Raw genomic sequence first — 136,895 nt, 5'->3', positions numbered from 1 at the left:
GGGCTCCCAGGGGTGCTGCCACAGATTGCCACAAACCTAGTGCTCAAACCACACACATTGATTCTCTCACAATCCTGCAGATCAGGAGTCCAGCTCAGGCCTCACACGGCTAAACCCAGGCGTGGGCAGGGCTGGTCCCCCCGGAGGCTCCTGGGAAGCACCAGTTCCTGCCTTTTCTAGTTTCTAGAGGCGCCTCATCCCTGGCTCACAGTCAGCAGCCCAGTACCTCCCATCTCTCTCTGCCTCTGACCCTCCCACCTCTGTCTTATGAGGACACCGTGATGACACTGGGCCCCCGGGGAATCCAGGATCGTTCCCACCTCAGGGTGAACCGATCAGCATCCTTAATTTCATCCCTCTTTGCCACATAAAGTAACATTTGCAGGTTCCAGGGGTCAGGCTGTGGGCATCTTTGGAGGGGCCTTTCTTTGGCCGACCACAGGCCCCACCTCCCTGTTATTCTCTGTTGCACCGTCCACACATGGCCTCTAGTACTCTTTCTTCTCTTTATCACCTGTGGATGACTGGCAGGGATTCCATCTGTATTTTTCAAAGCTGTTTCCCTTAAGAACTAGAACAGTGCATGGTACACAGAAGGTGCCCACTAAATGCGTGTTGAGCAGAAGGCCTAGGACTCAGGGCACCTGACCCCAGCTGGCACCCAGTGGAGACTTTTCCGAAGGCCCCAGGTTATAAAGTACCTTCTGTCTATAAGTTCTCACCTGCTACTCAGTCAGCGCCCGGAGAGCGGTCGTTGGTCACCTGAGTCCCTTTTGCAGAGGAGGAAGCTGAGGTTCAGCGCTTTACAAGTCTCTTCCAAGGTAGTCAGGGGCAGGCTCCCGTGGGGACCCTGGAGATCTCGTCCTGTTGCTGGAATCTCTCTGCTTCCCTCATTGGCCCACAGAGCACCCAGCTCTGTGCATGCTGGTGGTGGGGGGTAGGGAAGGGACTGACGTGGTCCCCGCCCTCAGGACAGCGCTGTCCAGGAGGGTGACTGTCCGGGTTCGTGTGATGTAGGGTGACAGGCCCAGAACACACAAACCCAGATGCATCTTCAGATGCCAACTCAGCTCCATCATGTTCCTTCTCAAACCTCCCCCACAGCTCCCTATCACTCACAGAATCAAGTCCCTACACCTCACTGTGGGTTCAGCACCCTGCGTGGTTCCACCCTTGCCAACCCCAACTCCCAGCCCCAAACTCAGACATGCCCCGAGCCTCTAGTCACACCTGCCTCTGTCCTCCCAGCACCAGCCGTTCCCCCCCAACTCAGGGCCTTCACCCTGATGGGCCCCTCCACCCAGAACACCATCTCCCAGCCTTCCTCCTGGCTCACTCCTGCCCACCCACCTCTACTCAAGACTCAACTCAGACACACCTTTCCAGCCATGCTGGACAAAGCATCAGACCAGAGCAGACTCCTGCTTCTCCCAAATGACATACTTCACGGATGTGTTTGCATCTCTTGCCTGCCCCACAGGATGCTCAGTGAGAAAAGCGGACACAGAAGGACACACAGGGTGTGATTCCACTGATGGGAAACGTCCAGAACAGGCAGATCCACAGACACAGAGAGTGTGTTCCTGGTTGTCAGGGGCTGGGAGGGGGTGATGGCTGATGGGGACAGGGCTTCTTTTGAGGAATGGAATGTTCTGGAATTAGGTAGTGGTGATGACTACACACACTTGTGAACACATCAAAAAACCACTGAACATTTGAAATAGGAAAAAAATGTGCTGAGGAAAGCTGGGGTGCTGCTGCGCCCCCAGCACCCATGCTTGGCCTGCTGGGGTTTAGAGGGACAGATAGAGGTTTGGACTGTGGCTGGTAGAGCCCTGCCCCCATGGGACCTGCCCCTTGCTGGGGAAGGAGATGGGTAGGTTCTCAGCCACCAACCCCCAGGCTCTGGATCCCAAGTCTGGAAAATGAGGGTGGGGGGCCCTGGCTCTGCATGGGGGTCTGGGTATTCAGGGGGTCTGGTCTACATCATGCTCAGCATGAGCAGTGTTCAATCATGTGGCGAGGAATTTTTCTGGCATTGGCAGCCACACGGGGGCAAGGGGCCCAGGAAGGGCCAGGCTGGACTGAGGGCCTCCTCCATCCCTGGACACAGGTCATGTGCTCACTGACCCCGAAGCTTCCATGACATGGGAGGAGGGAGCCATGCTCTTAGGCAGCCCTGGGAAGTCTCAGTTCTGGCCGGCTGACACAGGGCAGCTCCTGGGTCTGCAGAGCTGGCAGAAGTCAGGGTTCCATGGAGGTGGGGGTCCCCTCGCCCTGACCCCGAGAGAGCCATGGGAGAAGAGGGTATGGAGCCCTGGGTTCAAATCTTAAATGTACTTCTCTCCTCCTGGGTGAGTCACTTCCCCTCTCAAGGCCTCTGCTTCCTCAGTGATAACACAAATGGATAATCAGCCTGTTTCTTCCTGGGGCATCAACTGGATGCCTGCTCTGTGTCCAGCACCTTCTACAACATGGATCTTACCTGGGTGATCCTGCCCCAGGGGACATGGGTAATGTCTGAAGACATCTGTGGTTGTCACAACTGGGGGGCTCCTGGTGTCAAGGGGGTGGGGGCCAAGGAGGTTGCTCCACACCCTGCAGCACCCAAGACAGCCCCCCCACAGAGAATGACCTGGCCCCAAAGGTCAGCCGGGTCAAGAGACCCTCACACAACTCCAGGCCATTCTGCAGGCAGGAACACTGAGGCCTGAGAAGGCAGGGTGTCTGCTGAACACTGGGGAGTGAGCTGGGGCCCGTGCTGGCAGGCGGGGGCCTGGCGGTGGCAGAGCTGCAGAACAAGGTGGATCTGGGATATATTTGGAGGTGAAGCTGACTGCACCTGCTGACGGATTGGCCGGGGGTGTGAGCAAGGAGCTGCCAGGGGAGGCTGAAGTTGGGACGCTGCAGGGCCTCTGGGTGATGTCAGGATGTGGCTCCAGTCCCTGGGGCTGGAGCTCAAAGAGACACAGGACCGGGAGTCATCAGTGAACAGATGGTGTCTAGTCTTGAGCAGACAGGAGGCGAGGCCCCAGGTGGGAGGCGGGTCCCTGGGGGGAAATGGAGGGTCTGGAGGGCAGGTGGGGACCTTGACAGCCCTGTGGGGGTCACCTCCCCCAAGGCCATGACCTCACAGAGGAGGGAAGGGGCAGAGAAAGTGTGGACTCAACAGCAGCCTGTCCACGCAGCCTCACTTCGCCATCTAGCACGGCCCCCACTCCACAGCCTTTGCCCACCCTGTCCTCCCTGCCTGGCCTGCCCTTCTCACCACCATCCACAGCTGGTGTTCTCACCATCTTTCAGGAAATGGACCTGATGCCCTGAAAACTTAGCAGCAGAAGCAGGACTAGAATCTAGACTCCCAGCCTAATTGGGGGGCTTCCCCGGTGGCTCAGCGGTAAAGAATCCACCTGCCAATGCAGGAGATTCGGGTTGGATCCCTGGGTCAGGAAGATCCCCTGGAGAAGGGAATGGCAACCCACTCCAGTATTCTTGCCTGGGATAATCCCATGGACAGAGGAGCCTGGCGGGCTACAGTCATGGGGTCGCAAAGAGTCAGACATGACTGAGCATGAACACCCTAATCAGGGCCTGGAAACCTGGCCTTCTAACCCCATTGCAAGGCCCAGGCCTCCAGGCGAGAAAACAGGCCCAGAGAGGGTGACTCACTTGCTCAAGGTACCCGGCCCTTGATTATCCTAGAGCAGCAGGGATGCAGGGGTCTTTGGGCATCTCGGCTCAGTTCCTTCCACCCTCAGCCCTCCCCTGAGCTCTCCCACTTCCCAGGCCCCCAACATCCAGGAACGTGAGTGAACGCGGCTACTGGAGGCAGAGTCAAGGTCCCAGAATCCCTTCCTACCATGGAGGAGCCGGAACCCTAGTGGGGGAGGCATCGGAAGCTCCAGCCCAGTTGCAAGTCCGCCCACCCCCTGCAGAGAAGATGACAGGCCCACACTGGGTTGGGAGAGGTTGGAGTTCACAAACTAAGTCACAGCTGGAGTGGCCCCTGCTGGGCACCAAAGGACCAGCTGTCCTCTCATCCTGGGAGCAATTACCGCTCGAGAGCTCTGAGAACACCGAGGTTTCGCTGCCTTTGACAGGCGAGGTTCACAGAGGGCGCGTTTTTCATTGGAGGTCACACAGCACATCAGAACTGAGGTCTCCGCAGGCCTTTCCAAGAAACTGTATCACAGTGGCTGTGCCCTAAGCTGTCCTGACCTCTCGAATTGAGTACTTCCTTCCTGACATTGTTCTTAGCTGCCTCTGTGACAACTATTTTTTAAAATTCTTTCCAACTTAAAAAATTTGGGGCGGGGGGAGACTTCCCTGGTGGTCCAGTGGTTAGGACTCTGTGCTCCCAACGCAGGGGACCTGGGTTTGATCCCTGGTCAGGCAACTAAATCCCACATGCTGCAAGTAAGACCTGACACAACCAAATAAATAAAAACTTTTAAAAAAATTTTTTAAATATTTTTTAAGTTTGTAGATTGAAAGTCCACCTTCCTCTCTCTACGGGGCCTGCTCCCAGCCTCCTGGGCTGACCGGCCCGGTCCTGCTGCCCCCCATCTGCTAGGCCCCCTTTCTCCCTCCCTAATTCTTTGCACAACCATCGTTCCTCAGTAAGTTGATGATGATGATGACTACCATGCCCTCGACACCCCGCTGTCATCTTCCTGATTTATTCCTCTTCATTTATGGCCACCGGAGGTGGAAGAGCATGTATTTACCTCTTTTATTATCTGTCGGCTCCCAGAAAGCTGACCTGTTTGTCTCAGGCACTCTGTGTCCTCAGCACTTGGAAGATGCCTGGCATGGTAGACGTTTGTTGACTGACAGATGGACGGAATCGATGAATGAGAGGAAACGAGCACTGCAGGTCCAGCGAAAACAGAGCTGTGTTTTGAATCCTAGCCGGATGAACTGCCAAGACTCTCTCCTGCCTGTTTAAAAAAGAGAGAGAGAGATAGTGTTACAGGATTGAGCACCACCAACCTCTCCCTGAGACTATCCCCTGCCACCTCTGACGTGCTATGTGAACCTGTGCTAAGACATGTCTAACTCTGCAACCCCATGGACTACAGCCTGCCTGGTTCCTCTGTCCATGGGGTTTCCCAGGCAAGAATACTGAAATGGGTTGCCATTTCCTTCTCCAGATCTTTTCAACCCAGGAGTCCAACCCACCTCTCCTGTATCTCCTGCACTGGCGGATTCTTTACCACTGTCGCCTCCTGGGAAGCCCTGTGTGTACCTGAGCTGGTGATTCATGTCGCTTTCTGCCTCAGTGTTCCCATCTGCAAAATGAGGGTGGCAGTGGGGCTTCCCCCTCCCAATGAGGATGTTGTGGGACTTGAATGGACCCATTCAGATCGCCCAGAGCAGTGGCTGCTGCAGTGTTTGCCATGTGGATGAAGACAATGACCTGCTTTGAACAGGGGTTTAAGCGGCATATAAGAGAGACTGGGAGGGTACTTGAGTACTAAAAGTCACCGAGGAAGTGACATCGGGGGCCAGATCCAAATAAAGTCAGGGAGAGAGCCTTGTAGGGATGGTGGTCTGGGTATTGCCTAACATGTGCAAAGGCCCTGGGGCAGGACCACACCAGGTGTGTTGGAGGAGCAGCGAGCAGGCCTGTGCATCTGGAGCAGAGTGAGGAGAGGGAGGAGGGGAGGGCGGGGAGGGGACAGGGGTGTGAATTCTCTCCTGCAGAAAGAAAAGAGCAGGCCGCTCTGCCCCCCACCCCCACGAGGAGTCTGTTTGGGGCACTGAACAACACCAGTCATTTCCTTCTGGGGGCAGAGCTGGCAGTGCCTGGCTGCTCCGAAGCAGACCACTGAGGAGTTATCCCCTATCCTTGGATGACAGACAGTGACCCCTTGACCACAGGGAGTGGCCCAACCTAGGAGTGACTGCAGAGCCAGTTTAAGGTAGAAAGAGATGGATGAATAGGGGACCATTGTTTCTGACTGTCTTGTGCCCTCGTGGGACATGGCTCCTCTGCTTGCTGTCCAGGGCAACAACATGGAAGAGAATGACCTAGAAAGAGAGCCTGGGAAGGCAGCTTGCCTCGGGGAAGGATTGTGTTCCCTGCGATACGCGGGTTGGGATTAAGGACAGTTGCAGTGGGAAAGCAGAACCAGATGCTTCTTGCTCCCTCTGTCTGCCTCCCCACTGGGTTCCCCAGCCAGGGTTAGAGAGTTAAGACCCATGACCTCCCGGAGACCAGGGGTACCTTGGTTTCCTCATGGTGTGACCACGCTCTCCATGACTACAACTCCATTCCTGCCACTCACAGTGCTGTTCATGCAGTGTGTGAATCCCCAGGCATTTCGGGAGCACCTGCACATGTGTTTATGTGCCCACCAAATCAAGAATTGAGTTTGGTGTTTGATTTTACTTCCTGATGAATAGGCTTGTGCTGTCTGTGATTGCTGGGCAACCTCGATTCCTCCAGCCTCTCTTGGAACTACAACTCAGCCATCTTTCCTTGTGGGTGCATTCAAATCTCCCAGCACTCCACAATAACCATGCATTATAGCTTATTTGATCCCCTAATTGATGGGCGCCTGGGTTAGTTCCATTTTTCCTCCATGTAAGTAAATCTCGGCTTTCTTTCTCTACTAAATACACACAAATCTCCTTGATTCCACAGCAGGCACAGACCCTAGCTTATTTAACCAATGCCCTATTGATGAACCGCTTCCCAGGTGGTGCTAGTGGGAAAGAATCTGCCTGCCACTGCAGGAGATGTGAGATGAGGATTCAATCCCTGGATCGGGAAGATCCCCTGGAATACAAAATGGCACCCCACTCCAATATTCTTGCCTAGAAAATTCCATGGGCAGAGGAGCCTGGATGGCTACAGTCCATGGGGTAGCAAAGAGCCGGACATGACTGAGCACCCACTGATGGACACTGAGATTAGTTCTAGGGGTTTTATTCCCCCCATATACATGCACCTCCACTGTCTTTCTTCATTGGTGTATAAAAGTCTCCCTGTGTTCCACAGCAGGCACAGACCACAATTTATTTCCTGGATCCCCTGTAGATGGATATCTAAGTTAGTTCCAGTTTTTTGTTTTTCCAAACGACGCTGCAGCAAACCTCCCTGTTGATGCCACTCTGCTCTTGTTTGTGTTTTTTTTTTTACGGATACGTGGCTACTCATGAAGGTCTTGTATTAGTATCCAGTAGCTGCCATAATGAAAGACCACAAACAGGGTGGCTTAAACAACAGAAAGTTACTCTCTCTGTTCTAGAGGCCAGACATTCAAAGTCAAGGTGTCAGCAGGGCTGTGCTCCCTGCAGAGACTCAAGGGGTGGATCCTCCCTTGTTTCTTGCAGCTTCTGGTGCTTATTGGCAACCCTGGTGTCTCTTGGCTTATAAATGCATCACTCCAATCTCTGCCTCCGTCGTCACATGGCCATCATTCCTGCATGTCTGCATCCAAATTTCCCCCTTTCATAAGGACACCCGTCGTTGGATCAGGGCCCACCCTACTCTGGCATGACCTCATCTTAATTTGATGACACCTGCAAAATACAAACTCTCCTCCTAGTGACGTATGATTCGCCTCTAGCATTAAGCCAGCAGTAGCTCTGGGCTCTGTGTCTTCATTTTCACCTAAAATTCTCAAAAGGGTCCAGGCAAGCAGGAGCTGACCTCATGGGTGAGGATCTAGAGCCTGGGTCCTTGCTGGGCCAGGGCTGTGGGAACAGTGAGGAAAGAGGCAGTAGGGATGTGCTGGTGGGGGCGGGTGGGGGCGGTGGGGGGCAGTAAGAGGAAGCCTGGGGGCTTCAGCTGCTCAGATACTGAAAATAGCTGCCCAGCCAACAGAGCAACTCCCTCCAGCTGCCATCTGGCTGCTCCTTCCCCACCCCCACCCACCTTGGCCCTGGGATCTGGGCTGCAGCCCAGCAGAGCATGGGGGAGATGGGGGATGGAGGGCCAGCTGGCTGCCTGGAGAGATGGAGCAACTCAGAAGGCACAGGTGCAGAGGCCCAGGCTTTTGGCATCTGTTCCTCAGGTCCTTCCCGGTCACATCATCCACCTCTGTGGCCCCTCCAGTGCATCTCCGGGTTCCCCACCCCCACTCACTCCACTTGCTCCTGCTGCCTCAGGGCCTTTGCACTAGCCGTTCCTCCAGCCTGGAACCATCTTTCCCTAACACCCACAGCCCTTTCCTTGTCCTCCTATGTGTTTGCATGAGCTTCCTGTGGCCAAAACAAAGTACTACAAACTGAGTGACTTAAACAACAGAAGTCTATGCACTCTGGCTTCTGGAGGCCATGAGTCTGAAATTCAGGTGTTGTAGGGCCATCTCCCTCCAAAGGTTCCAAGGGAGGGTCCTTCATGCCTCTCCCAGCTTCTGGGGACCCCAGCCATCCTCGACTTATATAGACATATCCCTCCAGCCTCTGCCTCTGCCTTCACACAGTCTTATTCCCTCTGTGTGCATCTCTCTGTGCATCCAAACTGCCGTTTTGTTACAAGGACATCAGTCATTTGATTCAGGGCCAACTGAATCCAATATAAATTCATCTCAATTCATCACATCTGCAAAGAACCTATTTTCAAGGGAGGCCCCTTAAAATGAATCAGGGGACTTCTACATGTATGTATGTGTGTATGTGTCTGTGTGTGCTCAGTCCTGTCCAACTCTTTGCAACCTCACAGACTGTAGCCTGCCAGGCTCCTCTATTCATGGGATTCTCCAGGCATGAATACTGGAGTGGGTAGCCATTTCCTGCTCCAGGGGATCTTCTTGACCCAGGGATTGAGCCCACATCCTGCACTGGCAGGCAGACTGTCTACCACTAGTGCCATGTGGGAAGCCGTGTTTCTTTTAGGGAGAACACAAATGAACCCTGTACAGGGTCTCAGCAGGCATGTCACCTGTCCTGATCTGAAGTCACCCCTCTGTCCACCCTGATCATCCACCCAGGCTGCTCCCCTCACAGCCCTTGGGTAGATGCCCAGGAGTTGGATTCCGGGTCCCAAGGTGGACGATTGCTTCCTGAGCGCACTGCTAGGATGGGATGGGACAGGCCTGGAGTGCGGGTACTAATGCTGGCCCCGCCCACAGGTGCCCACGAGGATGGTGGTGTGGCCCTAGGCCCAGGCTCCGCACCATGACCTGCTGGCTGTGGGTGCTAAGCCTGCAACTCCTGCTCCTGCCCGCGGCCCTGCCCCCCGCCGGGGGCTGCCCGGCCCGCTGCGAGTGCACGGCGCAGACGCGCGCCGTAGCCTGTCCTCGGCGCCGGCTGACCGCGGTGCCCGACGGCATCCCGGCCGAGACGCGCTTGCTGGAGCTCAGCCGCAACCGCATCCGCTGCCTGAACCCGGGCGACCTGGCTGCCCTGCCACTGCTGGAGGAGCTGGACCTGAGTGAGAACGTGATCGCGCACGTGGAGCCGGGTGCCTTCGCCAACCTGCCGCGCCTGCGCGTGCTGCGCCTCCGCGGTAACCTGCTCAAGCTCATCCCGCCCGGCGTCTTCACACGCCTGGACAACCTCACGCTGCTGGACCTGAGCGAGAACAAGCTGGTCATCCTCCTGGACTACACCTTCCAGGATCTGCGCAGCCTCCGCCGGCTGGAGGTGGGGGACAACGACCTGGTGTTCATCTCGCGCCGAGCCTTCGCCGGGCTGCTGGCGCTGGAGGAGCTCACCCTGGAGCGCTGCAACCTGACGGCGCTGTCTGGCGAATCGCTGGGCCACCTGCGGGGCCTGGGCGCCCTGCGGCTGCGCCACCTGGCCATCGCCGCCCTGGAGGACCAGAACTTCCAGCGGCTCCCGGGCCTGCTGCACTTGGAGATCGACAACTGGCCGCTGCTGGAGGAGGTGGCCGCCGGCAGCCTGCGGGGGCTCAACCTGACCTCGCTGTCCGTCACACACACCAACATCACCGCCGTGCCCGCCGCCGCCCTGCGCCACCAGGCTCACCTCACCTGCCTCAACCTGTCGCACAATCCCATCAGCACGGTGCCACGCGGGTCCTTCCGCGACCTGGTGCGCCTGCGTGAGCTGCACCTGGCTGGGGCCCTGTTGGCCATGGTGGAGCCGCAGGCCTTCCTGGGACTGCGGCAAATTCGCCTGCTCAACCTCTCCAACAACCTGCTGTCCACGCTGGAGGAGAGCACCTTCCACTCAGTCAACACGCTGGAGACGCTGCGCGTGGACGGGAACCCGCTGGCCTGCGACTGCCGCCTGCTGTGGGTCGTGCAACGCCGCAAGACCCTCAACTTCGACGGCCGCCCGCCGGCCTGCGCCACCCCGGCCGAGGTCCGCGGCGACGCGCTGCGCAGCCTGCCAGACTCGGCGCTCTTCGAGTACTTCGTGTGCCGCAAGCCCAAGATCCGCGAGCGGCGGCTGCAGCGCGTCACAGCGGCCGCGGGCGCCGACGTGCGCTTCCAGTGCCGCGCCGAGGGCGAGCCGGCGCCCACCGTAGCCTGGGTGACCCCGCGCCACCGCACGGTGACCGCCGCCAGCGCCGGCCGGGCGCGCGTGCTGCCGGGCGGGACGCTGCACATCCGGGACGCACGGCCGGGGGACAGCGGCACCTACACGTGTGTGGCCAGCAACGCGGGCGGCAACGACACCTACTTCGCCACCCTGAGCGTGCAGCCCGAGCCGGCCGTCAACCGGACCCCGGGCGAAGGCCGCAACGACACGCAGGTGGCCGCGCGCTTCCCGCTCGACCTCACCACTATCCTGGTGTCCACCGCCATGGGCTGCATCACCTTCCTGGGTGTCGTCCTCTTCTGCTTCCTGCTGCTCTTTGTGTGGAGCCGCGGCCGCGGGCAGCACAAGAACAACTTCTCGGTGGAGTACTCTTTCCGCAAGGTGGATGGGCCCGCCGCCGCCGCCGGCCAGGGGGGCGCCCGCAAGTTCAACATGAAGATGATATGAGAGGCCACGGGGCCCACCTCCCGCGGCCCCCGCCGCTGCGCCTGCGCCGGAAGTAGCGTCTCAGTCTCCGTCCGAGCCCACGCCGGCGGGCGGCTGGCCCATCTGAAGACCACCTATGCATCTCCCATAGGGGGCGGCCGCGAGCCGGCTCCTGGCAGAACTTCCCCCTTTTTTTGTAGGGACCCAACCACAGGACTCTTTTTTCATCAGGATGCGTCTTTTGCAGAGTTTCTCAAGCGTTTTTTTCTAAGGGTTTCACCCTGTCTTCCTGCCCCTGGTGTGGTTGCTCAGCTGGGCGAGGGTGGGATGGGAGCTCAGAGATCCAGGGTCCTCAACACAAAACAACTCACACCTGGTGGAGATGGTCTACACCTGGGATCCCAGGGAAGGCAGTCCGGCCTCCGGGTCAGAGCATGAGAAAGCCCACACCGTTCACACCTGGATACCCCCCTCCAACTACACCAGAGCACATACTTACAGCCAAGGCATACAGCCACGATGCACAGATCCAGAGTGGAACACACACAGACACACACCTCATACCCAGCTGACACTAAGCAGGTGCCCCAAGATCACCACGGGCACTTTGGGCTCTTGGTAGAGACCAGTCCCCACCTCGGCCAGGCAGCTCACACCTGAGACCCATTTCTGCTCACACCCAGACGTTCACTGACCCCCGGCTCCCACTCAGCTGGCCACTTGATGCAGACCTCAGGTGCTGAGCTAAGGTCTCACTGGCCAGGCTCACCCTGAAGGGGTCCAGCACACAGGATGGCTCCTGACCCGCTGGCCCAAGTCCCTATACCCAGACTGCCTCCCACCAGGACCTGCCAGCCCAGCAAGACGGGCTGCCAGCTAGGAGAAGCCATTCCTCCAGTTCCTCCCACCATCCCTCAGCTGCTGCTTGCTTCCTGTGCCCTCACTACCCCAGAAGGACAGCTGTCCTGGCCCCTGGTCCAGAAGCATGGCTTCCAGGGTGTCCCTTTCCAGCAGGCCAGATGGCGTGACCTTCAGTCCTGAGTCTGCACCACCCCTGCCCTGTTGCCCACTGCTCACCTTGGGAAGGAGACCAGTGTCTGGATGGTTCTGAGGGTCCTTGTCCTGTGCACTGTAGGGGCAGTGACTGGGAGCAAGGATGGGACAGAGGTTCAAGCCACAGGGAAGTCCAAACCTGGGGCATTAGGAGATGACAGAGGCACCTTGGTCTCTGCAACACTGGGGCAGATCCAGGGCCAAAGAGTGGAGAGTCACAGGAAGACTGTCGCTCAGGTGAAAGAAGGTCATTGCCCCAAGGTCATTGCCCTGTTGCTCTATAGGTAGTGAGTTCCCTGTCACTGGAAGTGTGCAAGCAAGAGCTGAGGTTTTGCATAAGGATTTAGATGCCAAACAGGGGCCATACATGACCCTGCCGCCCCCAGCCTGGTCCTTGCCCCCACTCTCTCTACCTCGGCCAGACAAACAGTTGGGGGGAAGGGGCACGGGAACTATTGTAGGGCCAGACCTCAGCCAGAGAGGAGCTTGGCTACTGACCAGGAGACTAGACAGTATTTTCACGGACCTTGTAAGAGGCTCTGTTTTCACCCAGCTGTGTGATCTTGCTTGGCAACTGAAGACCATTGATGTCCACGTCTATAAAATCAGTCTGATGTCCAAATCTATTTCTCCATACATAGAGGCCAGGCCCATGGACAAGCTTGATGTTTGACTTGTTTTCTGGATTCCTCAAGGTCTTTCTGAGACAAGGCAGAGAAAAAACTGTCTACCCTGGCAATTTTGAGCAAAGGATTCAGACAGAACTTGGGAAGGGACACTGGGCTAGAAACTGGGCTATTCTCCCTGGGCTAGAAACATTAGGAGGCCCTGGCCCTGCCCCCACGTTGTGTTCGTGGGCCAACAGGACAGAGTGGCAGGCTACTGACCACAGCCAGTCCAGGTGGGGACCCCACCCCAACCCCGTTCATGGCAGGACGTGAGTGAGAGCTGAATGGGGTTTCCAGCAGCCCTATACAGAGTTGAACAGAATGGACTAGTTTTTTTTACCCTTAGCATCCGCCTGACCTTGGTTGCCATGACAACCCTGAGGGTCCCTCAAAAAACGACATCCAAGTGCCTTTAGCATCATCACGAGGAGAGGGAGTATGTTCTCGACAGTGTTAGGACAGTGTTAGGACTCATAGAACGTCAGTGTATTGGGATCTCCCAGCCCCCTCTGCCTGCCCCCATCCCAACATGAACCAACACCCCCCGTCCCCTCCCACCCCTACCCTGCTGTATTTGGTTGGAATCCAATAAAGATGAAACCAATTTAATAGCAAACTTCAGGGCTTTTTTTTTTTTTATGGGAAGAGCAGGGAAAGGAAGTAGGGGTTTCTGGGGTCCCTGGGGGAGCTGCCTGGTTTCAGCACCAAAGCTGACCCTGAGTAACAGGGCGTTTGTGGAGAAGGAACCGTGTGATGAGGTTGGAGGTCACACTTCAGGAGTGCTCATGCAGTTCCCAGCGCTGCCTGTGTTCACTCCCCTGTGAGCTGGGTACTGCTATGACCCCACTTTGGTGGTGGTGGTTTAGTAGCTAAGTCATGTCTGACTCTTGCAACCCCATAGACTCTAGCCTGCCAGGCTCCTCTGTCCATGGGATTCTCCAGGCAAGAATACTGGAGTGGGTTGCCATTTCCTTCTCCAGGGAATCTTCCCGACCCAGGAATCGAACCTGGGTCTACTGCCTTGCAGGCAGATTCTTTACGACTGAGTTATGAGGGAAGATTATAACCCCGTTTTACAGATGGGCAAAGGGAGGGTCAAGCCTACCCAGAGTCCCCAGTCAAAGATAAGTAGGGTGCTGAGAGGGGCCAGTGAGACCAAGCTGTCCAGGGAAACTCCTGCCCTGAGCTGGGTCCAGGGGAAGAGCCAAGTGGCTGGGAGGAAAGGAGAAAGGAGGTGCAGACTTATGCCCTCCCCGCTGTGACTCTGGAGCTGGCAGCTTCCTGCCCTGGGGCTGGAGAGTCTCTCCCACCCCCTCCTGATGGATGGGGACAGCAGAGCACAGAGCCTGATGTCAGGGCTCAAACCCTGGTAGGCTCTGGAGGCCTCTGCCATTAATCGTTCTGGAAGGAGGTGGCCTGAGAGCACCCAGCAGAAACTATGGCCAAGGGCAACCTCCCACACCCCAGGGTCACTCTCTGGGACTTGGTTTCTTTCTTTCTTAAAATATTTATTAAAAAAAAAATTTATTTATTGGGCTGCACCAGGCCTTGGTGGCAGCACGCGGGATCTTCTATCTTCATTGCAGCAAGTGAAATCTTTAGTTGCAGCATATAGGATCTAGTTCCCTGACCAGGGATCGAACCTGGGTCCCCTGCATTGGGAGCACAGAGTCTTAACCACTGGACCAACAGAAAAGTCCCAAGACCTCAGTTGCTTCATTTGAACATGGGAAGAAACTGCCTTCCTGCCCCGCAGGAGACAGAAACAGAAAAGGGGATGAGGGGGGCACTGTGGGGCAACCCCTCCAAGCCTGATTTCAAGAAGTCAGGTGGGAGTGGGCGGGCTGGGCCGTAGGACCCTGCCTCCGGGACTCATCTCCCCTATGGTGCTGCAGCAAAGGCAGGTGAAAGACTGCCTCCTCCTGTGCCTTGGTTTCCTCATCCACAGGGGCCATCTGAGTCCCTGGTTCAAACCAGATACAATGATCCAGGATTTCCTGAATCCTGTCTTATCTTTGGGATGAAGCAGAGGGGTACTCCTTCCTCAGGTGTCCAAGGACAGCAGAAGGGGTCCCATCCAGTTCGTGGCCAGAAACCCAAGGTGGGGCCCCTCGGATGGGTGTGTGTGACCTGAGTGCTGTGTGCTCTGGGGGAAGTCGTGCCCCCACTCTGTGCAGTGTGCACATCCATAAACTGGAGGATTGTGGTCCTCTTTCATGCAGGGAACTGGATGAGCCTCCTACAGCCGTTGTAACAAAACTTAATGGCTTACAACAACCGAGATTCATCATTCAACAGCTCTGGGGCTCAGAAGTCTAAAATGGATTGGCAGTTGGTTCCTTCCGGAGGCTCCTGCCTTTTCCAGCTTCTAGAGGCACTGCATCCCTGGCTCCCTGCCTCTCCCTCCATCCTCAGAGCAGCAACACAGCATCTCCCATCTCTCTCTGCCCTGACCCTCCCCCTCCCTTTTATAAGGACCCCCGAGGAATCCAGTGTCACTCTCATCCTCATCTAATCTGCAACCTTCATTTCCCCCTGTCATGCTACCTAACATATTCACAGGTCCTGGAGATGGACACCTTTGGGGACTGTAACCCTGCCTGGCACCAAAACTGAGGCGTTTTTCTCAGAAATGCCAAGTCATGGAAAATTTGGGAGCACCTGGCATCGGGAACCCTGCTCTGGGTAATGCCAGGGATGCAGGGAGTTTGGCCTCAGCTCCTGCAGTGCTCCAAAAATACTCTTCAAATGAAAGAACAGCTTTAGGATCTGCAGAGGGCCTGACCCCGAGCTGGGGTAGCCAGACGGGGCCACTGTGGGGGTGACACACACATTTGAGGGTGAGCTGAAGCAGGCATTCCCCATTTCTAGGCTGAAGGGGAGGACTGTCCACTTGGGCTTGACGGTGTGCTGGGGATGTTGGGGTGCTGAGCAGATGTTAGCAGGCAACTGCTCTCCTTCATCACAAAGCCCCCCACCCACTCCAAGGGCGGCCATCTTGAGGGGGTCCCAGACACTAGTTCCCCCCAACCCTGCCTGTCTTGGGTGGAGAAGTCCCCAGGGATGTCACTGCTTGTTCCAGCCTGGCCCCTCTGCGGCCTTCCCCTATCCCACCCCAGGGTGAGGCAAGTGAGGCACTGACCCTGAGCATAAAATTTCAGGGGGTGCCCAGATCTCAGTCATCAAGATCAATAGTCTAGGGATCTCCCTGGTGGTTCAGTGGTTAAGAATCTACCTTGCAATGCAGGGGATGCAGGTTCCATCCCTGGTCAGGGAACTAAGATCCCACATGCCACAGGGCAGCTAAGCCTGAACGCCAAAACTACTGAACATGGACATCACAGCTAGAGAGTCCATGAGCCAAAAAGAAAAGACCCGACATTAAGCAATGAAGATCCGTGTGCTGCAACTAAGACCTGATGCAGCCAAATAAAATTCAAAAATAAAAAGAATTTTTAAAAAAGATCACTAATCAACAAATGGAATCAATTCATGCCCCAAGTCCACAATGAACAGAATACCAACCTTTTAAATAAAGATCCACTCTGCCTTGGCATGACCCTGCCTCACTCCCCATACCCTAATGCTGCCCCTCATTCCAACAAAACTTTATTTACAAGAACAGCCACCAGCCCAAGGGCCACCGTTTGCAATAAGATTTTTTTAATATTATATTACAATGTTATTTAAGACATCACTCTGCCAACAAAAGTGCCTATAGTCAAAGGTATGGTTTTTCTAGTAGTCATGTATGGATGTGAGAGCTGGACCATAAAGAATGCTGAACACCGATGCCTTTGAATTGTGGTGCTGGAAAAGACTGTTGATGGTCCCTTGGACAACAAGGAGATCAAACCAGGCAATCCTAAAGGAAATCAACCCTGAATATTCATTGGGACTGATGCTGAAGCCAAAGCTCCAATACTTTGGCTACCTGATGGGAAGAGCAGACTCATCGGAAAAGGCCCTGATGCTGGGAAAGATTGAAGGCAGGAGGAGAAGGGAGCGATAGAGGACGAGATGTTTGGATAGCATCACCAACTCAATGGACATGAATCTGAGCAACATCAGGGAGATAGTGAAGGACAGGGAAGCCGCGCGTGCTGCAGTCCATGGGGTTGCAGAGAGTCAGACCCGACTTAGTGAGGAACAGCAACAACAAAATGTTATTTATCTTGATTACTGGGGTATTTTGTTTTGTTGGCATCACCTTAAATTCTGTGCCTGAAGTGAGTGCCTTGCTTGCTGAACCCTAATTAATCCTGGATTGGAGCTGTGGCCTGGCTGGGTGACTACCCCTCCCCCTGCCCCAGGGTCTTATGAAGGGAAGAATAAGAACTGGTAATCAGCAGGGGTTTGGGCAGTGAGGAGGCCATTTCCTCAGTACCTCTGGTCCAGTCTGGTCTGCCTGAAACAGTCTAGGATTTGTGGAATCCTTGTCGGGCATAATTCACAGACCCTTCCGCAAGCTCACAGTCCTCCCACTGCATGATTCTGAAATCCACCCAAATCACAGGCTGCCCCATGGATTAAAGACAAAGAACATCCATTCTGTGAATTACAGAAGCTGAGTGCTGCTAAAGAAAAAATATTGAATCAAGTTATGGACCCTCACACTGGAAATGCTGAGGGTCAGCAGGTCAGTGTGGCCCAAAATGTGGGGGACTCCATGAGATGGATTTGTCTCCTTCCACACACCCAGGGGTCACCCAGTAATGCCCTGTAGACCTCTCAGCCCACCTTGGACCTGCTGTGTGACCCTGCGTGGACTCCAGCCCTCTAAGGGAAATGAGATGGTGCAGGAGGAGAAGCTCAGCATGGAAGATGCTCAGACTACAAAACAAAAATGTCTTTGCATCTTCTCAACCACAGTGACTTCTTGGTTCTTCCTCTACAGAGGGGAAGAGGCTAGGTTTCAGAGAGATGCCACTCACGCCTCCGAGCCGGTAGGGTAAGCCTCAGGCCCCCAGACAGTTTAGACAGCATGTACTTAAGTTAGAATTTCACACTGTCTGGCTTTCCCTGGATGTTCACCATTTCTTGATTTTCCATGTATGGCAATTCTACTATTAAATGCCTTTTTCTAAATCAATGCATTAAGGTGGTGGGGGGGAAGGGAAGTGAGTTGATTAAATTAAAAAAACAAATCCAGCTAGTGTGGCTGGAGACAGCAAACAGGAGCCATTTTTCTGTATTTGCTGGAACACAGGAGTGGTGACTGGCCCAAAGTCACACTGCAAGTCACAGAACTGGGGCTCAAACAGAGCAGTACCTGCCAAGGGTCCTGGGATGGGTGAGGAGTAGGGGCATGCATTCTGGGGGCTTCTCAGATGATCCTGCAGAAGGGGAAGTGGCTTCGGAGGAAGTGAAAACCACCGAGGAAAGGTCACCTGGCTGAATTTCTCCTTGAACCTTCACTTCTGAGGTTCCCTGCCTCCCCAAAGGTGGGGGAGTCTTAAAAGCCTCGATTCCCCCCAACCTCTCAGGGCTCGGTCCTCTCGGCTGCCCACCTCCTGTAACCTTCAGGAACTCGGCCCGTCTTCCCTTCTCCTCCCATCAGATTTCAGCCCTGGAGCCCAGCAGCCTTCATGGGGAAGTACTGCAGAAAGGCCCCCTCCCGTCTGGGCCTGTGGTCTAACAGTTGCCCTGGCGTTTCCGGTTCACTGCAGGGACCGGTCAGACAGTCCGAGAGGCCAGGAGCTGCAGCTATTGGGAGTTGGTCCTCAAGGGCCCTCCTGCCCCAGGTCACGCCAGTCCTAAAGGTAGGGCGCTCCTGGAGGGGGGGATAAGGCGGGGGCTGGGCGGAAGCAGCTGCTTTTCAAGGCTGGGGTGACCTAGAATCTAGGTGGGGCAGAGCTAGGGGTCAGGCTGCTGTTGGTGACTGCACGGCTTGAGGGGGCTGAGCTCTGCAGACAAGGCCTAAGTACGGGTCCCTGGGTATTGTCACCGGCCCCCAGATGCTACCCCTGCCCCCTAGATGTCTTGCCCTCCCAGCTGGACATTTTGTCTCTATCACAAGAGTACAAGGTCCTTCCTGCTGCCCGGAAAGGTTGATGGGCGACATTCACCCAGAGAGGTCAAGCAACCCTCCCAAGGGCCTCACAGCAGGGGGGCCCCTCACACATATGCCATCCACTCTGACCCCCCAGCAGCATGAGCAACCTGGAGCCACCCACCAAGATGCCTGGGGCCAACACCCCCACCTGTTCAGCACAGCACACGTACAGCAACCTTGGTGAGAGCCTGGGAGGGGCCCTCGGTGGGCGGTGGGACAGGTGGCCGGTAAGGCAGCCAGAACAGGAAGGCTGGGTCTTTCATTACCATCTAAGGAATCATTTAACTCGATTATAGCAGCTTTTTAAAAATATTTATTTATTTGGTTGTGCTGGGTTGTAGTTGCAATATCTGGCTAGTTCTGGGCCCCCTGCATTGGGAGCACAGAGTCTTAACCACTGAACCACCAGGGAAGTCCCGTATAGCAGCTTTTTAACTATTTTAATAAAACTCTTTGTTTAAAAAAAAAAAAAAGCTGGATCGCCAGTTTCTAAAAATGAGGAAACTGGAGCTCAGAGAGGCTCAGTCACCTGGCCAGAACCAGACAGGAAAGTGGGGGCCGGATGTTTCTCTGCCACTGACTTGTCACTCCTCTGAAGCTTTGTTTCCTTATTTGCAAATTGGAGATGGCATCCTTAACTCACAGGGCACAAAGTAGTTGAGCTTTGGTATTTTCTTTTTTTGGCGTTGCAGTGCGGTTTTGCGGGATCTCAGTTCCCTGACCAGGGATTGAACCCCGGCCCCAGCAGTAAGAGCGCTGGACCACCTAGGAACTCCCTGTTTTTTTCCAGTCAAAAAAATTTGTTTTGGCTACCCCCACCCCACTTCCGTGGCATGTGGGATCTTATTTCCCTGCTCAGGGATGGAACCAGCGCCCCCTGCAGGGGCAACACGGAGTCTTAACCACTGCACCACTAGAGAAGTCACTATTTTTTCCATTTTAGAGATGAAGGAATTATGGTCGAGGGTAGAGTCCTGTGCACCCACTCCCCATGTACTCACGCCCTTCCCCCACTGCTTCCCCCGCCCAGGTGAGGTCCGCATCCACCTGCTGCCCTCCAAGGCCTGCCGCCCACGGACATCTGAGCCCCCCGTGACTGACCCGCAGCCCCTGCCCCCACCCCTGCCCAAGAAGACCCTCACCAGGACCCAGTCCCTGCCTACCCACAAAGCCTCCAGCCCCAGCCTCACTCGAGCAGGGCCGCCTCGGAAGCCCCTTGTGGGGTCCCGCAGTGTGGATGAGAGCCAGGCAGACGACGACAGGGCGGGGCCAGCCCAGCCGCCTGCAGAGCTGCCCTTCAGCTCGCTGGACACCGAACTGGGCCTCTCCCTCCACGACCTGCACCACCCGGAGGCCGTGCACGCCGCTCTGGAGGCCCGCCAGCTGGAGGGTCTCCGCGTCGTGCACGCCCGGCTGCACACCCGGCTCCTGGGGGGCCACCCAGGCCCCTGCCGGCCAGACCACGGCTTCCGCCTCCTGGACAGCTCGCCCTGTGTGGAGAGCGGGGACTACCTCTACTACCGCTTGGTACGCGTGCATGAGGAGGCGTGGCATCTCCTGGCTGCCAAGGTGAGCCCCGCCCCCCGGAGGTTTCCCCAGTTTCCCCAGTTTCCCCTCCAAGGCATAACCCAGGGCCTTCCTTCTCTGGCCTAATTGCTTATTTTGCAGCTAACACCGTCAGTCCTAGGAATCACGTTTCTAAGGTGTGGGGCCACTTACATTCGAGTCACCTGGAAGTCTTGTTAAAATCTCCACAGGCCTTTCAGGGGCTCAGGAATCCGCTTTTTTTTTTTTTTTTTCCTGCCACGGGGCATGTGGGATCTTAGTTCCCCGACCAGGGATTGAACCCGCACCTTCTGTAGTAGAAGCTAGGAATCTTAACCACTGGACCTCTTGGGAAGTCTTCAGGAGTCTGCCTTTGAACTCACTTCCCAGTAAATTCTAACGCTAGAAACCCACTGCCAGCTGATAGATACCACTTTCCATCATCAACATCTTCAACAAAATGTACTGAGCACTGTTCCTTCATGTCCTGTGCTGTTCTGAGGAGATTTCAGCACTTTCATTCAGCTAATCCTCATGCAAGCATCACCATATTTTATTATGGTGCTTCTGTTTTATGCACCACCAAGGGAAAAAAAATTCCTGTCAAATAAATGTGACCACCAAGAGTCAGACATGTCACCATTTTGGAGGAACCTCATCCATTTGACAGATTGTGCTATTATGAACCCATTTTACAGATGGGAGTGTGGAGGAAGTAAGTTGTTGCTAGCTATGAGTTCTTTAGTTGACAGCTTGATCCTCGTTCCATCTCAGAGGCCCCTGGGGAGTTGTTGTGTTGGTTGTTTTGGGGGTTTTTTTGGCCATGCCACATGGCGTGGGGGATCTTAGTTCCCCAACCAGGAATTGAACCTGAACCTCCTGCACTGGAAGCTTGGAGTCCTAACCACTAGACCACCAGAGAAGTCCCAAGGGACTTTATTTTTAAAATACACACTCCCAGTGCCCCACCTCAGCACCTGTGCTTTTTAACCCCTACCCCAAAGTGATTCAAATGTAATCTCCAGAGTTGATGTTCTACTTTCTAGAAGGAGCTTTGCTGACCAGTACTGCAGCTGCTGGCCATGGGTGACTTCTGAGCACTTGAAATGGGGCTGGTCCTGACTGAGGTGTGCTTTGAGTGCCAAATATACACCAGGTCTCAAAGATTTAATATCAATAACAATCATGTAAAACATCTCACTAATATTTTTTTCATTGATGACCTGTTGAATGATAATATTCTGGATATATTGGATTAAGTAAAATAGATTATGAAAGTTATTTTCAAGCTCATACAACTCAATTAAAAAAAAAAAAAAGCTAATGAAAAACTAGGCAGAAGACCTGAAGAGACATTTTTCCAAAGAAGACATACAGATGGTCAACAAGTACATGAAAAGATGATCAACATCACTAATCAGAGAAATGTAAAGCAAAACCATAAGGAGGTATCACCTCACACCTGTCAGAATGACCATCATCAAAAAGACCACAGACAACAAATGTTGGCAAGGATGTGGAGAGAAGAGAATCCTGTACACCGTTGATGGGAATGTAAAATGATGTGGCCACTGTGGAAAACAGTTTAGAAGTTCCTCAGAAAACTAAAAATAGAACTGCATATAATCCAACAACTCTAATTCTGAGTATATATCTAGAAAAAAACAGAAACACTCATTAGAAAATATCTATGTGCCCCCAGTGTTCATAGCAACATTATTTACAATAGCCAAGACATGGAAGCAACCTCAGTGTCCATCAACAGAAGATGTGGAATATATATACAATGGACTACTACTAATCTGCCATTAAAAAAAATGTAATTTTGCCACTTGCAACATAGATGAACCTGGAGGGCATTATCAGTTCAGTTCAGTCACTCAGTTGTGTCTGTTTGTGACACCATCCATGGAATGCCTCATGCCAGACATCCCTGTCCATCACCAACTCCTGGAGCTTGCTCACACTCATGTCTATTGAGTCGGTTATGCCATCCAACTATCTCATCCTCTGTCGTCCCCTTCTCCTCCTGCCTTTAATCTTTCCTAGCATCAGGGTCTTTTTCATGAGTCAGTTCTTCGAAACAGGCAGCCAAGGTATTAGAGCTTCAGCTTCAGCATCAGTCCTTTCATTGAATATTCAGGACTGATTTCCTTTAGGATCAACTGGTTTGATCTCCTTGCTGTCCAAGGGACTCTCAAGAGTCTTCTCCAACACCACAGGAGGGTATTATACTTAGTGAAATAAAAGACAAATCCTGTATGTTTTCAATTACATGCAAATCTAAAAAATTAAACTAGTGAATATTAAAAAGAAGAGAAAGAAGAAAGAAAGTTACTTTCACCTGTTTCTTTTCACTTTTTAAAATGTGGCTACTGGAAATTTTGAACTACACTGTGGCCTGAGCTGTATTTCTACTGAACAGCCCAGCTCCAGCACCTTTGCTGTCACCTTCCTCCTTACCAAGTGGCAAGCACAAGTGATGGATACCCTTTGGCAGGCTGGAAACGTTAGCCGTTAAACACCTCCTCCCTGGTGTACTGTTAGTGTTAGTCACTCAGTCGTGTCTGACTCTTTGAAAACCCATGGACTATAGCCCACCAGGCTCCTCTGTCCATGGGATTCTCCAGACAAGAATTCTCCCACTGAAGTGGGTAGCCATTCCATTCTCCAGGGAATCTTCCCTGACCCAGGTATCAAACCTGGGTCTCCCGTGTTGAAGGCAGATTCTTTACCATCTGAGCCGCCAGGGAAGACTCATAGCATCATCCTCCCAGGTGTAGTTTTCCTTAAATCATGTTGGCGAACAATATCTGAATTAACAAGAACCTTGCTTCTGGAGTGATTAGCGATAGTGGGGCAAGTTGCGGTGGGTGGGAAGGTTTCAGAACAGGTAGAGCCTCTGGGTAAGCTATGCTGGTTTTCAGGGTGGAGGGGCTCTGTGGCCAGGCTCTGAAGGCCCCCTCTGTCCCACAGGTGCCCAAGCCAGGAGCTGAGGAGCCCCACCCCTGGGGCCTGGAGCTACAGTTCTCTCTGCGCCCGCATTTCAACCTCCAGGGGCTGTGCGGCCTGCTGCCCGAGGGTGCACTGCCTGAGGCGCCCTGGAGCGGCAGTGTGGCCCTAGTGGCCGAGGTGCCAGAGCTCACTGTGGCCCAGTGGCTTGTGGAGGCAGGCGCTCGGCCACCCGAGGAGTTCACGAAGACCGTGGCCCTGCTGCTGCTGCAGCTGAGCGCTGCCCTGGAGTGCCTGGAGGCACTGGGTGCGGCCCTGGCCGAGCTGCGGCCCGAGAACCTCCTGCTGGTGGCGCCTCGGGGCTGCACGGCCACCGGGCCCCCGCGCCTGCTTCTTGCGGACTTCAGACGCATTCACCCACGGCCTCCCGGCACCCCTGGCATCCACGCACGGCAGCTGGGCCGCCTGCTCCGAGAGCTGCTTGGCCCGGGAGTGCCCTTGGCCACACCCGTGGCCACAGGCCTGGAGCGTCTGGCGGCCCAGCTGACCCGCGTGCGGCCCTCAGCGGCCCGGACACGCGGCGCACTGCAGGCGCTGCTCTGGGGGCCTGGACCCGAGCTGCGCAGCCACGGAGCCCCACTGGGGTCCTGGCTGCAGGTGCGCCGAACCATGCTGGTCCTGCACCTGGCCGAGCGGGCCGTGGGTGGGGAGGTGCCCGGTCTGGAGGACTGGCTCTGCTGTGAATACCTGATGGAGGCCACAGCGGCCTCAGTGGACCTCGCTCTCAGTCTGCTGTGGGACTGACCTTGCCTGTGAGTGACGCACCTGTTCCAGGGCCTCTCCAAGTGGCAGGCCCCCCTCAACCTCCCAGGGCTGGAACTGGTGGCTGGTGAATCCATCATAGGGTGGACGCCCTCTTTCAGAAGGGACCAACAGGCCAGCAAAGAATGCAGTTGGGAAATTAGGCCCAATCCCCCCCGCATTACCCCCCAGAATGCAGTTGCCCCCTTCCAGGGCTGGGGCCTAATGGCCAGTGCCTGTAGAGGCTTTCAGAGGAGCCCACCCCTCTTCCACGCGTGGAGTCACTGCCAGTTCATGCCTCTCCCAGTGGCTGGAACCCCTCCCACTGCCTTTCAGTAGAAGCCAGGTGCCCTTGTGGTACTATGGTCTGATGGTCAGTGTATCCATGGCAATGTGGACACTCCTCCCAAAGGATCTGGAGCCTGCCCTTGCACTGAGGATGGTGGTGTGAACTGTCAACAGCTTGTCAAGAACTGCTGGAGGCTTCCATGGGGAGAGAGGTCTCTGGAACCTGAGATAGCCAGCCTACCCCAGCAGGGTCTGAGCTCACCTGCCCACATGCTCTCCTGGTTCCCATGCCCACCCCCTCTACTCCCTCCATCCACTGTGGCCTCCTTGCTCCCCCTCTGTGACACTAAATTCTGTCTAGCCACCAAGTCTTTGCACTGGCTGTTTCCTCTACCGGACTTGCTGAATCTCACCTCTTGCAAGCAAATAAAGTTGACCCTCCTGGGCCCTCTCCAGTTCCTGGCCATGCTTCCCACCAAAGCACTTGTCACCACCTGCAAGTTATTTATTCATCTCTTTGTCACCTGTTCACCTCACCCATCAGGTTGAGTTCTGAGGCCCTGCCCATACTTAACACACGCTAAGTGTTTAATAGCATAGAATGATAGAATAAACAAAGTTGTTTACAGACTCATCAGGGACCTGAGGGAGAGAATGAGGAAGTCTCAGTGTGTACTTCTGAAAAGTAGATACAGGAGCCCTGAGGGGTCCCAATGCCCTTGTGTGGGGTCTCCAGTCATGCCCCTTCACCAGCCATGGTGATGCTAGGGGGAACCTTCTAATCCCCAGGTGTAACCTGGTCCCTCCCCTGCTCAGACCTCTCCCATGGCTCCCTAGTACCTTCAAAACACAAGGGGTTTGTCTAAAGACTCCACATGCTGTCCGGCCAACCTCTCCTGGCACATCACCCCTCTGTGTAGGTGCTTTCTGGCCTCCAGACCTTACCCACTGTTCCTTCTGCTGATATACCTCCCCACTATGCTCTGCTTCAGACTCCTGTACATCCTCCAGCACCCCAACCCCAAAGCCCTTTCTCTGCCTGTGCCCTGCCCACACAGACTGAAGTGTGTCCAGCCCTCTCCCCAGACCTTTGAAAGCCAACTCCATCATCAATCAACCAAATATCCCACCCAACCCCCAGATAGACTTGAATCCCTCTGAATTCATTTCTCCTAAGATACCTGCTTTGCAACCTATTTGTCAATCTGCAGGGCACAACCCCAGATGCAGCCAGCAGGTGGCGCTGCGGGGCTGCCGCCTTTGGCCTTCAGCCACCCCCTTACCTCCACCCTTCCCTGGTGGCTCAGATGGTAAAAGAATCTGCCCACAATGTGGGAGACCTGGGTTCGACCCCTGGGTGGAGATCCCTTGGAGAAGTGCATGGCAACCCACTCCAGTATCCTTGCCTGGAGAATCCCTATGGCCAGAGGAGTCTAGCAGAGGGTCTCTCATGGGGTCAGAGTTGTACCCCATGACAACTGGGCAACTAGGCACAGCACCCCCACCCAGTGCAGGGTCTTTGCCTTCTGACTGCCTCAGACCCCACCTCTGCTCTGGTCAGAACACCCACCAGCAGAGCTCCCTCCCCAGCAAGACCCTTAAGAGGGCTGAGGATGCCCACAGCCAAACACCCACCCCTTCCTTCCCCTTCACCCCTGGGAAAGCCCCACTCAGGCCCTGCCCTGCTCCACTTCTCAAGGCCCAGTAAACAGCTTCAGCCTGGAACCAGGCCACTCCAGCCTGCCTCCGTCACCCCAGGGAAGGGCTCCAGGGAAAGGGGAGTGGCAGGCAGGGTGGGGCGGGCTACCAGCTGCCCAGGGGTGGCAGGAAGATGAGGTATGGAGGTAGCCAGGTTGAGCTGGCTGTGGCCAAAGGTGACACCAGGGCCTTACTGCCTCACAACTCTTGCTTGCAAGCACAGCTCCCTCAGCCCCTGGCAAGCCCAAGGCCCCTATTCCCTTGGCCCCAGAGCCCATCAACACCATAGAGCCAACACAGGTCTTAAGAGGGATAATCACTTTTATTTGGATTTCTGAGAGCAATAGAAGGGTAGATTAATACCTATCTTTCCAAGTTAAGAGACCTAAGACTGTTCCAAAAAGACTTTCAAATAAGAAACTCCTCAAAGTACAAGGATAATCTGAATCATCTTAAACCAGCAATAAAAAAGTAAAATATAAACTTTTATTTAGAATTAAAGCAAATACTTCAGTATCACAAACACAATATTAAACTTCAAGAAATACACGGCTAATTTGGAGTGAGCGTTTATTTGCACAATTACAACATGCGGACAAACCAGCAGGTGAGCAGGCTGACGCTGGTCAGCGCAGTTGATCACACCACCCGCAGCAGGCACGGCGCGAAGCACACAGACGGGACTGCAACGGAGGCCCGAGCGGCCCCAGGGCCGCGCACTACTCCTCCTCACCCGAGGACTCTCTCTCAAACGTGTAGGCCATGAAGCAAGCGTCGGGTCTCTTGGGGACAAGGGGATGCCCCGGTCTCACAATCTCAAAGCCCAAAAAGCTGAAGGTACGGAGCAAGGCGGCTGCAGAAGAGACACGGAAGAGATACGATTCGATTAAGTCAGAACTCCTGTCCACAATCAGAGCCCAGGGTCTGGAGACCAAGGCCTAAGTCTTGGACTCCATGGGCTCCACCTCCTTGCCTGGCCTCCCCCTCCTCTCACCCCTGGAGAATCTGAAGACAGTCAACCTACCTCGATCATCGCGGTTCTTGTGGAAGCAAATGAAGACGTGGTCAACATGGAGCTGCTCTTCAGCAAACTCAAGAAGAACTGCGAAGCTGAAGTTCCAGCATCAGGAGCTGCCCACCCGCACCACTACCGGGGCCTCAGCCTGATTCTTCCACTTCCATCTGAACCCCAATCTCTCCCAGGTCTAATCCAGGGTCACCTAAAGCACTACGGACACTGGTGCCAGATCACTCAAAGGGGCATTCCTAGACACTGGGGGTGCCCCGGCCCCACCTACTTGAGGCCAGCAGTAACACCCCCTCCCCTCATCCCTTCGGTGGTAACTGCTGGTCCACTGCTTAAAAGGGGAACCCCCATTCCAGAACATTAACAACCCATCTGTCTCCTGACTCAGGCTTCCCTCCTCCTCTCACACACGCCGGCCCTCACCTGTCCTTGCTCCCCTCGGGCAGAGCGCCGCCCGGGATCTCGATGTAGAGGCAGCTGTTGCTCAGCACCGCTCTCCAGTTAATATGTTTGGCCTCTGTGAGCCTGGACTGGACATTAAAAATCCTCGTCTTGTTATTAGACGTTAGTTCCTCTGTTACATTCAGCCGATTATCCTGCGGAGAAAAAAAATCACATTCAACCATAAACACCAACCTTCACAGGTTGGGGATCTTTCCCTTGGCTACCCCGACAACCCAGAAAAGTACCAAAACGGCCTTTCACACACCCCACCACCCAGTGCTGACGCTGGCTACAGAGGCCTCTGAGCAGCATCAGCTCTGCCCAAGACCACAGAGCGCCCGAGGCTAAGGTGCTATAATGAGCGGCCAACAACTACTAGAGATTAAGGCAAAGCCTGGGCAGTGGTTTGCACCTTTGTTCCTTCTATCTTGGGCTCAGAGCACTGGGTATAAACCAGGAAAAGAGCTCCCAGCACATGACAAGTGCACAAATGATTGCCGTCTGCTGAGAGGCAGGCACTGTGGGTCTGACCGCATTCCCCCCAGCTCAGGTACCCAGGAGTCCAGAGGGAGGGGAATACTTACAGAGTAAAATAAATTAGCTGAAAGATTGTGATCCCTCTGACTATTCCCTCGCCCACCTGGGATCTTCAGGGGTGGGTGAGGGACATCAGGAGCACCACCGAGGCCCTGGACCCAGGTTACTACAGCAGTTGATGGAGACCCTGGAACTGGAGGAGACAGCAGGTGAGCAGCACTGGGAGGAGACCCCCGCGGCCTTTGCCAACAGGGCCTGGCGTCCCAATACGGCCAAACTGAAGGTCAAGGTCTTCCAGAGCCCAAGTCCACCAGGGACCCTGCCTCCCTTTTCCAAGGGCGACGTACACACCGAGCGCAAAAATCAACATCCGGCGGCGGGGCAGCTAAACAATCACAGAAACAAGTGGCCATTCAAACCAGACGCCACGGGTGATACGCTGGTTAAAGACCCACCCGTCCCCGGGGGCGGGGGTAGGGGTGCTTTCCCCCTTTAACCATCTCACGACTGGCATGAACCGCCGCCCCACCCAATTCTGCGTCAAGTTCTACTTCCCCTTTCTAAGCCCAGCGCTCCAGCTTCCCCTTTCCCACTGTGCGGTCTGTAGCCGACCTGAAGCTCCAGCAAGCTTTTCTTAGTGATCTGACCTGTCCGTCCGCAGCAGCTGTCCCTGCGGCGGTCCCTTCACTCGCCGGGAGACGTGGGGCCCGACCAGTGCCCCCGCAGGTGCTGCGGGGCCCGGCCCGCGGAGACGCCCTCCCGTGCGCTCCCCGCGGCCTCCGGTTGCGTCATCTCGGCAGAGGGCCCTCGGCCCCGGGGGAGATTTTCACAATCGCGCAGCCGGCAATGCCAGCAGCCATTTGCTGAGCAGTGTAAACAAGCCCCAAAGTCGCCTCCATTTTCCTCGGCTCCCATTCGGGGTCCCTTTCATCAAAGAGCTCGCGCTCCGCGCCGAGCGCAGGTCCCCTGGACCCCCGTCCCTGGCCACAACCATCCCTGGCATAGCAGTCCTCTGGGGGAAGGGCAATCCGGCATTCACCCAGATAAGGGCCCCGGGCGCCGTCTACGTGGCACTGTCCTACTCCGCGCGTCCTCTGGGCTATAAAGGGATCGCCAGGGCGGCCGCCGTCCCGTGGGAAAGGCCACTCCGCTGGGCTCGTCTGCCCGTAAAGTCCAGATTCCCCGGACCCGTGTGCCCGACCTCGCCCCTCAAGCCTAGCCGCCCCCCAAACCCGACCCCCGCGCCTCTAAAACGTGCCGTGAACTCTGGTGCCCCCCAAACCCGACCAGGGACCCTAGAAGCTTCCCCCAATCCAAACGGAAACCGCCGTGCTCCCCTCCACACACCCCTCAATTCGACCAGGTACCCTGGAAGCCCCTCAATCCAATCAGAGGCCCCTCTGCCCGCTTCGGTCCCGCCCCGCCCCCACCCCGCCCCCGGTACGATTGTGGCCTCGACAAAGGGGCGGACCTCGCGCTCCCCGGACTTCCGTGGCGCCCCAAGGCCGGCCCCCTGCGGGCCTGCGCGGCGCCGCTTCTGGAAGCTTCGGGCGGGGGCGGGGCGCTTACCTCTCGCTGCTGCGGCCTCCGCGGCTGTGCAGGCTAAGGAGCGGCATGGTGCGGGTGGCGTGGACGGTGGCGCTGGGTTTATCCCCTTCCTTCTCTCTGGCGAAGCAGTGGCTGTTGAGGATCCGCTGCAGGGAGGATTTCACCATCCGGCCGCTGGGGTCCGAAACCAGCAAAACCTCCGCTGCGCTTCTCCGCGCCGCCGCCGCTGCTCGCCGTTCGCAAAATGGCGCCGCCGTCGCCGCCCACCTTTATAGACAACGCTCTCAGGCCACGCCCCCACGCCGCGGGAACGCGGCCGCACGAGGGTGCGGAGCCTCCGGGAAACCCAGGCACGCCCGCCCCTCTCGGCTTCTGATTGGCAAGCGGCGAGGGACAGCGCCTTGGATTGGAAGAATGCTTCAGGTCCCGCCCCGTCCCGTTGCCAAGCTCTGCGAACGCGCGGAGGGGGCGGGGCCGCCGTGGCGTCGGGAACGCGCGGCGCGCGCGCTTCGCCCCGCCCCCCACCGCCAGGCCTAGAGACCGCGGCCCACCTCTGCGCCGGCTTTTGGGGGTGGGGGTGGGGTCGGAGTCTTACGGGTCCACGTCTCCACCGTGGTCCACGTCGCCCTAGTCAGGGTCCTTTCTCCCGGAGGGACTCCGTCCCCAGGGGGTTCTGGGCGACAAAGGCCACGGATATTTGGAGGAGGGGTCCTAGCGCCCCGTCCCCTTATAGGAAAGAATAATTTTTAGTAACCTAATATTTATCGATCTTAATAATGATTTTCTGGATCCGATCTTTCACATGTTGAAACAACTTACAGTTAAAAAAGAACTTTAAATGGTAAAGATAATATTTAAATTTAGTAAAATATTTTATGTACCATTTGGCCTTCAGCAAAAATGCTTTTCCTTGTGGATAAAATCAGAGAGATAGTTCACGTGTGAATTAAATTTTGCCTCAAGCAAAAATATTATTCTTGCAGGCCCCACTTTGTTTCATGTTTTTATGTTTTAGGCACAAATAGAGTCTCCAAAGAGTTATACGGAATGAAGTAGCTACTTGTTCCTTTGTCTTTACAATCCCTGCCTCTCAGTTTTATCTCATTTTTATTTCCAATCTACAATACTCTGTCCATTGGGGTTAGAGACACAAACTTTCCACAAGGGACCTTGAACTATTACAAAACTATTAGAAAATATACTCTCCAAAGCATGTGGCTGAGTCCCTGTGTGTTTCCAAATTCCCTTTTCTGTTGAATGAAATATTTACTATTTACTTACACGGCATTTGTAATACAAACGTCTAGTTTTCGGCATCCCTATGTACAATTATTAAGACTCAACAGAGGAATTGCCCTGGCAGTTCAGTGCTTAAGGCTTCACCTTCCAATGCACAGGGGACAGGTTCCATCCCCGGTCTGGTAGCTTAGAGCCCACATGCCTCCGGGCCAAAACAACACATAGAACAGAAGCAATGTTATAATAAATTCAATAAAGACTTTAAAAAATGGTCCACATCAAAAATTACTTAGGACTTCTCTGGTGGTCCAGTGGTTAAGAATTCACCTGCCAATGCAGGGGATATGGGTTTGATCCCTAGTTAGGGAAGATTCCACATGCCACAGGGCAACTAAGCCCATGTGCTACAACTACTGAGCCCACGCTCCAAAGCTACTGAAGCCTCTGCACCCTAGAGCCTGTGCTCCGAAACAAAAGAAGCCACCACAATGAGGAGTCTGTGCACCACAACTATAGAGTAGTCAGTCTCTGGCTTACTGAATCTTTTAAAAGCCTGCTTGCAGCAAGGAAGACCCAGTGCAGCCAAAAATAAATAAATAAATTCTTTAAAAATCTTAAAAAAAAAAAAAAAACTCAACAAAGACTAATAATCGCAAGTGTTAGACCAACCAAAGAAATTTCCCAGGGGAAGAATATCTAATCAATGATATTGTTTAGAATTGTCACTCATGGTGAAGACAAAAAAGCAGATGAAGTTGTACTTTCTAATTACTTTCAATGTTTCTTTTATTTCCAGGGTTTGCTCTCAATCACCCATCTTAGTTCAGTTCAGTCGCTCAGTCGTGCCCGACTCTTTGCAACCCCTCGGACTGCAGCATGCCAGACTTCCCTGTCCATCGCCAACTCCTGGAGCTTGCTCAAACTCATGTCCATTGAGTCAGTGATCGAGTCATCAATCCAACCATCTCACCTTCTGTCGTCGTCTTCTCCTTCTGCCTTCAATCTTTCCCAGCATCAGGGTCTTTTCCAGTGAGTCAGTTCTTAGTATCAGGTGGCCAAAGTACTGGAGCTTCAGCTTCAGCATCAGTCCTTCCGATGACTTTTCAGGGTTGATTTCCTTTAGGTTTAATCTCCGTGCAGTCCAAGGGACTCTCAAGAATCTTCTCCAGCACCACAATTCAAAAGCGTCAATTCTTTGGTGCTCAGCTTTCTTTATAGTCCAACTCTCATATCCATACATGACTACTGGAAAAGCCATAGCTTTGACTAGACGGACCTTTGTCGGCAAAGTAATGTCTCTTCTTTTTAATATGCTATCTAGGTTGGTCATAGCTTTTCTTTCAAGGAGCAAGTGTCTTTTGATTTCATGGCTGCAGTCACCATCTGCAGTGATTTTGGAGCCCCCAAAATTAAAGTCTCTCACTGTTTCCATTGTTTCCCTATCTATTTGCCATGAAGTGATGGGACCAGATGCCATGATCTTTATTTTTTGAGTTGAGTTTTAAGCCAACATTGAAAAAGCAAGAGAGTTCCAGAAAAACATCTACTTCTGCTTCATTGACTACACCAAAGCCTTTGTGTGGATCATAACAAACTGTGAAAAATTTTTAAACACATGGGAATACCAGACGACCTTATCTGCCTCCTGAGAAACCTGTATGCAGGTTAAGAAGCATCAGTTAGAATCAGACATGGAACAATGGACTGCTTCCAAATTGGGAAAGGAGTATGTCAAGGCTGTATATTGTCACCCTGCTTATTTAACTTATATGCAGAGGACATCGTTCAAAATGCTGGGCTGGATGATGCACAAGCTGGAATCAAGATTGCTGTGAGAAATATCAATAACTTCAGATACGCAGATGACACCACTCTTACGGCAGAAAGTGAAGAAGAACTAAAGAGCCTCTTGATGAAGGTGAGAGAGGAGAGAGAAAGCTGGCTTAAAACTCAACCTTCAAAAAACAAAAATCACCCATCTTAGGGTAACACTTAAGGGTCCTCACTATTTGTGGGGCCAGTATGTCATTATTTAAGCTCCGTTTTCTTTCTTTTTTTTTTTTTTAATGTTATTTATTTATGGCTGCACTGGGTCTTCATTGCCACTCGAGGGCTTTCTCTAGTTGCCATGCTCAGGCTTCTTATTTATGGTGGCTTATTTTGCTGCCAGGACAAGCTCTAGGGTGTGCAGGTTCAGTTGTTGCAGCTCATGGGCTTAGTTGCCCCGCACCGTGTGGGATCTTCCCAGACCAAGGATCGAACCGGTGTCCCCTGCATCGGCAGACAGATTCTTAACCACTAGACCACCAGGAAGCCCTAGGCTCTGATTTCTTGAGGCTGAAAGAGCCTCTGGGTTTCCAAATCTGGGTCTTTGCCACATGGCAAAGACTCTAGTGTGTTACACAGATGAGCGATTCTGAGCTAAGAATTCCAGGATCCAGAACTGCCCATGGCCAGCCACTGGTCAGTGGGTTGAGCTGTGTTTACCCCCCATGACTGAGGGCAGACAGTGACCAGACTCCGAGCTGAGCCCCCAGCACACAGAACCTGGTCAGGGAGGTGTCTCCAAGAGGTTCTCACCTGCCAGGCCAGGGTCTAGGGGGTGACGTCCAGGTCTCTGCAGTCCACAAGGAGCCAGCAGGAGCCTCCGGACTCAAAACTTGGGGCAGGAGGTTCCTTCCTCAGTGGCTGGCCCCAAGCCCTTGCAGGCCAAAGCACGCTTTAATTTGGAATCACTGTGGATGGAAAGGGAGAAGGCAATGGCACGCCACTCCAGTACTCTTGCCTGGAAAATCCCGTGGACGGAGGAGCCTGGTAGGCTGCAGTCCATCGGGTTGCTACGAGTCAGACACGACTGAGCGACTTCACATTCACTTTTCACTTTCACACATTAGAGAAGGAAATGGCAACCCACTCCAGTGTTCTTGCCTTGAGAATCCCAGGTACAGGGGAGCCTGGTGGGCTGCCGTCTATGGGGTCGCACGGGGTCGGACACGACTGAAGTGACTTAGCAGTAGCAGCAGCAGTGAATGGAAAGGGGCAAAAACACAGCCTGTTTGGGCTTCCCAGGTGGCGCTAGTGGTAAAAGAATCCGCCTGCAATGCAGGAGATTCGAGACGAAGGTTCGATCCCTGGGTCAGGAAGATTCCCTGGAGGAGAAAATGGCAGCCCACTCCAGTATTCTGGCCTGGAGAATCCCATGGACAGAGGAGCGAGATGAACTACAGTCCATGGAATCACAGAGAATCAGACATGACAGAGCGACTGAGCACACACTGGTAAAAAAACAAATGAAAAACTGTAGCAACTTGGAGAAAAGCGTGGGTGGAGGAAGAACGGGGTGCTTGTAGGGTCAAGGTGGGATGTGTCTGGGAAAGTGGTCATGGGGCATCTAGGTGTCAGACTCTGACATCTCCAACTCTGGGCGGAGATGTGGGCAGTGTCCTGTCATCCTGGTGGAGAGGGTGCACTCTGGTTCTGGAGGCAGCTCCCTCAGCCTGCTGCGGGGGAGGTAGAAGTGATGTACAAGATGATACCTCTGTCCTGTCACTGTGGGTGCCCGTCAGGGGCACCAAGGCACCCGCCTCTAAGATCGTAAACACAGAATAGGACCAAACTCTTCTCCAGATTCTTCCAGCACCAGAAACCTTGCTTGCTGTCACATCTCCTTCGTGAAACTCATGCAGGGTTGGGTATTTTATTATTGTTATTATTTTAGTTTTGTCTGAGCTGGGTCTTTCCTGCTGCATGCAGGTTTTTCTCTAGTTGCAGTGAGCAGGGGCTATTCTCTAGTTGTGGTGCTCAGGCTTCTCACTGTGGTGGGTTCTTTTGTTGCAGAGCATGGGTTCTAGAGCGCAGGCTTCAGGAGTTGTGGCGCATGGCTTTAGTTGCTCCTCAGCATGTGGAACCTTCCTGGACCAGGGACCGAATCTGTGTCCCCCACATCAGCAGGCGGATTCTTAGCCATTGCACCACCAGGAAGTCCCAGGGTGGAGTTCTTCAGGGAGAAATGAATTCCCAGTCTCCACTTTCGGGGCGTCCTGGGCGCTGTGGGCCAAGGAGTAGCCTCTCAGGCCCCACCCACTGGATGCCAGGAGTGACAGTCACCAGCATGACAATCACAGGAGTCCCCCGACTCATCCAGTCTTCCCCCACTGTCACTTTCTCCTTCTTTCTTCATGTAATCTGGGGACACCCAGATGGGGGAGGGAAGGAGTGACAATGTAGGATTAGCAAATGTAACCTACATATTAGCTTAATATATTATTTATTTATTTGGCTTTATCCGGTCTTAGTTGCAGCATGCAGGATCTTTCTCCAAGGCTCATAGACTCTCTGCTTGTGGTGAGCAGGCTTAGTTGCCCCAAGGCATGTGGGATTTTAGTTCCCTGACCAGGAATCAAACCCACATCTCCTACGTTGCGCAGTGAATTCTTAACCACTGAACTACCAGGGAAGTCCCTATATTTATACATAGAATGGATAAACAACAGGGTCCTGCTATATAGCACAGGAACTATATTCAGTGTCCTATGATAAACCATAATGGAAAAGAATATGAAAAAGAGGGCTTCCCTGGTGGCTCAGTGGTAAAGAATCTGCCTTCCAACGCAGGGGACATGGGTTCGATCCCTGGTCCAGGAAGATCCCACATGTGGAGGAAAGCTAAGCCCGTGAGCCACAACTGCTGAGCCTGTGCTCAGCAACAAGAGAAGCCACCACAATCAGAAGGCCACACACCGAGTAACTAGAGAGTAGCCTCCGCTCACCACAACTAGAGAAAGACCCAGCACAACCAAAAATAAATACATATATACAGTGGGAAAAGAATATGAAAAAGAATGTACATATAAGTATAACTGAGTCACTTTGCTGTACAGAGGAATTTTAACACAACGTTGTAAATCAACTATGTGTGCGTGCCTGCTAAGTCGCTTCAGTCATGTCTGACTTTGCAACACTATGGACTGTAGACCTCCAGGGTTCTCTAATTCAATAAAATAAAAATTTAAAAAAGGATATAAAAAGGAAAAGCAAGAAATCAGAGAGGAGGTGCCTCACTGGGGGTAGGGAGTCTGTGAGAGGTGAGGGCCCTTGGACTGCAGGGAGGAAAAGAGGGGCATCAGGGAGGGCTTCCTGGAGGTGGTGAGAGCAGAGCTGCTAGGAACGGAAAGAAGACATGGATGATGGAGGGTCCATGTCCAGGGTCCCACTAGAGTCAGTATGGCGAGTCCAGTGGTTAGGATTCCACACTCACTGGCACCGGTTCAACCACTACTTGGGGAACTAAGATCCCCAAAGCTGCATGGCATGGCCAAAAAATTTAAAAAGTAAGATGGGTAAGGGGTTTCCCTGGTGGCTCTGTGGTAAAGAATCTGCCTGCAATGCAGGAGACCGGCGTTGGATCCCTGGGTCAGGAAGATCTCCACCCCACCCCCACCCCCACCCCCTCAGAAAAGGAAAAGGCAGTATTCTTGTCTGGGAAATCCTGTAGATAGAGGAGTCTGGCAGGCCCCAGACTATACGATTGAAGAGAGTCACACACGACCAAGCAATTAAACAAGATGGGTGAACAGACAAAGCAAACACAGCAAAACACGACTTAGGTAGCCTCTGGGCAGAGGCGATGAGGGCCTTCCCTGTCAAGTTCCCTCCGTTTGAAAACTTTCTTCATCAAATGCTGAAGTCAACAGAAAAGAAGCTGAACTCCTTTCTCCTCTTTCAGTGACCTTTTCAAGCCCCGCCCTCTCTCCTGAGCTTACGCTCCACACAGAACCGTTCAGAGTCCTCTGGACTCTTGAACAAACAGCCAGAAAAGGGAAGTAAACAGAAAACAACCACTTTTCCCTATGCCTCGCACAGGCCTGGGCAAGAACCAGGCCTCAGATGGCCTGAAGGGGCCAGATTTGGCCACAAATCCGCACGCACACACGTCTGTCACTGGTGATAAAACACAAGGCACCCTGACATGCCCCTGGCATTATGCCATCTCCATAAAAACACCCTCACCAGGGACTGGAGGGGGGATGGCAGATATGAGCAGGCTTATCTCAGACTCTGGGCTACTTTTTATCTCATTTATATATATAATACATATATATATATATAGTTATATATAGTTGAAGTATAGTTAATTTACCCTGTTGTGTTAATTTCAAGTGTATAGCAAAGTGAATCAGTTTTACACACACACACACACACACACACACACACATACATACTTATTTATATTCTTTTTCAGATTCTTTTCCCATATAGGTTATTACAGGATATTGAAGATAGATCACCATGCTATAGAGTGAAGGGTGAAGTGGAAGTCACTCAGTCATGACTGACTCTTTGTGACCCCGTGCACTGTAGCCCGCTAGGCTCCTCTGTCCATGGGATTCTCCAGGCAAGAATACTGAAGTGGGTACCCTTCTCCAGGGGATCTTCCTGACCCAGGGATAGAACCTGGGTCTCCTGTGTTGCAGGCAGATTCTTTACCGTCTGAGCCATCAGAGAAGTCCTGTGCTATACAACAGTCCTTGTTATTTATTTGTTTTGGAATTTCCAGTGACTTATTTATTTACTTTTGACTGCACTGAGTCTTTGTTGCTGTGTGTGGGCTTCCTCTAGTTGTGGCGAGCGGGGGCCACTCTCAAGTTACAGTGCTCAGTTTTCTCATTGCAATGCTTCTCGTGCTGCAGCGCATGGGCTCTAGAGCACACAGGTTTCAGTAGTTGTGGCTCCCAGGCTCTGGAGGGCAGGCTCAGTAGCTGTGGCACAGGGGCTTAGTTGCTCTAAGGCATGTGGAATCTTCCCAGACCAGGGATCGAATACATGTCCCCTGCACTGTCAGGCAGATTCCTGTCCCCTGTACCACCAGGGAAGCTCAGAGTTCCCAGTTTTGTGGTGATTACACAAAGGGTGTCTTGGTCCTCAGTGTATACATATTTGTGGCATTCTAGATAATTTTCTTGGGATCAATTCCTAGAAGTGGAATTTCTAGGTCAACAAACAGCTGTTACCTAAGACCGTCTAGAAATGCTGTAAGAATTTACTCTCCCACAAGCAGCAGAGGCAAAGGCCTGCTTTGCCACAGCCTCACTGATAGGAAGTATTATCATAAAAAAAGGTCTTGCAACACTTGTTGCCTTGATCTGCATGCGAATGCTTGCATGTGGGGTTGGAAAGTCTCCTCCTGGGGGAGATTTTCTTTCTGCTGTGTTTATGTTAGTCAGGAAGACTGGGGTCTGTTGCAGAAACAAAACGACTTAAGGCAGGAAGGGCTCAGGACTTCCTGGTGGTCCAGCAGTTTAAGAGTGTGGGCTTCCATTGTAGGTGGCGTGGGTTCCATCCCTGGCCCGGGGAACTAAGATCTTTCATGCTGAGAGGTGCAGCCAAGAAAAACAAAAAAATTCAACATAAATAAATAAATAATTTAAAAAATTTTTTCTTTAAAAAAGCAGGAAGGGCTCACCACAGCAAGATGCCACCTCACACCCACTAAGCTGACTGTTATCAAAAAGATGGAAAATGGCAAGTGGTAGCAAGGATGTAGAGAAACTGGAACCTTGTGCATGGCTGCTCTGAAGGATGTAAAATGATGTGGCTGCTGTGGAAAAGTCTGGATGGTTGAACACAGAATCACCATATGACCTGGGTGCATCCTGGAAAGAGCTGAGCACAGGGACTTGAAGAGATATTTGCACCCCCGTGTTCACAGCAGCTTGATGCATGCCAACCAAAAGATGGAGACACCCTAAGTGTCCATGGATGGATGGTGGATGAACACAATGAAGTCCATCCACACAGTGGAATATTACTCAGCCTTAAAAAGGAAGGAGATTCTGACTACATGGATGAACTTTGAGGACATGATGCTCAGTAAGAGAAGCCAGATACAGAAGAACACACACTGTCTGATCCCACTCACAAGAGGTCCTAGAGGAGTCAGATCCACAGAGACAGGAAGTATATGGTGGGGCCAGGGGCTAGGGGGAGGAGACGGGGAAAGTAGTAGTAGTGAAAGTCTTAGTTGCTCAGTTGTGTCCGACTCTTTGCAACCCTGTGGACTGTAGCCTGCCAGGTTCCTCTGTCCATGGGATTCTCCAGGCAAGGATACTAGAATGGGTAGCCATTCCCTTCTTTAGGGGATCTTCTTGACCTAGGGATTGAACCCAGGTCTCCTGCATTGAAGGCAGATTCTTTCCCTGTCTGAACCATCAGAGAAGCCCCGGGGATGAGGAGTCAGAGTTTCATAGGGACAGAATTTCAGTTTGGGAAGGTGAGAAAGTTCTGGAGATGATGGTGGGGATGGTTGCAGGACAATGTGAATGTACTTAATGCCACTGAGCTGTGGACTTAGAAATGGTCAAGACAGCAGATTTACCGTATGTGTATTTTACAATAGAAATATTTAATGACATTCCACACCCACAATCCAGGTGTATTTCTTCCTCTTGCCTGATGGCCTTCTGGGGCCCACAAGGGGTGCTGCTCCCTGGAGTGATCCAAGCACCCCACCCTCTTGGATTTCCCTGTGGCCCTGGAAGGAATCAGGCAGCAGCTTAGGGCCCCAGGCTGGACGTGATCCCAGAATGGACAGGATGGTAAATTTCACAGGATATGTATTTCCCCACAATGAAAAGTTTCAAAGGACTATTCAGGAATTGGTGGTGAAAGGTACACAGCCACTCTGGGGACTGTCTTTGCGTTCTTCTACAAGCCTAAAATTATTTCAAAGTAAGACGTTAAAAGTGAACCCACTCTCTGTGTCTGTGGATTGGCCTGTTCTGGACGTTTCCCATGGATGGAATCACACCCTCTGTGTCCCTCTGTGTCTGCTTCTCTCACTGAGCATCGTGTTCTTAGAGTTGGTCCATGTGGTAGTGAGTGTCAGGGCTTCTCCCATTTTCGTGACTGAGTGATGCTCCGGTGCGTGGAGGGACACCTGCGTTTATCTCTTCATTAATCTATCGAAGGACGTTTGTCTCATTTATATCTTTTGGCTTTTGTGAATCTCGCTGCTCTGGACGTACATTTACAAATATCTATTCTAGTCCTCACTTTCTATTCCTTCGGGTGTACACGTAGGAGTGGAATCACTGTCATATGGTGACTCTATGTTTAGCTTTTTGAGGAACTGCCAAGCCGTAATATACTCTTAAAAGAAAAAAAAAAATGTAGTTTCCAAAATAAGATGTTCAGACCTTCACTAATGATGCCAGTCTTGTAAAAATAAATCTGTAAATAATATTGAAGTGCGAGGTTGCAAAAACATCCCAGGAAAGAACCCTCGAATAGTAAACAGTGTCTGTTTTTGAATAACAGCAGGTGGGTGTTTTAAACATTGTGCTCTTTGAACTTGTCTATGTTTCTAAAGGTCCAGTTTTGCCAGGAGGCAGGGAAGTAGGAGTTGCTTTTGAAGGAGGTGGGAGGGGCAGGAGGGTGCCAGCCTCTACCCTGAAGGTGGACCAGAGTGTCAGGCCTCCTAGTACCTCCTGGGGGTGGGAGGGGGCTTATGTGTTCAGGACTTTCACTGGTGGTGATTCATTGACAAAATCCACTTCCCATTTCTTCTCAGGGATCGTGAAGTGGCTCACGATTTCCAGCTGCAAACAGCTGGCTGCAGGTTTTAGAATGTGCCTTTGAAGGCTGAGCCCCCCTGCCTTCCATTCAGCACAGGGCAGCTGGTTTCTCTGCATCATCAAATGGGGCGGGGGCGGGTGTGGATATTCAGGGACTGAATTTTTCACAGCTGCTCTAACAGGTGTCTGTATACTGGTGGGCTTCAATCAGCAATACTTTGTTCTCTTTCAAAAAAAAAAATGTGCTCCGTCGTTCAGTCGTGTTGTGTCCGACTTTTTGCAACCCCATAGACTGTAGCCCACCAGTCTCCTCTGTCCATGGAATTCTCCAGGCAAGAATACTGGAGTGGGTTACCATTCCCTCCGGACTGTAAAGCAGGCTGAGCTCAGAAGAACTGGTGCTTTCAAACTGTGATGCTGGAGAAGCCTCTTGAGAGTCCCTTGGACAGCAGGGAGATCAATCCAGTCAATCCTGAAGGAAATCAACCCTGAATATTCATTGAAAGAACTGATGTTGAAGCTGAAGTTTCAGTATTTTGCCCGCCTGATGCGAAGAGCTGACTTGGGAAAGACTCTGATTCTGGGAAAGATTGAGAGGAGAAGGGGGCAACAGAGGATGAGATGGTTGGATAACATCACTTTCTCAATAGACGTGAGTTTGAGTAAATTCCAGGAGATGGTGAAGGAAAGGGAAGCCTGGCGTGCTGCAGTCCATGGGGTTGCAAAGAGTCAGACACAACTGAACGGCCGAACAACAACTCCTGAACTGTGAGCGGCTTCTTTACTGCTGAACCACCAGGGAAGCCCCCATACTACAACTGATCTTAGCCATTTTTGTTTATTTATTTGATTGGTCTTAGTTGTGGCATTCAGGATCTTTAGTTGCAGCATGTGAACTCTTAGCTGTGGCATGTGGGATCTAGTTCCCTGACCAGGGATTGAACCCAGGTCCCCTGCATTGGGAGCATGGAGTCTTAGCCACTGGGCCAGAGAAGTCCCAAGAGCTGTTTCCATGGGTAACTCCTATGATGGCCCATGTGTGCTTAAAGTATATTATGTGGATGAACCAACAAGGCTCTTTATATTGTTTCATGTGTTTTGACAGTTTAAATTAAACAAGGTCTCTCCCCTAGCACTGCTGACACGGGGACTGAGTCCTGGGCACTGTGAGGGGCTCAGCAGCATTCCTGGCCCCATCCACTCAATGCCAGGAGCCCCCACCCCAGTGGTGACATTCACAGTTGTGGCCTGGTGGCCCCTTGGGGCAGAATCCCCACCCACAGTTGAGAACCACAGACCTACCATTACAGACATCATGTCCTTTCACAAATTTCAAAATATGTAGCTCAGGGAGAGTATTCCAAGTTTCCTTAGTGCTTCTGCAATAAGCCTGTGACATTTTTTTTTAACTGTTTTTTAAATTCATTGATTTGACTGCACCAGGTCTCAGTTGCAGCAGGCGGGATCTTTGATCATCGTTGTGGCATGTGAACTCTCAGTTGTGACACGCAGGATCTAGTTCCCTGACCAGGAATCAAACCTGGGCCCCCTGCATTGGGAGCACGGAGTCTTAGCCACTGGACCAGCAGGGAAGTCCCCAAAATCCAGTTTCTTAAGTTGGTTTCACCTTTTCAGCCCCAATGTCAAAAGCACCGAGATGGAAAAACTCTGCCATAGAAGATGCAGGCTGACCTGTAATAACAGAAGGTAGATCAGGGGTTGTCTGGGGCCCAGAGGCAGGGAGAGAGGGAAGGAGAGGTCACAGAAGGGCTCGAGGGAACTTTCGAGAGTAATAGGGATAGTCACTGTTTGATTGTGCTCATACTTTCACAGAGTATGATTTTGTTGTTTAGATGCTAAGTTGCGTCTGACTCGTTGTGACCCCCATGGACTCTAGCCGGCCAGGCTCCTCTGTCCATGGAACTTCCCAGGCAAGAAAACTGGAGTGGGCTGCCATTTCCTTTTCCAGGGGATCTTCCCAACCCAGGGATTGAACCCACATCTCCTGCATTGGCAGTTGGATTCTTTATTGATAAGCCACCAAGGAAACCCTTCACAGGGTATATTTACGTCAAAACTTATCAGATTCTGTGCGTTTAAATGTGTGTATGTCAGTTATACCTCAATAAAGCTGTTTTTTTTTTTTCAAATGAAGTCCCCATGTTATCTGCTCCCTTTCCTGCTGCGTTTTTCTCCACAAAGTTTATCATCTTCTAACACTGAAGGTTTCTTACCTCATCATTGTGCTTATAATCAGTATCAACCACCTCTTCCATCCCGAACTCAAGTTCTGTGATCTAGAGATATTTGTCTTTTTGTTTGCTGTGTGAAGAGGTGCTTCATAAATGCTTGTTAAGATGGTAAAGATAAAAGAATAATTTTGACTACAGCCTATTTTTTATGTTCAAGCTGGATTTAGAAAAAAACCGGAGATCAAGTTGCCAACATCCGTTGGATCATAGAAAAAGCAAGAGAATTACAGAAAAACATCTACTTCTGCTTCACTGACTATGCTAAAGCCTTTGACTATTGAATCACAACTAGCTGGGGAAAATTCTTAAACACATGGGAATACCAGTCCACCTTACCTGCCTCCTGAGAAACCTGTATGCAGGTCAAGAAGCAATGGTTAGAACCGGACATGGAACAATGGACTGCTTCCAAATTGGGAAAGGAGTAGGTCAAGGATGTATATTGTCACCCTGCTTATTTAACTTATATGCAGAGTATATGCAAAATGCCAAGCTGGATGAAGCACAATATGCTGAGAGAGATATTAATAACCTCAGATATGCAGATAACACCACCCTTATGGTAGAAAGTGAAGAGGAACTAAAGAGCCTCTTGATGAAGGTGGAAGAGGAGAGTGAAAAAGCTAGCTTAAAACTCAACATTCAAAAAACGAAGATCATGTCATCCAGTCCCATCACTTCATGGCAAATAGATGGGGAAACAATGGAAACAGTGACAGACTATTCCCTTGGTCTCCAAAATCACTTCAGATGGTGACTGTAGTCATGAAATGAAAACCTGATTGCTCCTTGAAGGAAAAGTTATGACAAACCTAGACAATGTATTAAAAAGCAGAGACATCACTTTGCCGACAAAGGTCCATGTGGTCAAAGCTATGGTTTTTCCAGTAGTCATGTACGGATGTGAGAGTTGGACCATAAAGAAGGCTGAGCACCAAAGAATTGATGCTTTTGAACTGTGGTGTTGAAGAAGACTCTTGAGAGTCCCTTGGACTGCAAGGAGATCAAACCAGTCAATCCTAAAGGAAATCAACCTTGAATATTCATTGGAAGGTCTGATGCTGAAACTGAAGCTCCAACACTTTGGCTACCTAGTGTGAAGAACCAACTCATTTGAGAAGACCCTGATACTGGGAAAGATTAAGGGCAGGAGGAGAAGGGGATGACAGAGGACAAGATGGTTGGATGGTATTATCAACTCAATGGTCGTAAGTTTGAGCAAACTTCGGGAGATGGTGATGGACAGGGAAATCTGGCGTGCTGCAGCCCATGGGGGCACAAAGAGTCCTGACTTAGCCACGGAACAGCAACAAACAGCCTATTTTTTCACATTACTGAGAGGTGGTGGGTTGCTTACAAACTCAAGGTCAGCCAGTAGAGGGCAGTCCTAGTCAGACTCAGAGATGAGATGGCTCTTCCCTGACATGATCTTGATCTGAAGCCCTGAGCATGGGGATCTGGCCAGAGGTTTGGGTGTCTATGATCAGTCTCGATTCCAGCACTGAATCAGTTCCCTTATCCACAAATGTCCCATCCATTCATCCACCCATGCATCCATGCATCCATGCATCCATTCATCCATTCATCTATTCACCCATCCTTTGATCCATCCACCCACCCACTCCATCCATCCATACACCTCCATCCATCCATCCACCCACCTACCCATCCATCCATCCATTCATCCACCTACCCACCCCACCCATCCACCATCCATCTATTCATCCACCCCCATCCATTCATCCATCCATCTGTCCACTCACCCATCTATCTCCTATCAACTGCTCTTCCATTCATCATCCATCCACCCACCCATCCATCCTCCCATCACCCACCCATTTATTCATGCATTCAATAACATTACTGAGTGCCTATTTTGGCAATGAGCAGAGATGAAAAGCAAAGTCATAACCAAGAGAGGTTTGGGGAGGAATGGTCCAGGCAGATGTCAGAACCAAGTGAAGGGTTAGAATGAACTGATGATGTTTGCATCATCGGGGAACAGAGAGGAGGTGGGTGTGGTTGGAGCACAATGAGCAAGGAAGGCACTGACAGAAGGTGAGCTTGGCCAGGTCATCAGGGAACATATCAGGCATCACCCTGTGGGAGAATTTATTGAGTGCCTATGGCTATGTGTTCTTCTATTTTCATCCTCTTGACAATGGGTGGGGGTCATCTCCATTTGCTCTCGTCTAAATTTATTTTTTATTGAAGCATAGTTGATTTACAGCGTTGTGCCAATCTCTGCTATATGGCAAAGTGACAGTTATATGCATATATACATTCCTTTTTAAAATATTCTTTTCCGTTATGGTTTATCCCAGGAGATTGGATATAGTTCCCTGTGCTATACAGTAGGGCCTTGTTGTTTATTCTAAATGTAAGAGTTTGAATCTACTAACCCCAGACTTCCAGTCTATCCCTCTCCCTTCCTCCCCTTGGCAACCACAAGTCTGTTCTCTATGTCTGTGAGTCAGTTTCTGTTTTGTAGATAAGTTTATTTGTGCTGTATTTTAGATTCCACATAAAAGTGGTATCATACTGTATTTGTCTTTGTGACTTACTTCACTTATTAGTATCATTATCAGTAGTTGCAGCCATGTTGCTGCAAATGGCATTATTTCATTCTTTTTTTTTTTTAAGTATTTTTTTTATTGGAGTATAATTGCTTTACAATGTTAAGTTCGGCTATTTCATTCTTTTTTATGGCTGAGTAATATTCCATTGTATATATGTACTACACATTCTTTATCCATTCATCTGTCGATGGACATTTAGGTGATTTCCATGTCCTGGTCATTGTGAATAGTGCTGCTATGAACATTGTGGTGCGTATGTCTTTTTTAATTAAAGTTTCTCTGAGTGTATGCTCAGGAGTGAGATTGCGGGATTATATGGTAACTCTATTTTTAGTTTTCTGAGGAACCCATTTGCTGTTGATAGCCGGAGGCTCAGAGAATTGAGGTCAGTTAACCAAACCCTCCCAGGTATTAACTTGCCAGATTCTAACCCCGGTCTCATGTTTGCCCGTACTTCTAGCTACCTTTGGACCCAACCAGTCCTTCAACAGCCTCTCTCATCTGCATGTAGCTTCACTGCTCCAACACTCTCTCTGTCCAATATGGTGGATGCTTGGTATAACTATCAGCCAGCAAGGTAATGTCACGTAACGAACTACACCAAAGCTCAGTGGCTTAGATCTTAACTGTCCATGGTCAGCTGGGCTTCGGTAGGTCTAACTTTGGTTCATCTCATCTTGATTTCAAAATTTGAATTGGTACAAGTATGTCCCATGCAAGGCATACTGGCAAATGTGTAACCACTGGCTCCTAGGTGGGGTTGGGGTGGTAGCATCCATTTGTCTCCTTCGCCAATGTCTTTTTTATTTTTTAAAGATTTTTTTGATATAGATCATTTTCAAAGTCTTTATTGAATGTGTTACAATATTGTTTCTGCTTTATGCTTTAGTTTTTTTGGCGGCAAGGCACGTGAGATCTTAGCTCCCCCAACCAGGGATCAAAACTGCACCCCCTGCATTGGAGGCCTTAAGCACTTAACCACCAGGGAAGTCCTCTCTTTTGGCGATTTCTGTGATGTTAATACTCTCACTGATTTAAAGCTAACATCGTGACATCACTGAGTACAGAGTTGGGGAGAGATATGGAGGGATGGGCCATCATACACTCAGTGCATTCGAGCTGCTGTCACAGAAATCTCAGCGACACTTATTTCTCATAGTCCTGGGGGCCGGAAGTCCAAGATCAGGGTGTTGGCAGATTCATGTCTGGTGAGGGCCCTATTGGCTACCCTGGTGTCTCAACGGTAAAGAGTCTGCCTGCCAATGCAGGAGACACAGAAGAGACAGGTTTGATCCCTGGATCAGGAAGATCCTCTGGAAGAGGAAATGGCAACCCACTCTAGTATTCTTGCCTGGGAAATCCCATGAACAGAGGAGCCTGGTGATCTATAGTCCATGGGCTCGCAAAGAGTTGGACACAACTGAAGTGCCTTAGCAAGCACTGAGATATGTTTAAGAAAAAGTCACTTCTCATGCTGTGTTTCTCCTTTACTCTCACACTACTGACATCAGATGTGTGGGGTTTTTTTCCCACAGCAAGCAGTTCTCCATGACATTGGCTCAGAGGTCTACCATTGCACTCAGTTCTGACACTCCATATCTGGAGATGGCATCAGATCCAATAGGTTAAGGACTCAGTCCCACAAAACTGTCCCTACCCACATACCGACCAGGGTTCTTGGCCTCCTTAATCAATCAATGTGTTCAGTAGCTCAGTCATGTATGACTTTTTGCGACCCCATAGACTGCAGCATTCCTGGCTTCCCTGTCCTTCACCATCTCCTGGAGCTTGCTCAAACTCACATCCACTGAGTCAGTGATGCCATCCAACCATCTCTTCTCTGTCATCCCCTTCTCTTCCTGCCTTCGATCTTTCCCAGCATCAGAGTCTTTTCTAAAGAGTCGACTTTTGAAAAAAAAATAGTCGACTTTTGGCATCAGGTGGCCAAAGTATTGGAGCTTCAGCTTCAGCATCAGTCCTTTCAACAGAAATAAATAGAAATGAATAGAAGCCAGGCAAGAAATTCAGGCAAGACTTTATTAGGGGACTTCTCTGGTGGTCCAGTGGTTAAGAATCTGCCTGCCATCGCAGGGGACATCAGTTTGATCCCTGGTCTGGAAAGATTCTGCATGCCGCAGAGCAACTAAGCCTGAGCACCACAACAGCTGAAGCCCTGTAGCCCTAGAGCCTTTGCTGTGCAGCAAGAGAAGCCACGAGGAGAAGACCACAGACTCTAACTAGAGAGTAGCCCCTACTCCTTACAACTGGAGAAAATGCCAAGAAGTAACAACGACCCAGTGCAACCAAGAATAAATAGATAAATGAAAACAATTTTAAAGGCTTTATTGGGGCGGCTCCCTTGCTGGCTGCAGGAATGAGTGAAAACAAGTAACAGGTTCCCTGGCTTGCTCCCCAACGGAGGTGGCAAGCTTTTTCCTTATCTGGGGTGAGGTGTATGTGAGGGTCGGGCTGGAGGCGGGGCTTAGGCGGTTTGCCCACCCCTCTATGGTGTTGAGTGCAATACTCCGCTTTTGCGCCCAGCTCTTCAGAAATGGCAGTTGGGTTTTTTGTCTTTGTATTTTTCGGTCCAGAATTTGCCCCAAAGGTGCATTCACACAGTTATTTTTAGTCCCATATAGTTTCTTTGTATTTTGCATCTGGAGGAGAGATGGGTCCAGGTGCAAGTTTTGCAACAAAGTGTCCCAGGTCCCAGGCTTGTATCAAACTCAGATGCCAAACATGAGTCCAGGTTGTCTCCTGTGCTTCCAACCAACTGGCTGGAGAAGTAGGTTGCCAGGACCCTCTTCTCAGGTGTGATTCATTTGTTAGAGCGGCTCACAGAACTCAGGGAGATAGCTTCCTTAAATGTTACTGATTTATTATAAAACAGAGGTCCCTAACTTTTGGGTTCTAATACCTGATGATCTGAGGTGGAGCTGATGTAATAAGATAAAGATAAAATGCACAATAAATGTCATGCATTTGAATCATCTTGGAACATCCCTTCTTCTGGGGGTCTGTGGGAAAACTGTCTTCCAGGAAATTGGTCCTTTGAGCCAAAAAGGGCTGGGACTGCTTTTATCAAGGTATGTGATACAGGATGCAGATGAGCCTCCAGATGAAGAGATGCCTAGGGCGAGGTATGTGGGAAGGGACACAGACCTCTCTTGCTGTCTCTCCAAGCCCCTCCACGTGTTCACCAACCAAGAATCTTCTGCACTTCCTTGGCGGTCTGGTGGTTAAGACTCTGCGCTTCCACTACAGAGGGCACAGATTCAATACGTGGTTGGGGAACTAAGATCCTCCAAAAACAAATTTAAAAATTTCTCCCTGAGCCCTGTAGTTTAGAGACTTTTATGGAGGCTTCGTCATCACATAGGCACAATCCATTATTAATTCCATCTCCACCCTTCTCCCCTTCCTGGAGGATGGTGGTGAAGCTGAAAGTTTCAAGTTTCTAATCATGGTGTGATTTTTCTGGTGATCACTTCTAGCCAGAAGCCCACCCAAAGTCATCTCACTAGAACAAAAGATTCTCCAGCCAACCAGGAAATTAAAAGGGACTTAGGAACTCTTACCAGAAACTGGGGGGCAAAGACTTTGTGTGTGTGTGTGTGTGCATGTGTGCACTCAATCGTGTTTGACTCTTTGTGACCCCAGGGTCTGTAGCCCATCAAGCGCCTCTGTCCGTGGGATTTCCCAGGCAAGAATACTGGAGTGGGTTGCCATTTCCTTCTCCAGGGAAACTTCACCACCCAGGGATCAAACCCGCATCTCCTGAGGCTCCTGCATTGCAGGCGGATTCTTTACCGCTGAGCCACTAATATGTATTTTTTCCTATTATTTCACAAATACCATTTATATACCATGAAACTTACCCTTTTAAATGTTTAACTTTGGACTTCCTTGGTGGTCTACTGGTTAAGACTCTCTGTTTCCCTTGCAGGGTACACAGGTTCAATCCCTGGTTGGGGAACTTAGAACTGTGTGCCACGTGGAGCAGCCAAAAATAAATAACTCAGTGAATTTTAGTACACTCACAAGTTATACAACCGTCACTCCATCCGATGGTAGAATAGCTTAATCACCAGAAAACAAAACCTGTGACCTTTATAGTCACCCCTCACTCGCCCAGCCCCCAACAACCTGGACCCACCCTCTGTCTGTGGATCTGTCTGTTCTGGATGTTTTGCATCAGTGGAATCACTCCTTGTGTGTCTTTCTGTGTCTGCTTCTCTCACTGACTTTGTCTAGTTAGGGCAAGCGGGGGCTACTCTCTAGTTGTGGTGCTTGGGCTTCTCGTTGCAGTGGCTTCTCTTGTTGCGGAGCATGGGCTCTAGGGAGCACGGGCTTCAGTAGTTGCAGCTCCCAGGCTCTAGAGCGCAGGCTCAGTGTTGTGGCTCATGGGCTTAGTTGCTCCTCGGCACGTGGGATCTTCCGGGGCCAGGAATCAAACCCATGTCCCTTGCATTGGCAGGTGAATTCTTTACTACTGAGCCACCAGAGAAGCCCCTATTGAGTTTTTTTGCTTTTTAAATTATTGAATTGTAAGAGTTCTTTAGTCTTCTAGATAAAGCCTCCTTTCAGCTGTCTCCATGTAAACAGTTTCTCCTGCTTCGTGGGTTGTCTTTTCATGTTCTCAATGGCGTTCTTGGAAGCCACAAAAGACTTTCATTCTGATGATGTGACATTTATCTAAATGATTTACATTCTTGGGAATTCCCTAGTGACCTAGTGGTTAGGACTCTGTGCTTTCACTGCCAAGGGCCAGGGTTCAGTCTCTGGTTGGGAAACTGAGATCCCACAAACCGCAAGGCGTAGCCAAAAAAATTCTTGTGCCTGTGTTTTGAGGGACAAGTATTCTCATTTCTATTGGCTATGCACGTGGAAACAGAATCAATGCGTCACGGGATAAGTGATTGTTAGATTTAGTCATTGATGCTAAACAATTTTCCAAAGCATTGTAAGGATTTACAATCACATGAGCAGTGGAAGACAGCTCTGGTACTATCTATCCTTGCCAACACTTGGTTTTGTCAGCAACGTTTGTTCAGTTAATACACACACATAAAGCTATAGTCATGGTGTCTACATGGCATGGAGATAGTTTGCCCTGATCACTCAGAAGGTCAATGGCAAAAAAAAAAAGAAGGTCAATGGCAGAGCACCAGCCATCTGGTTCAGAGCTAGAAACACCTCTGCTTCTGCTGTTAATGTTCACACTGCTATATTTAAAATGGATAACCGGGACTTCCCTGGTGGCTCAGGGGTAAAGAATCTGCCTGCCAATGCAGGAGATGCAGCTTCAATTCTTGGTCTGGGAAGATCCCACATGCCGCAGAGCAACTAAGTCCATGCACCATAACTACTGAGCCACCCTGCCATGAGCCCACGTTCCACAATGAGAGAAGTCACCACAATGAGAAGCCCACACACTACAACAAAGACTAGCTCCCATTCTCCGAAACTACAGAAAAGCCCATGCAGCAGTGAAGATCCAGCACAGCCAAAAATAAATAAAATAATTTTTTAATAATAAAATAATAAAATGGATAACCACCAAGGACCTAGTGTATACCACATGGAACTCTGCTCAATGTTATTTGGTAGCCTGGATGGGAGGGGAGTTTGGGGGAGAATGGATACATGTATATGTATGGCTCAGTCCCTTCTCTGTTCAGTTGAAACTGTCATAACATTGTTAATCAGCGACACCCCAATACAAAATAAAAAGTTTTATATATATATTTGGCTGCACCAGGTCGTAGTTGCAGCATGTGGAATCTAGTTCCCTGACCAGAGTTTGGGAGCATCTAGTTCCCTGCATTGGGAGCTCGGACTCTTAGTCACTGGCCCACCAGGAAAATCTCTGCTCCTGCCTTTGAAGGTTGGAGTCCCTGAGGTTGTGTCTGGCTGGTGTCTGGTGAGTGATTAGACATCTCCAAGCCCCAGAGACACCAGTTAGGCTGCCTGGAGCCCCTGGTGGCTGCGGAGGGGATCCCAGCAAAGAGCTCATCTTGCATCACCCATGGTACCCATAACCATGGGCACCAGGCAGGTCTGCTGGGAGGACATGGAGAGCAGGTGACTCCTATCATGACTGCGGTGTGAATTGGGCTGCCAGGGAGGTGATTAAGGGGCCTCAAGGGGCCTGTTCACAGCCGAGGCTCCACTGGGAGCTCAACGATGAGATTCTGAGGTTTGGTTTCACCAGTTGTAACCTGGGATTGTTGTATTCCCTGTTGGTCTTATCTCATGGGGAGAAGAAAAGGCAGCGCTGACAGGAAGAAAAAAAAGAGAAGGAAGGGCAAAGGTGTTAATTATATTGACTTTAATAATGACAATAGGACTTCCCTGGTGGAAGTGTTGAGTCCACGCTTCCACTGCAGGGGGCCCAGGTTCGATCCCTGGTTGGGGAACTATGATCCTACATGTTGAGCTGTCAAAAAATAAAAACGAAGAGGTTAAGCTCAAGTTGAGATGAGGATACAAGGTCCTGTTTCCTTGGAAACTACCGAATGGAATGTTGTGTCTAGACATCCTTTACTTGAAGCTCTATATCTGGGCTGGAAATCCAGGCTGCTCCTCTGGTCAAAGTGACCTACGGGGGGTTCACAGCCTCCAAGAAAGAGTAAGATGTTGCATTGTCACCAGCAGGACTCAAAATAGTGACAAGAGTCTATAATTTTAGAGACCAATGTGGTCCCGCCCTGTTATTCTCATGTGATTTGTTGTTGTTAAGTGGCTAAGTCATGTCTGAGTCTTTGTGACCCCATGGACTGTAGAACACCAGGCTCTTCTGTCCATGCGATTCTCCAGGCAAGAATACTAGAGTGGGTTACCATTCCCTTCTCCAGGGAATCTTCCTGACCCAGGGACAGAACCAAGGTCTCCTGCATTGCAGGTGGATTCTTTACTGTCTGAGCCACCAGGGAAAACCAGGAAAAAGTGTGGGGAAGAGTAGATTTATGTCGGAGAAACCTGACAAACACACCTCAGCCAGGTGATCAACAACAACACCCACTGTGACAAGTCGTATGAATGGCACGGACAACCGATACCATGTGCTGAGAAGGGCCCTTTGTCTCTACGGTGTCCTCCTTCCAAACTCATCACCTTGGTCTATTCATAAGAAAAACACCAGACAAGCCATCATTGAGGGATATTGCAGAAAATTTCCAACAAGCATTCTGTAAAACTGTCAAAGTCATCAAAAGCAAGAATTTCTGAGAAATTGTGTTAGCCAAGAGGTTTTTAAGAGGATGAATGGGACAACTAACTGTCATGTGGTAACCTGAGACAGAAAAAAAAAGGACACAGAATTGGAAAATCCACAGAGACAGAGAGTAGAATCTAGATTAGTGTGTACCAGGGGCTGGGAGAGTGAATGGTTCATGAGGACAGAGTTGCAGCTTGGGAAATTGAGAAAGTTCTGGAAGGAGATGGTGAAGATATTTTCACAACACTGTGAATGTATTGAGTACGACTGAATCGCTTTAAATGGCTAAAATAGTAAATTTTATATTACGTGTATTTTACCACATTTTTTTAAAAGCACATCTGGAAATGCCAGGAGTCCTATATGGTTGACAAGATGGCTTCTGGAAGGTGCCATAAGGTCAAAATAGCAGAAGAGAATTTGCTTTTTTGTGTTTTTCCTTTGTTTTTAATCAGCACACGCTCAAACCAACTGGTATAATTTGAGGCCCAAATATGGACACATTTTTTTTTTTAATTATTTTTTGGCTATACCATGCAGCATGCAGGATCTTAGTTCCCCAACCTGGGATTGAACCCATGCCCCCCACTGGGGAAGCACAGAGTCTTAACCACTTGACCACAAGGGAAGTCCCATACCTGGACACTTGGAAACTTGGTGTTAGTCTTTCAGCCATGTCCAATTCTTTGTGACCCCACAGACTGCAACCCACCAGGCTCCGCTGTCCGTGGAATTCTCCAGGCAAGAATACTGGAGTACATAGCCATTCCTTTCTCCAGGGGATCTTACCCACCCAGGGATCAAACCCAGGTCTCCTGCATTGCAGGAAAAGTCTTTACCGTCTGAGCCACCAGGGAAGATAATTCCTAAGAGATGTGTTAGTAAATGGGAGTGTTTCTTTTAATCACAGGCATCCCCTATTGCATATCCGTCGGGAGTCTCTGGGTGTGAAAATATAGAGAAGTTCCAGGAACAATCCAAGCTCTTGGGCTGCCCTAGAACTCGAGGATGACCCCCAGCTTGAGACCAAGTAAGAACTTGGAAACAGGGAGACCTGGGTGTAGTTAGAAAGACATACTAGGAGTTAGAGCCTCAGAAACCCAAACCCCTGGCCAAGAGAGACAAGCTGGGGTGGGGGGGAGGAAAGGGGGGTGTTTCAGTACCATGGAGAGCGCTGAGCTGCCTAGAGGGAGCCCAGAATCCAGATTCTACTGAAATGGGGAGAACGTAGCAGTGTAGACTAGGGGGCAGAGGAGGTGCAGCCTCAGACCCCAGGGACTTTGTGGTAGGTGTAGAGTGCCCTGAAAGGGCTCCACCTATTTTACTTAGCGAGAGATGGGGTTTCTGCTTTTCTAAACTCCGCATTCAGCCCTCCATTGCCTTCCTCCTGCCCACAGGCACTTGGGACCCTGTTCATCACAGCCCTGGTGACTGGCCTGGAGTTAGACAGATCAGGCCAACCACTGACCAGCTCCTTGTGACTCAAGCAAGTCACTGGATCTATTACAGGGAGGGGAATCCCTTCCAGGGCTCGAGAGTGGGCTCTTGTCTAACACGTGGAAATGAATTGTCCAAGGAGACACACGTGCTGACAAAGCAAGAGATTTCATTGGGAAGGGGTGCCCGGGTGGAAAGCAGCAGGGCAAGGGAACCCAGGAGAATTGCTTTCCCACGTGGCTTGCAGTCTTGGGTTTTATGGTAACGGGATTAGTTTCTGGGTTGCCTTTGGCCAATCATTCGGACTCAGGGTCCTTCCTGGTGGCACACACATTGCTCAGCCATGATGGAAGCCAGCGAGAAGGATTCTGGGAGATGGTCAGACCTGTGCGTCTCCTTTTGACCTTTCCCAAACTCTTCTAGGTTTTGGTGGCTTATTAGTTCTGTGTTCTTTACCAGGACCTCCTATCATAAAATAACTCATGCAAATGGTTACTATGGTGCCCGGCCAGGGTGGGCAGTTTCAGTCAGTGTGTTTCCCCTAACAGAACCATCAAGCTTCCATTTTTGTTTTCTCATCTGCAAAATGAGATGTTTATAAAGTATGGTGGAGTAGGAAATGGCAACCCACTCCAGTATTCTTGCCTGGAAAATCCCATGGATAAAGGAGCCTGGCAGGCTATAGTCCATGGGGTCGTAAAGAGTCAGACACAACTGAGCATGCACACATGCATAAAGTATGTGTGCAGATAAAAGGTCCTCCCCCTCAAAGATGACCATATCTTAGTCCCCAGAACATGTGAACAAGGTCCTACTGTATATCACAGGGAACCATATTCAATATCCTGTAATAAACCATAATGAAAAAGAATATGAAAAAGCATATATATATATATATATATATAAAAGAAACAGACTCATGGACTTAGAGAATGAACTTATGATGAACTTATGGTAGCAGGGGAGAAAAATGGAGGGAAGAAATAATTAGAGAGTTTGGGATAGACAGGTACACACTGCTATATTTAGAATGGATAACCAACAAGGTCCTACTGTACAGCACAGGGAACTGCCAATGTTATGTGGCAGCCTGGATGGGAGAGGAGTTTGTAGGGAGAATGGAAACATGTATATGCATGACTGAGTCCTTTTTCTGTTCTCCTGAAACTACCACAACATTGTTAATTGGCTATACACCAATATAAAGTGAAAAGAATACATATATATATGTATAACTGTGTCACTTTGTTGTACAGCAGAAATTAACATGTTGTAAATTAACTATACTTCAATAGATTAAAAAAAAAACAATTTAGATTATACGTATTAAGACCTCCTATTTTAAGATAACTCATGCAAGTGACTTATTATGATGCCTGGCCAGGACAGGTGGTTTCCATCAGTGTCTCCCCTAACATACCCGGAGACTGTAAAGTAGGCCTTGAAGAGCTGGCAGTGCCATCATTTCCCTTTGGAGGGAAATTTGGTGAATTCACTGAGATTTCCCAGAGCACCTGGTGACAAGAAGTCATCCTCAGTGTGCCAGTCTTTGCCAAGAAAAAAATATTGCATTTCTGGGTCTTGTCGGACCCCATGGTAAAGACTGTCAGAGGAACTGTCTGTCCAGCTGACTTCAGTTCAAATCACTGGTTGACAGAACAAGTAACCTATTAAGGGGTGGTTGTTCTAAGCCACTAAGTTTTTGCTTTTTAAAATATTTATTTAGTTGGCTGCACTGAGTCTTAGTTGCGGCATTCAGGATCTAGCTCCCCGACCAGGAATCGAACCCCGGGCCCCCTGCATTGGAATCACAGAATCTTGGCCACTGGATCAACAGGGAAGTCCCTAAGCCACTAAGTTTTGAGGTGGTTTGTATGTAGCAACGGATAACTGGTGTGCACAGTCAAGACCAGGGTCAGTCAGGAAGGGGTGTATGTGTTGAGAACTCTAGTGGGAGACCCAGGAAACACTCATGGCATAGCATGAGGTATGCATAGTCCTCTTGTTGGGATAGACTCAAATATTTGGGGACAGAAATCTGCTCTTACCTTCCAGGGACAGTGTGTGGTGTGTTTCCTGTAAGTCAGAAAGAGCCCATTATACGCAAGTACATTGTATGTACATGTGTGTGTGTGTGTGTGTGTGTATGTGTACAAATATGATCTTCTTCTTCTACATACTCCTCAGCATGTGGACTTTTTCTTGTATTGCGTTGTGTCCATTCATCTCCACGAGGACATCTGTCTAAAATTACATCTGCTGGATGACCTTCGACTTGGCACACAGACTTGTCATCATCCTCCCCTGCTGAGACAGAGGTGTCCGTGCTCCCAGTCTTGCCAAGAATGAGTTCGCTGACCCCAGGACCAAGCAAACGAGGCATCAGGAATGCAGCAGGAGCACGCTTGGCAGGTTCTATTAATAGATTGACTGCAAAGCTGGTATTATGATTGTATTTGCTATCACTGCTTTTCTTGTAATTGTGATAAAATGTACATGAATATGGTGGTGGCTGGTGGCTCAGTGGTAAAGAATCTGCCTGGCATGCAGAAGACAAGGGTTCAATCCCTGGGTTGGGAAGATCCCCTGGAGAAGGGAATGGCAAACCACTCCAGTATTCCTGCCTGGTAAATCCCCTGGACAGAGGAGCCTGGAGGGCTACAGTCCATGGGGTTACAAACTGGACACGACTGGTGACTAAAACAACATATACACACAGAAAGGACACAGATTACAAAGTGACCTGTTTAATAAATTTATTTCTAGACAAACCAACTGAGGAACAGAATACCTGATCAGTCTTCCTCAAAGCTTTCAAGGTATCAAAATTCAGGAAAGTCTCAGAGACTGTCACATCCCAGAGGAGACTGGGAGAGAAAAAGGACTTACAGGGAAAACTAGGGAAATTCTAGCAAAGTCTGGACTTTAGTTAATAATAATGTATCTATTTTGATTCTTTAGTTGGGACAAACATATCATACTATGTAATGTGCTGGAAATAGGAGTCCAGGGGCACTCTGTACCTTCTGTACAGATCGTTTCAACGTTTTTGTCAATCTAAGCTATTCTAAAATCAAGTGAGTACTAAACAGAGATAAGAATGTTATTTTCTCAATTTGAACATGCCTGAGTGTATTTTCATGGTCACATTTTTGCTTTCTGGGTGTGTCTTGCCATCAGTAGCTAATGAGAGCTGCCAGCCCTGGGAAGGTACGGGTGGTCTGCAGGTGGCTTGCCTTGGACCTGAAGACCACAGTTGTGGTGAGAAAGTCTGCAGCCTTGGGCAGCAATGAGAACTGTGGGGGGAGGAAGGGCCCAGTCACTTAGGAACTGAATCTATCAATAAAGCTATTTTTTTCTTTTTTTTTCTTTTCCATTATGGTTTGTCACAGGATATTGAATATAGTTCCCTGTGCTGTACAGTAGGACTTTGTTGTTTATCCACCTTATATATTCTAGGAAGATTCATCTATGTGTGCTCAGTCATATCCAATTCTTTTGTAACCCCATGGACTGTAGGGCCTCCTAGGTGGCGCTAGTGGTAAGAACCTGCCTGTCAATGCAGGAGACATAAGAGACATGGGTTTGATCCCTGGATTGGGAAGATCCCCTGGTGAAGGGCATGACAACCCACTCCAGTCAGTATTCTTGCTTGGAGAATCCCATGGACAGAGGAGCCTGGCTGTCTTTGGTCCATAGTGTTGCAAAGAGTTGGACATGATTGAAGTGACTTAGCACACATGCACGTGGACTGTAGCCTGCTAGGCTCCTCTGCCCATGGAATTTACCAGGCAAGAATATTACAGTGGATTGCCATTTCCTTCTCCAGAGTATCTTCCCGACCCAGGGATCAAACCTATGTCTCCTGCTTTGGCAGGTGGATTTTTTACCACTAGCGCCAATACAATAGTTTGCATCTGCTAATCCCAAACTCCCAATCCTTCCCTTCCCCAGCCGTCTCCCCCTGGGCAACCACAAGTCCATTATCTACGTCTGTGAGTCTGTTTCTGTTTTGTAGATAAGTTCATTTGTGTTATATTTTAGATTCCCTGTGTAAGTGGTATCATATTGTATCTGTCTTTCTCTAACTTACTTTGATTTTAGTATGACCATATCTGGTTCCATCCATGTTGCTGCAAATGGCATTATTTCATTCTTTTTTTGTTGGCTGAGTAATATTCCGTTGTATAGCTGTACCATATGTTCTTCATCCATACCTGTCAATGGACATACAGGTTGTTTCCATGTCTTGCCTATTGTGAATAGTGTTACTATGAATATTAATATTCTTTTCAAATTAAAGTTTTGTCTTCATATATGCCCAGGAATGGGGTTGCTAGATCATATGATAGCCCTCTGTTCTCTGTACCTCTTACATCATCAAGCTGCACTCCAGTCCTTGCTCTCAGTATCACCTCCGGGATATCCAACCTGCAAAAAAGACCTTAACAAGAGAGGGTGACTGAGGGAAAAGCTAACTGCACAAGGAAGTGATTGATGCCATCACCCCTGGGGTGCAGTGTGGAGAGTGAGCACAGATTTGTGGTTTCATCCCCAATGCTCATCTCGGATCTCCTGCCTGCCCTACTCTAGGTCACCTCAGGACACAGAGGTGACCTGGATAGAGTCCCTGTTTGAGCAGGAATCTGGGGGCACCAGCAGGTCAGAATAATATTAGTGCAGGGTCTCCCCCATGATACTTCCAACATTCAGGGCAGATTATCCTCTGTGGGGGGAGTCCTGGGCACTGTGAGGGGTTGAACAGCATCCCTGGCCCTCACCCATTTGATTCCAGGAGCCCCTCCCGGCCCCAGTTGTGACAACCACAGATTTTTCCCAGACATCATCAAAGAACTGGGTGGGGTGGGGACAGGATGGCCCTGGGTGAGAACAGCTGTGTTGAAACCGCCAGCCTGCCTAGGGGCAAAGCCTGCACATGTCCCATCAGTGCCTACATTTAGAACTGCCCCTTCACTTCCCTTCCCACCTCCCCCTGCCCTTCAGTGATACTGAGACATCAGTCCCATATAAAAAACCACACCTTCTCAGTTTACTGTTTGCTTCCCTCCCTAGAATTAAAACTGTCTACCTGAGATTGGGACTTGAATCCATGTAACAGGATCTGAACCTATGTGCCAGGGCTTGAACCCAGCCAAAGCCCAATATGGAGCTCAAATTCACCCAGCTGGGACTCAAACCCAGCCAAAACCCACAGTCTTCCAACCGAGATCACACACATGGTTTGAGGACCTAATGAAGCTCAGGTTCTTTATGTCTCATCGCAGAAAGAGTTCAGTGAGAGACAAAGTGATAGGTAAGAAGTGGATTTATTCAGAGAGAAACACACTCCACAGACAGTGTGGGCTGTTCCAGAGGGCAAGTTCAGCCTCGCAAGGCACTGTGGTTAGCTTTTATGGGATGGGTGATTTCTCAGGTTAATGAGTGGAAGGATTATTCCAACAATTTGAGGGAAGAGGTGAAGATTTCTAGGAATTGGGCCACAGCCCACTTTTTAGTCTTTGATGGTTGACCATCAAACTCATGGCACCTCTGGGTGTGTCCCTTAGTTTGCTGAGGTGTTACAATGTGTAATGAAGATCAAGGTCTAATCCAAGTTGACTTATCTGCCATCTTGAACCCATTTGATTCTAATCAGTTTATATTGTGTCCTTGGGAAAGGTTGCGCCCTACTGCCCTCCCCTCCTGTTTCAAAATGTGAAATTTTTTTTTAACTAATTAAAAATTTTTTTTCGCTTATTTATTTATTGGCTGCCCTGGATCTTTGTTGCTGCACACAGTAAGTCTCAGGTTGTGGCGAGCTGGGGCTACTCTTCTTTGTGGCATGAGGGCTTCTCATTGCAATGGCTTCTCTTGTTGCCAAGCACTGGCTCTGGTAAGTGCGGGCTTCACTGTTTGTGGGGTATGGGCTTAGTTGCTCCATGGTGTGGGATCTTCCCATCCAGGGATTGAACCCACATTACCTGCATTGGCAGGCAGATTCCTATCCACTGCGCCAGCAGAGAAGCCCCTAGAACATGAGCTGTTTGAGAATGGGGGTCCTGTTACGTTCCCAGCAACAATCTGCTGTGTATTAGTGAGGTAGAAATTGCTAGGCAGTAAGTGTAGGACTCTGAGACCTAGGTCTTGTTTTCAGTAAACATCTCACTCCATTAGCCTAAAGCTATACCCTTTGTCCCAAATTCCCGAAATGTGTCCTTGGTCTGATAAACTATTAGCACTCAGATCCAGAAAAGGGCAGTAATTAATGTATGTCCCATATGCCTGAGGGAAAAACAACTGGTGATCATTAATCTTAATCCCATAAGGTGGTCCATTGTAAAATGGCCGGGGGGCATGAAAAAGGGTGGTGACTTAAGGATCAAGAGGAACCATAAAGATATTAAATTAATGTGACCTTTAACTGATTGGTTAGAAGTGATGTATTTTAAGGACAGGAGCCAATTAAAAATGTACAGATTAATACTGGTAAACATACAAAAGTGCTATAATCTTCCTCTTCTGGGGGACTCTTTACCACCTCTCAGTGTTTATGCTAAGGTCTTTGTAGTTTCTTTCTCTTTAATGAATCCTATTCACTTGCTACCTTGAATGTTTCCATGTCTGTGAAACTCATTCTTCACCTCCATGAACAAGAACTTGGATTCCCATTTCATTAGGTACTTGGTAAATACTTGCTGAATAAAGGGGTTGAAGACAAGGATGAATGAATGAATAAATGAAGATTACCATATAGGAAGATAGAGGAGGGTTCCCTTTCTGGTTCTCAGGGGTTGGGAGATCAAGTAAGAGGTCTGTCCTCAATAGGCTGATTAGCCCCCTCCAGGGTTCCCTGGGACTGAGGGTCTTCCCAGAATTCCAGCACTAAAAGTTGGGTGGTCTGGGGCAAACTGGGGGTGGGGGATTGGCCACCCAACCAAACCATGATAACAATTCCAACTTCAATATTTGGAAGGATTGATGCTGAAGCTGAAGCTGTAATACTTTGGCCACCTGATGCAAAGAGTTGATTCTTTGGAAAAGTCCCTGATGCTGGGAAAAGTTGAGGGCAAGAGGAGAAGGGGGTGACACAGGATGAGATGATTGCATGGCATCACTGACTCAATGGACATGAGTTTGAGCAAACTCAGGGAGATAGTGAAGGAAAGGGAAGCCTGGCAAGCTGCAGTCCATGGGGTTGCAAAGAGTCAGATATGACTTAGAGACTGAGCAGCAACAAAGGGTAGATGAGGGCACACCCTGAACCCAGCCTAGTGTAGGAGAGTCTGAGAAGGTTCTGGAGGAAGTGACAGTAACACAGGAGGGAGGGAGGAGTCTAAGGAAGAAAGCGGCACCGCTGACAGCATGTGCCAATATCCCTGGGCCCAAGGTCATACCTGACTAGGGCTTGCTTTGACATCTATCAGATGGTGGGCGTGGGCACAGGGAGGGGCTAGGGTTTTCAGCTGGCGAGGGTTCTCAGGGCTATCCTGTGGCTGGTGCCTGCATCAGGGTCTCAGAGGACCCTGGAGGTCTCTGCAGAAATGGGGTTGGTGACAGCTAAGGGGGAAGGGGAAGAAGCTGAGAGGTAAGGGAGTGGGAAGAGACAGAGATTTTCTGTTGACAACAGCTCTCTCTAGCTATGTCCTGCGGGATGCAAGCTTAAAATAGCTCCTAGTGCAGGGAGCCTGGGAGCCACGGTGACTGGCTCTCCTCTGTGGTGTGGGTAAGGTGGTGGCTCTGGGCATCTTGGGCTGGGAAGAGAGTGCCCAGAGCAGGGACCCTTCTCTCCAGGACCTTGCTGGCTATCCTTAGCTCAAGTCCTCCAGCCCTGTGAGTGGGGGGCTCATCCATTTCTGAGTCCTCCTGCTGGGTCCCCTTACAACACAGACACACAACTTTGGCGGGTGTGTTCCCAGCAACCACGGCATCCATTTTTAAAAGATTTTGGAGGATAAACATACAGACAAGGGCAGAATGGATGCTTTTTTCAAGTGAGTGATTCTGTGTAACCCCCACCCACAGTCCTGACCAAGAACACCCTTGGGGCTCCAGCCTCCATCTGGGGCTCCAGAGGGACCTTCAGAAGCTTCCCTCTACCTTCCTGCAGATCCTGTCTCTCCCTCCACGTCCTTGTGAGCAGCACCCGAGGGTGCGGGACTGTGGGGCTGTACTGCTGTTAGGACAGTTGGAATTCCACGTGAGCTCCAGCCAGCCCCCCTGCCAGCGCCCTGTGCACTTCTCTGACCCCAAGACACCTCGCCTGGGGACTTGTAACACTAAAGGCACACACTGTAAGCACAAGCATCGGGCTTCCTGGCTGGCACAGAGCAGGTGCTCAACTGTCATAAGGGTCTGTGTCAGTGAGGGTTCTCCAGACAAACAGAATCCACTGGGTGTGTATATACACACACATACATACATATATTGTGTTAAGTCACTCAGTTGTGTCCAACTCTTTGCGACTCTACCAACTGTAGCTTGCCAGGCTCCTCTGTCTATGGGATTCTCCAGGCAAGAATACTAGAATGGTAGCCATTCCCTCCTCCAGGGGATCTTCCCGAGCCAGGGATAGAACTCAGGTCTCCTGCATTGGAGGCAGATTCTTTACCATCTGAGCCACCAGGGAAGCCCCCACATACATATATACATACATACAAAAATAAATAGGTGTGTACACATATGCAGTATGTATATAGACATATACATCTATAATATATACAATGTAATGCACATACACACATATAAAATAGTTTATATATATGCAGTATATAAACACATATATATACATATAATATATACAATTTGTTGTTGCTCAGTCACTAAGTCACATATGACTCTGCAACTGTATGAACTGCAGCATGCCAGGATTCCCTGTCCTTCACTATCTCCCTGAGTTTGCTCAAACTCATGTCCATTGAGTCAGTGATGCCATCCAACCATCTCATCTTCTGTCACCCCCTTCTCTTCTCCATGTGTATGCATCCACACATACAAAGATATATAGGTGTGTGTATATATACTATATATATATGTGTGTGTGTGTATGCACGCATGTTGTTTAGTCGCTAAGTTGTGTCCAACTCTTTTGAAACCCCAAGGACTGTAGCCTGCCAGGCTCCTCCATCCATGGGATTTCCCAGGAAAGAAAACTGGGAAATTTCTTTCTTCAGGGAATCTTTCCCACCCAGGGACTGAACCCTTGTCTCCTGATGGCAGGCAGATTTTTTTTACCACTGAGCCACCAGTATGTAGGCATGGTTGCTCAATCGTGTCCGACTCTCTGTGACCCCATGGACTGCAGCCTGCCAGGTGGAAGCCATATACATAGTATATACACATATATACATACAATACCTATACAACATATACATATACAGGTATATAACATACATACACACCTGTACATATATACTGTATATATACAGTATGACAAGGCTGTACATTGTCGCCTTGCTTATTTAACTTCTATGCAGTGTGCATGCATGCAAAGTACCTTCAGCCGTGTTCAACTCTTTGTTGCCCCATGGACTGTAGCCCGCCAGGCTCCTCCATCCATGGGGATTCTCCAGGTAAGAACACTGGAGTGGGTTGCCGTGCCCTCCTCTGGTCTATACAGAGTACATCATGTGAAATGCTGGGCTAGATGAATCACAAGATGGAACCAAGATTGCTGGGAGAAATATCAACAACCTTAGATATGCAGATGATACCACTCAAATGGCAGAAAATGAGGAGGAACTAAAGAGCCTCTTAGTGAGGGTGAAAGAGGAGAATTAAAAAGTTGACTTGAAAAAAAAAAAAGTTGACTTGAAACTCAACATTTGGAAAACTAAGATCACAGCATCCAGTCCCACCACTTAATGGCAAATAAATGGGGAAAAAATGGAAGCAGTGACAGACTTCATTTTCTCACTGTAGGCTTCCCAGGTGGCTCAGTGGTAAAGAATCCACCTTCCAGGGCAGGAGACACAGGAGATGCGTATTTGATCACTGAATTGAGAAGATCCCCTGGAGGAGGAAATGGAAACCCACTCCAGTATTCTTGCTGGGAAATCCCATGGAGAGAGGGGCCTGGTGGGCTCTGTCCATGGAGTCGCAAAGAGTTGGACATGACTAAACACACACATACAAAATCACTGCAGATGGTGACTGCAACCACGAAATTAAAAGATCCTTGCTTCTTGGAAGGATACTATGACAAACCTAGACAGCATATTAAGAAACAGAGACATCACTTTGCCAACAATGGTCCAAAGCTGTTTTTTCCAGTAGTCACCTATGGATGTGAGATTTGGACCATCAAGAAGGCCAAGCACCAAAGAATTGATGCTTTTCAACTGTGGTGAAAAACTCTTGAGAGTCCCTCCAGATTGCAAAGACAAACCGGTCAATCCTAAAGGAAATCAGCCCTGAATATTCATTGGAAAGACTGATCCTGAAGCTTAAGCTCTAATACTTTCGCTACCTGACGGGAAAAGAACACTCACTGGAAAAGACCCTGATGCTGCGAAAGATTGAGGGCAAAAGAAGGGGGTGGCAAAGGATGAGACGGTTAGGTAGCATCACTGACTCAATTCACTGACATGAATTTGAGCAAATTTGGGGGGTTAGTGGAGGATACAGGAGCCTGGCGTGCTGCAGTCCATGGGGTCACAAAAAGTTGGATACAACTTACCGACTGAACAACAATAGGCTAAATACATGGCATTCTTGTGACCAGAAGCCGGGTCTGTGCCGGTCACCTTTAATAAGAAATTATACTTTTATTATGGGGGGGGGGGGGTGTTCCTGTCAGCCAAGAGCGGGTTTCGAACCCTTTATCTCAGGCCTCCCGGGGTCTCCCCGGGTTCCCGCTTGGGGCTGGTGGGGGCAGCCGAGGGCAGCCGAGGACGTGCGTGCGTGCGTGCGTGCGTGCGTGGGAGCGGGAGAGCCCACGGGGCGGGCCGGAGGGGGGGGCCGCACGAGGCGCGGCGGGCGGGGCAGAGGGAGCGCACCGCCTCCTCGCGCCCAGGCCCCCCCGCGCGCGCGCCGCGAGTGGTTCAGCCCGGCCCCCGGCTCATTGTGCTCGTCTCACGCCGGCCCAAGATGGCGGCGGCGCTGGAGGCCCCGGGCCTGTGACCACAAAGAGGGAGCCGGGGGCTGGACGGGAGCGCGGTGGCGGCGGCTGAGGCCCAGGCCAGGCCCCCTCCCCTCAGCCTCCCGCCCGCCCTCCTCCGCCCGTCCGCCCCGCCCCCGACGGCGGGGCCCCGCCCCTCCCCCAACCGCCCGACTAGCATGGTGCGGCGGCCGTGCGCGCCGACATGGGGGAGAAGCTGGAGCTGAGGCTCAAGTCGCCCGTGGGGGCCGAGCCCGCCGTCTACCCGTGGCCGCTGCCGGTCTACGTGAGTGCCGCTCCTCTCTTCCCTTAACCCCCTCTCCCCAGACCCCCACCCCCTAGTCCCCGCTGCGCGTGGTGGGCCCACCGAGAAACCGAGCGACTCGAGCCCCCAACCTTCCCTGGGACCCCCCATTCCCGCCCCGCCGGATTCCCGGCGGCCGTTTCCAAGCCCCGCGCGCAGGGTGGGCAGCGGGGAACCCGGGCCGGCCGAGGGCGCAGACTGGGCCGCGGGGACCCTGCGCCTCCGAGGGGCACCCGAGCCAGGCTGCCGTTGGTCCTGCGGGGCTGGGGACCCCCCGTTCCCCGAGCCTGAACGGCCGGCGGGCTTGCCTTTCCGTACTTTATGATTTGACGTGTGGGGTTTCTCTTTGCTGGTAGTTTATTCTTGGCGCTGTCACCGTGCTCAGCTTTTTTATTTTTTAGGAAACCCTTTTCTCCTCCTTCTTTCCAGTTGTTAATTTTGTAAATTAGGCATTTTGTCTCTCTAATTTTGAGTGGCAGGACTGGCTAGAGCTTTGGAAAGGAAGCGTCCTGTTCCCGGATCTTGGGTGGGCTGGCCGGACCCTTGGCAAGGACGCGTCAGGTTCCCTAGTTTGAGTGGGTGGGCTGGCCGGACCCTTGGTAAGGAGGCGTCCTGTTCCCTAATTTGAGTGGGTGGGCTGGCCGAACCTTTGGAAAGGAGGCGTCCTGTTCCCTGATCTTGTGTGGCCTTTGGAAAATTGACAGGCCGAACGGAAATTTACACAGGCGTCCGGGTGATTCCAGACATGCAGGGCGCGGGGTGGGCGCCCCGGCTCCTGTCCCCGGTGGCGGCGTGGGTGCGCGTGTCCGTGTCAGAGGGACCGCGCTCCGGCTGGGCAGCGCGCCTTCGGGAGGGAAAGCACAGCGGGCGCGGTGGGCGGGCGCTTTTGGGGCGCCCTTTCGCGCGCTCGGCTTGCGAGGGGACCGGCCTCCACGGGACCCGGCGGGGAAGCCCGCGCGCTCCGCCCCTCGCGCGGGCTCCGTGTGTGTCAGTTTTTGGAAACTGTCGCGGCCAGGGGCGGGGTCGGGACGCTGGGACCGCCCGGGAGCCGACGTTGGCTCCTGGCCCTGGTGCTCCGCGGTTCTCCGAGGTCGGAGGCTTTCCAGCCCGCCGAGCGCACCGGCGCTTTCTATTTTTGCGCTTCCTGCGCCCGGAGGCGCGGCTGAGCCCGGGCTCTGGCTTTTCCGGTTGGGTAGCTCTGTGTCGCCCTGGCGCGCGGCCTGAGCAGTGGGCAGGGCGGGGAGACGACCCAGGGGACGGAAACTGAAAGTGGGGAGAACCTTCAAAACTCCAGTTGATCCACCTGCCTCCCTCTCTGCCCCCGTTACTGCACTCGTCTTGTACCAGTACGTTGGCCGGCACATTTTTCAAAATGTAATTTGTTTATCCTCAGTAGACATGCAGTGTGGTTCACTTGTAGCTCACAGTTCTAGAGTATTTGACAGATCATTGCAGTCAGGCAGCAGAACAATCCCTTCAAACCATCTGCTGCCCTTTGGCATCAACTCGTCTCTCGCTTCCTGGCCACCAGTCTCATCTCGGTCCCTAAGGTTTTGGCTTTTCTGGAAAGTCAAGTAAATGGAGTCAACGATGTGTAGCTTTTTGACTCTGGCTGCTTTGGCTCAGCAAAATGTATGTGAGATTCATGCCCGTTGTTGAGGGTGTGAGAAGTCACTTCTTTTCCCTGCTATGCAGTTTTGAGACGATCAGGAATAGAGCTGCTAAACAGCCCAGGGCAGGTGAACTTGGATTTTCACCTCACTTGGGAGAACACTCTGGGAGTCAGACTGGGGTCTGTGCTGAATGTCTGTTTAACAACATTCCTGCATCTCGGAAATTGGTATTTTTCCAAAATTGGTGTTTTGAGTATCAGGAGAATTTAGAAATCTACTGTGACCCAGCACCGAAGCACCTGAAACTAAGATGAAGGTTCATCTGGAGATGGTCTCACTGTTGCCATCACCATCAAGGCCACAGAGGCCTGTTCAGTTCAGTTCAGTCGCTCAGTCATGTCCGACTCTTTGCGACCCCATGGATTGCAGCATGCCAGGCCTCCCTGTCCATCACCAACTCCCGGAGTTTACTCAAACTCATGTCCATTGAGTTGGTGATGCCATCCAACCACCTCATCCTCTGTCTTCCCCTTCTCTTCTTGCCTTCAATCTTTCCCAGCTTCAGAGTCTTTTCAAATGAGTCAGCTCTTCACATCAGGTGTCCAAAGTATTGGAGTTTCAGCTTCAACATCAGTCCTTCCAGTGAATATTCAGGACTCATTTCCTTTAGGATTGACTGGTTGGATCTCCTTGCAGTCCAAGGGACTCTCAAGAGTCTTCTCCAACACCACAGTTCAAAAGCATCAATTCTTCAGCGCTCAGCTTTCTTTATAATAAAGTTCAACTGTCACATCCATACATGACTACTGGAAAAACCATAGCCTTGACTAGACAGACCTTTGTTGGCAAAGTAATGTCTCTGCTTTTTTTTTTTTTTTTAATGTCTCTGCTTTTCAATATGCTGTCTAGGTTGGTCATAACTTTCCTTCCAAAGAGTAAGCGTCTTTTAATTTCATGGCTGTGGTCACCATCTGCAGTGATTTTGGAGCCCCCCAAAATAAAGTCTGCTACTGTTTCCACCATTTCCCCATCTATTTGCCATGAAGTGATGGGACTGGATGCCGTGATCTTAGTTTTCTGAATGTTAAGCTTTAAGCCAACTTTTTCACTCTCCTCTTTCACTTTCATCAAGAGGCTCTTTAGTTCTTCTTCACTTTCTGCCATAAAGGTGGTGTCATCTGCATATCTGAGGTTATGATATTTCTCCCGGCAATCTTGATTCCAGCTTGTGCTTCATCCAGCCCAGCGTTTCTCTTGATGTACTCTGCATATAAGTTAAATAAGCAGGGTGACAATATACAGAGGTCTGTAACCTTTGTCAGAAAGACATCGTGTGTGTCCAGGTCCCAGCGGGAGCTGGCTTTCCAGTGGTGGGCGGGTCTGAACTAGAGAGCGTCTTTCCCTTGCTGGCAGGACCTCACTTGGCAGGATTCAGGGTGTGCTGCCTGCCTGGCTGGGCACTCCATCTGAGGTCAGCAGCCATTCCTGGGGTGGCAGTCCCCAAACCAGGCAGTCGGGGGGGCTGTGCCATGGTCAGCAAGTTGCAACCTTCCTAAAGCAGTGCGGTGACATCTGCTCCCCTCCCGTGTCCCCTCTGGGGGATTTTGCTTTCTCACAGGAAGTGAGGGGGCAGAACTTTTATTATAAGAGTTCATATTTTGTGATGACTCGATGATGAGTACATTAAGAAAATGGGCCACTTCCAGGAGCATAGCCTTTCCAAAGGTCAGATTACTCATGTGACCACACGTTCAAAAAGACTGAGCTTGCTTGTTCATTGATTCATTCATTCATCCTGCAAGCACCTCCTGGATATCTCCAGTGTTCGAGGGGGAGCGGAGCACAGTACTTATGAACAAGGGTCGGTTGGTGGTCTATAAACCCAGATGGGCAATGGAGGTGTAGTGCCCTGGGGATGAGGTACTGGAGGGTGGGGCTGAGGGAGGGTGAGTGGCTTCTCCGAGGAGGGGGCACCCACAGGAGGAAGTGCAAACAGCCACATCTTCCACACTCGGAAATGTCCAGCTTCTGAAACGGGCTTTTGTGCAGTTGACAAATAAGAGGGCGTGGTGCAGGGCTAGTTTTGTTCCTTCTGTCGCAGAGTTCCCAGATGTCCACTTGCAGCTTATGGCAGTGTTGCTAAAGCAGGATGGCCCTTCTCTTGGTGGAAAACTGGGTCTCAGCTCAGGAGGGAGCAGGTGCCTGGTGGCCGGGCCAGAGGTTGCGAGGGCGGGCAGTAGTCCTTCCCCTCGGTGACTCACGGAGGCCGTGGGTGTGGAGCAGCCTCGGTGTGACTGTCCCTGCCTGCCTCCGCGAGTGCATGAGTCTCTGATGAATGCTGAGCCGTCATGCCCCAGACTCAGCTGTGAGTAGTAGCTGAGGTGGGCGGCTGGCTGAGCCATCCCTCCCTATGACTCAGAACATATTTTCTGCTCTGACCTCTGTGTGCGTGAGTGAGTGCTGACTAATGCGAGCTCAGGTGGAAGTCCAGTTAACCCTCTGACGGCTCTCCAGGGTGAGGAGACCACTTTAGAGAGGAAGGCATCATCGGAAAAGCCTGGTACCCCGAATGTGGCTGTCAGCTTCTGTACCCTGGTCCCTGACATCCAGGTGTCCTGGAGTAGGCAGGCTGAGTACTCTGTTCCTGGTGGGAGGAGCCAGCAGCACCAGAACCTGAGGTGTTCACTAGGGAAGAGGTGGTGGAGCTGTGGGCCACCTGCCCCAGTCTTCCTCTGGGAGCCCTGTCCTTTTTTCTTAGTTAAACTTTTTGTTTTGAAATAATCACAGATTCTTGTACAGTTGTAAGAAATGAGACAGAGGCAACGCATGTTCTCTTCTCTCAGTTTCTCCTGATGGTGACATCTTTTGAAGCTGCACACAATGTAATTGTTTCATTGGCCTTGGTTCATCAGGATACAGTGTTCTGGAGTCCCTGCAGGGTGTGACCGGCCGTGTCTGCAGGTGCCTGGGTCCTGGGCTCCGTGCTCGTCTCCTGGGAGACCCCTCTTGCCCCTTTCTGTCTGCCTCTTCTCAGTCCTGGTGCTCTCCCCAGTTTGCGCACCTGTCTCTCCACCGGGGAATAACAGTCCATTCCGTTCTCTTGCTCAGGGCTGTGCCTGGGAGCCTCTTTGGCTCCTTCTCTGTCTCTTCAGGCTGTCCTGCCCTTCCCACCGCCAGGTCTCCTGCCCCCAGCATCTGTGGCGGTCCCGAGAATGTTCAGAGAGGACATGCCTGAGTCTGTCCGTGTCCGCAGCCTCCCTCATTGCCCGCCTGCCTGACCTCCCCTCCCAACCAACATTTCTCTTTCCTTCCCTGACTCTTTCTCCACCCATGGTCACTGTCTCAGTGCCTAGCCCAGGGGTGATTAGCCCTGAGGCAGTGTTCCTTGGCACCCCTGTGTTGGACAGGGCCCTCTTCCAGCTGAGGCACGGCCCCGTGAGCTGGGTGGGGAGGTCGGAGGCTTCAGTATCATCGTGTGTGACCTTGGATGGAGACACTGTCTCCGATGGGCTTCAGTTTGAATCCCCTGAGTTAATCATGGGGTCCGTGGCTGAGGCACGGAAGGTGCATTAGCGTCATGCAGGGGGATGGGCGGCCCCTGGTAGCGGAATACTACCTCTGGAACTGCTGCTGCTTTGCTCCTCAGGGACAGCAAAGGTCAGCGGGCTTGGGATGGGGACTCCCCAGAAGGATTTCCCCGTTGCATGGCTGTGTTGGACCTGTTCACAGTGGATTATGTTTTCCCTGGTCTGTGAGTGGCTCCCTGTGGTCTGCTCTAGGCTCGCCCTGGGACTGAGCCAGGCTCCCACCGAGGGGCGGGGCTGGGCCCACACCTGGTCTGGGTGTAGCCAGGTGAAGTGGCAGGACATGGGAGGAGGGGCCTTGCTGGGTCTTATGGTTTTTGTGTTTTTTAATAACAGCTTTGTCCTAAACTCTGTGCTTTTTGAAAGTTTAGGGAGAGTGAGCCTATAATTTCAAGATACCTTAAAGAGCAAAATTTGAAGTGCCCTTCTTAGTAAATTTATTTAGAATCAAGCTTAAAACTCACCACCAGCAAATCATTTTCATAGCCTGTATGGCAACTGAACTTTCTATTTAATTTTTCAGCACTGCTTTATTATAAGGCATAGGTTGCAAAAGATAATAAGCTATCTGTATTGTAAGCTGAACAGAATGAGAATCATAGAGTAGATTTGCAGCAATGTCTTCTGAGGATAGGAAGAAAAATAGACATTTCAACCATGCCATTAGATTCGAAGTCAGGTTGATGGAAACAAATAGCCCTGGGTCATTCACCTTAAAACCTAAATAAAGAAACAAAACAACTGGCCAACCAGAGGTGGAGAATTGGTATAGAATTTAAAGGCTCAAGAGACAGTTACAGGTTAACCTGGGGTATCCTCTAATGCACATTGATGAAATTTCCTTTATGTATGGTTGGGAAGATCCCCTGGAGGAGGAAATGGCAACCCACTCCAATATTTTTGCCTGGAGAATCCCATGGGCAGAAGAGTCTGACGGGCTACAGTCCATGGGGTTGCAAAAAGTTGGACACAACTGAGCAACTAATACTTTCTTATTTTGTCCAGATAACATTCACACCACACAGCTCACCTACCACAAGTGTACAATTTAGTGGGTTTTACTGTATTGTATTACTGTATTCACAGAGCTGTGCAACCATCATGTCTAATCCCAGAACATTTCATCCCCTCAAAGGACCTGCATCCCCCCTCCCCAGCCCCTGACCACCAGGAACCCACTCCCTGTGTCTCTGGATTGGCCTGCTCTGCATGTTTCCCATCAGTGGAATCACACCCTGTGTGACCTTCTGTGTCTGCCTTCACTGACCCTTCTCAGGGTCTGCCCACGTGGAAGCGGGTGTTGGTGCTTCTCCCCTTGGCAGTGCCAAGTGATGCTCCTGTGTGTGGAGGGACAGGTTGTGGGTCTTGAGGCCCCAGGAGAGACACTCATTTGGCCCTGGTCTTGGGGTGGCTGGTACCAGGTGCCCTGGGGGGGCATTGACAGTGATCCCTGCTGGGGGTGGGACACCGCTGGAGCGCTCAGAGCTGGAGTGCTCAAGGTGAGGCTTGCCTGGACTTTCCAGTCCTCGGGCTGGCGGCCATGCGGCCACTGGTTGCTCAGGGGTCCTGGGTGAGTCCTTTTACTGACTGGGCCCCTGGAAGGGCCTCCTGTCCTTCCTGTCCCTTGCCCTCCTTTCCCATCACAGCCTTGGCCTTAGGCTCAGGCGAGGAGAGTTCTGGTGCTGAGCTTTTGGTCATCATCTTCTTTCATCATCCCAGAGTCCCTCCCCGACAGCCCCTCCATGTGGACCCCCACTGGCGCTCCTCTGATCTGAAGGCCTGTGGAGCCTGAGAAGCGGCCAGAGCCGAGAGACTGTGAGAGCTTCCGAGTCATTCAGGTGGTCAGGGCAGCCGCTGGAAGCTGGACAGGCCCTGCAGCAGCATTCCGAGGTCGGAGGAGGCATGTTGTCAACCATTCCCTCCTCTCTTTCTGGTGTTAGAGCTTGGGACAGCTTGAGTTCACCTCATCTCAGATGAGACCATGCTCCAGGCCCTGTGTCTTCCCAGGAGCCCCTGCAGGCCCTGCAGGAGGAGGGGCCCTGGACATGTCCTGGCTGCCTGAGGGCCCAGAGAGGGAGCACGGTCCACAGCCGGGCACATTCCTGCCACGTGGTGTGGGCTCTTGCACACAGGCACTCATGGGGCCTTTCATGGTACTTCTTGTTTTGTAACCTCACAGTGGTGACTGGAGTCAAACTTATGGAATCAAATGTTTCTGGTCACTACTGCATCTTCCCCTGGCTCTCAGACTTGTTCTTGCAGGCTGTACTTCCTTATCGGTTATCTGTGGTGTGTAATGAATCAGCCTGAAATTTAGCAGCTTGAATAATATACACTGGTGACCACTCATGGTGTCTGAGGGCAGGAACTGAGAGCTGGCAGGCCAGGGAATCTGGTCAGGTGTCTGCAGGAGACTGCTGCAGATGCTTCATCCAAATGCTGACGGGGCCAGAATTGTGGCTCCCCCACATGCTGCCTGAGACCCTCCAGTCCACGGGGCGAGTTCCCCTCAGAGTGAGTGTCTCAGCATTGGTGGAGAGGCCCAGACCGTCCCCCTCATTCTGTGGCTGCCCCATGACCCTGTGCACTGTCCGTATGAGCTTGTCTCTGAATGGACCCTTCAGGACAGCGTAGTGTTGTCTCTGCTGTCTGTGCTGTAGGGGCCCGGGGATGCCTGCCAGGGCTGTGGGGACTTTACTTCCTGGATGTTGTTGACCTGTGAGCATCCCAGAGACTCAGGATTTTCCTGCTGAGGTTGGGGTGCTTTTAAAAGTATATCACATCTACTCCCAGACATTTTGTTGTTATTAGTTTGTTTTTGCTACCTCACATGACTTGGGGTATCTTAGCTCCCTGACCAGGGATTGAACCCGGGCTCTCAGCAGTGAGAGCGTAGACACCACCAAGGAATTCCCTGTTAATGGCATTATTGAGGTATAATTCCCGCACCATGCAACTCATCTGCCCCAAGCATGCTGTACCCTGGTTTGTGCACTGAGTGCAGTCATCACTACTACTAATTTTAGAACCTTCCATCGCCCCAGGGAGAAACCCCATCTCCATCAACATCCCCCCATCCTCCTGCCCCAGCCCCTGACAACCAGGAACCCACTCTCTGTGTCTGTGGATCAGCCTGTTCTGGACGTTTCCCATCAGTGGAATCACACCCTGTGTGTCCTGTGTCTGCTTCTCTGACTGAGCATCGTGTCCTCAGGGTGCATCCACATGGTCAGGGCTTCTCTCCTTTTCGAGGCCGAATGATGCTCCCATGCATGGAGGGACACATTTGTTTATTCATTCACCTGTCGGTGGTTGTTTGGGTGATTTCCAGTTTGGGGCTGTGGTTGTATGTGCTCACTTCTTTTGGTCAGACACCCAGAGGTGAATTGCTATGTTGAGGGGGGCCTGTTTCACCTTTTGAGGAGCTACCAGCTGCCCCCACCATTCTGACGTTTGCCATGAGGTGTTGGGGCCTGTTGCTCCCACCTGTGGTTCTTCCCCAAGGTGTTGGGTCAGCGGCGGTGAAGCTGGGGCTCGGGCACCCCATGCCAGGACTGTCCAGTGTTGGACGGCATGCACTCCACCTCCCACCCCGCCTTGTCTAAGTGATAGGAGTTCGGCGAATGTTTACTGCTCCATCCTTGGTAAGTTGGAGGATATTCATGATAGAAGGTTGATTTTGTCCTTTGCCTTAAAAACTAAGACTTTGGACAAACGGTCACATATTGAAATTCTATTCACAAATGTCCAGAATAGGCAAGTCCATAGAGACAGAGAGTGGATTAGTGTTTTCAGGGGCTGGGGGGAGGCCTGTCTGCTGATGGGGTGAAGGAAAGTTCTGGAACTAGACAGAGGTGCTGGTTGCACAACCCTGAGGATACTGACTCCACCACGTTGCACACTCAAAGCGGGGTCTGTTCTGTGTGAGTTATCCCTCAGTAGAGCTGCTGTTAAACACCAATGAGGCTAGGGCCATGAAAGTGGTTCTGGAGCGCTGAGTTGGGTGGGTTCCTGTCCTGCGACCTGCCCTCGTGGCTGTCCTCCATCATGAAGCCGGGAAATGGTGCCCTGGGCTGAGAAGGGCGGTTGCTGCCGCAGGCAGGGCTGGTGGCTCTGGGTCTCTTACCTCACTTCCGGTTTCAGTCCGTGCTTTTCTTGGCCCTCCTCACCGAGGTCAGAGTGAAAGTGGGGTCGCGAGTTACAGACGTCCGTGCACGCACCCTCACTTGTATTTTTTTGGCCACACTGCACAACATGTGGGATTTTGGTTCCCTGACCAGGCATTGGAAGCACAGGGTCTTAACCACTGGAAGTCCTCCCTTGGTTTCTGCGAGGTCTCCAGTTCGCTGGGTGCCGAGACTGCAGGGAGAGGCCAGAGTGACCTGTGATGTGCCCGTTGGGAAGAGCGGCTGGGGGGTCACTGCTGTGGCCAGGCAGGATGATGGCTGCTCACCCACTCCCGGCAGTGACAGGACCCTTGTTTCCCATTTTACAGACGGAAGCCGAGGCCTGCAGAGGGTCAGGGACTCAGAGCCAGGCCTGTGGCTGCCAGGCTGCAGGAGTGCCCAGGAGAGCCTTGGGAAAGGAGGGTTGGAGGTTGGACTCCAGCCCAGCCCCTTCCCTTCTCTGCTGCCTGCTGGGTACCCCCAAGGCCGGCGTGCCGCTTGTGGCAGGGACCCCAGTGCCATGGGTGGGGAAACGAAGTGGGAACGCCTCGGGGCTGGAGCGCCTGCCTCCTCTGGCTGCCACTGTCACCAAGGCTGGAGGGACGGCTCTAAACCCTGTCCCATTGTCTTTCAGGACAAACACCACGATGCTGCTCATGAAATCATCGAGACCATCAGGTGAGTGTGGCACCTGCTGGGGTGGGGCCTGGGGGTGGGGCCTCAGGTGGGCCCCCAGCACCTAGCCGTGCACTCTGGCTCTCACCCCAGGCTCCTGGCCCTTGCTTTCAGCCCCCACATGTCAGCCTCCCTGTTCCTCCAACCTGGTCCACCTCAGCGTCGTTACCGTGGCGAACCCAGGGAAACTGTGACTGGGGTCAGGGCTCAGGTGCCTGGTGTGACTCAGCACAGGGCCTGGTGCTTTGTGAGCTTCCTGTAGGCAGGGGTGGAATCCCCAGTGACAGGTTCCCACAGGCCCCCTCCCCTTCCCCTCATCACTGCTTTCCTCTCCTGTCATGGGGGGTTGGGTTTGGGCCGCTCCTCCCCATGTGAGCCCACCCCTTGTGTGGAGGAGGGCAGGCGCCCGGCAGGCTGGCCTGGGCGGCTCCAGGAGGAAGGCCCCTGCGGTATTTTTGGTGGGCGTCCTCCTCACAGTGACCACGGCTCGGCGTTCTGTGACCACCCTCTCCTGGCTCTGGCACCTCGCTCGTGCCGTTATATTCTCTCAAATCTGCAGTGGCCAGCTGGCAGTGTTCTATGGGGGAGGCCTCGTCCTGCCCCTGGCAGCCAAGTGGCTCAGCCTCCTGCGCGCGTCTGCTTCAGTCTCGGGGCCGAGCCGGGCCTCTGTGCAGGATTGTCTGGGAGACTGAGTGAAGTCTTGTGTGCCTCTCACAGGGTGGGCCTGACTGGGGTGGTGCTGAGAATGTGGGATCTACATTTTTTAATAGTGTAATCCACAAACCAGTTGGTTGGTGGAGTAGTGCTACGACCGGCTTAGTTTAGTTTATTTTTAAAGAAGACTGCCAGTTAGGGGCTTCCCAGGGGGCTCAGTGTAAAGAATTTACCTGCCAATGCAGGAGATGAGGGAAATGTGGGTTCAGTCCCTGGGTTAGGAAGATATCCTGGAGGAGGAAATGGCACCCCACTCCAGTTTCTTGCCTGAAAAAATATCCCATGGACAGAGGAGACTGGTGGGCTCTAGTTTATGGGATCACAAGAGAGTTGGACATGACAGCGACTGAGCACCCACACTTGTCAGTCAGGAAGTGAGGCCATGTGGTTAGACGAGGGGCTCCTAGTTGGCCAGCCTGGCTTCCCCCCCCACCTCCCTTGGGCCGAGCGAGTTCTGGGGGCGGATTGGCCTCGTTACCTGCTTCCTGCAGAGAGGGAGTGTCCCTGTGGTGCAGGGCGGTAGGACTGAGTGCAGCTGGCCAGCCAGAACCAGGTTCTCTGGAACCTCTAGGTGGCTGGGTCCTCTCTGGGTCTGGTAGGGCCCGCTCCCCATCCTCAAGTCTACAGGCTACTTCATTCCTTCCCTCTTGTCTCCACAGCTAGCTTTTTCCCACTGGTAAAGATGGCAGCCACCTGTTTAGTTTCTTCTCTTATCTTACTTTTCTTCCTGGAGGATTTCTGACATGCCCAGAGATGGACAGTGTATATGACGAGCCCACGTGCCCGTCACCCAGCCCGGCGTTTGTCTTACCTGTGCCGCCATCCACTTTCCTCTTTTTCCGCGTGTTTCCTGGGACAGTCAAGGTGTGACTGAAGTACAGGAGGGAGACCACCTGTTTGGAGCGAGCATGCTGGCCAGTGTGGATGTGTGGGTTTCTCCTTGTACCTGTGTGAGAAGGAGTCACCCCTGTTTGCCTGGCCCCCTGTCAGCCCCCTCCCTCCACTCCTGTCCCCAGGCAGCCCAGCCTGTTTTCTGTTGCTGTGGATTACTTTGCATTTTCTAGAATTTTACATTTTTAAAAAGTGTGTCAAAGGCTTTTCTTTCTTATTCCTAAGGAGTGCACCATTGGCGCATCCTTTCACCAGATGACACCAGACAGACACGTTTGGGTGGTTTCTGATTTTTGGCAATTGTAAATAAAGCTGTTGTAAACACTCCATGGAGGTCTTTGTGTGGACGTGTCTACCTTCATTCTGGGTAAATACCTTGGAATGAGGCTGCTGGATTGTGCTTGAAGGAAGGCTGCCCCTTCCAAGCTGCAGGCAGCCGTTCAGGACTGCTCCTGTGGCTCCCACGTTGGCAGGGCATGTTAACAGGGTTGTTTTTGCTGGTCCAGTTTGAGTCCTGTGGTGGTATCATTGTGGTTTTAATGAGAATTTTCTTAATAATTAATGACATTCATTGTCTTTTGCCTGGTTTTAAAAAAACTGGTTGTTTTTTGATTATTGAATTTTGAACATTCATTATCATTCGGTTTATCCTTTATTAGGTATGTGTTTTGTGAATATTTTCTTTCAGTCTGTGGCTTGTCTCTTCATGTTCATAAGAGTGTCTTTTAAAGAGCAGATATCTTAAATTCTGATAGAAGTCTAATTTATCAACTTTTTTCTTTTATAGTTTGCAGTTTTTTGCATGCTGAGATACGTGTGCCTAACTTGAGGTCACAAAGATTTTCTGCCATGGTTTCTGGAAGTTTAATGGTTTAGGTTTTACATTTACATCTTTTTATCCACTCTGAGTGAACTTCTACATGAGGCCTGTTGCTTCGCATGTGGACGTCCCGTAGTTCCAGCAGCATTTGTTGATGAAACTGTCCTCTCTCTCTGGAATTTCCTTGTCACCTTTGTGAAAGATCAGTTGGCAGTGTATGAGGTGCTTTCTTTGTGGAATCTCTTGCAGTGCCACTGACACATGGCTCTGTCCTTTGGGCAGTACCACAGCTTTATGGTAAGCTTTGGAATCACAGGAAGTCCTCCATTTTTATTCTTCTTTTTAAGTTGCTTTGGTTATTTCACCTCCTTTGCATTTCCATGTAAATTTTCGAATCAGCCTGTTGATTTTTGCACAATTTATTAGGGAATTGTATTGAATCTGTAGGTCATTTTGGAGAGATTTGCCATCACACTTCAGTCTTCCAGTCCATGAACATGGTATGGGTCTCCACTTGCTCAGGCCTTTCAGCTCTTCTCTTGGCAGCGCTCTGGCATTGCAGCATGGAGGTCTTGGACAACCATTTGTTAGATTTATTCCTAGCTCATTCATGCTTTTGGCACTACTGTTAAGTGGGATTGTGTGTTAAATTTCATGTGCTGTTTGTCTGTTACTTGTGGGTAAAATACAATTGATATTTGTATGTTAACCATGACCTTGTGTGCAATTCATCAATTCTAGTAGTAGTTTTGTACATTTCCTGGGACTTTCTGTGGAAATAAAAATAATTGTATCACCTATTATTTCTTTTTCTTGGCATTACTGAATTGGCTGGGTCCTTTGAGACTGTTTTGTGATAAAGTGGGAGGAGGTTGCATTCTTATCTTTTCCCTCATCTCTGGGGCAGGGATGTTAGATTTAGTCTTCCACCATGGAGGTGACGTTAGCTGTAGTTCCTCACAGACACCCAGTACAAGTTTGAGAACATGCTCTACTATTCCTGGCGGCATTTTCCCTAGGTGTGACAGTTGCATCATTGTTAGGTTAAAAAAGAAAGAAAGAAAAAGGCCATAACTTCTACAGTTTAATACTGAAAGACTTATGGATGAAAATGTCATGTGTGGTCTCCTTCCAGATAGCATGGAATGGGTGCAGAAAAGTGTTGCTGGTAAGAGCTCTGAGCCCAGCCAGAGGCTTATGGCGTCTGCATGCCTTACCGTGGTGAAGTGCTGTCTTCCAGGTTTCTTTAATGTAAAGTTACTGTTTTCTCCATTTTTTGGAAAGTTATTTTTTAATTTTGGGCTCTGCTGGGTCTTCATTGCTGTGAGGGCTTTTTTCCTCTAGCTGTGGAGAATGGGGGCTACTCTCCAGTTGCAGTGACAAGCTCCTCATTGCAGTGACTTCTCTTGTTGTGGAGCATGGGCTCTAGGACTCTTGGGCTTCAGTGGTTGCAGCTCCTAGTCTGTAGGGCACAGGCTCAGTAGTTGTGACAGATGGGCTCAGTTGCTCAGTGACATGTGGGAGCTTCCTGGATCAGGGATCGAACCTGTGTCTCCTGCAGTGACAGGTGAATTCTTTACCACTGAGCCACCAGGGAAGCTCCTGCTTTCCCCTTTTTAATTAATAAAAATCGTGGGAGAAATCCCTGGAGACTCTGCAGAGACCTGTTTCTTCTTGGACTTTTGCAACTGATTGTAGGATCCGGAAGTGAATCTCACTGCTGAGAACTAGTTACCAGGGCATTTGAAAGGCTCTTCTGTTTTGCCTTCTTCCCCTGCCCTGTTAGTCATTGGAGCTTTTTTGGGAGGAAGGGCTGTTCCCCCTAGGCACTGGTTTCATCCTGTGGGTCCTAGCCCACTTCTGGTGTACCTGCTTTGCTCCTCAGTCATTCGCGTGCTGGCCCGGGGGGCTCTCTGGATTTGTGCCCCAGCCCTTTGACTTGACCCTGCCCACTCCCAGCACAGCCTCACTATCTGGAACCCCAAGATGCTCCACAGCCATCTTGAGTTTGCTGTGTCCCAGCCCGAGTCGGCCGCTTCCCCAGAGAGCTCTGGTCTCCTCCCCTGGAGAGGAGTTTGTGCTGCTTTTTAGGGATTGAGTTGTTTGTCTTCTTACTGAGTTGTAGCGATTCTTAACATATTGTGGCTTCGAGTGTCCAGTGAGATAGGCATGGCTGACTGTGACTTTAATGTCATCTTGATGAAGTTTTTGACTTATCAACTCATTCTTTGATGGCTAGTTGTCTGGGGCATAGCCAGGAACCTTACTTGCAGTCAGGCAGTTAGCCTCCTGTTTTTTGGGGGAAGGTCTGGGGTTTTAGGTTTTACATCCAGGTTTTAAGATCAATTGTGAATTAACCTTTGTGTCTAATGTGGGTTTGTGTTTATGGAGGTCAGGATTCTTTTTTCCCGTTCAGTTTTCAATCCTTCCAGCCTCATTTACTGAAATATTCCTTTCCCCATCACATTGCCTTGGTGCTTTGGTCAAAAATCATTTATTAAAATTTAGTCTAAAAAAAAAAAAAATTTAGTCCATTTCTGTATTCCATATCCTGTATGGTTGATCTGTCTGTTCACCTCTCTGCCAATACCACACTCATTCTTTTTTTCTGTTGGCTGTGCATGGGCTCTGTTGTTGCAGCATGTGGACTTAGTTGCCCTGTGACATGTGGGATCTTAGTTCCCTGATCAGGGGTCTGACTCTTGCCCCCTGCACTAGGCGAAGTCTTAACCACTGGACCACCAGGAAAATCCCACTGTCACAGTCTTGGTTACTGTAGATTTACAGTACATCTCAAATCAAGGCAGTGTGAATTTTGCAACAGTGCTTTTTAAAAATATATATATGTATTATTTATTTGGCTGTGCTGAGTCTTACTTGTAACATAAGGGATCTTCGATCTTCATGGTGACATGCAGGATCTTTAGTTTTGGTATGTGGGATCTATTTCCCCAACCAGGGCCGGAACCTCGGCCACCCCAGCATTGGGAGCACAGTCTTAGCCACTGGACCACCAGGGAAGTCCCAGTGCTGTTATTTTTAAAGACTATTTTGGCTCTTCTAGATTCTCTGCCCTTGTATGTCAGTTTGAGACTTGGTTTGTCTGTTTCTCCAAAAAAGCCTAACTGAACTTTTTTAGAGGAATCACTTTGCAGTTTAGTTTGAGGAGGACGTTTAACAGTATTTAGTCTTATATTTTGCGAGCATTTTTTGTTTGTTTGTGTATTTATTTATGTTGCCTTTAATTTTTGTCAGCAGTGTTTTGTTGTTTTCAGTGTAGAAGTCAAGATCATCCCTAAGTATTTATGTTTGAATGTTATTTTAAGTAACATATAAAACTTCTCTTGTTCTAAATTCTTTGTTGCTGGCATTTGTAAGTACAGTTGACCTGTATCCTGTGACCTTGCTGAACCCACACAAGTTCTGGTAGCTTCTCCATAAACTCTTCAGGTTGGCCCATGTACTGAATTGTGTGGCATCCCTCCGTGAGGAGGGATGGTTTTGCTTCTTTTTTCCCGGCCTTTGTGCTGTTGGTTGGTTTTTTCCTGCCGTGTGACACTGTCCGGGCCCTGTGGTAGAAGGCTGGAGGTCCCAGTCCTTCCCTGCCGCTGGGGTGTGGATGCCCTCCCAAGGAAAGCAGATGTGCTGGAGAAGCGCTCGCCAGAGGTAGAGGTCTCTGCTCCGAAGGCCCAAGGGGGTTCAAGAGAGAGAGACTGATGACATGGGGACAGTGACTTGGGTTCCCTTGGGTCTGAGGGAGCTGGCACTGCCCAGCCAGCCCCGGGGACTGTGGGTGGGTCTCGCAGAGAGGGGAGCCAGACCCCTGACATGGGAGCTCTGGTCGCCTAGTGACTAGGGCCAGTGTGTGTGTCAGAGGGTCCCCAGGGTGGGCGGGCACACATGGTGAGAGAACTGCCCCTCCCTGCTTTCCAGCCCTTGGCCTCCTTGGGCCCTTCCTGGTAGAGCCCACAGCGAAGGGACAGCAGCTCCTCCAGCCCTCCCTGCCCCTCCATCAGGTGGAGGGTGGCTCTTTCCACTCCTGTTTCCTAAGAGTTTTTATTGTGAATAGAAACTGATATCATCATGTGTGTCTTCTGCATGTGTTGAGACAATTGTATGATTTTTTTTTTTTCTCCTTTATTCTCTCAGTGATGTGAATTACAGTGACTGGTCTTAGAGTGTTAAACAACCTTCCATTCCTGGGATAAACTCCACTGGAATAAGATGTGTTGCTGACTTCAGCTCACTCACATTTCTAGAGGAGTTTTGTGTCTGTGTTTTTGAGGGCTACCAGGTTAACAGCTGCATCTTTACAAGGCTTTGTCCCTGGTTTTGGTGGTACGGCACCGTTGGCCTCCCTAGGCTGAGAAGGGTCACTGTCACTTCTCCAGTGGTTGGCAGAGTTCGCCGGCGAAGCTTTGTGGGTTGGGAGTCTCTTTCTGGGAGAAAGTCACGTCACGTTCTGTGCCAGGTGTTGCCCTGTTGAGGTGTTTGGCTTCTTGTGTCGGTTTTGGTAATTGGCATCTGTTAAGGAATTTGTTCACTTCTCCTAAGTTGTTGAGTTTATTGACATGCCATTTTTCATAATATCCCTTATTTTCCTTTTATTTTCTGTAAGCTCTGTCATGATGACTCCTCTTTCACAATTTTTCTCAAGATTGTATCAGGATCCAGTCAGGGTTACACCTTGGGATTAGCAGGCTCCCCCTCCATCTCTTTTTTCCCATTGCAGTATCTTTTGTTTGTTTGTTTTCATTTTTTTGTGGGGGTGGTCTTAGTCCCCATCCAGGCATTGGACCCTGGCCCTCAACAGTTAAGGCTCCGAGTCCTAACCACTGGACCACCAGAGAAGTCCGGGGGTTGAAGAAACCCTCTTGTTTGTCTTGGGATTAGTTAATTTTTCAAATAATTGTTCCCTTTTGTTTCTGGTCAACGCGTTGCTTTTCAGACTCTCTGATTTAAGCTGCTTGGTGTCCTAGACCCTGTAACACGTTAAATCCATTGAGCTCTCAATGGCCAGTGTTGTTTAAACGTGAAGCACCTTCAAACCTGTGTAATTCATAAGGACAGCATCCTTCTAAGGACATGTCGTAAACTTTACAGTGTTTGTTTTGAAGTCACGCCTTCCTCCACTCTCACATTTTGAGTTGAGGAGCCAGAATGTTTTGTTTTTGTATTTGCAGAGTCAACAGTGTTTAAGAACAGCATTGAGAGTAGAAGATAGAGCACTAATACTGGTTTCCTTTCTGTTTCAGATGGGTCTGTGAAGAAATCCCGGATCTCAAGCTTGCTATGGAGAATTACGTTTTAATTGACTACGATACCAAAAGGTAAGTGGAGTTGTGCCAGGACTGCGTCTCCACCAGGGACGGGCTCCGTATGTGTGGACACAGCCTAAATTTAGACCTTCCTCGACACTACAGGCTGATGGGAAGTTTCCTTTTAGACTTGGCTATAGCCATCACAGAGTTATTTTGGTAGGAAATGTTTATCAAATATTGGCAGAGGCTGTCGGAGTGAGGACATAATTGGAAAGTGGGATCGGCGTGTGTAAAGCTGGAGTTGCTCTCTCCACGGCAGTGACTGCTGTTGCTGGCCTGGCTTCTCAAGCCTCAGCCCCCAGCTCCAGCCAGGTCTCATATGGTTTTGGCTGCTCCCTGCAGTTTCCTCAGGCACATCCTGGATCTCCTAGAAGAGTCCTGTGGGTGGGGAAGGGTGAGGCCGAGTCTGGAATGCCTGCCTGGAATTTCTTTTTGTTTTTCTTTGAGAGACTCTCCTGCCTCTTTCAGTTCTTGGCAGGCTCGCTTATAGCTTGCAGGCTATGGGCCTAGGTGACTGCTCTTCACAGAGAAGGTGGCCCCAAGGCGCCTGCGGGTCCCCGTGCAGGCCGAGTGGTCTCACTCCTGTGTCTGGAGGACTTGCTGGACTCAGTCAGCCCTAGTCCCTTCCCCTCACTTCCCACCTCCTCCCAGTCCGATAATTGGCACAGGTGGCCGTTACGGGCTCAGGTGGCTGGGTGCAGGTGTCGGCCTGACTCCAGGGTGCAGGCGCCTGTGGACGCTAACCTTGAACGTCGGTCGGTCTTGAGATCCACACGGTTCATGTTTCCTGGTGGTCAAGGGCCGAGTGCCTGGCTCGAGCAGTGGAGTGTTGAGAGGCGCTTCTGCTCCAAGGTGCTTGCGGGGGGACGGGAGGGGGGGTTTCAGCGCTCTTAAGCAGACTGAAAGGACTCAGGGCTGGGAGAGGAAAGGCGCAGTCTGATGGCGACTCCCCACCCCCCGCAACCCATGTGACCTCAGAGTCCTGCCCCGAGCAGGGGTCTGTGAGGGCTGGGCCCAGGTGCCAGGCACTCGCGCTGTGCCTCCCTGTGTGCGCATTCTCCCAGGAGAAGGTGTGTCAGGGTGTAGTCAGGGGCTCTGACGGGGACGTGGAAGCTGGAACACAAGGAAGGAATCGGGGTCTAGTGCGTGTTCTGTCCCTGAGGACGGCTCCCTGAGACAGGAGTGTCAGCACTTGCCCTGGCCGCCTACTACTGGCCTGTGTTCCCAGGGTTCCTGTTGGGCTGGCACTGGACTGGACTCCTCCCCTGAGCATACAGTTAGCTCCTCCAGAATGGGTTTCCCACCTCATCATGTCAGCCCGCTCCTGGAGTATTAGAGCCACGTGTCCCCTCGCTGTCTGTCTATGTGAGGCTTCACTGGCCTCGCCCACGTCTACTCTTTCCTGTTCTCAAGGTCTCTGGCTTTTCAGCTTCTGCTGCTATTCTCAGAGACTGAACATGCCATGTGGTTACGGGTCCGTTTAGATCCCTTTGCTTCTGTTAGAAAAGGAAGTGCACTTAAGCTCTTGGGGTCCATCCAGGGCCCAGGGTCGAGGGGTCTTGATGCAGGTCGGGAGAGGCTGTGGGTGGGTGCCCCCCCAAGTCTCTGCATACATCTCAGGGGTCCCCGGGCTCTTGGTGCTCACTGGGGAGCAGCTGTCTTGCTCCCCAGCATGTGGGTGGCGTTAGGAGATATGCCCCAAGTGACCGCCCCCTCTTCCGTGCAGCACAGACGCCAGGGCAAACCCTTCGTGTGGTGGGCATCGGGCTGCCCACTGCCGGCACTGACAAACATGGATGCCCCAGATAACTCTGGGAGAACCTGGGTTGGGGACTCCCATTGAACACTACCCCCTGGTGTGGGGAGAAGCCAGGTCGACGACTCCCTCGCTGGATCTCTGACACGGACGCTTGTATCTGGGCGAGTGTCAGCAGTTCACATTGTTAGGTAAATGGAAGCCACACCTGCAGGAAGGCGGGTGCTAACCCCCTCTGCAGGGTCGGGTGTTGACTATCATTCCCTCCCACCCGACTGGCAGAGCCGGGAGCCCTCCCTGCCTGCAGTGGCCCTTGGCACCCAGCTGTCCCCCAGCCCTGGGACAGCGGGACTTGCTGCATCTACAGGTGGGGGGTGAGGCCAGCCTTGGGCTGCCAACCTTGGGCTACCTGCCTTGTTCTGTGAACAGCTGTGAAGCTCATTCCTCACCTGAGCCCTCAGGGCACAGTGAACTGAGGCTCTGCCCCATGGCCTCTGCCCCCTCCCCTGAGGCCTGGTGGCTTGTCCTGAGCCCAGCAGTGACCAGTGCCTTCCCTTGCTTGTTTTAGCTTTGAGAGTATGCAGAGGCTCTGTGACAAGTACAACCGGGCCATCGACAGCATCCACCAGCTGGTAGGTGGCCTTCACCCTCACCTCAGACCTGTCTCATCGTCTCAGCTCCCCGAGCTGTGGTTCAGGCCCCCTCCTTGCCCATCAAGTCATGGTGTGGGGTCTGCAGTGTCCCAGGGTGTGGACCCTATGGCCCGGGGCCGGAACTGTGTTGATGCAGATGGCTGGGGCTGAACTGGCCACATTGCCTGCCAGGCGATCCCGGCCCTTGTGGATGCCCTGGGAGCCATGCTGAGCCAGCCGGTGACAGGGAACCTTCTTGGGGCTTCTCCCCAACGGGTGCTCTGGGCTCCAGAACAGACCAGCTGGTGGGGCACGCCCCCACACATCTGTACACACACACACACTCCATCTACACACATGCACGTAGGTTGGCACCACTGGCATTCACACGCAGGCTCACACACGCTCCTGCGCACTCGTGTCCCCACTGGGGTGGGGCAGTGGGCTGGGTGGTGTGGCCCTGCAAACTGTGTGTGTGCCCTGTCACAGTGGAAGGGCACCACACAGCCCATGAAGCTGAACACACGGCCGTCCACGGGGCTCCTGCGGCACATCCTGCAGCAGGTCTACAACCACTCAGTGACCGACCCTGAGAAGCTCAACAACTATGAGCCCTTCTCCCCAGAGGTGTATGGGGAGACCTCCTTCGACCTGGTCGCCCAGATGATCGATGAGATCAAGATGACTGAAGATGACCTGTTCGTGGACCTGGGCAGTGGTAGGTGGGGGCTCTTCCCCCCTACCCCTTCCCCCACTCCTTGTGCTTACAGGATGGCCTCCTCATGAGGAGAGGTTCTGGGTGCTGGGGCCTGGTGGGCGCCCATGGGTGTGCCATGTTGACTGAATGAAGAAGCCACGGGCCAAGTTGTCCTGGTGGGACTGTGCAGGTGACAGGCTGCCCAAGGGGCTCCCTGGCCTGTGGTTGGGCTGCTCCGTCAGGAACCCCAAGCACAGCACTCTGGGGTCTCCACTGCCCCCCATAACCTACTCACAGACCCCAAGGTCCTGTCCCATATGGCGTGGCCTCGACACTCGAGAAGGGCCCTGCAGACGGACAAAGGTGGCTTCTCTGGTGGCATTGTCATTGGCTTAAACTCTTAAGTGTACAATTCATATTCTAATAATCGTGCACATGGTCGAAGGTCATTTCTAGAAAAATCTGTAAAACTCTCCTGTGTGTCAGAAGGCTTATTTCTGAAAACTGCCAGCCTCCTCAGACCCCAGGTCCCCTAGCTTCTCCTGTCCCCCGGGAGGGACCCCATGTCCTCTCGCTGTTTACCCTATGTTTCCGAATAGAGGCTTGTTTCCATCATTGGACTCTATTCTGTTCAAAATGGGAACTCCTGGGGCTCCTGACACTTTAAGTGCACGTGGCCTGAGTTCAAGGAGGGACAGTTTCAGAAGCCTCCTTTGTCTGTGAGCTAAGTGCCCACAGATCCTGCCGTGTCCTGCGGGCGTGTGCTGTGTGGGGTCTCCCGCCACCACTCTGGGCTGCTCCTGACTCAGGCGGATGGTGGAACATGGTTCATTGGTTGCGGGGGGGCTTCCTCCCAGGGGTCACTGTGCCTCGAAAAGCCGTGTCCGCATGTACACAGTGAATGCCCCGTGGAGCCGTGGACCATGGCAGGTCCCAGTTGGGTGGCCATAGAGCATCTTTGTAATGAAATGGAGCACAGCTGGGGTGGGGGTAGGAGTGGTGCTCAGCCCATGGCCTGGGGCATTTGAACACATTCTGTGACCCCAGAGGGCACTTGGGGACTTTGGCCGAGAGGCCGTGGCCTCTGCCTGATGATCTTGTAGTCATGGCCCCTGCGGCTGGATGTGTCCTGCTGTGCGTCTGACACCTCTCTCTCCCCCCCCACCCCAAGGGGTGGGCCAGGTCGTGCTGCAGGTTGCTGCGGCCACCAACTGCAAACATCACTATGGTGTAGAGAAAGCTGACATCCCAGCCAAGTACGCGGAGGTGAGTGGCTCTGGGCCCCGGGCGCGGCAACATCTGTGTCGCTTTTGTTTCCAGCCTTGGTGTGCAGTGACCTGCAGGATAGCGGGCAGTCTGTGCTGGGGTTAAGGGAAGGTGGGGGAGGGGGTCCCTGCTTCATGTGTCCCTGAAAGACCGTTGCGGCCGTGTCCCCTGGTTCCCCTGGCGCTGGGGGTCAGCTGGCATCACCCTTGTGCCAGCGTCTGCTGGGGGTTGGGGTAGAGGAGGCAGCAAGGTCTGAGGAGTGCGCGTCTGAGTGGTGTTGTCGCCATGGGAAACCGTTTAGAGTTTGTGGTTTGCACGCCTGCCCACTCTGGTTCCCTGCAGTCAGGCTCCTTTGCCGGGAACCCTGGAGCGGGGCGGGCACGGGGAGGACAGGGGCGCCCTCCTGGCCACCGGGTCCCTGACGGGCTGTCTGGTTTGGCTCTTTGCAGACCATGGACCGAGAGTTCAGGAAGTGGATGAAATGGTATGGAAAAAAGCATGCAGAATACACAGTGAGTGCCATCGCTCCATGCCCCCCGGCTAAGGGTGCAGCCCCGCCCTCTGCGCCGCCTCCCCTGACCCGCCGCCCCCTCCTTTCCCTGCCTGGAGCCCCCTCCCCACCACTTTCACTGCCTCCAGGCCACCTGCATCCTCCTTGCTGTGGGTCTTGTAGGCAGTCGACTCCTCCGGCCCTGCACTCTGCCCCACTTCTCTTCCTTGGGCACCCAATGAGGCCTCAGGAGCACCGGCTCTTTCAGGACCACATGTGGGGGTGGTGGGGTGTGGGCTAGCCAAGGGCATCTTTCTCCTGCTTGCCCCCTCCCCGCAGCAGTAAGGCCCCACCAATGAGCTGGCCTGGTGCCGCTGCCCCTGTGCCCCTCTCCCTGCATCCGTCAGCTCGGCCTTCAACGCCGAGGTTCTTTGGGTCTTGCTCCTGGATCCTGATGTTCTGGCTTCTCTCTGCTCCTGCCTGGGGTGTCCAACTCCATGTTCTCAGCTCCAGCACGTTCTGTGCTCAGGGCTTTGTCAGCCACTGCAGGTTTCAGTGGCCTGTGGACATAGGGCTGCCATGCAGCCTCTATCTGCAGGACTGTGGCCGGGGCATCGCAGGGGGAAGGTCCCAAACCGGCTCTTCAGCACACACTTCACTTCCCATCCCAGGTCCCCCAGGGCCCCAAGCTCCACCTGGCTGTGAAGTGGTCTTCCTGGTCCCTCCGAAGGTTCCTAACATTGCTCATGTCTTGCTCTTGAGGGTCCTGGGGGACGGGGGCTGTGGGGCCAGAGCTAGCGTTCCTTGTTGCCTCAGGGAATAGAATGGTGCGTGTGATTCCAGGGGGTGGGGGGCCAGCAGGAGAGAGGGGGTTTTGGCCCTGGAGCCACCTGACTGGTTCTCCTTTCAGGGATTGCACCCTCAGTATTGATGTGAAAGTCCAGCCTCAGCTCACCTGAATTTAAGATATCTTGTAGGTGGTCCTTGATTGTGCAGTTCATCTCTAGGTCTGTGGTTTCTTTTGGGATAATTCTCGAGGGGTGTGAGGTCTGGTCTAGATTCATCTCTCTCTAAGTGGACGTCCAGCCGTCCCACACCATCTGCTGCAGAGACTGCCCTTCTCTGCTGAGCCATCTCCGTTGTGTCATCAGCAGCCATACTCAGTGGTGCTCTGCTCTGCTCTGTTCCACACTGCCGCGCCCCCCGCCCCCTGCAACAACCATGATAGCATCGTGGGAGTCAGCCCAGAGTCCTGTAGTTTCAGGCCTCCAGCCTCATTCTCCTGCCTCGGTGAGGCTACTTGGGGAGGTGAGCAGTTGACTTTGTGGTCTGTTAACAGATGATAAGGCCTTTATCTGCAGCCTTGCTGTAGTTGCTGGTGTTACTTCTGGGTGACTGTTGTGGTTGTGGTTGTTGATTGTTTTCATTTTACTCCATAGAATAGAAGATTTAAAGGTTGAGCCAGCCTTCCAGGCCTGAGGTCAACCCCATCTGACCTTGGGAATAGCTCCTTTTTGTTGTGGGTATTTGCAGCCCAGGGGGATACTGGTTTCCTTGTCTTGAGAGTATGACTTTGCCGTCCAGGTGATGCTGACCCCATGTCGCAAGGTCAGCTATCCTCTGCTTCTGCCCTGTTTTCCCTGGGCCAGGACTTGCCCATCTGCAGTGTGGGCCCAACTCCCCTCCCCTTTCTCTTGGTGGAATTTCTTATAGGTTTCTTCCCCTCAGTGAAAGGTGAGGGGTGTCACCTCTGGCCCCCGTGTCCTCCCACACCTGCAGTTCTCTAGTGTTTGTTGCTCAGGCTGAGGGAAGTTAGTCCAGTTCATTTCTCTTTCCGAGAAACTTCTTCCTGTCCTGTCCCCAGTCCCACTGGCATGCTGACAAGAGTTCCTGGATGGCTTGCCGGTTTCCTAAGACCTCACAACCTCCTAAAACACAGGGTTTTAAAATTATAAAGTGCTTCCTGCTTCTGATAAGAGGGCCAAATGGTTGAAACATGTGGTGTAAAAGCCTGGTTGACTCAGGCCCCAGAATGCCCCATGGACCCGCAGCGGCCTGCGGTGCTTGATTCACAGCGTGGTTCTAGCTGCTGGCACGACGCCCATGGCTGGAGGCCAAGGTAGGGGTGAGGCTGGTGGGCTGCCTGCCTGGTGGGCACCGCTCCTTCCTCCCGCTCTTGTCGACATCGGGAGGCCATGCAATTCTAGAGGAGGGGGATTGGGGGTTGGTGGCATGTCAGCTGGTGCACTGCGGGGCCCCCTGCGTGGAAAACTTCTTGTTCTCTGCCTCCTGAGGGCCAGGCACTCATCAGGGCCCTGCTCTTAGGCCCCACAAGGTGGCTGCAAGCAGAACTTGGCTCTGAGGACTCTTAAGTCGTGGCTTTGGCTGCTGTGTCTGGAGCGGCAGCCAGCAGTGCCTCTGGTGTCCAGGCAGCCCTGCTCCGGGAAGGCGTGGTGACAACTCCTGCCCAACTCCTGGACTTGGCGGGAGCTCGCATGCTGGGTCTGGGGAGGTCCTCCTCGAGGTTCTGTGTGGCTTCAAGCAGGCGCCCTGGTCGGCAGGCAGAGTCCTGACTCCATCACTTGATGATAGACAAGGGACAGCAGATACCCCAGCCAACTTGTTTATCTGTGGGCACTGGAGTCTCCTCGTGGGTCCCCTCTTCCTGTCAAAGCCCTGAGCCCTCCCTGTGCCCGGCTTCTGCCTGTGTCCCCAGCACCTCAGGATGCCCCCTTTGCCTGAGGATGTCTGAGTGACCATGTACCATTGGTGCCTGGTGGCGGGCCTGGCACAAGCAGGTTTCCTGTGCTAGGGTGGCAGTGAGTTCTCAGAAGTGCTGCTGAAGGAGGTGCCCCTGGCCAGGTGGCAACGTGGACCCCAGTGGGCAAGGCTGCCCTCGGGCTGGTGCGGTCAGGCTGGCAGGGGCCTGCTGCTGATGACGGGCCGCCCAGAGCATGAACCCTGCTCTTCTCTGGTGGCTCTAGCACACATCAGCTGCCGAGGGACTGGCTGGCAGTCGGGTGCTACGTCGGCGCCTGTGGCTGTTCCAGGGCAGGTGGCAGGATGACTGAGTCTGGGGCACCCGTTGCTGGCTCCCACCCTGTGGCTTTGGGTGGGATCTCCCTGGGGGCCTCCCTGGAGGGAGTGCTTTCTGCAGGGGGAGCATGTGTGCCGTGTGGTGTGTTTAGTGGCTTATAGGAGGTGGGGGGTGCGCCCACCCGTCTGGTTTGTGGCCTGGAGCAGGAGCACACCGGGGGTCTCTCTGGTCGGGGGAAGGGTGGTCATGCGGGGCAGCCCTCATGCCTGTGTGGGGTGGGGCTGTGCGTGTCCCTCCTCCCCGCGCATTCCTCTGCAGCTGGAGGTCTGGGCTAGCTGGGCCAGTCACAGTCCTCAGTGGGGGCAACAGGAAGGCCGTGCTTATCTTCATGTCGCTGTTAACTTGGGCACACGGGCCCCAGTGACACAGAGCTGGCCTGGCCAGTCCCTGTCCTCAACCAGTTATGGCCTGCCTGTGCCAAGAGGCCGTAGGTAGCCAGGTGGCCAGGTGGGCAGGACAATGGCTGTTTTCTTGCCCTGAGCATGAGGCCACCGCAGAGCAGTGGTGCTGTGGCTTCAGTGGTTTTTCTTGGGTGGGTGAGCCCCACAGAAAGGAGCCGCATCAGGCTGGGCTTGAGGGAACCCTGGTGAGCCCCACAGAGAGGAGCCGCATCAGGCTTGGCTTGAGGGAACCCGGGACACAGCAGTTGGCTGTCCTTACCGACTGGTGTGTTAGACAGGACAGGGCAAATAGAGGAAGGAGGCGGTGGGTGAGTCCCAGGACCAGGCATGAGCTTTTAGTAAGGTGCGCTGAACTCCCTCAGGCAAGACGTGACAGCATCAGTGACGTGCACATCGCCGGGGGGACTCACACAGACCCCGTGCCCAGATGAGACGCAACAGCACCAGGGAGGTGTGGTCCCTGGGGGCCTCACACAGACCCCGTGCCCAGGGTTCTTTCTGGGTGCCGGTCATGCCGGTGTTCCTACCTACCCCCAGACTCCAAGAGGACGGGAGGTGTTTGCACGGACGGTGTGGGGATGCTGAGCACCCTCCCCAGGACACAGCCCTGGGCCCGCAACATGAGATTTCTCCTGCACAGCATCACAAGGATTTTGAACTTGAATCGGTGCCCAGCCCCACTGGGCTGTTTGTAGGGAGTGGTGGCAGACTTGGGAGACCCAGAGATGGATGCCCTGGACATGGACAGCCCTCCGCCAGCTCCCGGACCCTTTAGGATGGCTGCCTCTCTTCTGTCCAGCAAGGCTCAGCCCCTCACATGCTGGGGGTTTCTGTGTGCAGGGAGGATGCTGAACAAGCAGCTGCTCTGCCTGGGCGCTGCCCATTGCAACGCTCTGCTGGGTGCTAGGCCTGCTGGGCGGTGCTGCCCCATTGCTGCCTGGAGGGCCTCCCGGTCACCTGGGGGCATTGGTGGGAATACAGACGAGGGCCTGCCAGCAGTCACCCCCACCTGCTCCCCCAAGGTGTTCTGCCTCTGAACCTGCCTGTTGTGGACGTTTCCCATCAGTGAAATCACATCCTGTGTGTCCTTCTGTGTTTGCCTCTCACTGAACATCATGTTCTCAGGGTCCATCCACATGGTAGCAAGTGTCAGGGCTTCTGAGGGATGCTCCTGGGTGTGGGGGGACATGTGTGTATCTGCTTGTCCATCAAGGGACACGTGCACTGTCCACACCTGTGCTCCATGGACAGGGGTGTGCAGATGTTCCCATGGGTGGACACCGGGAATGGGATGATAACATTTTTTGACGAATCATAAAATCAGATTTCTTGGTTTCTAAAATGTTACAGTTCTGGACAATGAGGTTAACGAGACTTGTGTTGTCTCAGATTCACTTTGACCTCGAGGCAAAATGAGATTATTCCTCTGAGGGAGACAGTGGTGGGAGCAGTACTGGAAGCATCAGGACGCCCCTGCCACAGGGAGACCGCCCGCAGCAGTGTGGGCGCTGGGCTGCACCCTGGGGCCCTGGTGCTGTCACAGCCCTTGCAGTCCAGCTCTGTCGCACACGGCCGCCACCCTGGGGCGCCCCCTGCTGGCCTTGCGTGGACATGGCGTTGGGACCTCCCAGCACCTCCTCCGTGCTCTGGCAGCTGTGTCCACGCGCATGGTCAGCCTGCGGCTGTGACCCTGGCCTCTTTCCACATCCTCCAAGTCAGGGCCTCTGATCATTCCATCTCTTCTTGGGGGGCAGACGGGGGTGGGACACATAGGCAGCGAGACCCCAAGTGATGGTCTGTCCCTCTTATCTCCTTTCAGCTGGAGAGAGGGGACTTCCTCTCGGAGGAGTGGAGAGAACGGATTGCTAACACAAGGTACGGCCGGGGCCTGGGGGTGGGGCCGAGGGGCCGGGCTTGCAGGGGCGATGTGGCTTTCCCTCACCAAGGGTCAAACCAGCAGACAGAGCCCCGCCCCGCCGCCCTCCCTGGGCTGGACAGCAGTGTCCAGGCTGCCACCACCACCTGTCCTGAGCTTGCTGGTGGCTCCGCCTCTATGTCTCTTGCGCTGGAGACTGAAGGGCATCCTCCTGGCTGTGTCTGGCCCTGGTCGTGGGGCCGTGTGCTCACATACCTGGTGGCTCCCCAGGCCTCAGTGACCAAGGGGCGAGTGTGTCACACACTCTTGGCTCTGACCGGGGGAGGGGGTCACACTGGTTCTCTCTGACCTTGAGCACTCGCCTCTCCCTTCTTTCCACACGTGCTTGTTGCAGGGTGCCCTGAGCCCCGCCATTATCTTCTCGCTCACAGAGGTCTGACCCCATCTTTGATCACAGTGAGGATGTCTCCCCTGAAGCGGGCATGCTATCCCCCTTTTCTCAAGAGAACATGCTGGCTTGAAGTGTCCCCCTCAGTCTGAGTGTGGGGACTCTGTTGCAGCTGCTGTGGGGCCTCTCCTGTGGGGCCCTGCGGCTGTATCTGGACTCCATGGTCCATGGTCATGGCGAGGAAAAGCTGGCTGAGGGGCCTACTCCCCAGCCTTGGCTGCCCACTGTCCACCTGGCCTGGAGCACCTCGAGGCCCCAGGCTCTGCTGGGTCCCCAGACGGCGCCCTTGGCACTCTGCTGCCAGTCGAGGTGTCCCCCCGCAACCCGCTCCTCTATGCTGAGGGGCCTCACTCCAACTTCTACAGGCCTTGGAGCTGCCTTGTCTCCTTGCAGGTGACCCCAGTCAGAGCGGCCCAGGCTCTGTCCTGGCTCACACCCTCTCCTGGCCAGTCCCCTCAAGACCCCGGCATCCAGCCTTCCCAGGCTATGTCCCTGCTCCCTGTGGAGGCCTCCCAGCCAGCCGGTCTCGTCAGGGTTCTGCCCGTCATAACCTCGCTGTCCCTGCGCTTCTTCCCAAGTAGGGGCTGGGAGAGCTTAGCCCCCAGCTAAGGGCTCCCACTGCCACCCTCACAGCGGTCAGTGTGTCCTAGCCCTGCTCAGGCCCCGTGACTGTCCTTTCGCTGAGATTCAGGGGGAGCAGCATGGGGCCGGCAGGCAGCTGACTACTTTGTCACATTCAAACGAGGAGGGAAACCCATGTTGGGGGAGATCCCCCATGTGGACAGGAGCTGGGGGACAGAGGATGGCCAAGGGGTGGGGGACTCTGGGTCGGGCAGCAGCCCCCAATTGCCTGGTGGGCATCTGCAGGCAGAGCTTCTCAGGCCCTCAGACGCCAGAGAACATTGGAAAAATGGGAAGCCTGGGCCAGGCCCTGCCTTGGAAAAACTGTGCTGGGCCCTCAGGTGGTGGGCTCCCTTCCAAGTGTAGCTCAATGGGTCTGTGCTGCCTTCCTGCCCAGGCGGCCTCACCCATGTGTGCCCAGGTGGCCCAGCTTGTATTGCCCATGCACCATCCTCGGGGACACCTGTGTCGGTGCAGGCCTTCCCCAGGAAGCCAGCAGCCTGCTTGTCATGGGACCTGGCTGCAGGGTCCGTGTTGGTGGCACTTGGGAAAGCCCTCACCCTGTGGGCCCTGAACCCACGCCCCTCGCGGAGGAGGTTGCGGACAGCGCTGCGGTGGAGGCGCTGCAGCTCTGTGCGTGTACACGCAGAACCTGGCACTCAACTGGAGCATTGTTTTGCAGTGTTGTATTTGTGAATAACTTTGCCTTTGGTCCTGAGGTGGATCACCAGCTGAAGGAGCGGTTTGCAAACATGAAGGAAGGTAATGTATCCCTCTCTTTCTGCTCTGCGCGTCTGTTCTGCATCCGTCCTACGTCTGTCCCGTGTCTGTCCTGCTTGGGCCATGTAGCAGCGGTCCTGATCACGCATGGTGGGGTCCTGACTAGCATCTTCTGATCCAGCCCCAGTGGGAAGGCCTCAGGGGCAGGAGGGAGGGGTCCATCTGTCCTTCTTGCTGTCACCTAGGTTCCAGGCAGGGTGCCTCCCAGCTCAGCATGTGCAGTGAACAGAGTGGACCCCACCACTGCTTAGGCCAGAGCTTGCAGCCGCCTGAGAAAATGGGGTGGGGACCTGGTTAGCAGGGGAGTTGCAGGCTGTCCAGGTCATCTGGGTTTCCCGTGGACAGTGCGTAACTTCTTAGTTCAAGGATGTCCTGGGCACTTAACTGTGTGTCTTATACTGGAACTTGACTAAATGAAGTTCAGCCTGGGGGCTGCCCAGACCAGCCCTGTTGACTTTGCCCAGGCCTTTCTCGTGTCTGGACCCTCGAGGCCTGGCTGCAGTCCCCCGGCCACTTCCCCCCTCTCTCTTATTCTCCGTCCCAAGGCCGGGTGAGACCAGATGCGCCCAGGAGGGGAGCTCACCTCTCCAGCTCTGATTCTCAGAATCGCTGTGGGACTGCTGGGCACAGCTTTGGAGGGAGAGGTCATGAGAGCTTGAAAGCTGAGCTTCCATTCTGATTCTGAGTCAGAGTCCATGTAGCCTTTAGGAAGGGTGTGTGCTCCCCGTGCGTGTGAAAGTGTGCAGACTTGGGGCGACATGAGTGGTTTTATGGAGGGAGTGTTGATGGGATCTGCCTGGAAGCTCATGGGGGCTCTTGACAGTCCACACGGAGGCCAAGAGGGAGGTGCCAAGGCTGAGTTCTTGCTTCTGACCCTGGTGACCTCACTGGCCTCCCCTCCCTCCTCTGCCCAACCTCTTCCTCTCCCCTCCCTACCCTTTGGAAACGCTGGGGTGTTGGGTCTTCTTGTGTCCAGAGTTCCTGCCGCAGCCTTTGGCAAACCCGAGCAGGGCTGTCCCCAAGTGGGTTGTCTCTGAGAAGCCTCCAGACACCTGAAGGTACAGGGAGCAGGGATGCAACTGCATCATGGTCTTGCACTGCTCAGGTGCAGCAGCCCATGGGGCATACCTTCATGGTGCCCAGGGCATCCTGGTGCCTGTGGAGCGTCACACCCATGAGGACTAACGTTCATTCGTGTTCTCGTCACCACCGCTGGGTCCCTGGGGAGTTGGGCTCTGGCTAAGGGTGGGAGAGCACGTCTGGCATGTTCAGGAAGTGGGGATGGAAGAGCTTCTCTAGGTGTGACCCAAGACATCAGGAGTCCCCTGTCCTGGAGGAAGGGCTTGCCTGACACGTGCGGGCACCCTGCCCTGCCTCCCCTATCCCCCACGTCCCTGTCCCTGAGGCTCCAGGGAGACCCCCATGTCCTCCTGAGGTCCATGGCTGGGAGAGAAGCAGGGTGGGTCCTCCATGTTTCATCATGAAACATGTCAAGCGGACAGAAGAGTTGAAAGGATCACCCAGCATAGAAGCAGTTTCCAGCTGCCCTCAGCACTGCCGACTGCATGTGTTTGCGTGCGTGTGCAGGTGAGCACAAGCCTGAGCATGCAGCAGGGGTCACTCCTGATAGTTTATAGGAGTGAGTGCCTTCCCCCAGCCCCAGGCTCCACCCAGATAAGAGCTTGAATTGCCGTTCTTCCAGCTGGCCCAGGCGTCTGTCTGGCTGTGGGGTCCCATTCTGTAGCCTTTGGGCCTCGGGGCACAGCCCCTCCATTTGGACGCTGCCCACTGGGCATCCTGAATCATTGTCTTATGGAATGTCCCCCGTGGTGCACTGGTTCCTCATGGTCAGCTTAATCTTGCCCTCTGCTCCCCATGGCCTGAGTTCTTGGGTGTCACACATGTTTGGCTCGTGGCCCCTGGTGGGAGTGGGACTGCCTACCAGGCCCTCCTGTCACCTAGGATCTGTGGCCCTGCAGTGACATGCCCACAGAAGTCGTCTCAGCATATCCTGTTGACCCTGAAGACTTGCGTGGGCTTCCTAATTAAAGCATCCTGGAATGTGTGGGCTTTACTCCCTCCTGCTCCCTGGCCCCGCTCTTCAGACATTCCCACGATGCCTTGGGGAGCCCCGAGACTGGCCACAGTGACTGCGTGCACAGCTAGCTGACTGCTTAAATGTGCACCCAGCTGGCCGGGAACCTGTCATCACCGCCTCCTCATGGGGTGCCAGAGGCCAGGCTGGTGCTGGGGTGCTCTTTGCGCCTGGATAATCAGGAGCATGTGAGCATGTGCAGAGGGGCTCATCCTGACCACTCCACTTTCCTTGTAACGTATTTCTTTCACTTTTTTGTGGTAAGTTTATATTTATGTATTTTGGCTGTGTTGTGTTTCCTGCTGCGCAGACTTTTCTCTAGTTGTGGCCAGCAGGGGCTGATTTCTAGTTGTGGTTTGCAGGCTTCTCAATGCTTTGTATTCTCTTGTCGCAGAACACTGGCTCTAGAGCACATGCTCAGTAGTCGTGATGCACGGGCTTAGTTGCTCCGTGGCACTTGGGTTCCTCGTGGACCAGGGATTGAACCCATGTGGCCTGTGTTGACAGGCGGATTCTTAAAAACTGAGCCGTCAGGGAAGCTCCTCTTTGACATTTATTCTTGGTTCTTTATTTCTTACACTGGAAAGTTTCAGTCCTTCTAGTGTTGATGCATTTAGAGACAGTGTGTCATAGGGTGGGGGGAAGCTTTTGTACTCTTCTGAAGGTAACATCACCAGTCACAGTGACCTCTCTGCACAAGGCTTCGAGTCCTTGTGGCTCTTCTTTTCTCTGCAGTGATTTGCACGCATGCCAGGACTTTACTGGAAAAACTTTCCTGAGTAGCCGTTTCTGACTTGAACCATTCCTATTATGGCTCTGTGGGGCCAACCCCTAATTCTCCCACAGGTTCTGTCTGTGTGGATCAGGACTCGGTTCTTCTCATGTTCTGTCTGTGTGGACAGGACCTGGTTCTCCCTCAGGTTCTGTCTGTATGGATCAGCACCCAGTTCTCCTCAGGTTCTGTCTTTGTGGATCAGGGCCCGGTTCTCCTCAAGTTCTGTCTCTGTGGATCGGCACCCGCTTCTCCTCAGGTTCTGTCTGTGTGAATCAGGACCCGGTCCTCCTCAGGTTCTGACTGTGTGGATCAGGGCCCGGTTCTCCTCAGGATCTGTCTGTGTGGATCAGGGCCCGGTTCTCCTCAGGTTCTGTCTGTGTGGATCAGGGCCCGGTTCTCCTCAGGGTCTGTCTGTGTGGATCAGGGCCCGGTTTTCCTCAGGAGCTGTCTGTGTGGATCAGGGCCTGGTTCTCAGGTTCTGTCTGTGTGGATCAGGGCCCGGTTCTCCTCAGGATCTGTCTGTGTGGATCAGGGCCCGGTTCTCCTCAGGATCTGTCTGTGTGGATCAGGGCCTGGTTATCCTCAGGATCTGTCAGTGTGGATCAGGGCCCGGTTATCCTCAGGTTCTGTCTGTGTGAATCAGGGCCCGGTTCTGCTCAAGATCTGTCAGTGTGGATCAGGTCCCGGTTCTCCTCAGGATCTGTCTGTGTGGATCAGGGCCCGGTTCTCCTCAGGATCTGTCTGTGTGGATCAGGGCCTGGTTTTCCTCAGGATCTGTCTCTGTGGATCAGGGCCTGGTTCTCAGGTTCTGTCTGTGTGGATCAGGGCCCGGTTCTCCTCAGGATCTGTCTGTGTGGATCAGGGCCCGGTTCTCCTCAGGTTCTGTCTGTGTGGGTCAGGGCCCAGTTCTCCCTCAGGCTCTGTCTGTGAGTGTGGATCGGGGCTGGTTCTGGTCTGGGTCATCAGCACAGTGCAGACACTGTACAGGACCCCAGCTGGCCCACCCCGAGCCCCGGGGCTGTGGGGCCGTGAGCACCTTTACAGGAAGGCACTTGGTGCTCCAGGCCAGGGCACTCAGATGCCGCTTAGTTTGGCTCTCACTGGGAGCGGAGGACTGACTCACAGTGGGTTCTCCCTTCTGGGTTCTGGGGGCTCATTTTCTGAACGCTTTTGCACCCCTCTGCTCTGATGTCATCAGGCTCTTGTTTGCATCGCATGCTGGTTTCCTCAGGGTGGTACTGACCCCTCTCTGTTTTCCAGGTGGCAGAATCGTGTCCTCGAAGCCCTTTGCGCCTCTGAACTTCAGAATAAACAGTAGAAACTTGAGTGGTAAGAACACTTATGTTGCCAGATTCTTAACATGTCTGATTGTCAGCACCTGCAGTGGGTTAAAGCAGGATCCCCGCCAGCAGTGGTGACCTGGGGGCATCCTGGGCCCGGCTCCACTCACTCCATGCAGGATCCTCCGTGTGACAGCCCCTGATGTCCCCAGACATAGCCCTGGGCAGGGCTGTAGGGGTGAGAGTCTTGAGTCCCATGGGAGAGTGACAACGCCCCTTGGGGGCGTGTACAGGGCCTGGGCATCCTTGCAGCCGCCCTGGCTGTCTCATTGGACTCTGAGACTCTTTCAGAGCCCACACTGCAGGCTTGTCCCCACCCTCATCCTCCCTCGGAGGGCCTGGGCGAGGGAGGGCCATGGGCACCTCCCGGGCTGGTGGTTGGGATGCCCAGGCGCCCCGTGACCTGTGGGCCCATTGTGCACAGACATTGGCACCATCATGCGTGTCGTGGAGCTGTCGCCGCTAAAAGGCTCGGTGTCGTGGACGGGGAAGCCAGTCTCCTACTACCTGCACACCATCGACCGCACCATAGTGAGTGGTGCCCGAGCGCCCCTGCCCTGCCTCTCAGCTAACCTGGGGGGGCAGAGGTTGTACTCCCACCCCGGGGTCCGGCGCGTTCCCTGGGCACATCACTGCCTGGCGTTGGTGGGTCTGGGATATGGCTTTCATCTTGCAGGGTTTTCCACCGCTAATGAGACTTTTTCTTTTCCATTTTTAGCTTGAAAACTATTTTTCTAGTCTAAAAAATCCAAAACTCAGGGTAAGTTTGTCTGTTTGCCCTTGACTTACAAGCCTGGTTGCTGCTGACCAGGGCCCAAGGGTCCGGTCTGAGGGTCTGGATTTGGGCCTGGGCACCAGGGGCCCCTGGCTGTGACAGCCTTGACTTGAGCAGTTTCAACAATTTGGGGGAAAATAGGTTGATAATAGGTTGAAAATAGTTAACATTTTGAAACATTTTGCTGCCCCTTGGTCCCTGTCGGTTTGTCCCTGAACCTTGTGGGATGTGTGTCCCAGCATCCCAGCATCTTTCTCTTTGGAGGCTCAGATGAGCCTGTGAGCCTGGAGGAGCCCCTGCCCGGGTGCCTCCTACCACGCTAGGACCTCAGGTCACAGTGTGGGGACTACCACCCATCCAAGACAGAACGGCTTTGTGGGCAGCACTGTACTCCCTGCTGGTGCTCCAGGGTGTCCCTCAGCCCTCTTCATGGACAGAGCATCCCCAAGTGGGGAAGCAGCTGTGGGGACCTCAGGGAGGCCAGGCCAGGCCATCCGGCACCTCCTCACTCTGCACCCAGGCTCTGCCTTCAGTAACTTTTCCTTGTGATCTGAAGGCTGCTGGGGTCCTGGCAGAGACAGGGTGTGGGTGTTGTTTTTCCCTGCACCATCATCAAGGGTGCAGATGAGCGGAACCTGGCTGACCACCCCCGGGAGCCTGAGCTCTGGGGCCCCTGGAGGCAGGGGGGTCCTACGGTGCCTGAGCTTCAGGAGATGCCCCCTGCCTGCCCACCAGGAGGAACAAGAGGCAGCTCGGCGCCGGCAGCAACGGGAGAACAAGAGCAACACAACCACGCCCACCAAGGTGCCCGAGAGCAAGGCAGCTGTGCCCGCGGACACCCCCGTGGTGAGTCCCTACTCTGATCGGGGAGGGAGCCAGGCCGCCCTCAGAGCCCACACCTCTGGCCAGTCCTTCATGCGGGTTTCCACCAGGACTCTGGTGCTGAGGAGGAGAAAGCTGGGACGGCCGCTGTCAAGAAGCCATCTCCCTCCAAGGCCCGGAAGAAGAAGCTGAACAAGAAGGGCCGGAAGATGGCGGGTCGGAAGCGCGGGCGCCCCAAGAAGATGAGTGCCACCAACCCCGAGCGCAAGCCCAAGAAGACCCAGAGCGCACTGGACCTGCTGCACGCCCAGACTGTATCACGAGCGGCCTCCCCCTTGCCGCAGGGTGAGCCCTGCCCCCCGTGCTGTGGGATCCCAGGAGTGCCATGGGGTCCTTGGGCAGAAGCTGCTGTGCCAGTGTCGTGTGCATGCTGCGTGGGTACGCCCAAGCTCTGAACCTTCCTGAGGGAGGAACCACCTCGGGTCCCCTCGGGCCATTGGTGTGGTCAGCTTGGCCCGGCCATGAGGACCCAGCCATCTGCCTGGGAGCAGGTCCTGGGACCTTGGCTTCCCACGCTCCTAGTCCTGGCAGGAGGCTTGGCTCAGAGTGAGTGGCCAGGTCACGAGCATGTGCGGCTTAGCGTCTGGTGGTTGGGGCTGTGGGAATTGTGTTGAGTCCTGTTGTTGGGGCACTGGGGGCTCTGCAGTGGCCTTCCGGGACCCATTTATGGGATTGTGATCACTGCTGTGTCCCCGCAGATGCGCACAGGCCACCTCACAGCCCATTCTACCAGCTACCTCCCAGCGTGCAGCGGCCTACCCCCGAGCAGCTGCTGCTGGCACCCACCCCGCCCGCCCTGCACAGGCTGCTAGGTGAGCACCAGCCGGGCCCACGGGTCAGGGAGGGCGAGCAGCAGCTGGTCTGCACCCCAGCAGGAACCCCATGCCATGCAGCCGAGCACACCACCTCCACGGCTCGGGCTTATCCTGCCAGGGGACTCCCGGGTTCTGGGATCACCAGGGCCCGTGTGGCGGTCTGAGGCTAAGGTTCTGCCCCAGAGGACACTGGGCCACCCTGGGGGCTGCTGGCATTGAGTGAGTGGGGCCAGGGAGGCAGCTCCACCCCCCAGAGAATGGCCTCCGTGTCCAAGGTGCAGGGATCCCACGGGACCAGACCCCATTCTGCCAACTTGAGCTTGCACTCATGGGCGAGGGCAGGCTGCGTTGAGATCACTCAGCTCTAGAAGCTGGGTGAAGGAAACCCTTTACAACCTTGGGAGCTATCAGTTTTCTGAACAGCAGTAGCATATGTTTACCAAGAAAAACTGGCAGATTAGCCAACCAAAACCCACACGTGTGGGGAAAAAGGAAACATGGGCTGGTGATGGCCAGGAGCTTCGAGGGACCCCAGGAGGGGGCGACCCCAGGTTGGGGGCAGAGCCCCGTCCCCAAGCCCTGAGGGGCTTGTGTTCATGAACCCCACCCATGCCTTGAGCCTCGGCGGGATCTTTCCTATGTTGACATCCAGTCTGTTTTCTCCTTACAGAGTCCTTCAAGATTCAGTACCTACAGTTCCTGGCATACACGAAGACCCCTCAGTACAAGGCCAACCTGCAGCAGCTGCTGGACCAGGAGAAGGTGCGGCCCCCGTGCTGCCGGCCAAGTCCCCCGGGGCGGGGCACTCATCCCCCACCTCAGGGCCCAATGGCCCCGTGGTTGCCCTGGCCCTGCTGCGATGGCTGAGGCGTCCTCATCTGGGGAAAGTGTCCCCCCGTGCTGAGAGGCGTCTAGGTAGCCCTCAGCCTGGGCATGTCCCCGGCAGCCACAGTCAGGTCCAGCGTGGGCATGGCTCTCTGGAGGGTGGGTGGCATAAGGCCCTGTGATCCTCATAAACAGGACCTCAAGCCACCACTGTGTGGCACCACGTTCTGGGGTGAAGCCCTCACGGGGGTCTGGACGGTCTGCTTGCGGTTCCCCCATCTCGCCCCCGCCATGGTCCTTGCGCTTATCAGCCCTGCCCTACAGGAGAAGAATGCCCGGTTGCTAGGCGCAGCGCAGCAGCTGTTCGGCCACTGTCAAGCTCAGAAGGAAGAGATCAAGAGGCTCTTCCAGCAGAAACTGGACGAGGTAGACTGGTCCCTGCCCTGGCTGCTGGGGGGCCTGGCAGATGACCCCCAGTGCTGAGCTGTGGGCGAGCGGGTGGGCAAGGTGAGGGGGGCAGGTCCCCAGCTCAGACAGCTGATATCCAGCTGGACTGTTGCCCTTCCAGTGCTTCTGACTCTGAAAGTTTCCCTCAGGGGACTCCCTGGGGTTCAGTGGTTGACACTTTGCTGTCCAGTACAGGGGCCACGGTTTTGATCCCTGAGCAGGGAACTAAGATCTCGAATGCCTTGCGGCCAAAAAACCAAAAACATAAAACAGAAAGAATATTGTAACAAGTTCAGTAAAATCTTTAAAAATGGTCCGCGTCAAAGAAAACGAGGGGAAGTCTGCACGTGGCCCCGTGAGTGCCCACCTGGGCCGTGGTGTGTCCTCAGCTGGGAGTGAAGGCGCTGACCTACAACGACCTGATCCAAGCGCAGAAGGAGATCTCGGCTCACAACCAGCAATTGAGGGAACAGACAGAGCAGCTGGAGAAGGGCAACCGGGAGCTGAGGAGCCAGAGCCTGAGACTGGTGAGCACTCTGGGCCGGGCGGGACCCCTCTTGCCCCCGTCCACCATCAGGATGCTCGAAGGGCATCTGGCACATCTCAGACTCAGGCTCTGATCTTCACTGCCAGGGCACCCTCAGCCCTTCCCCCACCTACAGCCCAGGGATCCTGAGCCCACATCACCCTGTGTGCTGGGCCTCACCTGCTGGGAGTGCCCTGTCTCCTCTCCTAGATGTCCCTCACTTGCTCCTGCAGGGTGTCCTTCCTGGGGACCCATCTCCTCAGCCCCGCCTCCAGAAGCAGCTCTGCTCTGTGCTTTGAGGGTGCGGGCTTGGGGTTGGGCAACTCCTGCTCCTCCGTGCCCCAGCTGTGTACACAGGGGCTCCTCCCAATCTCCCACTGCAGGCACACCTGGGTAGGAACCGTCCACCAGAGCCCCTCCCAACCTCCCCCAGCTGTGCATACCTGGGTGGGGGCTGCCCGCCAGGGCTCACAGCCCAACACCCTCCCCACAGCTCAAGGCACGGTGTGAGGAGCTGAAGCTGGACTGGTCCACGCTGTCCCTGGAGAATCTGCTGAAGGAGAAGCAGGCCCTGAAGAGCCAGATCTCAGAGAAGCAGAGGCACTGCCTGGAGCTGCAGGTAAGGCTGGGCTGGGGATTGGAACCTCCTTCATTGCCCCCATCCCCACTCCCTGGCCCACCTGCAGAGACGCCTTCCCCTCGACTGCATCTCCCAGCACCAGATCCTGGGAATTTTTTGAGGGATCTCTGACCACAGAGCACTCATGGTGAACTGGTGTCCACTGAGATCCCTTTGAGGATGTGTCCCGAGCACACACCTCCCCAGAGCAGCTTTCTGCTGAGTCATAGCCCATATGTCACAGAAACGAGGTTTATTGCCCAAGCCTGTGTGTGGTGGGGCCTGCGGGAGGGTTCTCAGGAGGGAACGCTCTGGGTTCTGACCTTCCTCTGTAATTGAAAATCAAGAAGCAGCCTGTTTATTGTGGGGAAAAGCCAAACATACAGTTCCTTGAGCCCTGGCCCACCCAGGACAGCTGCTATCCTGATATCTTACCCTGGCAGTCGCCATGGTGGCCACGGAGCCTGGGCTCCTTACCACCTCTGTGCACCTGCGCCCCACTCTGATGCTCATTCATCTGTCAGCTCTCCAGCCACGTCCCCCTCTCTCTCCTGGATGGTCCTGGCTGGCGGGGTGCTGGGCTTGGGGCTGGACAGGCCTGACTCCCCCCCACTCATCCCACAGATCAGCATTGTGGAGCTAGAGAAGAGCCAACGGCAGCAGGAGTTGCTGCAGCTCAAGTCCTGTGTGCCACCTGATGAGGCGCTGACCCTGCAGCTTCGTGGAAAGCCAGAGGCCGAGCCTGGCCGGCTGCACTTAGAGCTGGACTGCGCCCGCTTCTCCCTGCCGCCCTTCAGCAGCTTGAGCCCCGAGCTCTCCATGAATGGCCACGCGGCCGGCTATGAGCTCTGCAGCGCACTGGGTCGGCCCTCGCCCAAGCAGAACACCCCCCAGTACCTGGCCTCCCCACTAGACCAGGAGGTCGTGCCCTGCACCCCCAGCCACAGTGGCCGGCCACGACTGGAGAAGCTGTCTGGGCTGGCCCTGCCTGACTACACCAGGCTATCCCCTGCCAAGCTGGTGCTGCGGCGCCATCTGAGCCAGGACCACGCGGCCAGCGGCAAGGCAGCTGCTAGTGAGCTGCACCCACGGTGAGTGCAGGCTGGCGTCAGGGGCTTGGAGGCCCCGCGGGTCTTCTGAGCTGGAGATCATCAGTTTGGAAGAGAATCAGGGGTGGGAGGGGGGTTCAGGATGCGGAACACATGTAAATTCATGGCTGATTCATGTCAATATATGGCAGAAACCACTACAATATTGTACAGTAATTAGCCTCCAACTAATAAAAATAATTGGGGGAAAAAAAAAAATGGAAGAGAATTGGGGGTTTGCCAGGCCAGGGCTGTCAGCTCTGAACACAAAGCTGCAGCCGTGGGGGGCTCCCCAAAGAGTGACGGAGGACACGCCTTGTTTCTAGAGCCGAGCATGCCAAGGAGAACGGGCTCCCTTACCAGAGCCCTGGCATCACCAACGGCATCAAGCTGAGCCCACAAGACCCCCGACCTTCATCCCCCACGGCTTTACAGATGGGAGAGAAGGGCCCCGAGAAGGTGAGGCTGCTCTCCGAGAGCATCTGTGGCCCTGGGTGGGGAGGGGATTCTCGAAGGAGGTCCTGCAGGAGGGGGCAGCATGGCCACCCGACTGTACCCTTGCCCTCAGGTGAGGCTGGGAGAGAGCTCAGTCCCTGGGGATGGGAGGAGAGGGTGGTTGAGCAGCAGGGTGGGCCCGCCATGGGTGGAGGCTGCTGACTGGTGGGTCTGGCCAGTTGGGAGAATGGGTTGGGGTGGGGGATGGTTGGAATTCCCGGTGTCCCCGGGGCAGTGCCCGAGGCCACTGTCCTGGTCGGCAGGGTGTGAAGGAGCGTGCCTACGCCAGCAGTGGGGAGGCCATCACCAGCCTGCCCGTCAGCATCCCGCTGAGCACCGTGCAGCCCAGCAAGCTGCCCGTCAGCATCCCTCTGGCCAGCGTGGTGCTGCCCAGCCGCGCCGAGAAGGCGGTGAGTGCAGCCCTTGGCCCAAGCCTGCTGCCCCAGGCCTCGTGTGCATGCACAGGCAGAGCCACAGGCCTGTCCTTTCTCCGCGAGGCCCAGTCACTTTCTGTTCAGTTACTCGCAGTTACACCTTCAGCGTGCTGCAACACCTGAGAAAAAGAGAGCACCGATTCCCAGTAAGGTTTCCAACTTTACCCTTAGATCTGAGTGTGCCTGGTGACAGTGCGAGTGGAGAGAGATTCCTGGTTCTGTAGAAGCTGCCCTGTCCTCCGAGTCCACACTTGCGTTCTCCCTCACACGCATGCACTTGGGAGTTACACTTTGTGTAGAGCAGGCTGGGCTTTGTGTTTATGGAGGTGTCATTCACACAGAACTCATCCATCTAAGGTGTTCAGCGCAGGGGTCTTCAGTGTGTTCACCAGTCTTGCAGCCAGCTCTGCTTTAGAACGTTCTGTGCCCCAAGAGGAAGCCCATCCCCATCTGCATCACCCCTCTACCCTCTCCCCAGCCCCTGACAGTCAGTACCCCACTCTGTCTGTGGTTTGGCCTGTTCAGGACATTTCCCGTCCGTGGAATCACATACTGTGTGTCCTTCTGTGTCTGCCTCTCTCACTGAGCGTCGTGTCCTGAGGGTTCATCCACATGGGAGCGAGTGTCAGGGCTTCTCTCCTTTTTGTGGCTGAGGGATGGTCCAGGTGTGGAGGGACACACGTGTTTATCCTCTGTGGATGGTCATTTGGGTTGTATGCACTTTGGGGCTGTTGTAAATCACACTGCTGTGGACGTGTGTGAGCGAGTATTGTGTGGACAGTTGTTTCTATCTGGCTTCACCTAGGAGTGGAGTTGCTAGATCAGGTCATGACCACCGCCCTCACTGCTGTCCCAGCCATTTAGAGCTGAGGTCAGACATCTGCACCTCACCTTGTGAAAGCCTTCTGGTGGCTGACTGCCAGGCTCACCTGCGTGGCTGTCGCCCTTCTGGGCTTGCTGCCTCGGGCCATGGGGACGTCCTGTGGCATGTGCCCAGCTGGGTGTGTGCCTGGCTTGGCTGACAGTGTGCGCCTTCTTTTTGCAGAGAAGCACACCCAGCCCTGGGCCGCCGGCCCGAGAGTCGTCATCCACGCTGGAGAAGCAGGTGGCTGCTAACGCCCATGGTACCGGGGGCAGTGCTTCCGGGAGCAAGAGCCTCGCCCTGGCTCCCACAGGTGAGGGTTCCCAGAGGCCAGGCCTGGCCCCTCCAGCCTCAGGGTCTGAGCCACATCAGGGCCATCCTCAGCTGCACGCACACTGGGGTCCCGCCCGGCTTGTGTCAGACAGCCATGCTCGGCCAGGGCCTGTGCTGGCCCTGTTGGCAGGGTCTGGTCCTCTGGGAGATCTGATGGGGCTTCTGTGTGGGGCCAACTGTGTACTTGGGGGCCTGCCGCCTAGATGGTCCCTGTCGCTGATGTGAAGCAGGCAGCTCCAGCACTCATCTCAACGCCGCTGCTCTTGTGTGGGGCGGGCATCTCTGCTGGCGGTGCCCAGGGTCCACTCAGCATGTGCATGGGCTCCAGGCCCCCGACTGTCGCAGGCCCAGAAGTGGGGAGGAGGGCACAGTGAAGGCCCAGGGGTGCCAAGCAGGCAGAGAGCTGAGCCACCACCTCATGTGTCCTCCGCAGGATATGCATACACCGGCTCGGTGGCCATCAGTGGGGCCCTAGCGGGCAGCCCGGCACCCCTCGGCCCTGGAACCGAGCCCCCAGCCCTGGACGAGTCCTCCAGCTCTGGAAGCCTCTTTGCCACCGTGGGGTCCCGCAGCTCCACCCCGCAGCACCCGCCCCTGCTGACGCAGCCACGTGCCTGTGGCTCGGCCTCACCGGCCCCCCAGCTCTCCGCCAGCCCCCGGCTAGGCGCCCTGGGCCCGCTTCCTGACTCTGGCAAAGGGGACCTGCCCTGTGAGGCCAGCTTCTCAGACCCTGAGAGCGAAGCCAAGAGGAGGATCGTCTTCACCATCTCGGCAGGCGCCAGCAGCGCCAAGCAGTCACCTTCCAGCAAACACAGCCCTCTGCCTTCGGGTGCCCGCGGGGATGGTGGCCAGGGCCATGGGCCAGACAGCCGCAAGCGGGGCCGGAGGAAGCGGGCATCAGCGGGGACCCCCAGCCTGAGCTCGAGTGTGTCCCCCAAGCGCCGGGCCTTGCCATCTGTTGCTGGGCTTTTCACGCAGTCTTCAGGGTCCCCCCTGAACCTCAACTCCATGGTGAGGCGGGAGCAGCGTGCTGGGGCTGGGTGGCTGATGCAGGCGCATGCTGGGCCTGCTGGAGCTCATGCATGTGCCCGGCCCTCAGGTCAGCAACATCAACCAGCCCCTGGAGATCACAGCCATCTCGTCCCCTGAGAGCTCCCTAAAGAGCTCACCCGTCCCCTACCAGGACAACGACCAACCACCCGTGCTCAAGAAGGAGAAGCCCCTGAGCCAGACCAATGGCGCCCACTACTCCCCGCTGACCTCGGATGAGGAGCCAGGCTCTGAGGATGAGCCCGGCAGTGCCAGGCGAGTGGGCTGCGGTGAGGGGGGGCAGGTCCTGACTGCAGGTCTTCACGCTGACCTGCAGCTGTGTCCTCTCTCAGGGCACATCTGGGATGGTTTAACTGTGAGAAACAGCCCGCAAGGGCCCAAGGCTTTTGAGAGCACCTCGCTGCCTATGTGTGGGGCGAAGCTGAGCCCGAGCCTGCAGCCCACGTGCAGGTGTCACGTGTCGGCAGAGAGGAGGGCGGGCAGCGGGTGGGAGAGCTGGAAGCAGGTGCGCAGGCTCCGGTCCACTCACCTGATGGGGATCAAGGCTTTTTTTCCCCTTCTTTTTCCCTTTGACAGTGGCTGTGTTAGGTGTAACTCACATAATATACCACCTGCTTAAAATGTGCAAGCAAGGGTTTCTGATGTATTCTTGGGGTTGTGCAAACATCACCACTCTCAATTTTAGGGCAATTTCATCACCTCAGAAAGATTCCCCAGCCCCTCCCCCAGCCCCTGGCCCCACCATCTACTTCCTGTCTCTGTGGCTCTGACTCCTCTAGGACCTCCTGTGAGTGAAATCAGATAGAGTGTGTCTTTCTGTGTCTGCTTCTCTTACTGAGCATCATGTCCTCAAGGCTCATCCAGGTTGTAGCAGGTGTCAGAACCTCCTTTTTTAAAGCTGCATCATATTCCACGGTGTTGATGGACCACGTTGTGTTTACCCATCATGGATGCTTGGGTTGCTTTGTTTTTAGCTACTGTGAATCATGCTGGTCTGGATGTTGGTATGTGCGGTTTTATTTGAAAGCGTGTTTATTGTTTGTGGCACTAGTGGTAAAGAACCTGTCTCCCAGTGCAGGAAACATAAGAGATATGGGTTCAGTCCCTGGACTGGGAAGATACCCTGGGGGAGGGCATAGCAACCCACTCCAGTATTCTTGCCAGGAGAATCCCATGGACAGAGGAACTTGGCGGGCTAGTCCATGGGGTGGGGTCACAAAAAGTTGGACACAACAGTGATTAGCTCACACAGGCCCTAGGTGTGGAATTTGCTGGATCATGTGATGAGTCTGTGCTTAACTTTTAAGGATCCTTCCGACTTCCCACAGTGGCTGCCCCATCTCACTCCTGCCAGCTATGCGCGGGGCGCCAGTTTCTCCTCGTCCTCGCCCTCATGTGTCATCTTCTGGGTCTGTGTTCCATGCAGCAGCTCTGTCTCTATGGGTGTGTGGTGGTGTCCTCTTGGTTCCGACCTCTTCTCCCCAGGGGCCAGCGGCACTCCATGTCTCATCTCTTCCTTGGAGAGATGTCACATCACGGCCCGTGCGTGATTCGGGTTATGCTGCTAAGTCCTGAGAGCTCTTTATTTGTTCTCACATGTGACCCCTCACCAGGTAGGGGCCTGCAGCTGTGTCCTCCGATCCTCGGTGTGTGGTCACTGTGGTGCTGGTGTCCACTGAGGCACAGGAGTGCTATGTTCTGAACAGGCCCCATGCACCATGATTTGTGGTGTTTCTTTAGTCGGCTGTTCCCGGTGTTGTCTGAGTTCATTCTTCCACATACAAACATTACATTGTGAAAATACTGGATTATTTTGGGAGTTGTGTCTCTGGAGGTCATGGTCCTTTGGGACGGCCCCTAAGAATCCTTACGTGTGAAGCCACACCATTATGTCACCGGTTGCAACTTGCTGGGGGGATCATTATGTGCTCAGCACCATGTCATCCCCCTCCGCGGACGACACAGTCTTGTGGCTCAAGAGCCCGTTCCTCTCAGGGCCAGTCCTGCCTGGGGCTCCTGCATGTGTCTGTGTGTTGGGAAGCGGCATTCCTCCTCTGCTGCCGGGGCCCACGCTCAGCCGATTCCCCCTGCCACAGCCGGCATCGGGGGCCCTGAGCGCAGGTCAGACATCCCTGGCTCACAGCTCGCCTGGGCAATTCAGTGTACACACACAGCACTCTGGTGTGCACGCGGATGGCAAACACTCATCCTCTTTTTCTTTTTCTGGTAGAATTGAGAGAAAAATTGCAACAATCTCCTTAGAAAGCAAGTCTCCACCAAAAACCTTGGAAAATGGTGAGTTCAGTGTGCACAACATTTGAGTCCTTGGCACCCATGCTAGGCTTGCTGCCTGGCCCCTGAGGACCCCACGGGGCTTCCAGAATTGTCCTGGGCTGTGCTGAGTACACACCTCCCCCGCCCCTTTCCCTGTGATGCGTGGGGCACTCTTGGTGCCACCTGGTTACTCAGGTACATGTAGTCCTCCCTGTCAACACGCCTTTCCTCCTGCTGAGCAGCCCTCTGCCCTCAGCTTCTCTGGCAGCCCCATCCTTGCCAGGCCCTTCTCCAAAGGGCCTTTTCTGTGTGGAGGCACTCTGAGCAGGCGGTGGTCTGAGATCCGCGGCGTCTTACCCAGCCCCACCGCCCAGGCCTCAGCCATTGCCTCTCCCAGCAGGTGGCAGCCTAACGGGAAGGAAGGCACCGCTGGCCAGCGAGCCAGTCAACAGCAGCAAGTGGAAGTCCACCTTCTCGCCCATCTCCGACCTGGGCCTGGCCAAGGCAGCCGACAGCCCACTGCAGGCTGCCTCCGCTCTGAGCCACAACTCCCTGTTCGCTTTCCGGCCCGGCCTGGAGGAGCCCAGTGCGGCCGATGCCAAGCTGGCCACCCACTCCAGGAAGAGCTTCCCGGGCACACTGCCGGGGGCGGGCGGGCTGAGCCCCAGTAGCCTTCCTGCCAGCAGCTTCGCCCTGGGCGGGGGCCTAGCAGCTGACCTCAGTTTACACAGCTTCAGTGATGGTGCTTCTCTCTCCCACAAGGCCCCCGAGGCAGCTGGCCTGGGTGCCCCCCTGAGCTTCCCCGGCCCACGGGGCAAGGAGGGTGGCGCCGCAGAGTCTGGCCCCTTTGCGAACAAGCGGCAGCTGGACGGACTGGGCCCGAAAGGCGAGGGGGGCCTTCCCACGTGCGGACCCCCAGACAAGGCCTCAACAGCGCATAGCAAGGCCGGCAAGGGTCGTGAGCGCGAGCCCGATGTCAAGAACGGCCACAACCTGTTCATGGCCGCCGCCGCCGCACCCCCTGCAGGCCTCCTCAGTGGCCCAGGTCTTGCCCCAGCGGCATCCTCGGCAGGTGGCGCAGCCCCGTCCGTGCAGACCCACCGCCCCTTCCTGGGCACCTTTGCCCCCGGGCCACAGTTTGCGCTGGGCCCCATGTCGCTACAGGCCAACCTGGGCCCGTCTGTGCTGCAGTCCCTGTTCAGCTCCGTGCCCGCCGCCGGCCTGGTTCACGTCTCGACCGCCGCCACCAGACTGACCAACTCGCACGCCATGGGCAGCTTCTCCTCCGGGGTGGCCGGCGGCGCAGTTGGAGGTAGGCAGTGCCCTCCTGGCCACTCGGTCCCACAGGACCCGCTGGGGGGCGAGCTGTGGGCCGCACATTGTCTCTGCCGCCCACCCGGACTGTTGGGTTTAACCACCGCTGTTTGCAGGTTCCCTTCCAGGGCCCCCTGAGGGGGGAGAGGCTGTGCCCGCGTGTCCCTTTGGGTCCACTTTGCGCCCGCCACCTCGTTCCTTTTCACGAAACGCAGCCGTGACGGTCGTGTGGGCAGAGCACTCGGGCGTGAGTCGGCTGTGCCGGGCTCTCTGGTCTGACCGTGCCCTCTGATTCTTAGAGGGACTGGCACCGTGACCAGGCTCTCCTTCCTCCCGTGAGCTCACCCGGAAGGTCCGATGCGGCCGGCACTGGGACAGAGCGAGGGGCTGTGGTGCCCGCCGCCCGTGTGCATGCAGGGTGGAGCAGAGTGCGGGGAGCCACAGGCTCCCGGCTCGCTTGGCACCAAGGTGGGGTGGGGTGGGGTACGGTTCCAGGGCCTGGCGGTGGGCCCGCCCACGCTCCCACTGCCTGCGCTTCGCTGCACTTGTGCCCGCACGCGGAGCTGCAGCTGCCGTCGCTTCCTCCTCCGCGCGCTGCTCTTGGCTCAGCTGGAGGTGCCCGCCTGTTGAAGCTGAGTTTTTCTCTCCTGTTTGCAGGTGTCTTTAACCACGCGGTGCCTCCCGCCTCCGCCCATCCGTTTGGAGCCAGTTTCGGCAGTGGGGCTGCATGTGGCAGCACCACGCTGAGCTTAACCCCGCTGCAGGCGGTGGCCAGCCCCCCGGCCTCTTCCTTTCAGGCCCCGTCCTCTGCGGAGCCGAGGCCGCCCCCACCCCCTCCGCACCTGGGCCAGCCCCCTCCGGGGCAGCCCGCCCTCCATGCACCCCCCCATCCTAACACCACCTTGCCTTCTCCCCCTGCGCTGCTCCCAGCTAACTCTGAGCCCGTGCTTCTGCAGAACCTCGCATCCCTCCCTGCTAACCAAGCTTTCTTACCCGCCTCTTCTGCTGCCTCTCTGCCGCCTGCTAACGCCTCTCTGTCCATCAAGCTCGCCTCCCTCCCACACAAGGTGTCCCGCCCCTCCTTGACGGTGCACCACCAGCCCCTGCCTGGGCTGGCCCTGGCCCAGGCCCAGGCCACGCCCGTGAACCCACAGGCCAGCTCCACGGGGCCGCCCGCCGTGTGGGTTTCCCTTGGCATGCCGCCTCCGTATGCCGCGCGCCTTGCGGGGGTTAAGCCGCAATAAAGACCTTGCTTAGCTAGCAGTTCGTATTCTGTAAGGTAAGGCTAGAGCCCGACTAGGTGGCCGTGCTTCCCTTTGCAGAGAACAGGTGGGCCGGCGGGGCTCCTGGAAGGTCACGGGGCCAAGGCTGTGCTCCCACGACCAGGAGGCTAGGAGGCGTGAAGGCAGAGAGCCAGGGCAGCAAGGGAACCAGGGCATGGCTGGTCCCACTGCCTGCGGCCCCGCACCCTAGGTCTCCCAGGGAGAGCACCAGGAGGAGCAGGACCAAGCTGGTGTCCTCCCTGTTGACCCCAGCCTAAGCTTGCCACCACCCTGGGCTTGGGTGTGGCCGCTGGGGGCCCGGGCAGCTCCCGTGTGGGGCCATGGGGGCCATGGAGAAGCTCAGCGGTGCCTTTTGTGTGCTCAGGCCTGTCACCCAGTGCTTGAATGCGCCTCATAGTGTTTTAGGAAAACTCTATGCATTTAAGGCCCCTGGTGCACTGCAGGCCTTCAGAGCATGGTCATCTGGTGGGCTCCTTAGCTAAAGGGGCTGCCGTGGGGGCCTAGGGGCGGCAGGTGAATGTGGCACCAGCCACAGGAAGGAAGGCCTGGTGGGTGGGCAGTGTTCTGTCGTATGACTGAGGCCCGGCCACTCCCAGTGCCGCACCCACATCCCCAGGGTGAGGTCTGGAGCAGAAATGGGGCTTCAGGGCTGGGCTCAGGATCTGCCTATGTCCTCACCTGTGTGTCGTGTGTTTAAGTGGAAACGAATGGGCAGCCGCTGGAGTCCAACGGCCTCCTGGTCAGGGTCTGCAGACAGCCTTACTTGAGGCCTAGGGCCGGGGCTGTGCCTTGGTAGTTGGAAAAACTCAGAAGGTGGGGCTGCTCAGCGTGCAGCGGCCGCCGGCCATCAGAGGAGCTAGAGAGGGCAGCTGAGCACATGGAGGCCAGGTCAGGCCCATGGTGGACACTGCTTCCCCTGCTGCCTGGGCCAGTCTCTCCCAGGGGCACGTAGGCTTGCCAGGCTGTTCACAGGCCTCTGGGAGCACTGCCCGACAGGGGACCTGGGGACGGGCCTAGGGTGTGGCTCAGGGTCCTATGGCCACCACGTGCGTCGTCTGTCGGTCCGTCTGTCCGTCGGCGGCTCTGGCTCCCGACTTGGGGCAGCGCCGGGCCGTGTGGGCGAGGGGCTAATGCTGTGCCGCCTTTCTTCCCACGCGTGTCCGCAGGTAACTAGGATTTCTACCTCAACCGCGAGACTATGCAAGGGCGGGCTGGGCCGGCGGCGCGGGGCCCCCCACGGGACGGCGAGGACGGATGGAGGCCAGAGAACAGGCTCTACTGTGAATCAGCGCCGCGCAGACCTGCGGAGACGGCTCGCTGGGGCCCAGCTCCAGCCTGTACTGTCCATAGTTTTAGATAAAGTATTTATCGTTTTTTAAAAAGTATAAACAACTTTGACTTATTTTATTCCACCGAAGCCGTAAAGGCAACCTATTGAGAGATGTAGATACTATATGTGAAAGGATCTATGTAAAGACGTCCATCCGCCCGAGGACTGGCCGCAGCGGGGACCGCCAGCCGCCCGGTGCTATCTCGTCGCAGGCCGGCCTCCACGCTCTTGGTGCTGACTCTCGGGGTTGACCAATGCCGACGCCAGGCCCTGTGCCCGCCCTGTTTATCTAACGCTCTTCCTATACCAAAGGCCCCAGCTCCAGGTGGAGGCCTGCCCCGCCTCGCACTGTGAACGGCCTCGCTCGGCTCCTGGGTCCACATCACGCCTTTGGCATAGGAATGGTGGCCGCGCAGCCAGGCTGCAGCGGGGTGCCTCGATGAGGGGACCCGTTTGAGTGGTGCTCGCGAGGAGGGTCTGGAACCCGCCGTGTGACAAGTGCATTTACTTTTGTACGTCTCTGCTCGTCCGGTCCCGTGCCACGGCTGCCCAGGGAGGGTTAGTGCCGGTGGTAGCTGGGGACGGGGGTGGTTAGTCGTGGGTGCCTGGTGTGTCTACAGGGGAGTCACGCTGACAGGTGACAGTATTTTATAGAGATGTGATGAAAATTTATAAATTTCATAGACTTGACTTCATTTATTTTTAGACTGTATGATGAATACACAGTAAACTAAAGAGAAAAAGGAAGAAAGAAAAGTGAGGGGAAACCTTGCTGTTTATTCAAGTGCACAGAGGTGCTGGCCCAGGGCACAGCTGGCCTGCCCACCCACCACCCCGCAGCTGGAGTGACACTCTCCCCCCGCGCTCCCGCCCCCAGCAGCCACAGTAGTGCTGCGGGAGGGATGTGGTGGGGTGGCAGGGCAGGAGTGCTGGTCCCTGAGGCTCCGAGGTGGTGGGTGGGGCTCTGTCCTCTGCACAGCGTCTGTGACTGTGCTGGGTCCTTGGTGCAGCGGTGTTGTCTGTGTGCCTCCCTGGAAGGGCCAATGTTGGCCAAAGGTGCTGGCAGGGGGCCCAGACCCCAAGGTGGGCATTCAGAGCCCTGTCCTCAGGTGCTCACCGCCCCCACCACCAGGTGGCACCCCCCCAAGGAGAGCAGGAGGTGGGCCTCCACATAGGGATCTAACCTGAGCCTTCCCCAGCCTGGCCACCACCACCCACCCCTGCAGAGTGGGGCCCTCTGCTGTCCCCGAGGATCAGTATGGTAGCTGAGCCCCAGCCCGCCTCCTCATTCCTGGGGTGAGTCTGGAGCCAGCCTTTCTGGCAGATGGAGGCCCCGCGAGATACAGGCCACAGGGTCAGAGCAGGACAGTGTCCCACCTCTGGCCACTTCTGCACTGCTCAGAGCAGCAGTTGAAGCTGGAGATGGAGCCCACCTCCTGTGACCACGAGCCCTGCCCTGCCCCCTCCACCCCAGGTCGGTGCTCCTGGTGGGTGTGTGATGGTGCTGTCCTGCCCCCTGCCCCCCACCCCTCTTCAAGAGGCTCCCCACCCCCAACAGAAAGCTGCGGGGCTGCCTGAGGAGCCCCATCTGAACAAATGACACTGTACACAAACACTGCATGGCTTGCGGGCCACCATGCCTTGTCTGCCCTCCAAGCTACAGGGACAGACACGTGCACAGGGCCTGCCCCACAGCGGGGCCAGCTTGGCCTCTCCACACCCACCATCCTGCCCCAGCCCCTTGCCTGGGCCTGGGAGCCGCTGCCACAGGAAGGAGGGGGCGCCAGGGTGTTGGGCGTGGGGAGGAGCCCCGCTGCTGCTGTTGACCCGGGCGCTCCACTCCACTCCAGGAAGTCCGATGGCTACGGTCGCTTTGCTCAGGAAACCCTAACAATGAAGACACCCTCTGGTCAGGGGACACAGCCCTCCATTTAGCTACAAGTCAAATCGTGACCTATTTAAGATTCCCCCATTATTTATCCTGCCCGTCCACTGTAGGACTGTTTGTTCTCACTCACACATCCATCCACGCTCGCTCTGTCACACCTTGGTTTGTAATGCAGATGGGCTTTGCTTTGTCGTTTTGGTAGCCTGTGTTTCAGTTGGGGCGCTAACTCCCCTCGCTTCCCAAGGGAACCCCACTGCACTGCATATCCATCTCTAGACGCTGTAATAAAATACCTGTTTTCACTTGAACCTAGTCTGGCAGCAGTGTTTCTTCCTGGTGATGACACAGCAAGGTCCTGGAGTGCATAGGGCCCAGGGCCGTGCTCACCGTCCCCAGGCAGGGAGGATGGCCGCTCCCAGTAGAGGCCCACCTGCTCCTGAAGACAGGCACCGTGACCGACAGACAAGTTACAACTTCCCCTCACCCGGTCTCAGAGGCCCAGCCCCTGCTTGAGGGCTGACAACTATGACCAGGTCAGGACCACCCAGGGCAGCCTCCTTTTAGCCTTCCTAGACTACTTAGTGACAACGCCACCAACAAACCCTTCCTGAGGTCCTGCTGGCACTCAGACGGGGGCCTGTGAGCGCCAGAAGCCCCGTAGGCTGGGTCCCAGCCCCCCCTTGCCCTTCCTGGCTCTGGGTTCCAGGTCTCCCCACTCTTGCTCCCAGGCACTTCAACCTTGAACCTGGGGAGGGCCTCACTTCCCTCAGGAGCGGCTGTGCAGATGCAGGATAGGCGCGCGGCAGAGGACACATGTCCCTCTCTGCAGTCACAGCACCACTGGCCCATATAGAAAAGAGGTACCTTTATTTGAACAGAATATACTGGCCACCCCAAAGGCGAGCCTTCCAGCTCTGCCCAGAGGCGTCTGGCCAGGGCCTGCCCCTTCAGCAGGAGAATTCACAGCGGCCCCAGCACGGCCCCACGCCCTTCACAGCTTCACCTAACTTTATACATTCAGCCTGCCCACCGCAGGAGAGTTGCGCCTGCCAGGCCCTGGGTCAACGGACCCAAAGGGCGGGGCACAGCTCCTGGGAGGGGGCACTGGTGCCCTGGCAGCAGCAGGAGGCACCAAGGTACCAAACCAGTCCAGTGGTTCCCAGTGTGTCTAGAGGACACTTGCTGGGTGGTTTCTCCCAACAAGGCAGCCCCTGCCCACTGTGGGGCATTTGAAGTCTTTAAACCAAGATACTTCCCACAGCAAATCCACGGTTGGCCAGGAAACCTGGGGCTGGGAGGGCAGAGAGGCCTATCCAGCAACAGGACAGCTGGGGAGCCCCACCCGGCCTCATGCCTTCAGGCTGCTCAGCTGGAACCTGGCCTCCTCTGATATGCCAAACTGTTCCAGGGGGTCCTGCGTGGGTGGACGACAATGCGGGGAGGGCAGTAAGCCTGAGCCCAGGAGGCCCCCACCCCCCACCTGCACCCCCCGCCCCCATGCACACCTTGCCAGTCATCTTCTGGATCTCGTTTCTGTAGAAAATGAGGCTCCTCCGCATGAATTCATAACTAGAAAGGAAAGCTGAGTGAGCCCCCAGGGCCCCGCACTGCCCTAGGCTCCGCCTGGCCCTAGGCTCTGTCAGCACCCCACCTGGCTCGACGCAGCGCAGCCATCCACTCCTGACACTGCTCCTCACTGCAGCACTCGAAGTGGTACTTCCTCTCTGGGTCCTCCAGGAAGCCTGAGAAGGGAGCAGCCCCCATGTGTCCCCGCTCCCTCCCACCCAGGCCTCAACTTCCTTTTCCAGCCCTGGCCTGGGCCCACTGCTTCCAAACAACTGACTGTAGGTTGAATCATGTCCCCCAAAAAACATACGTTCACATCTTAAAACGTATATTTCTCAGGACAGGGACTCTATCTGGACGTAGAGTCACTACAGGCCTAGGTAGTTAAGCGGTTAAGCTGAGCTCACATCACAGGAGGGTGAACGTCTAATCCAAAAGAACTGCTGTTAAGAAAAGCCGAACCTAGACCTGACCACACAAGGGAGAAGATCCCAGAAAATGAAGGCAGAGACAGGGAGATGTTTCTACAAGACAGTTCTGCCAACGAACCCTCCAGAAGCTGGGCAGATTCTCCTTCAGAAGGAAGCAACCGCGCTGACATTCTGATGTCAGACTTCTCCCCACCCAGAACTGGAAGGAATACATTATTCCTATTTAAGCCTCCCCGTCTGTGGCACTTTCTTGCAGACTCCCAGGGAAACTAGTAGAAGTTCTATCTTTCCTCCTGCAGACCCCACCCTCTCAAAAGCACCTAGGAGAAAACAGTCCCGGTTCCCCAGCACAAGTCCTGCTCACAGGAGAAATGGAACAGTTGCAGCGAGGCACGCCGGGAGAGAAGTGCTCCCCAACAAGACAAGGGTGGCCGTTCAGGTCACTTCTGTCTAGGTTACCGGGCCCCACGGGAGAAGCCAGCGCGTAAGGCCGCCCGGACACTGCCCTCAGCCTCTAGGGACTTAGGTGGGGCCACGCCGGGGGATGGGGGGGGACAACCAGCCTCGTCCCAGGCCGCACTCACTGATGGAGAAGCCGCTGGGCTCTTCCTGGGTGACTCTGCAGTGCTCCAGCAGCAGGGCTCCAATGGGCTGCGGGCAGATAGGCTCATGGGGGAGGGACCCCGGGAACCCGCCCGCCCCCTGCCCCGCCCCCGATTCCCAAGCCCGCCCCGCTCCTACACCGGACCTCGACCCCGCCCAGCCCGACTCCGAACTCCGAACATAACCCCCACTGCAGTCCTCCCCAGCACCCTACCTCCGCCTCGTCCGTCCGGAAGTAGAAAAGGAAATTGACGACCAGCTTCACCAGCCGCCGCTTCACCACTGCGAGCACAAGGCGGGATCGCGCGAGTTCAGCACCTGCCCACTCCCGCCCCTTCAGCCGCCCGCCCGCCCGCTCCGGCGTCCCAGATCGCTCACCGCTGCCTTTCTTGGGTCCCCGCATGCCCAACTCGGCTGCCATCTCGGCCGGCTGCCGGGACAACGCCTGCAGCTCCTTCTCGTTATAGCGCATGGCGCCGCCGGTACCCAGAACGCGGAACTCCGGCCGCGCCCTCCCGGCCGCCGTCCCAAAGCTTGCAGATGCCGGCGCGAAAAGAGTCCCACGGCGCCGTCCCGGAGGCGCAGCCGGAGCTACTACGCCTGCGCGCTCCCGGCCGCTCAGTCTGTCAATCACCGGCGTGTGGCGGAAGCGTCTCGGGGGCCGTTAAGCCGGAGCGGGAACTTCCTGGGATGAACGGGACTATAGACAAAATGGATGGTGTCATATATGACCACGTAATAACGTGAACCCGGGATGGGAACAATAAAGCATTCCCACGACCGGTGGCACCCCCTTACTCAAGCGAACAGGGGTCAGGGGTGGGAGGCGAATCGCAACTACCCTCCCCGCGAGAACTGGCTCTGCGCGAGTGGTACTGACCGAAAGAACGAAGTAATCCGGCACGCACGCGCGCTTCGACTTCCGGCTTGCCCTCCGCTCCCCGCTTTCCTTCAGCCTATAAGCGTTTCGCCCGCGCCATTGGGCGGGCCGAGCATGCGCACACAGGAGGCCCCGCCCTTCCTGCCCCCGGAAATGCTTTCTCAGCCCTCGGCGCGCGTGCGCAGGACGAGGTCATCGCGGTGGCTGCGGCGCCTGAATAGGCCAAGGCAGTGTTTGAGCAGCCCGTGGATTTGACGAAATCGTGGGTGAGGATTAGGAGTGGTGCGGCACTAGGGCGGCGGCCCCGGGGGACTCCTTGGAGGGGAGTGGCTGAAGTGCTGGGTTGAGGGCGGCACCGGCTCTCTACATGCCGGGCGCTGGGCCGGCCCAACACCCCCGCCCTCCCACAGGGAGCTCCGACTGCCAAGGCCCGTTGGGTCGGGTCGGGTCGCAACGGACCCGGGGCGCCTTCTCTGAGTCCATTGGTTTGCTGAATTTGTGGTCCGGGGCTCATCTGGTTCCGGTAATGGGTGGGGGTGATGGCACCCCTGGTTCCAGGCCCGCCGAGGAGTGAGGAAGGTCCAGAGGCGGAGCTCTTGGCGCGGGCCCAAGAGCCGGTTAGCTAGGCCCGCTTAGCGAGCGAAGCCCGGAGTTTAAATGACTTCACTTGTCACTCTGGGATCCCGGCCCCTTCTCCCTTCTGCCCTTTGCAGCTGAGTACGACCGACCCGAGCTTGTAAATAGCCTGAGTCGGGTGTAGAAGTGGTCTCTCAGCTTCCTACCGTGACTGCTGAGGTCTCATTTCTGCCTCCCCCTCACCCGCTGCAGCCTCATCCTTCATACCATGGATGTGGTCATAGATCCTGAGCTTTAGTCAGATCGTCAGTCTTATTTTCTAGGACTGAAAATAGCGTTCGCTGCTCAGGCAGGTACAGTGTTGAACTGTGCTGCTTTGTGGGGTACTGTTTTGCTCGCCACCCTCCCCCCAGAGCTCTTTCCTTTTTTCATTCTTCCTATTCGTCTGATTTTCTTGGCTGGTTATTAATTTTTGTCTCAAAGCATCATAATTTCACACGCCTTGTTTTTCAGTCGCGTCTGACTGACCCCATGGGCTGCAACACGTCAGGCTTCCCTGTCCTTCACCATCTCCCAGAGTTTGCCCAAGCTTGTGTCCATTGAATCAGTGATGCCATCCAACCATCCCATCCTCTGCCTCCCCCTTCTTTCGCGGTCTGTCTTTCCAGGCATCAGGGGTTTTTCTGATGAGTCGGCTCTTTGCAAGCCTATTGGTTGTAGTTTCCCACAGGTTGAAACAATGGATGTCTTTTTTTCCTTTCCTGCCTGCAAACTTCGCTCTCAGTGCTGGCATCTTCCTGTTCCACTCAGGACTGGAGCTCCACCTGGCAGCTCAATAGCTGTCCTAGAACCTTCTGTCCAGGCTCCCATGGGCTGGTTTCTGTTTTCAGTCTCACTGTCTCCTCTTTTTTCCATCAGAGCTCTTCAGGTAGGTTTTGAAGTTAACTCATTTGTTCAGTTTGAGCCCTTGCTTTGCTGAAAATGGGTTTATCCATTCTCACAGTTAGAAGTGTGGGTGTAAAGTTCTAGATTGAAAGCCCCTGATGGGAATTGGGGAAAGCCTTGTGCTGCCTTACGTGTTCTGAAGATTCTCATCTCATCCTGGTTTCTGATCTCTTGTTTCTGATTTTTTTTCCATCTGCTAGGAACTTTTAGTGCCATAAAACTTCATGGTCTATTTATAGGAGAGTTTTTTATTCTTTTAGATTGTTTCTTTGATAATACTCTTCATGTCTTTTGTTTCTCTTTTCTAGTTTTTATTTTGTATTTGGACTATGGTTGAGTAACAGTGTGGTGCTTCAGGTGTACAGCGAAGTGAATCAGCTATACATGTATACATACTCATTGTTTTTCACTTTTTTTCCTGTATAGGTCGTTATAGAGCACTGAGCAGAGTTTTCTGTGCTCTGTATACAGTAGGTTCCTATAGGTTATATCTGTATTAAATATAGTAGTGTGGCCACGTTTTGTTTTCAGTTCAAAATTTCTAGCTTCTTGCTTTGTCTCCTGTTACCTTGTTACTTTGCTATTGTTTATTTTTCTATTCTTCATGATAGCTTTGATTCTTACCTTCAGGCACTCACATTCAGTGTGTTGTTAGGCTCATCGCATCTTTGCTTAAAGGGTTTGTCTGGTGTTAACTGGCCATGCTAACCTGTGGCATCCTATTTTAGTTTCGAGCTGTGAAAACATCACCCATCGTCCAAGAGGATGTTAACATTTTCTGTTGAGCTTTTCACTGAGTTTCCTTTTTCCTCAATACACGCATTTTTTCACGTCTGTTTAGACATCAGTTCTGCATGGAGAGCAGTGCTTCTCTAATGAGCTCAGTGGGCCTGGCAAAGTGCTGGGGTTTGGGGGATGCAGAGCCCCGAAGTGATCTCCCCTGTCCCCTGGACTGGGGACTCTAGCCGGGTCTCCTGCCTGCTGGACACAGGCCAGGTTGCGGGGGGGGGGGGGGGGGGGGGGGGGGGGGTGGCGCTGCTGCTCAACGGGCAGGCAGTGATCCACCTGGCCTCATCCCAGCCTCTCTGAGATTCCAACAGGTAGGCTGGTGAGTGATTAAGTATCTGTCTGTGTTTGGGTTTCCTGAGTTGGTCAGATTCTCCTTGCAGGCTTTCATGACACCATGGCATGTTCTTCTGGCTGGTGTTGGAGAAGACTCTTGAGAGTCCCTTGTACTGCAAGGAGATCCAACCAGTCCATCCTAAAGGAGATCAGTCCTGGGTGTTCATTGGAAAGACTGATGTTGAAGCTGAAACTCTAATACTTTGGCCACCTGATGCAAAGAGCTGACTCAGTTGAAAAGACCCTGATGCAGGGAAAGATTGAGGGCAGGAGGAGAAGGGGATGACAGAGTATAGGATGGTTGGATGGCATCACCGACTCAATGGATATGGGTTTGGGTGGACTCTGGGAGTTGATGATGGACAGGGAGGCCTGGCGTGCTGCAGTTCATGGGGTCTCAAAGAGTCAGACACGACTGAGCAACTGAACTGAACGAAGGAACTGGCTGTCCCCAAACTGACTGTAACTCTTGGCTCTGTTAGTGTTTTGCCTTTACCAGTTGACGGCTCTGGGTGGCCTTGTGTGTAGTAAAAAGAATCAGGCCTGGTGATTCTGCAGCCAGCTAGGTCACCCTACTGGTCACCCGACATGGGGTTTTCATAAACTCATCAAGTTGTAGGCCAAGTCAGTGGCACAGCTGGCTAGTGCAGCAAACCATCAGTGGCTTACATGACATGAGTTTGCACTGCATCTATAGTCAGAAACTCAACACTAGTCTCACTGGGTTTTATTCCCTCTGGAGGCTTCAGGGGAGCACCGGCTCCTGCTGAAAGAAATGTACTTTCCAGCTTCGAGAGGCGCCGCATCCCTGGCTCACAGCCAGCAGAGCAGCATCCCCTGGTTCTGCCTCTGATCTTCCCCCTCCCTCTTATAAGGACCCTATGATGACAGTGGGCCCCCTGGGGAATCCAGGGTCGTATCCATCTCAGGGACCTAACTTAATCCCACCTGCAAAGTTCCCTCTGCTGCGTGAGGTGATGTGTCCAGGCACCCCAGGGAGCAGGACAGGTACATCTTTGGGGGTTCACACTCCTGGGCCCCATCCCTGTGAGCTTACCCTAACAGAGTCAAGATACTGTGGGTTTAAACCAGGGGCCTGGGGCCAGCATTGACAGTGAAGAGAATGTAGGATGAGAGAAGGTACCTGAGGTTGGATCTGAACTGAACCTGGAGGAGTATGAGAAACAGTAGGAAAAAGCAGCTGGACAGCTTGACAGGGATGTGCAGGAGAAATCAAGGGCCTTGGAGAGTCTGCCTCAGCCGCAAACGAGCTGTGACTGTCTTGTGTGTTAGGCAGTGGGGGTCGGGGGTGGACAGGTAGCCGGATGTATTCTTTGTTCCAGCAAATGTACTGCTGTATCAGAGAAGTAGAGTTTAGGTTGCGGGAAGGAAGTGTAGACGAGCAGAAAAGGGATTCAGAGGAGGGAGTGAACAGTGTGGGCCTGGGCAGTTTGGGAAGGCTTCTTAGAGGAGATGGGACTAGTTAGTGAGAACTGAGCCTCCTCTTCTCTGTTACTGTTTTGGGTCCCTGGGCCTTTGCACTCCTCAGTCAAAGAGATCTTCCTCTCCGGTCCACCCCTACTGTCACCTGGAGATGCCTCGTTTCTCATGTTTTTCCTTCCTCGTTCCCATGTGCCTGGCCCAGCGTGGGCCCTCAGCCACTGGAAGACAGGTGGTGAAGCCAGGGCTGGGGGCGGTGAGAGTGGGGAGGGGTGAGGCCAGACCAGGAGGGTGAGATCTCACACATAGTCTCACCAGCCGCCCCTTGGCCTCCACAGGTTTCTCCCCTGGTCTGACAGAGTGCCCAGGGTCTCACCATGGACTTCCAGCATCGCCCCGGGGGCAAGACTGGGAGCGGGGGCGTGGCCTCCTCCTCCGAGAGCAACCGGGACCGCAGGGAGCGTCTGCGACAACTGGCTCTAGAAACCATTGACATCAATAAGGTGTGCGCCCACCTGCCCACCCTGAAGCAGCAGCTCAGTGCCCTCCAGACCACAGTCTCCCCAGGCCTGGGGTTGACCCGCCTGCTTCTCTCCTCTGCCTGCATCCGGCTTGTGCTGCAGCACGAGGAGCCCTGTCCCGGCTGGGGAGATGGAGGATCAACAGTGCACCTTCAGCTCTGCCTCTTCCTAGACCCCACGCTGCCGCCAGTGTGGGGCTGGGGGCTTCCAGGGGACCCCTCTCCGGGGCTTGCTGCAGAGGCGGGCAGTCAGCCCTAGCCCCGTACAGTGGACCCTGTGGGATCCCCGGGGCAGTGGTGCTGGCTTGGGGGCTCCAGCTTGTCCTCCATCCCTGAGCGTCTCCCCCACTGCCTGACGCATGTGCTTCCTCTGCAGGACCCCTACTTCATGAAGAACCACCTGGGCTCCTATGAGTGCAAGTTGTGCCTGACGCTGCACAACAATGAGGTGCGTCTTTCTCAGGGAGGCATTGGCTTCAGAGCCCTGCTGTGCCCAGCCTCCTAGCCTCTTCCCTGCACGGGCACTGGGACAGCCACCGTGGGTTCTCTGCTTCCACCCATCCGTTTCCCGTAGCATCAGCGGCTCCGATATCACAGATGTGCGTCTGCACATGTGGGGATGCCCAGGATGTCCACGTGGGGCGGGAGGTCTGGAAGGCGTGGCTTCTGGTTTGAGACTTTAAGCAAGTGTCAGTCTGATGCTTGCTTCCACTGGGCTCCTGCCCTTCGCCATGAGCAGGTCTTCTCTGTCCTTTTCTGTGTGGAGGACACACTTTCTGACCAGTTGGTTCACAGCTCTAGACAGCTACACTGAGCTGAATAGTCTCAGATGGGAGCATCTCCTTGTGGCTTTGGGGCTCCCCCTTCTCTGTGGGGGACCATCCTGGACACAGGGTCCCTGTGGGTCAGAAAAGCCTCCAGTTGAAAATTGCTGATACACGTGTCTTCTCCCTGGGACATCACTGAGATGGAATCAAAGGGCATGTTTATTCCAGGTGTCCCCACCACTGCCCCGCAGTATCCACTGGCCCCACCCACACTGGCAGCTACAAGACTGCTGTGTCCCCCCACCCAAGACTCTCATCATCTCTGGCTTTTGAGCATCTCATCCCTCTGTGTGCAGACCCACTAGAGCTCCTGTGTTCAGTAGCCATCAGGTGCCCGTCAGCGCTGAACGCTGTGGATGAGGCGGGGACATCGGGCACCACCCCCTCACTGTGTCCTCAATTGCACATTCCTCTCATGTTCCAGGGGAGTTACCTCGCACACACCCAGGGGAAGAAACATCAGACCAACTTGTAAGTACCTGGCACCTCTTCCCGTGCCTGCTGTCACGCTACCTGACTCCTATTTCCCTCATCTCACGTCTCCAAGGTCGGCCGGGGATGGGGCGCTCCTGGCGCCTGGGGCTGTGGCCTTGGTGGCCTGTGAGGAGGGGCCTCAACACTGTGTCTGTCCTGCCTGCAGGGCCCGGCGAGCAGCCAAGGAGGCCAAGGAGGCCCCCGCCCAGCCAGCACCGGAGAAGGTCAAGGTGGAAGTGAAGAAGTTTGTGAAGATCGGCCGCCCGGGCTACAAAGGTAACTTGTCGATGGCCTTGGCAGGCAGTCGCTCACCCACCCCCAGCCTCACCAGTGGCCTCAGCTTCCATTAGAGGCTTCCTGTCCTGAGGGCAGGGGCCGTAGTGTCTCCTCTGCTCTTTACGCTCCTAGCAAAGGTGGGTGGGAGGGGACTGCGGGCCCTGGTGTAGTCAATTCCTCTGACCTTAGAACTGGGTGCTGGCACTTTTTATCTGGGGAGAGAGGAAGGGAAAGGGGAGGCTCACCTGGGTCAGCAGCTGCAGAGGATCTGGTTGCTATGGCGGGGGCGGGGGCGGGGAAGGCAGGCCTCCTGGCAGGTATTCTTGCTGAAGTGGACACACCCTGTGTATGGCTGGCGTCTCAGACAAGACATGGCCTGGGAAGGCCCGGGGGTGGTCCTGCTTGGTGAGCCAGGGTGAGGGTGGCACTACCCTCAGGGAGGCCACCACACACCTTTTGGTTAGTCTGGGTCATCTGGCCTCTTCCTGGGTGTGGCAGGGAGACGCTGAGGGCCTGAGGGCGCGTGAAGGGCCCCGGGGCTGTGTGGACAGCAGCCCAAAGCAGCAGAGCTGGAGAGTGACGGGCGCCCTGTCCCAGAAGGCCTGGTGGGGGTGTGGGCAGCAGGGGGCCCACCCTCTGCCCCCACCCGCATGCTATCAGCTGGCCTGACATCAGGCATCAGGGAGGGCACAGCCCTCCCACCCTTGGGCCGATGACTGCTAGTTGCCCAGCCAGGTGACCTCCCCCTCCCTGCCAAGCCGGCTCTCCCATTCACGGGTGACATGAGGCCAGTCCTAGGACCCCGTTACTGGACCTGATATCCTCCTGTGTTGCAGTAACCAAGCAGAGGGATACAGAGATGGGCCAGCAGAGCCTCCTTTTCCAGGTGAGCAAAGGCCAGGCACCCTTTGTCCTGAGGGGAGGAGCCCTTGAGAGGCAGTGCTGTCACTGGCCATGTCCCCACAGATCGACTACCCCGAGATTGCTGAGGGCATCATGCCCCGACACCGCTTCATGTCTGCCTACGAGCAGAGGATCGAGCCCCCGGACCGGCGCTGGCAGTACCTACTCATGGCCGCTGAGCCCTATGAGACCATTGCCTTCAAGGTAGCTCGCTGGGACCCCGGAGGGTCCTGCAGGGTCTGCTCCATCCAGGCAGCTGGCTCCCGGCCCACTCCAGGTGCCCCCTCTGGGCCCTTGCCTCCTGAGGGGTTGTCAGAAGACGATGCAGAGCGAGGGCAGCGGCTGGGTGTCCACCATGAATCAGAGACCCTGGCGTGGCCCCAGCAGTGAGGTGTCCCTGTTACCAGGCTGTCCCGGGACTCTAACCTCGTCCTATCCTCATATGTTAACGAGACAGGGTAGATTGCAACTTCCCTGGGTGGCAGGTCTGCTAAGCAGCAGAGCAAGAATGTCGGCCGTCACCCCCACATCAGACCCTGTTCCCTCACAGAAGGGCCTCCTGGGCCGGGCCATCTCATGGTCTTGAGGGCCTGTCTCTGCCCCTGTACCCCGCACAGGTGCCAAGCAGGGAAATAGACAAGGCTGAAGGCAAGTTCTGGACTCACTGGAACCGGGAAACCAAGCAAGTGAGTCACTCCGTGTCCATGTAGTTCCCCATCCTTCTCCCAACCCAAGGCCCCTGGGACCCTGCTCAGTTCGTCTTGTCTGTCCAGTTTTTCCTCCAGTTCCACTTCAAGATGGAGAAGCCGCCAGCCCCACCGAGCCTTCCTGCTGGGCCTCCTGGGGTGAAACGGCCCCCACCCCCACTGATGAACGGCCTTCCCCCTCGCCCACCACTACCAGAGTCTCTGCCCCCGCCCCCACCAGGAGGCCTGCCCCTGCCACCCATGCCGCCCAGTGGGCCTGCACCCTCAGGACCCCCAGGCCCTCCTCAGCTGCCCCCACCGGCTCCTGGGGTCCACCCACCGGCACCAGTGGTCCACCCACCAACCTCTGGGGTGCATCCCCCTGCTCCTGGAGTCCATCCTCCAGCTCCTGGGGTCCACCCCCCGGCACCAGTGGTTCACCCACCAGCATCTGGGGTCCACCCACCCGCTCCAGGGGTCCACCCCCCAGCCCCAGGAGTCCACCCTCCTGCTCCGGGAGTCCACCCTCCAGCCCCAGGGGTCCATCCTCCCCCATCTGCTGGCGTTCACCCCCAGGCACCAGTGGTGCACCCACCAGCTCCTGCAGTTCATCCCCAAGCTCCGGGGGTGCACCCGACTCCTGCAGTTCACCCCCAGGCTCCAGGAGTCCACCCACCAGCTCCCGGGGTCCACCCACCAACCCCTGGGATCCACCCCCAGCCTCCTGGGGTCCACCCCCCTCCTCCTGGGGTCCATCCTCCGGCCCCTGGGGTCCATCCCCAGCCGCCTGGGGTTCACCCCTCAAATCCCGGGGTGCACCCCCCAACGCCCATGCCCCCAATGCTGAGGCCCCCACTGCCCTCCGAAGGCCCTGGGAACATTCCTCCCCCTCCCCCCACCAACTGAAAAGCCACCCCCATCCTAACAAGTCTGGTTTGGTTTTCCTGGGTTTTGCCCCAAGAGTAGAGTTTTTTTGTACTGGGCTGGGTATCCCCAGAGCTCATTAAAGAGTCTGCTGACTGTGAACTGGACTGCTGTGTCAACCTGTGGGCGGTCAGCACCTGCTTGCTGTGGGTGAACACATGTGGCTACTTTCCACCACCATAGGGGGTGTCAGGGTCCCATCTGAACCCCAGGGGTGGCCCCTGGTGTCTCTGCCCTGGAGACCCTTGGGCAAGGACAGACCCTGCGGGCCAGCGGAGTGTGGTGTGGTTCTCTGGGAAGACAGCAGAGCAAAGAAGGCTTCTCACTCCCCTTGGGGGTCTCTGTGGGCCTCAGAGGCAGGGTGAGCAGGCATGTGGGGTCACTGGGGGCCAGACCTGCCTACCCAGTGTGAAGTGTCATCCCCCTTGGGGCTGGCACCCAAATCCTGGGGCAGGGGCTCCACACCTCGCCCTCCCACACCCCCAGGTTGTTGATAGTCTGGCTGTCTGGGCCACGCACTCCTGCTCACATTCCTGCTCTGGGGAGGGGGAAGATTTGTCAAGGACAGTCTGACAAATGGGTCACAGGCCATACACACCGTATCACTGCCCAGGAGATAGGCAGGCAGGTTGGAACAGAGGGGGCTTTGAGAAGGCCACAGGCCTCCCAGGCTCGCGGCAGGCACCAGCCTTCAAGGTCATATCCCAGGAGGAGATAGGGACCGCCCTGCAGCACAAACAGCCCTGCTCCTCCTTATAAAGTACGACAGCCCAGCCCCTGGAAGCTCCCAGGATGCCCAGTCCATCTCTCTCTCTGGCCCTGGTGCTGTTGGCCATGGGGGCTTTGCTGACGCCAGGCACCCCCAGGGAGGAGGTTTCCAGCACTGCGGCCTCGCCCAGGGATCAGGCCACAGGCAGCGGGGCACTCATCTTTCAGCAAGATTGGGACTGGCCGCTCCCCAGTCTCTGGCTGCCAGGCAGCCCTCAGGACCCCCTGTGCCTGGTGACCCTGCATGGGAGGGGCAATGGGAGCAGAGCCCCACTGCGGGTGGTGGGGGCCCTGAGCGGCTACGAGCAGGCCTTCCTGGAGGCTGTGCGGCGCACCCACTGGGGCCTGAGTGACTTGACCACCTTCGCTGTGTGCCCCACTGGTGACGGGCAGCCTGTGCTGCCCCACCTGCAGCAGCTGCAGGCGTGGCTGGGGGAGCCAGGGGGGCGGTGGCTGGTGGTCCTGCACCTGGAGGAAGGTATGTGTTGTGTTGGGACTGTGGTGGGACGCCAGGCTCTCGTGCCCTCCTCCTAAGACCAGGGGACTGCAGAGCCCCCAGCCCAGGGACCCATCCCCAGTCTCAGGAAGTGGAGGCTAACGGCCAGAGAGGTGGGTCACTATCTTTGCCTGTCTGGGGCCAGAAGTTCTTCAGCTCCCAGCCACCCCTCTCCCCATGCAGTGCCTGGTGGAGGGGAGTGTGGGGCTAACACCTTGTTCACCTGCCTGGGAGCTACACGGTTGGGGGTGGAGGAAGGAGGCAGGTCAGTGCAGCCTAATCGTCCAGCAGAGGAGTGCCTCTCCCTCCACACTGGGTAGCAAGAGGTTCCTGTTCCAAGGGGCCACTGTCCTCAGACCCACTACCAGGAACCCCCCAGGAGCTCTCTAGGCCTAGAGCCCCCAAGGGCTCAGGAGACACAGGTGGCAGCCGCACCGCCCACCCTATCCATCACTTTTAGGCCACTCCTGTCCCAGGGAAGCCAGGAGCCAGCGTCAAACCTCTCCCACCAGGTTCCCCCAGGCTTCGGTTGGGGTGGGGTCTCCCTCCTATGGAGGGGACAGGTTTGGGGGAGGGGCTCGGGCTTCCGTGGCTCAGGTGTCTCCCTTCTTCCCTTGTCCTGCCTGCAGTGACGTGGGAGCCGACACCCTTGCTGAGGTTCCAGGAGCCTCCGCCTGGAGGAGCCAACCCCCCAGAGCTGGCGCTGCTGGTATTGTACCCAGGGCCTGGCCTGGAGGTCACTGTCACCGGCGCTGGGCTACCTAGCGCCCAGGTACCAGGGAGTGGAATGTGGCTCTCTCTGGCCCCCCAGGACCCCCTCCCCCCCCCCCCCGGGCCACAGAGCAAGGGAGGGATTATGGGTTTGGGTTTGTGTTGTTTTTAACTTGGCCTCACAGAAAGGCCACAAGTGTCCAGGCTAGACCTTGAAGGGATGTTAAGGGCAGCAAGCAGAGCAGGGTTGGCATCCATGCTCCCGCCCCTCAACCTGGCTGAACCCCCGTGTCCACCCGCAGAGCCTCTGCCTGACCGCGGACTCAGACTTCCTGGCCTTGGTCGTGGACCGGCCGGAGGGGGCCTGGCGCCGGCCTGGGCTAGCCCTGACCCTGCGGCGCCGTGGAAATGGTAGGCCTTGCCTGGACAGGGACCCGACCGGGTGGCTGCCCTCGACCCGCAGACCCCACCCCACCCCCAGCCGCTGAACTGCACGGCGCACGCGCCTCCCCTCAGGTGCACCCCTGAGCACTGCCCAGCTGCAGGCGCTGCTGTTCGGTGCGGACTCCCGCTGCTTCACACGAAAGACCCCGGCCCTGTTGCTCTTGCTGCCCGCGCGGCCGTCGGCGCCGGCGCGGCCGCCGGCGCCAATGCCCGCACACGGTCGGCTGGAGTTGGTGCCCTTCCCGCAGCCCAGGTGCGCGCAGGCCCAGACCTGGGGATGCGGGGAGTGTGGGCGCCGCAGGTTTGCGCCCTCACGACCCCCGACTCTGCTGTCCAGGCCTTCCCCGGAGCCAGAGGAGGCACCGCCCAGCGCCGATCCCTTCCTGGAGACGCTCACGCGCCTAGTGCGCGCGCTGCGGGGACCCCCGGCCCAAGCCTCGCCACCACGACTGGCCTTGGACCCGGGCGCACTGGCTGGTTTCCCGCAGGGCCAGGTCAACCTGTCGGACCCCGCGGCCCTGGAGCGCCTGCTGGATGGTGAGGAGCCGCTGCTGTTGCTGCTGCCGCCGACGGCAGCCAACACCGGGGTCCCCGCAACGCCGCAAGGTCCCAAGTCCCCTCTGTGGGCCGCGGGACTAGCGCGCCGGGTGGCTGCCGAGCTTCAGGCGGCGGCCGCCGAGCTGCGCGGCCTCCCGGGGCTGCCTCCCGCCGCCCCCCCGCTGCTGGCGCGCCTGCTGGCACTGTGCCCGGGAAACCCAGATGGCCCCGGCGGCCCGCTGCGCGCGCTGCTGCTGCTCAAGGCACTGCAGGGCCTGCGCGCTGAGTGGCGCGGGCGGGAGCGGAGCGGCTCCGCACGAGCGCAGCGCAGCCCCGGGGCCGCGGCTGCAGATGGGCCGTGCGCTCTGCGCGAGCTGAGCGTAGACCTGCGGGCCGAGCGCTCCGTGCTCATCCCGGAGACATATCAGGCCAACAACTGCCAGGGCGCCTGCGGCTGGCCTCAGTCGGACCGCAACCCGCGCTACGGCAACCACGTGGTGCTGCTGCTGAAGATGCAGGCCCGCGGCGCCGCCCTGGCGCGCCCGCCCTGCTGTGTGCCCACAGCCTACACCGGCAAGCTCCTCATCAGCCTGTCCGAGGAGCGCATCAGCGCACACCACGTCCCGAACATGGTGGCCACCGAGTGCGGCTGCCGGTGACCTCGCGCCGTGCTCCTTGTGCTGCCCCGGCCCGTATTTATTCGGACCCCGTCATCGCCCCAATAAAGACGGGAAGGCACGCGGTTGGGGTGTCTGTGCATGTTTGGGGACAGGCAGAGGCCTCCTTCCCGCAGTTCTCCGTCTTCACCCGCTGCCCCCTTGCCCCTCCGTCCTCCCTCCACCCCCCACCCAAAGCTCATCCGCCTCACGCAGGCCCCGGGCAGGTTCTGGGGTCCTGGTGCGAAGGAACAGACGATGAGGGGGCCGCAGCACTTGCTTTATTTAGCTGGAACCGCGGGGCCCTAGAGCAGATATTCAGAAACTCACGCGCACGACCCCAGTCTCGTTCAGTCCCGGCCTTTGCCGGCACGGCGCTTCTGGCGGCCTGGAGGCCGGTCCTCCTTGTCAGGGCGCCGCGGGGAGACCCAGGCCTGCCTCTTCCTATCCTCGGGGGCTCCGGAGTCTCGCCCCCAAGGTCGATGGACCCCCTCGCGGGCCTCCCAGCGTCGCGGTAGGGCTCTGCCGGGCTCCCTGGCACCACGTGGCTTCTCTTTTCGTGGCTTCTCCATTCTTGGCCTCTCCTCCTTGTGTGGCTTCTCCTTCCAGGGCCTCTCCTTCGGAGGCTTCTCCTTCTTCACCCTCTCCTTGGGCCCTCGGCCTGCGAGGGGCGCATGCTCCTCATCAGCAGCTTCTCCAGACTCCCATTCGTCCTTCTCTGCAGCCTCTCCACTCCTAGGAATCTGGACCCTTTCCTCTACCTTCCAGGAGGGCTCAGGCTGCCTCACTAGGGGGGCCCGGGCCTCAGGCTTTGGCTGTTATGCAGACAAGTGCAGGGTGGTGGGATCAGCCAGAATTCCATGGCTCAAGCCCCTCCCCGCAGAGAGGAGCCCACTGAGGAAGAGCTTACCAGGGGTGACGCTGGCCCCTTGGGTGACGAGCTTGATGAGACCCACGACTCAGGGACAGGTGCGGGGGCTTCTGCATCCCCAGCCACAGTCTCTGGGAGGGGACAAGAGGGGATGCGAGTCAGCCTGGGGCAAGAGTTGGGAGTGAGAACCACAGCACACCATCCATCCCCTAGAGCCCCCTCTCCTGGGGACAGGCAAGGGGACCCAGCCGTCTCCACCCGGGTTCACTGAGGCTGGGCTAGCTCCCTTCCAGCCCCAGGAAGGGGTTCCAAGTCTCCACTGCTGCTTCTCTTCAAACCTCCCTCATTCAGGGTGTGCCAGGATGCTCCAGTTTCTCCGAGGGCCATGGGAGCACTGAGGCACACAGAAGCCACACTCTGTGAAACGGGGGTGCACATGGCCCTTCCTGGGCATGCGAGGCCCAGGGTTTGGGGTGGTGAGGGTCGGTTCACTGGGGAGGCAGGTGCATCAAGGTCCCTACTGGGGTGGGGGAGGAGGCAGTTCCCTGTAAGGTCTGTTGGAAAGGGGGGTTGGAGGGGTCTCAGAGCCGGTCCTGGATAGAGGGACTCCGACGGGACCATGGGGATGCACAAGGTCCGCTGCCCAGCAAGAAGTGCAGGGGGCCGCCAGGAACCCCTCACAAGATCCAGGGGGCGCGCGAACCGCCTAGGGTTCGGGCGCACAGACCCGCCCCGTGGCGTGTCCGTGCTTCCGGGAAGGAGTAGCCAAGTGTGAGGCTCACCGCGGCATAGCTGGAAGGCGGAGCCCAGCAGCGCCACGAGCGAGGCCAGCACCAGGCACTTGTTGAGCGTCAAGTCTCCCCAGGGCAGCTCCTCGCTCAGGGCCGGGGGCGGCGGCGGCGGCGGCGGCTGCTGGGGCGGTGCGGTCTGCGCCTTCTTCCGTGCGGGGCTCCGGGGGGCTGCAGGAGCAAGTGCTGGCTGGGCTCTAGGCAGCGAGGGGCAGACCTGCGGCTAAAGTCAGCTCTGCTCTGCCCGGCCGTGCGGCCCTAGGCTGAGAAACAGCCCTGCCGGCTTGGCAGCTTCACTGCGATGCAGAGAATTTTCCAGAAGATAATTAGCTGAAGCTTAGTGGCAGCTAAGCTGGTGTTATCATGAATTAGAGACTCACAACCCTTTCAGTTACAGCCAGGAAACCACTCAGCCAGGAGCCCCATGTGGCTATCTTCCTGCTGCCCAGATCCAAGGACCCACCCTCCCCTCCCATGCTGGTCCATACCCATCGCCCCCCCACCTCACCCCTGCCTCCTGCAAACCCACTTGCTCCTGCTTTCAGCCTCTCCTTCCCGGTTCCTGAGGTCACTTTGGACACAGGCTCCTTTTCCGTCTTCTTGGGCTTGGTGTCCACACTGCCTGTGGGGCTGCCCTCAGTCACTCGCTCCTGAGAATCCTGTGGGGACATGTGTCATCCTGGGTGTTCCCTCTAATGGAGACCCAGCCTTCCCAGGGGCTGCAGAAACCCACCCTCTTAAGCCAGCACCTCCCCTACTCCAGGAGCACCTTGGGCTGAAACCCAGAAGGAAGACCACCCTCCCCCGTCCCCCGCTACTCACATGGGACTGGCTGCTGGAGTCAGCCAACCTGGATGTCGCTGTTGGTGAAAAAAGAGGGGAGAGTCAAAGTCGTGGGGACCCCCAGATCCCACTTTTTGTTGGGTCCTGCGGGGTGAGGGGCTGGGGACAGGAGAGCTCCCAGTTTGCAGGTTAAAACATAGACAGACTCAGAGACAGCCTTGCACAAAAGCACACAGCAGGTCACTGGCAAGCCAGGATCCAAACCCTGACCTGTGTGGCCCAGCACCTGTGTTTTCTGGGATCTTTACAACCGCCTCCCCACCCCACCCCCTGGGACACTAATGGGCACAGAGGTTGGAAACAAGGAGCATGGTTTAAGCCAGTCCAGTGTGGAAGTCCAAGTCCTGGTTTCTGAAGGTGGGCCACCTGACTCAGAAGGAGGATGGGGGCATGTGCTTCCTCCCCCAGCACCTTCTCTGGTGCCTTGCGCACTGTCCTCCCGGGGCCGGCCAGGACAAGGGTCAGCCAGTGCAGAGAGGTCCTCATCCATTTGGCAGCTGCCCAGGCCTCCATCCAGCTCCTCCAAGGCCCTGGTTGCCATGGGGACGGCTGAGAGCCGCAGGCCCAGAGTCAAGCTAAGGGCAAGAGGGAAGAGGCAAAAAAAACAAAAAGAAAAAAAAAAAAAGAGGGAAGAGGCAGCCTGAGCCCCTGCTATGGGCTTGCCTCTTGGAGAAGGGAGCTCCTTGCCTCTCCATACCACCACCCTGGCTTCTCCCTCTGCCTGGAGCCACCTTCCCTGGTAACTTCACACTTGCTCAGGGCATGGACCGACAGCCCTCCAGCGGGCACTCTCCCTGACATCCCCCCCAGGTCTGCCTTGGGACCCCTCTGGATAGGCCAGCCTCTATGGGCTCCAATATCCCTCTGCACACAGCAGAGAATGCTGGAGCCCAGAGCAGGCTGGGTCCTGCCCATGGTCACACAGAGGTGAGCACAGAGCCCAAACCGGAACCCTTGGCCCCAGGGTCAGCTCATGTTCTCTGAGACCAGGACTATTTTTATCCGGTGCCCAAGGCCAGCAGGGCAGGCCGGCTAGGGGCCCAGCCCCTCCTAGGCCTTGCTCCCCTGGGGTCTCCCTCTGGGTCATCCTTACCCCTCGTTCCTGGCACCTAGCCTCCTTCCGGACCCTGTGGGTGCTGGCACTCAAGCCCCGGCAGCTAGGACCAGCCTGACTCTGGCCATGACAGGCAGGGGCAGGGGATACCAGGCCTCCCACCCCCAACCCTGGGGTCCCTGCCTCCTCTATGCTGCCTCTGATCCCATAGGGCAGATGAAGAAACAGGCTGAAGGTGGAGCTGTGGGCCAGAGGTTGTGCAGAACTGGAGCCAAACCCCATCTGTTGGATCCCACGGCCCTGTATTTTGGAATCCCCGGTGTCCCTGGCACCAGTGTCAGTGTGACCCATCCCTGGGCAGAAAGGGGACCCTTTCCTGGGGCCAGAGTAGTCGGTGGGGGAGGAGACCTATGGGTGGGGAGTGCCTCTAGGGGTGCGTGGGGGCAGCCACAGGAGTCAGGGACACCCCCGTGGACCTCAGGGGTGCCCTCCCAGGTCCTGGGGACCCCCCCACCTCTTCCCAGGCCTCCTTGTGCCCCTCTTACCCACAGTCGCCACGCTGGGCCTGGTAGACAGCATGGAGCGCGGGGAGGGTGGCCCCAGACAGACAGCAGCAGGTGGCTGGAGGCCGTATTGTGGGCCAATCAGCTCCTCGGCCTGCTGTGGGAGGGGGAGGAGGGCCGGCCTGAGGTCCCCGCGGGGAGCACACCCTTGCCTCGGAGCAGGGCCAGGCATTGGTGGAGGGGTGCCCCCCCCCCAACCAACATAGAACCATTGCCAGGCCTGCCACAGTGACCCTGGGAGCATTGCTTTCTGTCCCTCAGCCTTGGAAAAGAGGGTCGCGGGGGCTGAGAGCACCCACAAAGCATGGTTACCTCGCCTTTATAAGCAACTCTTGTGTGCCGGGCTCTGCAGCAGCTAAAGGATCGCAGCCCTGTGGAGTTGGGGGCCATCAGGGAGGGCTTCCTGGAGGAGGATGGCACCATCAAAGGGCATCCAGGCTCTACCCACTGGCTCAGGCCAGGCTCAGCTCAGAGGCCTCAGTTTCCTCATCTG

At 54.6% G+C, this 136,895-nt stretch overlaps 8 protein-coding genes across 18 annotated transcripts in view; 5 read left to right on the top strand and 3 right to left on the bottom strand.

Annotated features, from left to right (window-relative positions):
• LINGO3 (leucine rich repeat and Ig domain containing 3) overlaps positions 1 to 13,417 on the top strand; it is a 16,358-nt gene extending 2,941 nt beyond the window's left edge. Inside the window, exon 2 of the mRNA XM_043466070.1 lies at positions 9,084 to 13,417. Within this exon, the coding sequence (XP_043322005.1) occupies positions 9,130 to 10,908 (1,779 nt within the window). The 5' untranslated portion in view covers positions 9,084 to 9,129 and the 3' untranslated portion in view covers positions 10,909 to 13,417. The remainder of the gene's footprint in view (positions 1 to 9,083) is intronic.
• Positions 13,418 to 18,004: 4,587 nt separating this feature from the next.
• Positions 18,005 to 26,234, top strand: PEAK3 (PEAK family member 3). Of its 2 annotated transcripts, none has more exons than XM_043466072.1 (4): positions 18,005 to 18,370; positions 18,761 to 18,843; positions 19,694 to 20,232; positions 23,185 to 26,234. In XM_043466072.1, exons 2-4 carry the CDS (start codon positions 18,762 to 18,764, stop codon positions 23,962 to 23,964), a joined length of 1,401 nt encoding a protein of 466 aa, XP_043322007.1. In that variant the 5' UTR covers positions 18,005 to 18,370; position 18,761; the 3' UTR covers positions 23,965 to 26,234. The 2 variants fall into 2 exon arrangements, with proteins under 2 accessions (XP_043322007.1, XP_043322006.1); XM_043466071.1 differs by having other exon boundaries at positions 18,758 to 18,843.
• A 16-nt stretch (positions 26,235 to 26,250) lies between these two features.
• OAZ1 (ornithine decarboxylase antizyme 1) lies at positions 26,251 to 29,763 on the bottom strand. The gene is given in 6 exon segments (XM_043466073.1): positions 26,251 to 26,800; positions 26,972 to 27,057; positions 27,398 to 27,570; positions 28,003 to 28,089; positions 28,091 to 28,148; positions 29,525 to 29,763. Coding segments are annotated over 6 exon segments (684 nt in total). The 5' UTR covers positions 29,671 to 29,763; the 3' UTR covers positions 26,251 to 26,666.
• Positions 29,764 to 64,862: 35,099 nt separating this feature from the next.
• On the top strand, positions 64,863 to 116,806 carry DOT1L (DOT1 like histone lysine methyltransferase). Of its 8 annotated transcripts, none has more exons than XM_043466058.1 (29): positions 64,863 to 65,182; positions 75,198 to 75,241; positions 82,919 to 82,993; positions 85,309 to 85,372; positions 85,862 to 86,090; positions 87,241 to 87,335; positions 87,785 to 87,847; positions 93,143 to 93,198; positions 94,951 to 95,030; positions 99,179 to 99,247; positions 99,683 to 99,789; positions 99,977 to 100,018; positions 100,769 to 100,879; positions 100,966 to 101,200; positions 101,614 to 101,727; positions 102,401 to 102,492; positions 102,880 to 102,981; positions 103,392 to 103,529; positions 104,022 to 104,147; positions 104,772 to 105,238; positions 105,562 to 105,694; positions 105,994 to 106,140; positions 107,210 to 107,339; positions 107,793 to 108,370; positions 108,459 to 108,664; positions 110,640 to 110,704; positions 111,081 to 111,995; positions 112,114 to 112,244; positions 114,447 to 116,806. In XM_043466058.1, exons 1-29 carry the CDS (start codon positions 65,102 to 65,104, stop codon positions 114,657 to 114,659), a joined length of 4,908 nt encoding a protein of 1,635 aa, XP_043321993.1. In that variant the 5' UTR covers positions 64,863 to 65,101; the 3' UTR covers positions 114,660 to 116,806. The 8 variants fall into 8 exon arrangements, with proteins under 8 accessions (XP_043321993.1, XP_043321989.1, XP_043321988.1 ...); XM_043466059.1 differs by lacking the exon at positions 114,447 to 116,806 and adding an exon at positions 112,655 to 112,889 and having other exon boundaries at positions 64,864 to 65,182; XM_043466054.1 differs by lacking the exons at positions 112,114 to 112,244; positions 114,447 to 116,806 and adding an exon at positions 112,655 to 113,257 and having other exon boundaries at positions 111,084 to 111,995.
• Positions 116,807 to 117,348: 542 nt separating this feature from the next.
• On the bottom strand, positions 117,349 to 120,070 carry PLEKHJ1 (pleckstrin homology domain containing J1). 2 transcript variants are annotated; one of them, XM_043466068.1, is made up of 7 exons: positions 119,979 to 120,070; positions 119,477 to 119,798; positions 119,313 to 119,380; positions 119,080 to 119,146; positions 118,150 to 118,240; positions 118,004 to 118,067; positions 117,349 to 117,912 (listed from the first exon to the last, which is right to left on the bottom strand). In XM_043466068.1, the coding sequence occupies exons 2-7, from the start codon at positions 119,568 to 119,570 to the stop codon at positions 117,847 to 117,849; spliced, it is 450 nt and encodes a 149-aa protein (XP_043322003.1). In that variant the 5' UTR covers positions 119,571 to 119,798; positions 119,979 to 120,070; the 3' UTR covers positions 117,349 to 117,846. The 2 variants fall into 2 exon arrangements, with proteins under 2 accessions (XP_043322003.1, XP_043322004.1); XM_043466069.1 differs by having other exon boundaries at positions 119,897 to 119,990.
• A 33-nt stretch (positions 120,071 to 120,103) lies between these two features.
• SF3A2 (splicing factor 3a subunit 2) lies at positions 120,104 to 128,773 on the top strand. The gene is made up of 9 exons (XM_043466065.1): positions 120,104 to 120,244; positions 124,400 to 124,564; positions 124,958 to 125,029; positions 125,833 to 125,879; positions 126,049 to 126,158; positions 126,995 to 127,044; positions 127,125 to 127,265; positions 127,679 to 127,747; positions 127,835 to 128,773. Exons 2-9 carry the CDS (start codon positions 124,439 to 124,441, stop codon positions 128,651 to 128,653), a joined length of 1,434 nt encoding a protein of 477 aa, XP_043322000.1. The 5' UTR covers positions 120,104 to 120,244; positions 124,400 to 124,438; the 3' UTR covers positions 128,654 to 128,773.
• Positions 128,774 to 128,895: 122 nt separating this feature from the next.
• Positions 128,896 to 132,370, top strand: AMH (anti-Mullerian hormone). 2 transcript variants are annotated; one of them, XM_043466064.1, is made up of 5 exons: positions 128,896 to 129,917; positions 130,565 to 130,644; positions 130,949 to 131,057; positions 131,163 to 131,343; positions 131,428 to 132,370. In XM_043466064.1, exons 1-5 carry the CDS (start codon positions 129,464 to 129,466, stop codon positions 132,284 to 132,286), a joined length of 1,683 nt encoding a protein of 560 aa, XP_043321999.1. In that variant the 5' UTR covers positions 128,896 to 129,463; the 3' UTR covers positions 132,287 to 132,370. The 2 variants fall into 2 exon arrangements, with proteins under 2 accessions (XP_043321999.1, XP_043321998.1); XM_043466063.1 differs by having other exon boundaries at positions 130,565 to 130,707.
• Positions 132,371 to 132,545: 175 nt separating this feature from the next.
• On the bottom strand, positions 132,546 to 136,629 carry JSRP1 (junctional sarcoplasmic reticulum protein 1). The gene is made up of 7 exons (XM_043466067.1): positions 136,385 to 136,629; positions 135,209 to 135,360; positions 134,765 to 134,802; positions 134,472 to 134,601; positions 133,937 to 134,113; positions 133,194 to 133,285; positions 132,546 to 133,098 (listed from the first exon to the last, which is right to left on the bottom strand). The coding sequence occupies exons 1-7, from the start codon at positions 136,612 to 136,614 to the stop codon at positions 132,634 to 132,636; spliced, it is 1,284 nt and encodes a 427-aa protein (XP_043322002.1). The 5' UTR covers positions 136,615 to 136,629; the 3' UTR covers positions 132,546 to 132,633.
• Positions 136,630 to 136,895: the final 266 nt, after the last annotated feature.

Source organism: Cervus canadensis, chromosome 4 (genome assembly GCF_019320065.1).
Source record: "Cervus canadensis isolate Bull #8, Minnesota chromosome 4, ASM1932006v1, whole genome shotgun sequence".
Lineage (NCBI taxonomy): Eukaryota > Metazoa > Chordata > Mammalia > Artiodactyla > Cervidae > Cervus > Cervus canadensis.
Note: the sequence above shows the minus strand (reverse complement) of the source record. Positions and strands in the feature narration are given on the sequence as shown.

Coding starts and splice junctions, on each gene's coding strand:
- PEAK3 (XM_043466072.1), top strand. CDS start 18,762: ATGAGCAACCTGGAGCCACCCACCAAGATGCCTGGGGCCAACACCCCC. Junction 18,844..19,693: donor GCACACGTACAGCAACCTTG/GTGAGAGCCTGG, acceptor TCCCCCGCCCAG/GTGAGGTCCGCATCCACCTG. Junction 20,233..23,184: donor GGCATCTCCTGGCTGCCAAG/GTGAGCCCCGCC, acceptor TCTGTCCCACAG/GTGCCCAAGCCAGGAGCTGA.
- SF3A2 (XM_043466065.1), top strand. CDS start 124,439: ATGGACTTCCAGCATCGCCCCGGGGGCAAGACTGGGAGCGGGGGCGTG. Junction 126,159..126,994: donor CGGCCGCCCGGGCTACAAAG/GTAACTTGTCGA, acceptor CCTGTGTTGCAG/TAACCAAGCAGAGGGATACA. Junction 127,748..127,834: donor GGAACCGGGAAACCAAGCAA/GTGAGTCACTCC, acceptor TTGTCTGTCCAG/TTTTTCCTCCAGTTCCACTT.
- DOT1L (XM_043466053.1), top strand. CDS start 65,102: ATGGGGGAGAAGCTGGAGCTGAGGCTCAAGTCGCCCGTGGGGGCCGAG. Junction 87,336..87,784: donor TCCCAGCCAAGTACGCGGAG/GTGAGTGGCTCT, acceptor GGCTCTTTGCAG/ACCATGGACCGAGAGTTCAG. Junction 104,148..104,771: donor GGCACTGCCTGGAGCTGCAG/GTAAGGCTGGGC, acceptor CTCATCCCACAG/ATCAGCATTGTGGAGCTAGA.
- AMH (XM_043466063.1), top strand. CDS start 129,464: ATGCCCAGTCCATCTCTCTCTCTGGCCCTGGTGCTGTTGGCCATGGGG. Junction 130,708..130,948: donor CTGGGCTACCTAGCGCCCAG/GTACCAGGGAGT, acceptor GTCCACCCGCAG/AGCCTCTGCCTGACCGCGGA. Junction 131,344..131,427: donor GTGCCCTTCCCGCAGCCCAG/GTGCGCGCAGGC, acceptor TCTGCTGTCCAG/GCCTTCCCCGGAGCCAGAGG.
- JSRP1 (XM_043466067.1), bottom strand. CDS start 136,614: ATGGTTCTATGTTGGTTGGGGGGGGGGCACCCCTCCACCAATGCCTGG. Junction 134,114..134,471: donor GAGGCTGAAAGCAGGAGCAA/GTGGGTTTGCAG, acceptor TTGCTCCTGCAG/CCCCCCGGAGCCCCGCACGG. Junction 133,286..133,936: donor CGCCTTCCAGCTATGCCGCG/GTGAGCCTCACA, acceptor GTCCCCTCCCAG/AGACTGTGGCTGGGGATGCA.
- PLEKHJ1 (XM_043466068.1), bottom strand. CDS start 119,570: ATGCGCTATAACGAGAAGGAGCTGCAGGCGTTGTCCCGGCAGCCGGCC. Junction 119,381..119,476: donor GGGACCCAAGAAAGGCAGCG/GTGAGCGATCTG, acceptor TTGTGCTCGCAG/TGGTGAAGCGGCGGCTGGTG. Junction 119,147..119,312: donor TCCGGACGGACGAGGCGGAG/GTAGGGTGCTGG, acceptor ATCTGCCCGCAG/CCCATTGGAGCCCTGCTGCT.